The sequence below is a fragment of the Aquarana catesbeiana genome, linkage group LG09 (genome assembly GCF_042186555.1).
Source record: "Aquarana catesbeiana isolate 2022-GZ linkage group LG09, ASM4218655v1, whole genome shotgun sequence".
NCBI classification, from domain to species: Eukaryota; Metazoa; Chordata; class Amphibia; order Anura; family Ranidae; genus Aquarana; species Aquarana catesbeiana.
The window spans coordinates 322244049-322370088 of NC_133332.1; the positions used below are offsets into that span (position 1 = coordinate 322244049).

General features: G+C 46.0%; 5 protein-coding genes across 7 annotated transcripts; 1 reads left to right on the forward strand and 4 right to left on the reverse strand.

The window, feature by feature from the left end:
* Positions 1-34265: 34265 nt before the first annotated feature.
* LOC141107329 (putative threonylcarbamoyl-AMP synthase) lies at positions 34266-39440 on the reverse strand. Its single transcript, XM_073598018.1, has 7 exons — positions 39029-39440; positions 38025-38124; positions 37114-37262; positions 36746-36858; positions 36403-36492; positions 36199-36321; positions 34266-34585 (listed from the first exon to the last, which is right to left on the reverse strand). The coding sequence occupies exons 1-7, from the start codon at positions 39351-39353 to the stop codon at positions 34394-34396; spliced, it is 1092 nt and encodes a 363-aa protein (XP_073454119.1). The 5' UTR covers positions 39354-39440; the 3' UTR covers positions 34266-34393.
* LOC141109044 (uncharacterized) lies at positions 39409-42661 on the reverse strand. Its single transcript, XM_073600999.1, is given in 4 exon segments — positions 39409-39433; positions 39587-40190; positions 40193-41026; positions 42601-42661. Coding segments are annotated over 4 exon segments (1524 nt in total).
* A 5312-nt stretch (positions 42662-47973) lies between these two features.
* On the forward strand, positions 47974-58605 carry LOC141108851 (uncharacterized). Its single transcript, XM_073600818.1, has 6 exons — positions 47974-48711; positions 52461-52677; positions 53186-53277; positions 53777-53916; positions 54056-54160; positions 58127-58605. The coding sequence occupies exons 1-6, from the start codon at positions 48162-48164 to the stop codon at positions 58232-58234; spliced, it is 1212 nt and encodes a 403-aa protein (XP_073456919.1). The 5' UTR covers positions 47974-48161; the 3' UTR covers positions 58235-58605.
* Positions 58606-68629: 10024 nt separating this feature from the next.
* LOC141108854 (putative glutamine amidotransferase-like class 1 domain-containing protein 3B, mitochondrial) lies at positions 68630-121133 on the reverse strand. Of its 3 annotated transcripts, XM_073600822.1 has the most exons (5): positions 120761-121133; positions 120100-120180; positions 72087-72258; positions 70014-70215; positions 68630-68958 (listed from the first exon to the last, which is right to left on the reverse strand). In XM_073600822.1, the coding sequence occupies exons 3-5, from the start codon at positions 72226-72228 to the stop codon at positions 68766-68768; spliced, it is 537 nt and encodes a 178-aa protein (XP_073456923.1). In that variant the 5' UTR covers positions 72229-72258; positions 120100-120180; positions 120761-121133; the 3' UTR covers positions 68630-68765. The 3 variants fall into 3 exon arrangements, with proteins under 3 accessions (XP_073456923.1, XP_073456925.1, XP_073456922.1); XM_073600824.1 differs by lacking the exon at positions 120100-120180; XM_073600821.1 differs by lacking the exons at positions 120100-120180; positions 120761-121133 and adding an exon at positions 81586-81719.
* Positions 81724-83372, reverse strand: LOC141109045 (uncharacterized). The gene is made up of 3 exons (XM_073601000.1): positions 83361-83372; positions 82027-82539; positions 81724-81909 (listed from the first exon to the last, which is right to left on the reverse strand). The coding sequence occupies exons 1-3, from the start codon at positions 83370-83372 to the stop codon at positions 81724-81726; spliced, it is 711 nt and encodes a 236-aa protein (XP_073457101.1).
* Positions 121134-126040: the final 4907 nt, after the last annotated feature.

Below are 126040 nucleotides of genomic sequence, written 5' to 3' on the forward strand. Positions count from 1 at the left end.
GAGAAATAGAGAGGAATAGAGAGAAATAGAGAGGAATAGAGAGGAATAGAGAGGAATAGAGAGGAATAGAGAGGAATACAGAGGAATAGAGAGGAATAGAGAGGAATACAGAGGAATAGAGAGGAATAGAGAGGAATAGAGAGGAATAGAGAGAAATAGAGAGGAATAGAGAGAAATAGAGAGGAATAGAGAGGAATAGAGAGGAATAGAGAGGAATAGAGAGGAATACAGAGGAATAGAGAGGAATAGAGAGGAATACAGAGGAATAGAGAGGAATAGAGAGGAATAGAGAGAAATAGAGAGGAATAGAGAGGAATAGAGAGGAATAGAGAGGAATACAGAGGAATAGAGAGGAATACAGAGGAATACAGAGGAATACAGAGGAATAGAGAGGAATACAGAGGAATAGAGAGGAATAGAGAGGAATACAGAGGAATAGAGAGGAATAGAGAGGAATAGAGAGGACATGACGATGGTGATAAAAAATCAATATTTAAACTTTGTAGATTTCATAAATCTGAACTGTTAATGTTTCACTTATACTAGAAATACAGTCGATTATATTGTGGATGTGGGCGGATCGATCGAGTGATCATCCAAAGGGAAATGATTGGATTTTCTCCCTGGGGGAGTCCCGGGATTTTCAGAAGATGATTTAACCCCTCAATCTCCTCCACCTGTTACCCCCCTCCCCCCCCCCCATAGACCAGAGTGAGGGTCACATGACTGCTATCATGGGCCCATTGATTGGAGATAAGATTGTCATCATCACTTATGGAAATTTAAAAATAGATTAGGATATTAGGATAATATGGGTTGCTGCCCACTCTTTTTGGGTTCCCGAGGGACCTTACAAAGGTATGTATAGAAAATGGGGTGATTGGCGTTACCCTGTATGGTGCTAGGTGGTGTATCAAGAGGCAGTACAAGATTATTGTACTGGACTCCTTCCACCAGATCAGGGCCGTCTTTAAGGCAGGGCAAAAGGGGCAGCTGCCCTGGGCCCTGTCATTGTTGTGGGGACCAAAGCAGTTGCCTCATACTTGCCAACTATCCCAGTTTAAATTCCCTTGTCCCTTGAAGTTTTAGTCCTGTGCTGAGTCCTGATATCTCAGTGTGAAGTGCTGCTATTAATGCTGCCCAGCTCTGCCCTATTGTTGTGTACAGATGACTTACCTGCAGACCCTATGTTTACATGAAAATAACCGGCATATAACCGGCATTTATATGTAAAGACCGGCAGCATTCATAAGTAAATAGCTGCGGACGGCGGCATTGATATGTAAATAAAGGTGGCATTCATATGTATATCATGCCCTCCTGCAGTGAGGAGATGATGTGCTGTAACCTCTAGTGAGCAGTATTACTTTACAGTAATCTCTAGCAACCAATTAACAAGCAGAAATCATTTGCTGTAACCTCTAGCAACTAATCAGTGGGCCGTAATGTGTGCTGTAACCTCTAGCAATCAGTCAGTAAGCAGTAATGATATGCTGTAACCACTGGCATTCAATCGCAATTGCTGCCTACTAATTTTAAGTCTAGATGCTATTTATTGTATGTCTCAGAGCAGGTGGAAAGTGAAATTGCATGGGGGGGACCAAGAAAATTTTTGCCCAGGGTCCAATCAATATTAAAGACGGCCCTGCACCAGATCACCAGTGAGCGTGCTCCCACAGGGGAGTGTGGTAAATGAATAGTGAGAGAATGTCAGTCCTTAAATAGACAGTATATAGAAAGCGTATATATCTCCAATCTAAAAAGTGAGTGTGTGTCAAAGGATTAAGTGCATGATAACTCCGATTAACTGTGATTCAACCAGATATTAAAGATGAAAATATATATAAATAGATTAAAAAAATAATAAAAAATTATATATAAATAAATAATAATATAAATGTAGGACACAAACATGCAAAGGTGTCCAGGGGTGTCCACACCCTACCATACAAACGCTAAGCTACATAGTTACATAGTTACATAGTTATAGTTAGTCAGGTTGAAAAAAGACACAAGTCCATCCAGTCCAACCATTAAAAAAAAAAAACAAAAAAAAACAAAAAACGTACAATCCAATATACCCAATACTATACCCACAGTTGATCCAGAGGAAGGCAAAAAACCCCAGCAGAGCATGCTCCAATTTGCTACAGCAGGGGAAAAAATTCCTTCCTGATCCCAGAGAGGCAATCGGATTTTCCCTGGATCAACTTTACCTATAAATGTCAGTACCCAGTTATATTATGTACATTTAGGAAAGTATCCAGGACTTTCTTAAAGCAATCTACTGAGCTGGCCAGAACCACCTCTGGAGGGAGTCTATTCCACATTTTCACAGCTCTTACTGTGAAGAAACCTTTCTGTATTTGGAGATGAAATCTCTTTTCCTCCAGTCGTAAAGAGTGCCCCCTTGTCCTCTGTGTTGACCGTAAAGTGAATAACTCAACACCAAGTTCACTATATGGACCCCTTATATATTTAAACATGTTGATCATATCCCCCCTTATTCTCCTCTTCTCAAGAGTGAACAAATTCAGTTCCTCTAATCTTTCCTCATAGCTGAGCTCCCCCATGCCTCTTATCAGTTTGGTTGCTCTTCTCTGCACTTTCTCCAGTTCCCCGATATCCTTTTTGAGAACTGGTGTCCAAAACTGAACTGCATATTCCAGATGAGGTCTTACTAATGATTTGAACAGGGGCAAAATGATATCTCTCTCTCTGGAGTCCATACCTCTCTTAATACAAGAAAGAACTTTGCTCGCTTTGGAAACCGCAGCTTGGCATTGCATGCTATTATTGAACTTATGATCTACCAAAACCCCCAGATCCTTCTCCACTACAGATTCCCCCAGTTGTACTCCCCCTAGCATGTATGATGCATGCATATTCTTAGCCCCCAAGTGCATAACTTTACATGCGTGTGAGCATCCCCCACTTTATACAGTGCAATAAGTCCACAACTAGGCATGAAAGTGTTAAGTGTCCAATTTGATAGCCCAAAGCTTAATCAAAATCAAAGAAGCAAAAAATGTGAAAAAAACCTGAAAAATATAATATTAAAAAAAATAGTCCCAAGATGTTCAGCGTTCCATATATAAAGTGACTTCCGTGCTCAGCAGGTAATGTGACTGTAGTGATCCCCCTATGGGTCCCCACTCACCGGACGTACTTACCCCTGCAGGGGTGACAGGCATAGAGTGGGTGGCTTTAAATGGCTTTCCTCCTTAGTAGCTGTACCGGTGTTCTGCCGAGAAAGTTCCGCTCGGCGTATAAGTTCCCCCCTCTACTGCGCCTGCGCAGTAGGTATCGGCGGAAATAGCCGAAGCACAACAGCTGAAAATCAGCTGTAGACGGCGCCTGTAAGAGGGCCCCTCGCTTGGCTCGCCACGCTTCGGGCACGGCCTCGCTGCGCTCGGCACTTTTAGATTCCCCCTCTAGGTCCACTTGGATGGTGGGGAAGGAACCTGGACCCAGAGCGCAGGCGCCGTGTACAGCTGATTGAAGCATTTAAGCTTCGGCTATCCCTGGCGACTGAGAGTAGTATGTACTGCGCAGGCGCTGCGCCTGCGCAGTACAGGGGGGAAACTTATCCGCCGAGGGAACATTCTCGGCAAGACACCGGCCAGTTTGTTCCTCCATCGAGCTTGTATCCCTGTTCGGTCAGGATCCGGGGTGTGTGCTATTCAGGGCTTCCCAGGGCGTTCTCCATCAGCAAACGGCAGAGTCCTCACAGATAAAACAAGGGGCTCCCTTTGTGCAGTATTTAAATGAAGTTTATTAAACTAAATTAAAAAACTATATTAAAAAACAAACAAACGCTGGCAAACAGGAGCAAGGAACAGTGGTAGAGATGGTAAGCAAGGAGCCGGTCCGTAGCGTGCGTTCCAATCTGCGTTCCAAGCTCTGTCTTCCGGGTATGGCGTAAGAGCGTGGCTCCGTCTTACGCGTTTCGACATAGGACGTTCTCAAAGGCGGTGCCATCACTCCATGGAACACTGAACATCTTGGGACTATTTTTTTTATATTATATTTTTTAGGTTTTTTTTCACATTTTTTGCTTCTTTGATTTTGATTAAGCTTTGGGCTATCAAATTGGACACTTAACACTTTCATGCCTAGTTGTGGACTTATTGCACTGTATTAAGTGGGGGATGCTCACACGCTTAGCGTTTGTATGGTAGGGTGTGGACACCCCTGGACACCTTTGCACGTTTGTGTCCTACATTTATATTATTAGTTATTTATATATAATTTTTTATTATTTTTTTAATCTATTTATATATATTTTCATCTTTAATATCTGGTTGAATCACAGTTAATCGGAGTTATCATGCACTTAATCCTTTAACACACACTCACTTTTTAGATTGGAGATATATACGCTTTCTATATACTGTCTATTTAAGGACTGACATTCTCTCACTATTCATTTACCACACTCCCCTGTGGGAGCACGCTCACTGGTGATCTGGTGGAAGGAGTCCAGTACAATAATCTTGTACTGCCTCTTGATACACCACCTAGCACCATACAGGGTAACGCCAATAATTACCCCAGTAATTACCCCATTTTCTATCATCACTTATGGACCTTGCTTTGTGCAATGATGTTGGATGAGAAGGCCTGGCTCGCAGTCTCCGCTCTAATTCACCCCAAAGGTGTTCTATCGGGTTGAGGTCAGGACTCTGTGCAGGCCAGTCAAGTTCCTCCACCCCAAACTCGCTCACCCATGTCTTTATGGACCTTGCTTTGTACACTGGGGGGGCAGTCATGTTGGAACAGAAAGGGGCCGTCCCCAAACTCCTCCCACAAAGTTGGGAGCATGAAATTGTCCAAAATGTCTTGGTACGCCGACGCCTTAAGAGTTCCCTTCACTGGAATTGCGATTAAGCAGGATCTGACTATCGCCTTACTCAACTGTCCAAACCCTAAAACCTCTAAACCTAACCAGATTCTGATTCGTTTCATCCTCCTTGGAGCCAAAACAAGTCCTGGAAATCTCCGACAGTTTCCTTTCATTTAGCTAAACAAAAAATTTCTTGGATAATGACGCAGGAAAAGATATCCAATCCCATCCTCGACACAACTGACTAATTCAAACTCATCTGGTAACCCTGGGCTACCCACTTAGGGATATCCCTGTAAGCCTGGATTGTACACCACGGGTTAGACTCCTTTCCAAGGTGGTTCTCATGTGTCCTCTTGTGATAGCCTTCCGTGTACTTCCTCCGTCCTAAACCCCCTGTCATCCTCTTACTACCTTCCTTCTCAGCTCCCCCGTTCTTCTCTTCTTTCTTTTCCCTGTTTCTCTTCACTGGCTCTCTCGGTATGAGCAGGAACCCCTTTAGGCAATCAATTGTTAGTCTTCAGGAAGGGCCACCTCCATTTGTTCCAGATGGAGACATTAACCTGACCCTCCCTGAGATTACAATTCAAGTTTGTGGACTTGTTGGTAACGCAGTTAGCCTAGAGTTCCATACCACAAGTGCGTTATCCATTGATCAGAAATATTTGAATGTTATTGTAGCAATAACTCTGGGTGGAGCTGCTGGTTTATAGCGGGCTGTTACCGTCACCTTCGTTACCCCAATTTCACCAGAACCGGGTCTAGGGGTCCCGTTGAGTTTAATACCAGACAATGTAGACACCGGACACTTGAGTATCTTTTCCAAGGTTTTAATAAAGAGTAACTGAAGGAAGTAGCAGGAAAGAGGTAGAAGAAGAGTTGCAGGGAAGTTCAAATACCTTTTCTTAGTGTAGTATTAGGAATTGGAATCTTGTAGATGAATGTACTCTCCTGTTAGAGTTGAATCTTTGCCCGCCTGGATAGGCCTCTCTCACTTGTCTAGCAGTCAGTACGGAGCACCAACAAAAGTCTCTGCCACAGACTTGTTTGGAATAAAACCCGTCCGATCTTCTGCCACAGGATGTATTGGTTTACGATGGACAGCAAACACAGCACTAGAACCTTTAAGCCGACCCGGCAGTTCTATGTGGTAGGTTAACTTTAGGATACGTCCTCCAACCGAGTCACCAGGCCCCTCTCCAGACCAGCACTCTGCATGATCCTTCCATGACGGCTCCTCCCCTGGGATCTCCTCGGTTGTCCAGCTTCTTCACTCAGGATAGACAGCTCAGGACCATTCCTCTGCTGCTGTGGTAGACCCCAGACAGGCTTCTTGACCCACCCACACACCGCAGCCAAGTGGGCCTCCCGATCGGAGGACCACAAGGTAGTACTCCTAACACATACCTGACGGCCAGGAGGGCCAGCAGGTGGAATGAAAAGACCCCTAAAACATGGCGTCTGTCCCATAAATACCCTCTCCCAGAATGCAACTAGGAGGACCACCTCCACCGAGTTATCTCCGGGACAGAGGAGCACTCATACACTTCAACACGTTGCCTTTCCAACACCGACCCATGGTGACAACGACACCCACCAACACAATGTGGAACTACACGCAACTCAGCCAAGCTGGAACAGAGGCAAATCTGACTATGTATGACCAGATAACCCACTAAAGTTATCTATCAGTGGTAGATTGAAAATCTACCAGCGCTACATTTTTAAATCACTTCACATTTGAGAGGGGATATGATTTCAATGTATAAATACCGGACTGGTGACCCCACGATATATAAATACCGGACTGGTGACCCCACAATATACAAATACCAGACTGGTGACCCCACAATGTACAAATACCGGACTGGTGACCCCACAATATACAAATACCGGACTGGTGACCCCACAATATACAAATACCGGACTGGTGACCCCACAATATATAAATACCGGACTGGTGACCCCACAATATACAAATACCGGACTGGTGACCCCACAATATATAAATACCGGACTGGTGACCCCACAATGTATAAATACCGGACTGGTGACCCCACAATATATAAATACCAAACTGGTGACCCCACAATATATAAATACCGGACTGGTGACCCCACAATATACAAATACCGGACTGGTGACCCCACAATGTATAAATACCGGACTGGTGACCCCACAATATATAAATACCAAACTGGTGACCCCACAATATATAAATACCGGACTGGTGACCCCACAATGTATAAATACCGGACTGGTGACCCCACAATATATAAATACCAAACTGGTGACCCCACAATATATAAATACCGGACTGGTGACCCCACAATGTATAAATACCGGACTGGTGACCCCACAATATACAAATACCGGACTGGTGACCCCACAATATATAAATACCGGACTGGTGACCCCACAATGTATAAATACCGGACTGGTGACCCCACAATATATAAATACCGGACTGGTGACCCCACAATGTATAAATACCGGACTGGTGACCCCACAATATACAAATACCGGACTGGTGACCCCACAATATACAAATACCGGACTGGTGACCCTACAATATATAAATACCGGACTGGTGACCCCACAATATACAAATACCGGACTGGTGACCCCACAATATATAAATACCGGACTGGTGACCCCACAATATATAAATACCGGACTGGTGACCCCCCAATATATAAATACCGGACTGGTGACCCCACAATATATAAATACCAGACTGGTGACCCCACAATATATAAATACCGGACTGGTGACCCCACAATATATAAATACCGGACTGGTGACCCCACAATATATAAATACCGGACTGGTGACCCCACAATATATAAATACCGGACTGGTGACCCCACAATATACAAATACCGGACTGGTGACCCCACAATATATAAATACCGGACTGCTGACCCCACAATATACAAATACCGGACTGGTGACCCCACAATATATAAATACCGGACTGGTGACCCCACAATAGATAAATACCGGACTGGTGACCCCACAATATATAAATACCGGACTGGTGACCCCACAATATATAAATACCGGACTGGTGACCCCACAATATACAAATACCGGACTGGTGACCCCACAATATATAAATACCGGACTGGTGACCCCACAATAGGGAGGAAACGTTTTCGCAGAAGGGAGTTTAACAAGACTCGTGGCCACTCATTACAATTAGAAGAAAAGAGGTTTAACCTTAAACTATGTAGAGGGTTCTTTACTGTAAGAGCGGCAAGAATGTGGAATTCCCTTCCACAGGCGGTGGTCTCAGCGGGGAGCATTGATAGCTTCAAGAAACTATTAGATAATCACCTGAATGACCACAACATACAGAGATATACAATGTAATACTGACACATAATCACACAACATACAGAGATATATAATGTAATATGACATATAATCACACAACATACAGGATATATAATGTAATATGACATATAATCACACAACATACAGAGATATATAATGTAATATGACACATAATCACACAACATACAGAGATATATAATGTAATATGACACATAATCACACAACATACAGAGATATATAATGTAATATGACATATAATCACACAACATACAGAGATATATAATGTAATATGACATATAATCACACAACATACAGAGATATATAATGTAATATGACATATAATCACACAACATACAGAGATATATAATGTAATATGACATATAATCACACAACATACAGAGATATATAATGTAATATGACATATAATCACACAACATACAGAGATATATAATGTAATATGACATATAATCACACACATAGGTTGGACTTGATGGACTTGTGTCTTTTATCAACCTCACCTACTATGTAATATACAATATAGTGTACCATTATATATATATCCTATCACACATTTTCCGTCAGAAAATCCGACCGTGTGTACAGGGCATAAGTGCGGGGTTTGGTTTAGAGACAGGAAAACGTTCTATCTGTGACCTCCGATCACCCAACATGACCCGTCTATATGGACACCTACAATGATAGAGCCGCTTCCATGATTGTAATGTGATCTATGAAGAAATCATCATCTCAATATTCACATTTCTGGAACGATGAAAGAGATGAAAACTCCTGAAAGTCGCCATGAATTGTGTGTCAGGTAATTATAGTTTGTAGTTTTATTACCGGTACCTGAGAACCAACTCCGCCCAACTCCGCCCAACTCCGCCCGTCTGATGTCCTCACTTCTCCGTCACCGGGTGTGGAAGAGAAACTCAACTCCTTCACCGACAACAACATGATATATACACAATCCTCCATAGACCTCCATATACACAATCCTCCATAGTCCTCCATAGTCCTCCATAGTCCTCCATATACACAATCCTCCATAGACCTCCATATACACAATCCTCCATAGACCTCCATATACACAATCCTCCATAGACCTCCATATACACAATCCTCCATAGTCCTCCATAGTCCTCCATAGACCTCCATATACACAATCCTCCATAGACCTCCATATACACAATCCTCCATAGACCTCCATATACACAATCCTCCATAGTCCTCCATATACACAATCCTCCATAGACCTCCATATACACAATCCTCCATAGTCCTCCATATACACAATCCTCCATAGTCCTCCATATACACAATCCTCCATAGTCCACCATATACACAATCCTCCATAGTCCTCCATATACACAGTCCTCCATAGTCCTCCATATACACAATCCTCCATAGTCCACCATATACACAATCCTCCATAATCCAGAGATTGTCCTAAACTATTGTTCATAGCTTTAGGTATATTGAAAGATAATTATATATATATATAGAATCTCCTTCCGTGTACTTCATGTCTATTAGTATTTCTTATCTTTATTTGTATTGAACACTCAGAGATAATGACACTATGTATATCTACGTTTGTTGAGTTTTGGGAGAATATATTTGTATTATCAGGTAAATAGATGGTGGACGTCGTGCAGACGATGAACACAAAGACTTCTTGGTTGGATATGGAGGAAGAGGTTTACTTCAAATACCAAAAGGAAAACCCCAGCTAAAGCTTCCGTCATATCACATAATATAAATCTGTATTACCCCCTACAATGGTAAATGTAAACCCCTGGAGACATCTAAATGTTGTCACCAACTGTCAGGTCATCTACGGGGCAGGTTTGATTCCTATGTGATGATCCATCACCCCCCCATCGATGGTTGGGTTGTGGGGATCAGTAGATCCACCTGATGGTTCTGCTATGGGGTTCAGTAGACCCAATGGTTGAGTTGTGGAGTTCAGTACACCCTATGGTTGTGTTTTATGGGTTCAGTAGACCCCATGGTTGAATTGTAGGGTTCATTAGACTCGATGGCTGAGTTGTGGCGTTTAGTAGACTCAGTGGTTGTGTTATGGGATTTAGTAGACCCCATGGTTATGTTGTGGGATCCAGTTGACCCAACAGTTGAGTTGTGGGGTTCAGTAGAGCCCATGGTTGAGTTGTGAGGTTTAGTAGACTCAATGGTTGTGTTGTGGGGTTCAGTAGACCTAACAGTTGAGTTCGTGTGGTTTGTCTGCGCAATAAACTGCCTTCGTGATAATACAAAGATAATCTCCCAATACTCAACAAACATACATAGTGTCATTATCTCTGAGTGTTTAATACAAATAAAGATAAGAAATAAAAATAGACATGAAGTACACGGAAGGAGATTCTACCACAATTCAGAATCTGGTTTCTATTTATAAAAATTCTGCTGTAATTCTGAGCCGTGCCCCGTGACCTCCTTACATTGTGATGACGAAGGTTCCTGTGAAGATGATGAGGATACAATGTCACATATCAATACACCTTTGTTACCTGGTGGGGTGCAGAATTTTCGGTTACATCAGCACTATCAGTTTTAGTGCTTCAGAGAAAAGAATAGTTTGGGGAAAAACCAGACCCCGTCATGTATGAGAAGATATGGACTGCTCACATACACAGAAGTGATGGCCCAAAGGGGCCTTTATATAGTGAAAAGTAAATTACGGTACATCAAAATACCCGACTTCAATCCAGAGGGACCAAACCTAATAACGGAGAAAATGGGCAATTGGTTCTTATTCAGAGATGTTTTAGTAGACTATTACAATCACGTTCTGGGATTCGGTGTCTCCTCTTCATTGGGGGAAGATGTGTAATGATGAATGGGGTGAATCTCCAGGGAGAAGTTGGAGGCGCCATTGTTAGGTGTTGTCCATGGTGGACTGTGACCGGTTCTGCACAACGTTTACACAGACAACACCGGCGGAGAAGAGAGATTTATCTATATAGAGGCACTGAATGCCCACCATCTGCATCTCGGGACCCGAACCCACACCAATGGCGTACCCCACCATGTCCCAACACAGCGGCCATGTCCGTTCAGCCACTGCATCCTAATTGATAAGAATGGGACTGTCTGAACGGGGTTGTATGGATCACCTGTACATCCCTGTGTGTGCCCTGCATGGGTGGACACTGCTGTATACACCGCGTCTAGGAGCTCCCAACTGTCCATGATTTTGAGGGATTGTCCCTCATTCGGGATAAAGTCCCTCTGTCCCTCTTTCCTCCTCATTTGTCCCTCATTTTGGTCTGATCTATATAGCTGTATATAAAATACACTCCTTATCTACCAAAAAGTGTTTCCCAGCACTAAACCTTTCATCCAATTTCTAAACTCCAAGAGCCAATATAAAGGAATAGTAGTGGTAAAAAAGCACGTGTGGGTTTAACTAATCACACTCTGTGGAAAGACTAACTATGACCAATAGTACTAGTAGGTACTTTTCATGGTGGACGCTGTGACATGGCAGGTACTTTTCATGGTGGGAGCTTTGGCCAGGCTGGCAATGTATCTTTGTGAGGACTTTGTCATGGTGGACACTTTGGCCAGGCAGGCAATGTATCTTGGTGGGGGCTTTGTCATGGTGGACACTTTGGCCAGGCAGGCAATGTATCATGGTGGGCACTTTGGCCAGGCAGGCAATGTATCTTTGTGAGGACTTTGTCATGGTGGACACTTTGGCCAGGCAGGCAATGTATCTTGGTGGGGGCTTTGTCATGGTGGGCACTTTGGCCAGGCAGGAAATGTATCATGGTGGGGGCTTTGTCATGGTGGGCACTTTGGCCAGGCTGGCAATGTATCTTGGTGGGGGGCTTTGTCATGGTGAAAACATCACATGGCTTTTTTACTGACCAATATAATCAATAAGTCCGGACTTGCCTTGTGATCAATGACTTTGATTATTGACTGAAAGAGGTTGGTTTACTAAAGCAGTAGAGGCCGTTCACTTCCCATCCCCCAACACAACATCCCCGTGCTGCAGTGCCCTGTAATACATGGTAGTGCGCTGTGGTTGGTTGTGGTTTTGGACATACCGGGATGAATCGGTCGTCCATATAAAATGAATGGGCTGCAAAGCAGGTGATCGTTCCCAACCCGGGAGGATTTGAGCCTCGATCCGTCTCCCTGCTGAGCTCCAGAATCTGTTTTCCGGTCTATTTGCAGGAAGATCGGTTTATAGGATCGCACTGAGCACAACATTCAATTCATCATTAAAAGTTCCCCTCCCCCTGTGTGTCCTCTCCCTCCTCACCTGGGAAATACAGCAATGGTGGGGGTGGGGCACCTTCAGGATGGGTGGTGGAGGAGCTTTCCCTAGAGATGAGATATTAGGAGGACGTCATGTGTAATGTTCAGGTGAAGGAAGAAGGAAGAAGCCGAGTATAAAATCAGACCCTCCCCTCCCCCCCTCGTCTCATTATTTGCTCTTCAGGTCATGTAGAAGGTTCATCCTTCGTGTGCGATCATTACTCATCGATCACCACACCGCAGCCCGGCGTCCCAGGAATGACTCATGGAAACTGATTGGCCCATCGCCAATGGCGGCCACTTCATCGCATCGTCTGCCCTTCCCCCAATCCGTATCACACAAATGTGTTTTTGTTATAATGAGGGGGGGAGGGGCGAGGGATTTCCACAAAATTGGTTTTCCACGAAATTACCGATTTCAAAGAAATTTGCAAAAGTGTTTTCTCCGTATTTCTCGCCGAGCTGCACCGGCAACATTGACTAAAAACGTGGAGCCTTTTCTCCCTTTATTTAGAGGGGGAGGGGGAATTTGGGAAGTTTAGTTTTTATTTCATTTCGTATTTTGTTCTTATTTGTGTTATTGATGATTATTGATGACTATTGATGACTATTGATGATTATTGATGACTATTGATGATATTGATGATTATTGATGATTATTGATGATTATTGATGACTATTGATGATTATTGATGATTATTGATGACTATTGATGATTATTGATGACTATTGATGACTATTGATGATTATTGATGACTATTGATGACTATTGATGACTATTGATGACTATTGATGATTATTGATGACTGTTGATGATTATTGATGACTATTGATGACTATTGATGATTATTGATGACTGTTGATGATTATTGATGACTATTGATGACTATTGATGATTATTGATGATTATTGATGACTATTGATGACTATTGATGACTATTGATGATTATTGATGAACCGTCACTTTGGATTTTTTTTTCATTGTCAGTTTTTCTCTTTCCTGTGAAAACACATAAAATAACGAGGCCGATGGGGGCACAAGAACAGATTAAAGCAGTGGTCTCCAAACTGCGGCCCGGGGGCCAGATGTGGCCCTTTGCTGGCTTTTATCTGGCCCTTATGTTGGGCAGTTCAGTAGAAACCGGCGGACATTTTGCCCATGTGTACTGCAGCCGGTGAGACAGAAACCGGAGGGTCATGACCGAACGAGCCAATGGCTGAGAGCGCTGACCGTAGTGCTCCGCGGGGGGATCACTGTACTAACATGGGATTGTTAGTACAGCGGCTCCTCCTGAGCTGTCAGTGACTAGTAGTGTGTACCCGGCTTTAGCCTAGGAGGAGTTTTGTGCCATTTTATTGATGTTGGTTTTCATCTCATTTAATATTATAAAGACATTTAATCGATGGAATGTGTCGGATTGAAGTTCAGTATTAGAGATCTGCACAATGGAAACATTTGTTTCGGATTCTTTTACATCAATCATTTTATTTGGTCAAATTCATTATGTGAAAATTGATTCGTTTTTCGGAATTTGTTGGGTATTTTCAGATATTCGTCATTCCGAATCGATCCGTATTTCGGAAGATCGGTTATATTCTCTTTAACGTGTTCATTTGTTATTTCGGGGGATTATTTCTGCTCTCTGATTGGGTTGGATGGAGGCGGATCCATCAGAATCTTCAAATCAGAACATAAAGAATGGAATGGAACTCATTTGGGATTTATTTGTCATTTTACAATTCGGAGATTCTGATGGATCCGCCTCCATCCGACCCGAACATAATAAGTAGAATCATCTTATCTCACTTTTATACCTTCCTGTTTCCATTTCATATGTACCACATTTTTTTTTAATAATAAATAATAAATTAATTAATAATTGTTTAAATGATTTAATGAATAATTATTATTAATGAAAAATGTTAAATGCAACATAAAAGCCAAATGTATCGGAATCAGTTCAGTTCATTCGTTACGTTATTTTGGATGCTGCGAAGATTAACAAAAAAGGTCAAAATGAAACGAATAAATACAAATAAATTTATTTCATTATAATTTAACGACTTAAACCTCCAGAGGATTTCTTTTGGTGGTATTTGATCACCTCTGTGTTTATTTTTTTTGTTTATAGCACAAAATAAATAAATAAATAAATAAAAAACATTTTGGAAAAAGAGAACTTTTTTTTTTCTTCTTCTTTCTGCTATAAAACACATCCAATAATTTTTTGAAAAAAAAAAAATCAAATTTCTGTATCAGTTCAGGCCAATATGTATTCTGCTACATATTATTGGTAAGAAAAAAATCTCAATAAGTGTATATTGATTGGTTTACGCAAATGTTATAACGTCTACAAACAATGGGATATATAATGGAATTTGTTATTTTTATTTAAAAAATTTTTTTTCACTAGTAATGGGGGCAATCAGCGACTTATAGCGGGACTGCAATATTGCGACTGACAATCTGACGCTTACTGACACTTTTGACAGTTTTTGGGAACCAGTGACACTAATACAGTGATCAGTGCTAAAAATATACACTGTCACTGTACTAATGACACTGGCTGGGAAGGAGTTAAACATCTAGGGAGATCACAGGATTAAATGTGTGCCTATCCAGTGTTTATGTGTAGTGTGGGGGAGGTGCTTTCACCAAGGGATGTGATGGATTTTATCCCGTGCTTTGAACATCCCCGCTGTCAGGACAGAGCTCTTTATTGTGTACACTGACCTGTCCGGTCTTCCTCTTCACCGATCAGCGGGTGCCGGTGGTCATCCATTGGCTGGCACCCGCTGATCGGCTTGTGCTGTGTCTACTCCCCCCTACCCGGCAGTGCTGGATCACATTCTAGGTACGTGACCCGGCACAGGAGATCCACTTTGCCCCCATACTCATACATGAGGCCGTCAGCAAAGTGGTGACTTTGGATTAATTAAAATTCTTTACTGTTGGGATTCAGAGATTCGGATACATCCAAATAACAAAAATTTTGCCTGAATTTCGACTCATAACAAAATGGATCCTGAGTGTCTATTCAGGACTTTCATCCCTCAAGGTCCAAGTTGTATGTAGACATGTTGGGATGGTGGTTGGAGGACAATGGCTTGGATGGATTAGATCAGTGGTGGCTCGTCTATATGGGTGTCAGTGCAAGTGAGGAGGGGGGCGTTGGTGGCGGTGTGAGTGAGAGGGGGGGCAGGTTTTTTTTGCCCCTCCAAAATATTGGAGCACCAGCCCCAACTGGATTAGATTATAGTAAATATAAGGAGGATATGAAGCACCTCTGATTGGAGAAGGACCCGGGAGAACACGTCCTGGGAATGTGCAGCATTGGTGGGTGAAAACTCATCCCAGAGCTCCTCATTCACATTCACTCGTCTGGTAGAGATACAAAACCTATCAGTCCATTGTCCGTATCTCAGAAGATTGTTCGGAGTATGAAGCCATCATGTGGACAACTCCAGAGGTCAGATAATTAGGCAACATCCACCTGCGGCTTTGTGTGCACGAGCAACAGGAAAAAAGAACAAAAATAGAACAAAACTAGACGAATTTCCCCATATTACTAAGAGAAACCAACAGATATGTGCCAACAGTATACTTTCCCAACACAGCATAACATATGACTGCAACATGGAAATGAAACTGACATAATGGAAGAGCTTCCGCTGTCATGCTGCAAGTTATATTTCTTATGATATAATTACATATGGAGAGCGTCATGGAGGCCTTTGGGAAAGAATATTTTACAGTTCAAGAAAAACTAGTCATTCCAGGTAAATGAGTCTTACATCAGCACATCCAAGTGTAAGATCACACACTCATTAATGATGAAGAAGACTTGGCCAATGTAAGATCACACACTCATTAATGATGAAGAAGACTTGGCCATTGTAAGATCACACACTCATTAATGATCAGAAGAAGACTTGGTCAATGTAAGATCACACACTCATTAATGACCAGAAGAAGACTTGGCCAATGTAAGATCACACACTCATTAATGACCAGAAGAAGACATGGCCAATGTAAGATCACACACTCATTAATGATCAGAAGAAGACATGACCAATGTAAGATCACACACTCATTAATGATCAGGAGAAGACTTGGTCAATGTAAGATCACACACTCATTAATGACCAGAAGAAGACTTGGCCAATGTAAGATCACACACTCATTAATGATCAGAAGAAGACTTGGCCAATGTAAGATCACACACTCATTAATGACCAGAAGAAGACATGGCCAATGTAAGATCACACACTCATTAATGACCAGAAGAAGACATGGCCAATGTAAGATCACACACTCATTAATGACCAGAAGAAGACTTGGCCAATGTAAGATCACACACTCATTAATGACCAGAGGAAGACTTGGCCAATGTAAGATCACACACTCATTAATGACCAGAAGAAGACATGGCCAATGTAAGATCACACACTCATTAATGACCAGAAGAAGACTTGGCCAATGTAAGATCACACACTCATTAATGACCAGAAGAAGACATGGCCAATGTAAGATCACATACTCATTAATGACTAGAAGAAGACTTGGTCATTGTAAGATTACACCAGTGGCGTAGCGTGGGGGGTGCAGGGGGTGCCGTGGCCCCGGGCAGGGCCGGATTAACATAGGGGCTGATGGAGCTGCAGCTCCAGGCCCCTGCCTTAAAATCGGCCCTCACAGATAGCAATATAAGCCCGACTTTCTCCTGCCCATAAACGTCTATGGGACAGGAGAAGCTGTGTGTAAATGTAGGGGTGTCTGGCTGCATCTGAGTTGGCTCACTGTGTTTAGTACAGCGTCACAGTGCACAGTTCCCCCCCTACACAAATGGCTCTGCCTTCCCCCTTCCCTCTCTCCTCTCTCTGTGTGCAGTGAAGGAGCCGTGTGGGCTGGGAAATTGTGAACAGAGCAGCCGGCAGATAGAAGGTGAACAGATATGTGAGTGATAAGCTTCCAACCATCCAAGTGTGAGCTCAGTGACTGGACTCTTATCTCCCTTCTCTCCCCCTCTTTTACCTTTATCTTCAGCAATGGCTCTTATAACTGCAGTCAATATGTAGATTTAGCTCTTTGTGCTTTTAGGTGGGTTCACACTCATTTGCTGTGTTTTGGCCCATTGCTGGTGTATCCGCAGTTTTCCTGCGTTTTACCCACAGTCCTATTGATTTCTATTAGGTTGCATGTTTTTTCTGAAAGCGCACCAAAATCAATAGGACTGCAAGCTAAAACTGCAGATACACAAGCAGTGCGCCCAAACTGCAGCACACCAGTGTGAGCCCAAAGGCTGTACACACCCCCCTCTATAGAACTTGGTCTGATCAATACTCCTGGCATTCATTTTACACACAGCCATACCATCCCAGATCAGGAGGGGTGGGGGCTCCAGGGATTTGTTTGACTATGCTGGCCCTGTCCCTTCTACCCATCCTGGAAGAGTCCTGGAGGAAGTGGCAGGCTGCTGGTGGCAAGTGGCACACTGTATCTGGTGGCAGGCTGCTAGTGGCAAGTGGCACACTGTATCTGGTGACAGGCTGTCAGTGACAAGTGGCACACTGTATCTGGTGGCAGGCTGCTAGTGGCAAGTGGCACATTGTATCTGGTGGCAGGCTGCTGGTGGCAAGTGGCACAATGTATCTGGTGGCAGGCTGCTAGTGGCAAGTGGCACACTGTATCTGGTGGCAGGCTGCTGGTGGCAAGTGGCACACTGTATCTGGTGGCAGGCTGCTGGTGGCAAGTGACACGCTGTATCTGGTGACAGGCTGTCAGTGGCAAGTGGCACACTGTATCTGGTGGCAGGCTGCTAGTGGCAAGTGGCCCACTGTATCTGGTGATAGGCTGCAGGTGACAAGTGGCACACTGTATCTGGTGGCAGGCTGCTAGTGGCAAGTGGCACACTGTATCTGGTGGCAGGCTGCTAGTGGCAAGTGGCACACTGTATCTGGTGACAGGCTGCTAGTGGCAAGTGGCACACTGTATCTGGTGACAGGCTGCTAGTGGCAAGTGGCACGCTGTATCTGGTGGCAGGCTGCTAGTGGCAAGTGGCACACTGTATCTGGTGACAGGCTGCTAGTGGCAAGTGGCACACTGTATCTGGTGACAGGCTGCTAGTGGCAAGTGGCACGCTGTATCTGGTGGCAGGCTGCTGGTGGCAAGTGACACACTGTATCTGGTGGCAGGCTGCTAGTGGCAAGTGGCACACTGTATCTGGTGATAGGCTGCAGGTGACAAGTGGCACACTGTATCTGGTGGCAGGCTGCTAGTGGCAAGTGGCACACTGTATCTGGTGGCAGGCTGCTGGTGGCAAGTAGCACACTGTATCTGGTGGCAGGCTGCTGGTGGCAAGTGGCACACTGTATCTGGTGACAGGCTGTCAGTGGCAAGTGGCACACTGTATCTGGTGGCAGGCTGCTAGTGGCAAGTGGCCCACTGTATCTGGTGATAGGCTGCAGGTGACAAGTGGCACACTGTATCTGGTGGCAGGCTGCTAGTGGCAAGTGGCACACTGTATCTGGTGGCAGGCTGCTGGTGGCAAGTAGCACACTGTATCTGGTGGCAGGCTGCTGGTGGCAAGTGGCACACTGTATCTGGTGGCAGGCTGCTGGTGGCAAGTGACACGCTGTATCTGGTGACAGGCTGTCAGTGGCAAGTGGCACACTGTATCTGGTGGCAGGCTGCTAGTGGCAAGTGGCACAATGTATCTGGTGGCAGGCTGCTAGTGGCAAGTGGCACACTGTATCTGGTGGCAGGCTGCTGGTGGCAAGTGGCACACTGTATCTGGTGGCAGGCTGCTGGTGGCAAGTGACACGCTGTATCTGGTGACAGGCTGTCAGTGGCAAGTGGCACACTGTATCTGGTGGCAGGCTGCTAGTGGCAAGTGGCCCACTGTATCTGGTGATAGGCTGCAGGTGACAAGTGGCACACTGTATCTGGTGGCAGGCTGCTAGTGGCAAGTGGCACACTGTATCTGGTGGCAGGCTGCTAGTGGCAAGTTGCACACTGTATCTGGTGACAGGCTGCTAGTGGCAAGTGGCACACTGTATCTGGTGACAGGCTGCTAGTGGCAAGTGGCACGCTGTATCTGGTGGCAGGCTGCTAGTGGCAAGTGGCACACTGTATCTGGTGACAGGCTGCTAGTGGCAAGTGGCACACTGTATCTGGTGACAGGCTGCTAGTGGCAAGTGGCCCACTGTATCTGGTGATAGGCTGCAGGTGACAAGTGGCACACTGTATCTGGTGGCAGGCTGCTAGTGGCAAGTGGCACACTGTATCTGGTGGCAGGCTGCTGGTGGCAAGTAGCACACTGTATCTGGTGGCAGGCTGCTGGTGGCAAGTGGCACACTGTATCTGGTGGCAGGCTGCTGGTGGCAAGTGACACGCTGTATATAGTGGCAGGCTGTCAGTGGCAAGTGGCACACTGTATCTGGTGGCAGGCTGCTAGTGGCAAGTGGCACACTGTATCTGGTGACAGGCTGCTAGTGGCAAGTGGCACACTGTATCTGGTGACAGGCTGCCGGTGACATGTGGCACACTGTATCTGGTGGCAGGCTGCTAGTGGCAAGTTGCACACTGTATCTGGTGGCAAGTGCCACACTGTATCTGGTGGCAGGCTGCTAGTGGCAAGTGGCACACTGTATCTGGTGATAGGCTGCAGGTGACAAGTGGCACACTGTATCTGGTGGCAGGCTGCTAGTGGCAAGTGGCACACTGTATCTGGTGGCAGGCTGCTGGTGGTAAGTAGCACACTGTATCTGGTGGCAGGCTGCTGGTGGCAAGTGGCACACTGTATCTGGTGGCAGGCTGCTGGTGGCAAGTGACACGCTGTATCTGGTGACAGGCTGTCAGTGGCAAGTGGCACACTGTATCTGGTGGCAGGCTGCTAGTGGCAAGTGGCACACTGTATCTGGTGACAGGCTGCTAGTGGCAAGTGGCACACTGTATCTGGTGACAGGCTGCCGGTGACATGTGGCACACTGTATCTGGTGGCAGGCTGCTAGTGGCAAGTGGCACACTGTATCTGGTGGCAAGTGACACACTGTATCTGGTGGCAGGCTGCTAGTGGCAAGTGGCACACTGTATCTGGTGATAGGCTGCAGGTGACAAGTGGCACACTGTATCTGGTGGCAGGTTGCTAGTGGCAAGTGGCACACTGTATCTGGTGGCAGGCTGCTGGTGGTAAGTAGCACACTGTATCTGGTGGCAGGCTGCTGGTGGCAAGTGGCACACTGTACCTGGTGGCAGGCTGCTGGTGGCAAGTGACACGCTGTATCTGGTGACAGGCTGTCAGTGGCAAGTGGCACACTGTATCTGGTGGCAGGCTGCTAGTGGCAAGTGGCCCACTGTATCTGGTGATAGGCTGCAGGTGACAAGTGGCACACTGTATCTGGTGGCAGGCTGCTAGTGGCAAGTGGCACACTGTATCTGGTGGCAGGCTGCTGGTGGCAAGTAGCACACTGTATCTGGTGGCAGGCTGCTGGTGGCAAGTGGCACACTGTATCTGGTGGCAGGCTGCTGGTGGCAAGTGACACGCTGTATCTGGTGACAGGCTGTCAGTGGCAAGTGGCACACTGTATCTGGTGGCAGGCTGCTAGTGGCAAGTGGCACACTGTATCTGGTGACAGGCTGCTAGTGGCAAGTGGCACACTGTATCTGGTGACAGGCTGCAGGTGACATGTGGCACACTGTATCTGGTGGCAGGCTGCTAGTGGCAAGTGGCACACTGTATCTGGTGGCAAGTGACACACTGTATCTGGTGGCAGGCTGCTAGTGGCAAGTGGCACACTGTATCTGGTGATAGGCTGCAGGTGACAAGTGGCACACTGTATCTGGTGGCAGGCTGCTAGTGGCAAGTGGCACACTGTATCTGGTGGCAGGCTGCTGGTGGCAAGTAGCACACTGTATCTGGTGGCAGGCTGCTGGTGGCAAGTGGCACACTGTATCTGGTGGCAGGCTGCTGGTGGCAAGTGACACGCTGTATCTGGTGACAGGCTGTCAGTGGCAAGTGACACGCTGTATCTGGTGACAGGCTGTCAGTGGCAAGTGGCACACTGTATCTGGTGGCAGGCTGCTAGTGGCAAGTTGCACACTGTATCTGGTGACAGGCTGCTAGTGGCAAGTGGCACACTGTATCTGGTGGCAGGCTGCTAGTGGCAAGTGGCACACTGTATCTGATGGCAGGCTGTGGTTGGCAAGTGGCACACTGTATCTGGTGGTAGGCTGTGGTTGGCAAGTGGCACACTGTATCTGGTGGCAGGCTGCTGGTGGCAAGTGGCACACTGTATCTGGTGGCAGGCTGCCAGTGGCAAGTGGCACACTGTATCTGGTGGTAGGCTGTGGTTGGCAAGTGGCACACTGTATCTGGTGGCAGGCTGCTGGTGACAAGTGGCACACTGTATCTGGCGGCTAGCTGCTGGTGGCAAGTGGCACACTATCTGGTGGAAGGCTGCTGGTGGTAAGTGACACACTGTATCTGGTGGTAGGCTGTGGTTGGCAAGTGGCACACTGTATCTGGTGGCAGGCTGCTGGTGGCAAGTGGCACACTGTATCTGGTGGCAGGCTGCCGGTGGCAAGTGGCACACTGTATCTGGTGGCAGGCTGCCGGTGGCAAGTGGCACACTGTATCTGGTGGTAGGCTGTGGTTGGCAAGTGGCACAATGTATCTGGTGGTAGGCTGCTGGTGGCAAGTGGCACACTGTATCTGATGGCAGGCTGCTGGTGGCAAGTGGCACACTATCTGGTGGAAGGCTGCTGGTGGTAAGTGACACACTGTATCTGGTGGTAGGCTGTGGTTGGCAAGTGGCACACTGTATCTGATGGAAGGCTGCTGGTGGCAAGTGGCACACTGTATCTGGTGGCAGGGAGCTGGTGGCAAGTGGCACACTGTATCTGGTGGCAAGTGGCACAATGTATCTGGTGGCAGGCTGCTGGTGGCAAGTGACACACTGTATCTGGTGGCAGGCTGCTGGTGGCAAGTGGCACACTGTATCTGGTGGCAAGTGGCACAATGTATCTGGTGGCAAGTGGCACACTGTATCTAGTGGCAGGCTGCTGGTGGCAAGTGGCACACTGTATCTGGTGACAGGCTGTCGGTAGCAAGTGGCACACTGTATCTGGTGAAAGGCTACTGTTGGCAAGTGGCACACTGTATCTGGTGGCAGGCTGCTGGTGGCAATTGGCACATTGTACCTTTTGGCAGGCTGTGGGTAGCAAGTGGCACACTGTATCTGGTTGCAAGTGGCACACTGTATCTGGTGGCAGGCTGCTGGTGGCAAGTGACATGCTGCATCTAGCGGCAGGCAACTGTGGAAAGTGATACTCTACATCTGGTGGCAGGCTATGGGTGGCAAGTGACAAGCTGCATCTGGTGGCAAGTGACAAGCTCAGGTCCCACTGATTCTGCATGATGGTGAGTTGAACTATTTCACTATATATTACAATGTGGTAACTGAAATAATGGAATTTGATCATCCTGACACCATATCAAGCATGGTGTCAGGATGATTGATTTTAAGTACTAATACCAGCCATTTGCCTGACAAATCACCTCCACCACCGATTTCCCTGCCAACCCCGAGACTACATCCCCCACCCTCATCTTTTTTTGGGAAGAGGGGGTTGTCTCTGAATGACAGTTTGGAAATGTGGTCTCCCTATGTTGCTGCTGGTGAGAGACCGCATAGCAGGTGGTATTGGTGGTGTTGCTGCTGCTCAGAGGCTGCACGGCTGGTATTACTGGTGAGAGTTTATTTAATTTGTTTTAGCGAAAAATTGTTTGCATTTTCATTTTGTTTCCATAAAAAGGCCCACCGAAATCCTCAGCACCAGGCCCATGATGCTCTTAACCTGGCCCTGGCCCCGGGCGCGACATTTAGGGGGGCACCAGTATGTGTCACTGGCTGCCTCCTCCTAATTTCTCGATCCTGTGTCCCCGGGCTCTGGCCGCCATGTTAAGTGTCCGGCAGCCTGTGGTTGGGTGTATGGGGGTCATGTGAGGCGTAGGGCTGGCCTGTCCTCGATCACTCCTGAAGTCCTGCCTCCGCACATGACCCCCCCCATACGCCCAATCACAGGGCGCTGGACACTGAACATGGCAGCAAGCAGAGCGCAGGGGAGAGAAGAATGTGAGCCGCAACTGTGTTCTCCTCCTCCGGATCGATGCAGCCAGGATAAGAAGGTGAGTGAGAGTCTTGTTACTGGGGGGGGGAGGGGGGCGCGAGAGAGAGACTGTAGGCAGGACAGTGTAGTGTAGTATAGTGGTTAGTGTAGTATAGTATAGTGGACAGTATAGTGGTTAGTATAGTATAGTGGTTAGTGTAGTTTAGTATGGAGGTCAGTGTAGTGTAGTGGACAGTATAGTATGGTGGTCAGTATAGTGGTTAGTGTAGTATAGTATAGTGGTTAGTGTAGTATAGTATAGTGGTTAGCATAGAGGTCAGTATAGTGTAGTTTAGTATGGAGGTCAGTGTAGTATAGTGGTTAGTATGGTGTTTAGTGTAGTGGACAGTATAGTGTAGTGGACAGTGTAGTGTAGTATGGTGGTCAGTGTAGTATAGTGGTCAGTATAGTGTAGTATAGTGGTTAGTGTAGTATAGTGGTCAGTATAGTATAGTATAGTATAGTGGTCAGTATAGTGTAGTTTAGTATGCAGGTCAGTATAGTGTAGTGGACAGTGTAGTATGGTGGTCAGTGTAGTATAGTGGTTAGTATGGTGTTTAGTGTAGTGGACAGTATAGTGCAGTGGACAGTGTAGTGTAGTATGGTGGTCAGTGTAGTGTAGTATAGTGGTCAGTATAGTATAGTGGTCAGTGTAGTGTAGTATGGTGGTCAGTATAGTGGACAGTGTAGTATAGTGGTCAGTATAGTGTAGTATAGTGGTTAGTGTAGTATAGTATAGTGGTCAGTATAGTATAGTATAGTGGTTAGTATAGTGTTGTTTAGTATGGAGGTCAGTGTAGTGTAGTGGACAGTGTAGTATAGTGGTCAGTGTAGTATAGTGGTCAGTATAGTGGACAGTGTAGTATAGTGGACAGTGTAGTATAGTGGTCAGTGTAGTGTAGTATAGTGGTCAGTGTAGTGTAGTATAGTGTAGTATAGTGGACAGTGTAGTGTAGTGTAGTATAGTGTAGTATAGTGGACAGTGTAGTGTAGTATAGTGGTCAGTATAGTGGTCAGTATAGTGTAGTATAGTGGAAAGTATAGTGTAGTATAGTGGAAAGTATAGTGTAGTATAGTGGACAGTGTAGTGTAGTATAGTGGTCAGTATAGTGGACAGTGTAGTATAGTGGACAGTGTAGTATAGTGGTCAGTGTAGTGTAGTATAGTGGTCAGTGTAGTGTAGTATAGTGGACAGTGTAGTATGGTGGTCAGTATAGTGGACAGTGTAGTGTAGTGGACAGTGTAGTATAGTGGACAGTGTAGTGTAGTATGGTGGTCAGTGTAGTGTAGTGGTCAGTGTAGTGGACAGTGTAGTATAGTGGACAGCGTAGTGTAGTATAGTGGTCAGTATAGTGTAGTATAGTGGTCAGTATAGTGTAGTATAGTGGACAGTGTAGTATAGTGGACAGTGTAGTGTAGTGGTCAGTGTAGTATAGTGGTCAGTGTAGTATAGTGGACAGTGTAGTGTAGTGGTCAGTGTAGTATAGTGGTCAGTGTAGTATAGTGGACAGTGTAGTATAGTGGTCAGTGTAGTATAGTGGTCAGTGTAGTATAGTGGACAGTGTAGTATAGTGGTCAGTGTAGTATAGTGGTCAGTGTAGTATAGTGGACAGTGTAGTGTAGTATAGTGGACAGTGTAGTGTAGTATAGTGGACAGTGTAGTATGGTGGTCAGTGTAGTGTAGTATAGTGGTCAGTGTAGTGTAGTATAGTGGTCAGTGTAGTGTAGTATAGTGGTAAGTATAGTGTAGTATAGTGGTCAGTGTAGTGTAGTATAGTGGTCAGTATAGTGTAGTATAGTGGTCAGTGTAGTGTAGTATAGTGGACAGTATAGTGTAGTATGGTGGTCAGTGTAGTGTAGTATAGTGGTCAGTGTAGTGTAGTATAGTGGTCAGTATAGTGTAGTATAGTGGTCAGTGTAGTGTAGTATAGTGGACAGTATAGTGTAGTATGGTGGTCAGTGTAGTGTAGTATAGTGGACAGTGTAGTATAGTGGTCAGTATAGTGTAGTATAGTGGACAGTGTAGTATAGTGGTCAGTGTAGTATAGTGGTCAGTGTAGTATAGTGGACAGTGTAGTGTAGTGGTCAGTGTAGTATAGTGGTCAGTGTAGTATAGTGGACAGTGTAGTGTAGTGGACAGTGTAGTATAGTGGACAGTGTAGTATAGTATAGTGGTCAGTATAGTGTAGTATAGTGGACAGTGTAGTATAGTGGTCAGTGTAGTATAGTGGTCAGTGTAGTATAGTGGACAGTGTAGTGTAGTGGTCAGTGTAGTGGACAGTGTAGTATAGTGGTCAGTGTAGTATAGTGGACAGTGTAGTGTAGTGGTCAGTGTAGTGGACAGTGTAGTTTAGTGGTCAGTGTAGTATAGTGGTCAGTGTAGTGGACAGTGTAGTATAGTGGACAGTATAGTGTAGTATAGTGGTCAGTGTAGTGTAGTATAGTGGACAGTGTAGTATGGTGGTCAGTGTAGTGTAGTATAGGGGTCAGTGTAGTGTAGTATAGTGGTCAGTGTAGTGTAGTATAGTGGTCAGTATAATGTAGTATAGTGGAAAGTATAGTGTAGTATAGTGGTCAGTGTAGTGTAGTATAGTGGTCAGTATAGTGTAGTATAGTGGTCAGTGTAGTGTAGTATAGTGGACAGTGTAGTGTAGTATAGTGGACAGTATAGTGTAGTATGGTGGTCAGTGTAGTGTAGTATAGTGGTCAGTGTAGTGTAATATAGTGGTCAGTATAGTGTAGTATAGTGGTCAGTGTAGTTTAGTATAGTGGTCAGTGTAGTGTAGTATAGTGGTCAGTATAGTGTAGTATAGTGGTCAGTATAGTGTAGTATAGTGGACAGTGTAGTATAGTGGTCAGTGTAGTATAGTGGTCAGTGTAGTGTAGTATAGTGGTCAGTATAGTGGTCAGTATAGTGTAGTATAGTGGACAGTGTAGTATAGTGGTCAGTGTAGTGTAGTATAGTGTAGTATAGTGGACAGTGTAGTGTAGTATAGTGTAGTATAGTGGACAGTGTAGTGTAGTATAGTGGTCAGTATAGTGGTCAGTATAGTGTAGTATAGTGGAAAGTATAGTGTAGTATAGTGGAAAGTATAGTGTAGTATAGTGGACAGTGTAGTGTAGTATAGTGGTCAGTGTAGTGTAGTGGACAGTATAGTATAGTGGTCCGTGTAGTGGACAATGTAGTGTAGTGGACAGTGTAGTTCTCAGTGTAATGGTCAGTATAGGAATCAGGTAGGTCAGTACTATTGCATTTGAAGGGACTCAGGGATAGCTAAAAGTCCGCAGGTTAGGGGGGCGCAAATTACTTGCCTTGCCCTGGGTGCTGACAACCCACACTACGCCACTGGATTACACAGTCAATAATGACCAGAAGACATGGCCAATGTAAGATCACACACTCATTAATGACCAGAAGAAGACATGGCCAATGTAAGATCACACACTCATTAATGACCAGAAGAAGACTTGGCCAATGTAAGATCACACACTCATTAATGACCAGAAGAAGACATGACCAATGTAAGATCACACACTCATTAATGACCAGAAGAAGACATGGCCAATGTAAGATCACATACTCATTAATGACCAGAAGAAGACATGGCCAATGTAAGATCACACACTCATTAATGATCAGAAGAAGACTTGGCCAATGTAAGATCACACACTCATTAATGACTAGAAGAAGACTTGGCCAATGTAAGATCACACACTCATTAATGACTAGAAGAAGACTTGGCCAATGTAAGATCACACACTCATTAATGACCAGAAGAAGACTTGGTCAATGTAAGATCACACACTCATTAATGACTAGAAGAAGACTTGGCCAATGTAAGATCACACACTCATTAATGACCAGAAGAAGACTTGGTCAATGTAAGATCACACACTCATTAATGACCAGAAGAAGACTTGGCCAATGTAAGATCACACACTCATTAATGACCAGAAGAAGACATGACCAATGTAAGATCACACACTCATTAATGACCAGAAGAAGACTTGGCCAATGTAAGATCACACACTCATTAATGACTAGAAGAAGACTTGGCCAATGTAAGATCACACACTCATTAATGACCAGAAGAAGACTTGGTCAATGTAAGATCACACACTCATTAATGACCAGAAGAAGACTTGGCCAATGTAAGATCACACACTCATTAATGACCAGAAGAAGACATGGTCAATGTAAGATCACACACTCATTAATGACTAGAAGAAGACTTGGCCAATGTAAGATCACACACTCATTAATGACCAGAAGAAGACATGGCCAATGTAAGATCACACACTCATTAATGACCAGAAGAAGACTTGGCCAATGTAAGATCACACACTCATTAATGACCAGAAGAAGACTTGGCCAATGTAAGATCACACACTCATTAATGACCAGAAGAAGACATGGCCAATGTAAGATCACACACTCATTAATGACTAGAAGAAGACATGGCCAATGTAAGATCACACACTCATTAATGACCAGAAGAAGACATGGCCAATGTAAGATCACACACTCATTAATGACCAGAAGAAGACATGGCCAATGTAAGATCACACACTCATTAATGACCAGAAGAAGACTTGGCCAATGTAAGATCACACACTCATTAATGACCAGAAGAAGACTTGGCCAATGTAAGATCACACACTCATTAATGACCAGAAGAAGACTTGGCCAATGTAAGATCACACACTCATTAATGACTAGAAGAAGACTTGGCCAATGTAAGATCACACACTCATTAATGACTAGAAGAAGACTTGGCCAATGTAAGATCACACACTCATTAATGACCAGAAGAAGACTTGGCCAATGTAAGATCACACACTCAATAATGACCAGAAGAAGACATGGTCAATGTAGGATCTGTAGGGGATCAGACTCAATCAGTGGGGGTGTGTCCATTAAGGGCACATGGGTACTGCCCCCTCTTTCCAGCCACCCCCTCTATGACTAATGGATAGATTCATGTATTGCATGAATCTATCCACGGCTGCTGTAGCCACCACCTATTCAGGCATCAGGACCCTTTTTTGACACCGGGTGCATGAATTACAGCAGTGGGGGGTGTTTTTGTAGCACCTGATTAGAGCCATAGGCTCTAATAGGCTTCAAAAAAGGTGTGTTAGGAAAGCAAATATTTATCTGTTACCCGTCACCTGATAGGCGTCCAATCGCATTGGCAGGCTGTACGGACATCGGAGGACAACATGCTGTGAGTAGCATTTGGGACAGAGGAAAGCTCTGTACTGGAATGGGGGTTGTGGGAGGAGAGTCTTGCCTTTTACTGGAGTGGAGTGTGGAGCGCTGTACAGGGCAGCTGCCCCTTTTGTCCCACATTAAAGATGGTCCTGAGTGTGTGATCTTACATTGGCCATGTCTTCTTCTGGTCATTAATGAGTGTGTGATCTTACATTGGCCAAGTCTTCTTCTGGTCATTAATGAGTGTGTGATCTTACATTGGCCAAGTCTTCTTCATCATTAATGAGTGTGTGATCTTACATTGGCCATGTCTTCTTCTGGTCATTAATGAGTGTGTGATCTTACATTGACCAAGTCTTCTTCTGGTCATTAATGAGTGTGTGATCTTACATTGACCAAGTCTTCTTCTGGTCATTAATGAGTGTGTGATCTTACATTGGCCAAGTCTTCTTCATCATTAATGAGTGTGTGATCTTACACTTGGATGTAAGACTCCTTTACCCGGAATGACTAGTTTTTCTTGAACTGTAAAATATTTTTTCCCAAAGGCCTCCATGACGCTCTCCATATGTAATTATATCATAAGAAATATAACTTGCAGCATGACAGCGGAAGCTCTTCCATTATGTCAGTTTCATTTCCATGTTGCAGTCATATGTTATGCTGTTGGGAAAGTATACTGTTGGCACATATCTGTTGGTTTCTCTTAGTAATATGGGGAAATTTGTCTGTTTGTTCTATTTTTGTTCTTTTTTCCTGTTGCTCGTGCACACAAAGCCGCAGGTGGATGTTGCCTAATTATCTGACCTCTGGAGTTGTCCACATGATGGCTTCATACTCCGAACAATCTTCTGAGATACAGACAATGGACTGATAGGTTGTGTATCTCTACCAGACGAGTGAATGTGAATGAGGAGCTCTGGGATGAGTTTTCACCCACCAGTGCTGCACATTCCCAGGACATGTTCTCCCGGGTCCTTCTCCACTCAGAGGTGCTTTATATCCTCCTTATATTTACTATAATCTAATCCAGTTGGGGCTGGTGCTCCAATATTTTGGAGAGGAAAACAAACCTGCCCCCCCCTTACTCACACCGCCACCAACGCCCCCCTCCTCACTTGCACTGACGCCCATATGGACGAGCCACCACTGATCTAATCCATCCAAGCCATTGTCCTCCTACCACCATCCCAACATGTCTACATACAACTTGGACCTCGAGGGATTTTGAAGGTCCTGATCAGACATGCGGGATTCATTTTGTTATGATTCGAAATTCAGGCAAAATTTTTGTTATTTGGATGTATCCGAATCTCCGAATCACAATAGTAAAGAATTTCAACTAATCCAAAATAACCACTTTGCTGACGGCCTCACGTATGACCCGAGACAGGGTAAGTGCCAGGCAGACAGCGAGCGGGCGTTGGGGGGTCACAGTGGCTGCATTTGATGGGCGCAGTGACTGCAATTGATGAGCAAAGTGGCTGCGTCTGATGGGCGCAGTGAGGCTGTAATTGATGTTTTTTTTCCAGAATTTTTCAGTTTTCGCCCCCCAAAAATTTGGAGCACCAGCCGCCACTGGACTCAATGCAGGGACAAACTCAGTTTCTTCAGAAGAAAACCTCATATTTAATCCACAGGATATTCATAAACAGAAGAAATCGGCATCTTGCCATAAATCAAACCAAAGTAAACGTCTCGCTCTCCTGAGCCTTACTGTGTCCGCAGTCCTTGGTGGAAGGTAAGTGAGCTTTACAACCGCAAACAATTGTATCCAAGTTCAGGGAAAAGCCACCATAAGTCACCTCCTCACATGGAGACTCTCGGAGATCTATGGACCAGCGGCTCTAATCAAAGCCTCGGGAGAAGACAATAAAATGTGGTCCATGGAATTAGGAATCTGTCCCACCCAGAGCTCCATCAGACTCCCAGTAAATGCAGACCTGGAAGGAACTTTACTAATACAGGAATAAGAACAAACTTTCTTTACTATGACATCTTTGCTGGCATTACTTAAGATTGCAAATCTAAGAATCCGTGGAGGAACATGTATCCCATCAATAACTTTTCCTGCCATTCCAACCCGTTTCACCGGCACCCCGCTACAGATCACACACTCATTAATGACCAGAAGGAGACTTGAACAATGCCGAATTCTATCAGATATGCCATGTAGACGTTGCTTTGAGAAATGCAGAAATTCAAAGGAGGCAAAAAAAGAAAAAGAGGATAGAATGCCATGGAAGAGATCTGAGAAAATGTAATAAATATTCTGCCCTCCGTGTTACTTGCCTACTAAAATACCTCCTGCTCTGCCCCCAAATTCTCCACTCTGCCCCTGCCCAGCGCTGCCCAGTCTTTGCAAAAATACACCCTGGTCAGGTCCTGTGCCTAGAGCTCATGTGTGCTGAAGACTCAATCCTTCTGGTTGCTGGTCTCTTCTCATATGAGCCCCAATCCTTCTGGTTGCTGGTCTCTACACATATCAGCCCCAATCCTTCTGGTTGCTGGTCTCTACACATATCAGCCCCAATCCTTCTGGTTGCTGGTCTCTACTCATATCAGCCCCAATCCTTCTGGTTGCTGGTCTCTGCACATATCAGCCCCAATCCTTCTGGTTGCTGGTCTCTACTCATATGAGCCCTAATCCTTCTGGTTGCTGGTCTCTGCACATATCAGCCCCAATCCTTCTGGTTGCTGGTCTCTACTCATATCAGCCCCAATCCTTCTGGTTGCTGGTCTCTACTCATATCAGCCCCAATCCTTCTGGTTGCTGGTCTCTGCACATATCAGCCCCAATCCTTCTGGTTGCTGGTCTCTACACATAACAGCCCCAATCCTTCTGGTTGCTGGTCTCTACACATATCAGCCCCAATCCTTCTGGTTGCTGGTCTCTACACATATCAGCCCCAATCCTTCTGGTTGCTGGTCTCTACACATAACAGCCCCAATCCTTCTGGTTGCTGGTCTCTACACATATCAGCCCCAATCCTTCTGGTTGCTGGTCTCTACACATATGAGCCCCAATCCTTCTGGTTGCTGGTCTCTACTCATATCAGCCCCAATCCTTCTGGTTGCTGGTCTCTACACATATCAGCCCCAATCCTTCTGGTTGCTGGTCTCTACACATAACAGCCCCAATCCTTCTGGTTGCTGGTCTCTACACATATCAGCCCCAATCCTTCTGGTTGCTGGTCTCTACACATAACAGCCCCAATCCTTCTGGTTGCTGGTCTCTACACATATCAGCCCCAATCCTTCTGGTTGCTGGTCTCTACACATATCAGCCCCAATCCTTCTGGTTGCTGGTCTCTACACATATGAGCCCCAATCCTTCTGGTTGCTGGTCTCTACACATATCAGCCCCAATCCTTCTGGTTGCTGGTCTCTACACATAACAGCCCCAATCCTTCTGGTTGCTGGTCTCTACACATATCAGCCCCAATCCATCTGGTTGCTGGTCTCTACACATATCAGCCCTAATCCTTCTGGTTGCTGGTCTCTACACATATGAGCCCCAATCCTTCTGGTTGCTGGTCTCTACACATATCAGCCCCAATCCTTCTGGTTGCTGGTCTCTACACATATCAGCCCTAATCCTTCTGGTTGCTGATCTCTACACATATGAGCCCCAATCCTTCTGGTTGCTGGTCTCTACACATATCAGCCCCAATCCTTCTGGTTGCTGGTCTCTACACATATCATCCCCAATCCTTCTGGTTGCTGGTCTCTACACATATGAGCCCCAATCCTTCTGGTTGCTGGTCTCTACACATATCAGCCCCAATCCTTCTGGTTGCTGGTCTCTACACATATCAGCCCCAATCCTTCTGGTTGCTGGTCTCTACACATATCAGCCCCAATCCTTCTGGTTGCTGGTCTCTACACATATCAGCCCCAATCCTTCTGGTTGCTGGTCTCTACACATATCAGCCCCAAGAGGTGAATGGACCCAGAAATTGGATGAATGGGGGGACAGTGTACCAGGCACAGTTTGTGTTTCTTGCAGCGCCATTCAGGGGGACGTAGGTCAGTATTTTACAAGGTGGGTGTATATATAAAGGACAACTTCACTAAAATGAAAAAATCTTCTTCTTTATATTACAGACCATAATAAGGCCATATTATCTGAATAAGGAGGTAAATAAAAGGATACAACAAGGTATTGGGATTTGTACTGGGACCATCGCAGCTGAAACACAGAATATAAAACTCCTCTCCCTGCTGTGCTCCATACATTAGACGCTTGGTTCTCCACCACCGGGCCGTGGTCTCCTGTCTACAGTCCGGCTAATCCCTGGAGACCACCGGGGAGAGGACAGGAGGGAAGGGGGGAGGGGAGATGATTTCCTATAGGTCTGTCAGGAGGGGGTCTGAATAACACCTGTGCTGTGTCTGCATATATTCTATATTATAAGGTGTGGACTGGAGGGGTGCCTGGGGGGGCTGTGGTGGGGTCTGTGCATTTATCGCAGGCTAATGCTTGGATAGAAGCTGTGAAGGGTGACATATGGGTACCAGGATGAGACCAGAATATGTACAGGTAAGTCACATCTCAGGGGTTCAGGAAGAATTCAGGGCACCTGGACATCAAGGGGGCTGTAACCGGGATTGATACCCCCTACATGGGTTCAGGTATTGCCAGGTACAGAAGGGGGAGGGGCACAGGGTGGGGAAATATTATTACCACACGAGATTCTATGTATGTGTGTGTGTGTGTGTGTATATATATATATATATATACTGTCAGGGTGGTGAGGATGTGGAACTCTCTTCCACAATCGGTGGTGTCGCGGGAAGTATGGATAGATTTAGAAGACTTTTGGACAGGCATCTTAGTGAAAACAATATACAGGGATATGGGGAATTATTTTTCTACACAGGATGGACTGTTGTCTTTATTCACCTTACCAACTATGTAACTATAAGAATCTTCCTTCCATTAGTTGATGTTCTGTTTATTCTGTAGCCCTGATGAAGGGGACTTCTGACCCCCGAAACACATTGGCATTCTCTTCTGACCTTATTGGGCCTTGATCAGACTTGTGGAGCTCTTCTTCATTCTCCCTTCATTCTTTTTTTACATTCTTCAGATTACTCGGGGGAGGGGGGACCCCCCAGGTTTGCCCTGTGAACAGAGAGCTGCCTCTTGAATGTAGATTTCAGGCTCCTCTCTGTTCCTTTCTTCAGACTCCACCATTACATCTATTGTTAATTCCTTGGCGCTGGTGCCTCCTTGCCCTTTAAGGGGTTTCAGATGCCAGGGGGGCGGGGTTTATGATCATGTGACTGCTGGGACTGGCTGTCCCAGCAGTCACATGATCGGAAAGCTAAACCCGCCCTTCTAATCCCCCACCCCTCCCCCGATACCCAGGACTGATACAGAAAAAGGAGGGACTAAGAAATGAAAAAAATAATTTATTAATCTAAAAACAAAATGCCATAAATAAATATATACATCGAATATTTACAGAACAATCAGCCACAGAATTCACTTTATTATAAAAAATACAAATAATTTAATAAGAATTCTTCATTCTTCATCCATCGTAAAGCCGCCATTGACATGTGACTGCCAGCCGCCATCTTGACGGTTTGTTTCCTCTCCTGGCCGCCCATTGGGTTCCATTGACTGTCCTGTGAGATCTTCTATAGAAGGACTGAAGCCGCCATTGATGTGACCCGGCTGGTGCTTCTCCTGGACACGGCCCAAGATCTCCAGAACCTGAAAACAGAGGAAAAAATGTGATAACCCTCCCCCACTCCATCCAAAACCAATCAAATGTCGGCTCTACATGCTGCGTTCTGTGCTTGAAGGAAAAGAGGTTTAACCTCTCCACACGGAAAGACCTCTTTACAGTAAGAGCTGTGAAAGCGGGAAATAGACCTCCATGGGACTAGTTGTAGCCAACTCAGTACATTCCTTCAACCAATGCCAGATGTGTTTCTAAATGTACAAAATGTAATGAATAAAAGACGTCTGTAGATTGGCTGAGGAGGATCAGGAAGGAGGTTTCTTCCTGAAAGAGGAACCGGACCGGGAATTCTGAGTGTTTAGGGCTCATTATTGGGCCGTGCCGTCCTCAGCTCCGGTTCTGAGGATGGAGGACACCAACCCCCACTCCTAGTTCAGAACATTGGAGACACCAACCCCCACTCCTAGTTCAGTACATTGGAGACACCAACCCCCACTCCTAGTTCACAACATTGGAGACACCAACCCCCACTCCTAGTTCAGAACATGGAGGACACCCAACCCCCACTCCTAGTTCAGAACATTGGAGACACCAACCCCCACTCCTAGTTCAGAACATTGGAGACCCCAACCCCCACTCCTATTTCAGTACATGGGGGACCCCAACCCCCACTCCTAGTTCAGTACATGGGAGACCCCAACCCCCACTCCTAATTCAGTACATGGGAGACACCAACCCCCACTCCTAGTTCAGTACATGGGAGACACCAACCCCCACTCCTAGTTCAGTACATGGGGGACCCCAACCCCCACTCCTAGTTCAGTACATGGGAGACACCAACCCCCACTCCTAGTTCTGTACATGGGGGACCCCAACCCCCACTCCTAGTTCAGAACACTGGAGACACCAACCCCCACTCCTATTTCAGTACATGGGGGACCCCAACCCCCACTCCTAGTTCAGTACATGGGAGACCCCAACCCCCACTCCTAATTCAGTACATGGGAGACACCAACCCCCACTCCTAGTTCTGTACATGGGGGACCCCAACCCCCACTCCTAGTTCAGAACACTGGAGACACCAACCCCCACTCCTAGTTCAGTACATTGGAGACACCAACCCCCACTCCTAGTTCAGTACATTGGAGACACCAACCCCCACTCCTAGTTCAGTACATTGGAGACACCCAACCCCCACTCCTAGTTCAGTACATTGGAGACACCAACCCCCACTCCTAGTTCAGTACATTGGAGACACCCAACCCCCACTCCTAGTTCTGTACATTGGAGACACCTACACTTATACCTTTTTTAGGGAGTCTGAATGTCCCCAGAATGTGTGAGGGACACATCTCATTAGAAGGACATGAAGAGGAAGATGGACTGTGTATTATATACAGGTTTATATTATGTAGTCTGTCACACCCTCTACATTAGATCATAAATGACACTACTGAGAGGAAACCCTCACAAGCACAGGGAGAGCATGCAAACTCCATGCAGACGGTATCCTGGCCAGGACCCGAGTGCTGCAAATCAGAAGTGCTAACCACTGAGCCGGTTCTATCTTTATACTTTGAGCTCATGACATATTATAGTGGATACTGAAGATGTGAGCATCTATCTTTGTTCTGACATTTACCTGTGACTTGGGGACGATCCCGACTCTGAAGAACGCAATGTCCCCAGATTCCAGTTTGGTGCAATTGACCACAGTGGAGGCGATATTTTCAGGGGACGCTCCATCACACAAGACTCCATCAACCTGAAATCACAAATGTCTTTACCATCCGTCCGTCTGTCTGTCTATGGTGTAAATGATGGGACACATGACTCTACTGCTCACCTTATCTCCTAGCTTGGCGTAGACTTGGTTGTGGTGGGTTGTATCCGCTTCTCCTGATGGATTAGCTGAAGTCACTGCGATTGGCCCCACCTAAAATATAAATGGTTTATATGATAATAAAAGTCTGGAATTATCCTATATAAATATAAGATTCCAACCTTCAGTGATTTCTCCCGATCATTCACTATTGTTTTACTGTTATATTTTACTTCTAGAAGAAATTCTCCTTTATCTACATTTTACATCATCCACAAAAATACCAACATCAAATGTAAAAATGAGTCCAGAAGAATTATATTCTTCCATTTTTTTATATGATTTGTAAGATTGGTATTTTTCCTACCATGTCGATGAGGTGGGTGGTCACGGTACAGTCCGGGATTCGGATGGCGATGCTCTGGGGGGTTCCTATGTACTTTGAAGAGTCCTTAGCACCCAAGAAATCCAACCACGGTCCTGGAAGGGAAACGGATCATTAGATTTTTATAGTCCATCTCATATAGAAGTTGGGATTTATCATCCTCATAGACTTGCATTATATTTTATATATAAAGTGCTGATATATTATACATCACATTATACGTAATAAGATTAAATTAAACAAATACAAAGACATGGGGGAGGTGGACCCTCATTGCCTTGTAATCTACAAGCATGGCCAAAGTTTTCTTCAACCGTATAGTCTGGACTGAACTGTAGTAAACCCCTTACCTCTTGGGATCACCAGGCTGATGGATGAGGGCCAAGCAGCCTCCATGAAGTCCCATAACAAAGGACTGAACAAATGCTTGGCTGGTTCTAACTGCCGTAAGCTGGAAATCCATAGAGACATGGGACGGTCCTGAGCCTGGCGTTTCGTCCTGCCGAAAGAAGGGCAGAAAATGTTGGGGGATGTCATTTGTTCAACAAACTTCAAAGAACAATTCCTCCTCCTGGGAGTCGGTCTCCAATTAAGTTAGGTCAAAAGCAAACAACGGACGGTCTTATGGGTGGCCAACAACATGGCCAACAAGCAATATAGAAATTCAGTGGAGATTGATAAGGCTCATGTCTAGGACTGGACAGATTAAGGAGACTGGAACTTGATGATGCCAAGCCAATGTTGCCAAGCTGATCATGCCAAGCCAATAGCACCAAGCTACTAAAATGCATCAAAAAGGTCTCGGCAACCTTGCAAGTGTTTGGAATATGTTTCTCTTGACTATGCAGGATTATTTCTCAATCTCCTTCATTTTTCTATCTTGTAGGGACACCCATTATTTTACAGTATACTTTTAATCTTTAGATCTACTGTATATTAAATGGAAAAAAGCAAAAGGTGGTATATAAGGTAGCTCAGAGTCTTACCGACTTCTGGAAAACCTGTATTGTACCAATACAAGGAGAATATTCGCACTACAGAGCGCATGCTCAGCATGTCAGATTGACTTTACTAAAACTGAATCAATCGTTATCAAAGTTGCTGGTCTTTGGGTTGGGGCACAATGCTCAGCCTACCCGTGTTTTAGGACCACAACCTCCAGTATATGCTGATATTATGAACAATGTCTAGGGGGGTAGAAAGCAAGGATTGCCATAATGGGGGAGACATCACATATACAATGTTACATTATAGGACATACTTGTACGCTCGCTCCACTGCTTCAGGCTGATTGCACGCTGCTACCAGGACATAGACCGTGTCCGTTGGAATGCCACAAATTCCTCCATTTTTCATGATTTCTGGGGAGGAAGATGGAAAAAATATAAGAAACAAGATTTTCATTTCTGACATGAAATATATGATTTCTGCAGCTCCAGACATGGAGCATATCAGTCATATGTAAGACCTTCCTGTCATCCTACCCATAGATGTGAGATGACCTGGGCAGATCGACTGATGAACTTGTGTCTATGGAAAAAAGGATTTTGTCTTTGCCAAGCCACATTCAAATATACAGTAAATGTCACCATAAAATACGGGTTAACTATCTCAACCACCAACACCTAAAAAAACTGCCTTTATAGGCTCAGTATAGGCTCAACTATCCATGTAAAGCAATGGTCAGTTTTAGTGTATTTATCTATTGTTTTCTTTGAAGGGTTTAATCCACCAAAATTGATCTCTGGTCTTATGGGATGACGGTGATGGTTTCATCCTCTGATTTCTCTTATTTTATTGGGACTCTGGCTTGGCGTCACAAATGTCCTTGCCCCCCCCCCCGTGGTATGTCATTGAAATGGGATTCCCAATGCGGAGGAGAGTGCGGGCTCCTTGGAAGTCCTTTAAAAGTTGGGTAGAGCGAAATATTGAGGATCTGTCTGCTGGATTCCCCAAAAATAATACAAGACCTGGTGTTTGATGTTACCTGCCTGCTTGATGCAAAAATAAAATGCCTGGTTTACATAGACCAAGTCTGACCACAAGAACTATTACTGTGACAGTTTGGTGACTAGGAGAGCCGGTACCTAAAGCTAAGATCTTGTTGATTTTTGGATGGAGTAGGGAAAGGTTAGAACATTTATGAGGAAATTGTCACCTTATCTCTACTTAGAAGTGTTAAAATGTAGTTGTACTTTTAATAAAAGTCCCAGTGCCCCCCCCCCCCCCTTCCCAGGCCCTTCATATTACCTTCTATTGTCTTACCTGCGATTTGTCTGACAGAGCTGGTCCTGGAGGCAATCAGGTGGGGGCACTTTGATCCATCATTGGAAAAGCCACTAATCTTAATAAATGGGCTGCCAACTGGTATCTGGGGAGCCTCCATGGTGCTGTTAAATAGAGTTGCAAGAAAGCAGTAGAAGCCAACAAGACCAAAGATAATGGTGACGGCGATGTCATAGCCCATTGGGAGAAGATTGATGGAATCGAGGAGGAAGCTGATGAGGATTAGCTGGAAGGTGAGGGAATATAGTAGCCAGGCTTTAGACAGGAAGAAAGTGCTGAAAATGATGAAAGTGTTGAAGAGCATGAAGCATATGATGCCCACTGCTGTGTTGAAGCCTCTGCTGGTGATGTAGATGCCGCTATATCTGGAGATACCCCAAATAACTCACATGACCCCATAGAGCAGTGGTTCTCAACTCCAGTCCTCAGGGCCCCCCAACAGGCCAGGTTTGCAAGATAGCTGAAATACATCACAGGTGATATCACTTGCTGCTCAGTGATTGCAGTATTCTAGTCTGCAACTCCCCAAGGTAATACTTAAAATCTGGCCTGTTGGTGGGTCCTGAGGACCGGAGTTGAGAACCACTGCCATAGAGGATGAAGGCACTGCTTTCTAGCGTCTTACCACGGGAAAAAGCCACCGCGCCACAAATCAGATTATAAATCCCACCCGCAGCTACAACCCATGGCAAGACAACCGTGACCAAGGGGTCATCAGGATTGCCCGGCATTGTCATGGCAAAAACAGCCAATATGCTGGAGGCGTAGGCCAAGGCTTCAGCATCGCCATACTTGGAATGACCAAGGAAGGGCTTGTGGCCATCTTTATACTGACGAAGCCTTATACATGTATTGCTTGTAAACAGTTTCTGCATGGTGCCTTCTCCGGTGGGGATCTTTGCTGATGACTTTGAATTGTATAGGTAGATCAGCAACATAATGACCGATACAATGTATATGGCGACATTGACCCCTTGGGCTCCTCCATGAAAGAATCCACGTGGACTACAGGCCAGTGCAATGCAATAGGCAACATAGAAAAGTAAATAGACTGACTGGGCAAGACTCTGAATACATGTGAAGAGGGCAAGGACAAAAAATAGTATGGCAAAAACCACCAGAAATGGCAGAGGGTAGCTGAACCCCCCCTGTTCAGGATCTGATACAGCAATGAGAATCCTTCTGCATATCTCAGAATGGAGAAGAATGCGAAATGCGTGGCGTCCAGCGTACAATAGGAGCGGTATGACAGAACGCAGATACCGGTCTGATAGACCGCTGCCATCCAAAGCCATGCCACCTGACCAACAAACAGCTGATCAATAATTCCCAGAAGTCTACAGGCAAAGACACTGGAGGCCACCATATTGAGGATGAAAGACATGGCTGTAAGCGGTATGATGGAGGACCCCTGGGCTGGGCCTGCTTCCTTCATACTGCTGAGACCTATGCCAGGTAAGTTCACCTGCCTTGTACTATACAGGAACCTCCCACCTATAAAATATAGACCAATCAGGGTAACTATCAGATAATTGCATGCAATAGCAGAAGAACCCAACCCCTTGTCATAGAAAGTCACCACCTCATGAATGCCAGACAGAGAAAGTGCACCTGCCATCAAAGCCAAGACCACCTCCTGCTGGAGGATCCCCACCATACCGATGATGAGCAGCCCTACGAAGAACGCTAAGAGGCCGGGGACCATGGCGTCCTTCATATGGGGGGCAGAGAGGACATCATTCCCTTCCAGGAGAAGGTTCACCCCGGTGGAGACCCACATGGCTGACACCGTCCAATAGAAGGAGACCCACAGAGGAACATTCCCCCCGAACTTCCGCACCCCTGAAAGATAAAATAACCAGAAATACTTTATATACTCTCTACATATATATATATATATATTGTATATCGGGGAATTCTCTGCAATAGAGAGAAATAAATCAGAAGGGAAGATTTCTGAGAACAAGACTCCTTCATCTGATATGTACAAATATATAAATAATCTTTAGAATATATTGGAAGCCAATCACTAAAATATTATTATTATTATTATTATTATTATACAGGATTTATATATTATTATTATACAGGATTTATATATTATTATTATTATTATTATTATTATTATTATTATTATTATTATTATAATACAGGATTTATATTATTATTATTATACAGGATTTATATATTATTATTATTATTATACAGGATTTATATATTATTATTATACAGGATTTATATATTATTATTATTATTATTATTATTATTATTATACAGGATTTATATATTATTATTATTATTATTATTATTATTATTATTATTATACAGGATTTATATATTATTATTATTATTATTATTATTATTATTATTATTATACAGGATTTATATATTATTATTATACAGGATTTATATATTATTATTATTATACAGGATTTATATATTATTATTATACAGGATTTATATATTATTATTATACAGAATTTATATATTATTATTATTATTATACAGGATTTATATATTATTATTATACAGGATTTATATAGCTCCAACAGTTTGTGCAGCGCTTTACAACATGAGCTCTTTTAAAATATTATGGTCATCATTATAATAATCTCCGGTGATCCCGCCATGGAGGTCCTTGTTCCGGCACTTCCTGTTATTGGGTGACAACGCTCTGTTCCTGTCTCCTAATTGTCCTCTTGTGTTGTCACTCAGGCTCCTGATGGAGACTACAAGTGTCCCTTCCATCACACATGACACAGACACGATCCTCTGGTGTCCCCATCAGGAAACCCCCCAGAGAAATGTCATCACCGGAGTGGATGGAGACAGGAAGTGGCTGCAAAGAGGCTGCAGGAGATCAGCAGCACTGAGATGTGACAATGAGTATTACACAATGGAAATAATGACAACCTGCTCCTGATATTCAGAGGAAATGTGAACTTTAAAGTAGAAGTGGAGGAAATCCCAGAGATTATCATTTATATTTATATCGGCAAAAATGAAAATGGCAAAATCTTGGAAATCCTCTTTAGTGTCTTCCGAACAGCTGAACTTTCCTGGATTGGGATTAATGATCTGATAAAATGGGGATGTGGAGGGGGAGGAGGTGACCCCCTTCTCTAAGGTACACATTGGGGATCTACTAATGCCGCGTATACACGAGCGGACTTTCGGCGGACTTCCAATGGACTTTCCCAACGATCGGACTTGCCTACATACGATCACACCAAAGTCCGACGGATTGGTACGTGATGACGAACACCGGACTAAAATAAGGAAGTTCATAGCCAGTAGCCAATAGCTGCCCTAGCAGTTTTCATCCGTCGGACCGGCATACAGACGAGCAGATTTTTCGATAGGAATCGGGTCCGGCGGAGTTCCGACGTAAAGATTTGAAACATGTTCTAAATCTAAAGTCCGTCAGATTTTAGACCGAAAAAGTCCGCTGCAGGTCCGATGAAGCCCACACACAGTCGAAAAGTCCGCTCGTGTGTACGCGGCATAAGAGTTCTGATCTGACTTTCCATATATAGAAGCTCTATCTTTACCTGGATATGAAGACTGAGATGTCACATTTGGGGTACTAAACGAGGATTGGGGTCCCCTCATACCGACCCCCATAATTCAATCTTCTGTATATCCACAGTAACGATCAATACTTAGAAGAACGCAGATTTTAGGGGGATTTTTATGTCTACAAAATGCTGAGATATCTACTTATTTCCTAGAGAATTTATACTTTACATCTTCTATGGAAACCTTTTTATTCTTTTTTATGAAAACTTTAATAGAAATTATTGAGCCAGAAAAGTAGAACTTGAGGCAAAACTTTTTTCTTTTTTTTTTCATTTTGGATAAAGTAAGGGAGGGTTATACCCCCTGCCAGCTTTATTTTTGCCATCTGTGTCCCCATTGGGGAGATTTCCCTTCACTTCCTGTCCCATAACCAAACAGGAAGTGAGAGGAAATCCCAGAACTAGTGTCCCCATTGGAGGATTTCCCCTCCATTCCTGTTCTGGGGACACCCCAAAATCCAGTTTTTTCTTTGACTTTCACTATCGGTGATAATAAGAGAAATAGAGGAAATCTTCCTACCGGGGACACAGACAGCAATAAAAACCTGACAGGGGGTCTCACCCCTCTCTACTCCGTCCAACACTAACAATAATGTTTTGTATTTAGTTCTAGAAAAATCGCCCCAAAGAGCCGGAAATCTTTACTTATCAGCCGCCAAAGGAAACGATAATAACATCGTATTCCAAAAGTATTTACCCCAAAACTTTCTTCTGGGATAATATAATAGAATATTATGTAACAATATACTTTAATATAATATAGTATTATTATAACATAATGGAAGAATATCATTTAATATAATATAATATAATATAATATAATATAATATAATATAATATAATATAATATAAAATATAATATAATATAGTATAATATAATGTAAACAATATACTATAATAGAATGTAATAACATAACATAATGTATATAATATAATAGAATAGAATAGAATAGAATATGAATACAATATAATGTAATGATATAATATGACTATAATGTATATAAAATCACAATGCAATTTATATAATGTGATGATGTAATATAATATAATACAATGTAATATAATATAACATAATGTATATAATATAATATAATACAATGTAATATAATATATAATGTATATAATGTGAATATAATATAATAGAATATCAGATAATTTTTGCTGTGAGAGGCACAGGGAAGGAGATGAGGAGTGCAGAATATCGGGGGATGGGATTTCAGGGACGGGAAGCGTCTTGTGTGATAATAATGAAGAGAAGAAGGAATGTTTTCTGGTGGGGGGTTGGGGACGATCGGTGATGACGATTGTACTGTGTGTGGTAGAAATCTTCACACATAATACATATTACTGGTAATGATTGGATGTATTTTATGAATACAATTAAATTGAGCTGCAGTCGCAGCAAATCACAACACACGACACTGTCACTCAGAAGAAGCTCCTTTTCAAGCGACAATTTTGTCAGGGGATGCAAGAAATAGGATCCGCCAAATGCCCTAAGTACTCCCCTGACCTGTCTGGTGTGTTCCTTGGCCTTCATGATGCTGTTTGTTCACTAAGGTTCTCTAACAAACCTCTGAGGGCTTCACAGAACAGCTGTATTTATACTGAGATTAAATGACTCACAGGTGGACTCTATTTACTAATTAGGTGACTTCTGAAGGCAATTGGTTCCTCTAGATTTTAGTTATCAGAGTAAAGGGGGCTGAATACAAATGCCCCTCCCCCCCCCCCCCACACTTTTCACATATTTATTTGTATCATTTATCATTTTCCTTCCACTTCACAATTATGTGACACTTTGTGTTGGTCTATCACATAAAATCCCCATAAAATACATTTACGTTTTTTGGATGTAACATGAGAAAATGTGGGGATTTCAAGGGGTATGAATACTTTTTCCAGACACTTTATATGGGGGGCCATGAGGACTTTTGCTGTGTTTTGGGGTCACAATATTCCTCACACAGTTCATTAGGAAATTCCCCCCCCCCCTTTATTGGAGGTAAATGGTGAAATCTCCAGGTGTGACTCTTCCTCACGTACACCGCAGATCACATCGATGAGGTCATCACTCTCTCCTCTGACATCACAGACGGCACTCCACTTATTATTAGATGGTGATGAAACATTTTATGATTGCTTTATCTCTTGTGGTGATTATTTCTAGAGTGTAATAATTCCACCTTCTAATTGTTTTCTCTGCACATTACACCTCCAGACTTCCTCAGAATTCCAATGCTGGATGAAGATCGGGAAGGACAATCACCCCCAGCATTGATAGAGACCCCCAAATCTCCTCTCATGGAAGGACAATCACCCCCAGCATTGATAGAGACCCCCAAATCTCCTCTCATGGAAGGACAATCGCCTCCAGCATTGATAGAGACCCCCAAATCTCCTCTCATGGAAGGACAATCGCCCCCAGCATTGATAGAGACCCCCAAACCTCCTCTCATGGAAGGACAATCACCCCCAGCATTGATAGAGACCCCCAAATCTCCTCTCATGGAAGGACAATCACCCCCAGCATTGATAGAGACCCCCAAATCTCCTCTCATGGAAGGACAATCACCCCCAGCATTGATAGAGACCCCCAAATCTCCTCTCATGGAAGGACAATCACCCCCAGCATTGATAGAGACCCCCAAATCTCCTCTCATGGAAGGACAATCACCCCCAGCATTGATAGAGACCCCCAAATCTCCTCTCATGGAAGGACAATCACCCCCAGCATTGATAGAGACCCCCAAATCTCCTCTCATGGAAGGACAATCACCCCCAGCACTGATAGAGACCCCCCAATCTCCTCTCATGGAAGGACAATCACCCCCAGCATTGATAGAGACCCCCAAATCTCCTCTCATGGAAGGACAATCACCCCCAGCATTGATAGAGACCCCCAAATCTCCTCTCATGGAAGGACAATCACCCCCAGCATTGATAGAGACCCCCAAATCTCCTCTCATGGAAGGAAAATCACCCCCAGCATTGATAGAGACCCCCAAATCTCCTCTCATGGAAGGACAATCACCCCCAGCATTGATAGAGACCCCCAAATCTCCTCTCATGGAAGGACTATCACCCCCAGCATTGATAGAGACCCCCAAATCTCCTCTCATGGAAGGACAATCACCCCCAGCATTGATAGAGACCCCCAAATCTCCTCTCATGGAAGGACAATCACCCCCAGCACTGATAGAGACCCCCCAATCTCCTCTCATGGAAGGACAATCACCCCCAGCATTGATAGAGACCCCCAAATCTCCTCTCATGGAAGGACAATCACCCCCAGCATTGATAGAGACCCCCAAATCTCCTCTCATGGAAGGACAATCACCCCCAGCATTGATAGAGACCCCCAAATCTCCTCTCATGGAAGGACAATCACCCCCAGCATTGATAGAGACCCCCAAATCTCCTCTCATGGAAGGACTATCACCCCCAGCATTGATAGAGACCCCCAAATCTCCTCTCATGGAAGGACAATCACCCCCAGCATTGATAGAGACCCCCAAATCTCCTCTCATGGAAGGACAATCACCCCCAGCACTGATAGAGACCCCCCAATCTCCTCTCATGGAAGGACAATCACCCCCAGCATTGATAGAGACCCCCAAATCTCCTCTCATGGAAGGACTATCACCCCCAGCATTGATAGAGACCCCCAAATCTCCTCTCATGGAAGGACAATCACCCCCAGCATTGATAGAGACCCCCAAATCTCCTCTCATGGAAGGACATTCACCCCCAGCATTGATAGAGACCCCCAAATCTCCTCTCATGGAAGGACAATCACCCCCAGCATTGATAGAGACCCCCAAATCTCCTCTCATGGAAGGACAATCACCCCCAGCATTGATAGAGACCCCCAAATCTCCTCTCATGGAAGGACATTCACCCCCAGCATTGATAGAGACCCCCAAATCTCCTCTCATGGAAGGACAATCGCCCCCAGCATTGATAGAGACCCCCAAATCTCCTCTCATGGAAGGACAATCGTCCCCAGCATTGATAGAGACCCCCAAATCTCCTCTCATGGAAGGACAATCGTCCCCAGCATTGATAGAGACCCTCAAATCTCCTCTCATGGAAGGCTGGGGATCTGAGGCTTCCTCTTGGTGGCCAAAATCCAATAACAGATCCAAACTCCTGGGGAATCTCTGTCCTCATTCCCTTTCTCTGTCTCAAAAGTGAGAATTTAGGGGTCTGTTTAGACCCTGGACATTTCACCAAAGTCCCCCCAATGGGGCTAAAAACAATAATAATTATTGTAAAAATCATTTAAAAAAATACAATTGTAAAAAAGTAATAAGAAAAAAATAATAAAAATAAATAATAATAATAATAAAAATACTGACACCCATCTCTGCCCTACCGACACTGTCCATTGCTAAATATATATATAATATACACACACGCATGTGTTTGAGCTTTGGGGTGCACACCCTAATACAGTAGGCTGCGCACACCTATGCAGAGATCAAAGTTGTCATTTTGTTTCCATAATTCCTGATCACTCTGATGTCACCCTGATTATCCTGGTGTCAGGTTTAAAATACAAAATTCATATTTAATGAAAACAAAATATATAAATATAAACACAATATAACAACGAGATACAAAGTTGTGTTTCTTTCCTGGAATTCCTGAAGACATCGCTCACCCTGATATCCAATACAAAGGATTTATTTATGTAAAACTTCATCAAATATAACACAAGAGATACAAAGTTGTCATTTTATCTCCTAGAATTCCAGGGCACATCAGTCACCCCGATATCCAATCAGACCTCATATTTTATGAACACAAAATCTAATAAAAGAGAAGAAAGTGATAGAAAGTTCTATTTTATCTCCTGGAATTCCTGCCCCCCCCATGTCTAATACAAATTATAAATACAGAATTACATGGAGATAAAACTGAATAAAAAAAAAAAAAAAAAACAGGAGATACAAAGTTATATTTTATTTCCCGAGAAGAGGTGGGATTCCGGGGTTCACCCGTCACCCCGATGTCCAATACGAATGAATTATTTATGAATGCAGAAAGAGAAAATCTAATAAAATATAACAAAGAGATTCAAAGTTTTCATTTTGTTTCCATATTTCCTGGTCATCCTGGTGTCAGGTTTATAAATACAAAATGATATTTTATTAACACAAAAACACAAAATCTAATAAAAAACAACAAAGTTATACAATGTTGTTATTTATTTAATAAGATGAAGTGGAATTCCCAGCAACTCCGATGTCACCATGCTGTCCGATGATCTCTGTACAGTCAGAAAGAAACCAGGAAATTATTTTCTTTTAAAACTGTTATCTTCTATTACAGAAAACTTACAGAGGAACCCCTCCGTCTCTTCTCTGAGACACCCAGGAAGTGAATATTTAAGAAGAAAAACTTCCCTTCGAGGGAATTGCTTCTAAAAATAGCAGATGGGGCGGAGCTTCACTCTGAGATTCTGTATATAAGTCATCACTCAACCCAGATAATTATATCTTCTCCATTCATCTCCATACAACTCATCAATGAAGACCGACTCCAACCAGATGAAGACTGACTCCAACCAGATGAAGACTGACTCCAACCAGATGAAGACTGACTCCAACCAGATGAAGACTGACTCCAACCAGATGAAGACTGACTCCAACCAGATGAAGACCGACTCCAACCAGATGAAGACCGACTCCAACCAGATGAAGACCGACTCCAACCAGATGAAGACTGACTCCAACCAGATGAAGACCGACTCCAACCAGATGAAGACCGACTCCAACCAGATGAAGACCGACTCCAACCAGATGAAGACCGACTCCAACCAGATGAAGACCGACTCCAACCAGATGAAGACTGACTCCAACCAGATGAAGACCGACTCCAACCAGATGAAGACTGACTCCAACCAGATGAAGACCGACTCCAACCAGATGAAGACTGACTCCAACCAGATGAAGACTGACTCCAACCAGATGAAGACTCTCTATGATGACAATGGCTACCTGACCTCCGTAGACGTCCTGCAGGAGGAACAACTGCTGCACGCCCTCCAAGAGTATGCAAAGCTGGAGGAGAAGTTTGGTGAGTGTAGACATTACTTGGCTTGGTTGTGTTGAAGGTTGTTTAAGATAATTTTAGAAGTAAATTAAATCCTCCCTACGACCCCCCATTCAGTCTTATATCTGACCCCCAGCCCCCCTTCAGTCTTATTTCTGACCCCCAGCCCCCCTTCAGTCTTATATCTGACCCCCAGCCCCCCTTCAGTCTTATATCTGACCCCCAGCCCCCCTTCAGTCTTATATCTGACCCACAGCCCCCCTTCAGTCTTATATCTGACCCCCAGCCCCCCTTCAGTCTTATATCTGACCCCTAGCCCCCCTTCAGTCTTATATCTGACCCCCAGCCTCGCTTTAGTCTTATATCTGACCCCCAACCCCCCTTCAGTCTTATATCTGACCCCCATTCTTCCCTTCAGTCTAATATCTGATCCCCAGCACCCCTTCAGTCTTATATCTGACCCCCAGCACCCCTTCAGTCTTAAATCTGACCCCAACCCCCCTTCAGTCTTATATCTGACCCCCAGCCCCCCTTCAGTCTTATATCTGACCCCCAGCCCCCCTTCAGTCTTATATCTGACCCCCAGCCCCCCTTCAGTCTTATATCTGACCCCCAGCCCCCCTTCAGTCTTACATCTGACCCCCAGCTCCCCCTTCAGTCTTATATCTGACCCCCAGCCCCCCTTCAGTCTTATATATGACCCCCAGCACCCCTTCAGTCTTATATCTGACCCCCAGCACCCCTTCAGTCTTATATCTGACCCCCAGCCCCCCTTCAGTCTTATATCTGACCCCCAGCCCCCCTTCAGTCTTACATCTGACCCCCGGCCCCCCCTTCAGTCTTATATCTGACCCACAGCCCCCCTTCAGTCTTATATCTGACCCCCAGCCCCCCTTCAGTCTTATATCTGACCCCTAGCCCCCCTTCAGTCTTATATCTGACCCCCAGCCTCGCTTTAGTCTTATATCTGACCCCCAACCCCCCTTCAGTCTTATATCTGACCCCCATTCTTCCCTTCAGTCTAATATCTGATCCCCAGCACCCCTTCAGTCTTATATCTGACCCCCAGCACCCCTTCAGTCTTATATCTGACCCCAGCCCCCCTTCAGTCTTATATCTGACCCCCAGCCCCCCTTCAGTCTTATATCTGACCCCCAGCCCCCCTTCAGTCTTATATCTGACCCCCAGCCCCCCTTCAGTCTTATATCTGACCCCCAGCCCCCCTTCAGTCTTACATATGACCCCCAGCTCCCCCTTCAGTCTTATATCTGACCCCCAGCCCCCCTTCAGTCTTATATATGACCCCCAGCACCCCTTCAGTCTTATATCTGACCCCCAGCACCCCTTCAGTCTTATATCTGACCCCCAGCCCCCCTTCAGTCTTATATCTGACCCCCAGCCCCCCTTCAGTCTTACATCTGACCCCCGGCCTCCCCTTCAGTCTTATATCTGACCCCCAGCCCCCCTTCAGTCTTATATCTGACCCCAGCCCCCCTTCAGTCTTATATTCTTATATCTGACCCCCAGCCTCCCCTTCAGTCTTATATCTGACCCCAGCCTCCCCTTCAGTCTTATATCTGACCCCCAGCCCCCCTTCAGTCCTGTTGAAGTATTTGTTTTTTGTATATTTTCTTGCAAAATAAAGTATTCATTTTCAACCAAAAAAATCTGACCCCTGCCCCCCCCCTTCAGTCTTATATCTGACCCCCAGCCCCCCTTCAGTCTTATATCTGACCCCCATCCCCCTTTCAGTCTTATATCTGAACCCCAGCCCCTTTCAGTCTTATATCTGACCCCCAGCCCCCCTTCAGTCTTATATCTGACCCCTAGCCCCCCTTCAGTCTTATTTCTGACCCCCAGCCCCCCTTCAGTCTCATATCTGACCCCCAGCCCCCCTTTAGTCTTATATCTGACCCCCAGCCCCCCTTTAGTCTTATATCTGACTCCACAGCCCCCCTTCAGTCTTATATCTGACCCCCATTCTTCCCTTCAGTCTAATATCTGATCCCCAGCACCCCTTCAGTCTTATATCTGACCCCCCAGCACCCCTTCAGTCTTATATCTGACCACAATCCCCCCTTCAGTCTTATATCTGACCACAATCCCCCCTTCAGTCTTATATCTGACCCCCAGCCCCCCTTCAGTCTTATATCTGACCCCCAGCACCCCTTCAGTCTTATATCTGACCCCCATTCTTCCCTTCAGTCTAATATCTGATCCCCAGCACCCCTTCAGTCTTATATCTGACCCCCAGCACCCCTTCAGTCTTATATCTGACCCCAGCCCCCCTTCAGTCTTATATCTGACCCCCAGCCCCCTTTTAGTCTTATATCTGACCCCCAGCCCCCCTTCAGTCTTATATCTGACCCCCAGCACCCCTTCAGTCTTATATCTGACCCTAGCCCCCCTTCAGTCTTATATCTGACCCCCAGCCCCCCTTCAGTCTTATACCTGACCCCCAGCCCCCCTTCTGTCTTATACCTGACCCCCAGTCCCCCTTCAGTCTTATATCTGACCCCCAGCCCCCCTTCAGTCTTATACCTGACCCCCAGTCCCCCTTCAGTCTTATATCTGAACCCCAACCCCCCTTCAGTGTTATATCTGACCCCCGACCCCCCTTCAGTCTTATATCTGACCCCCAGCCCCCCTTCAGTCTTATATCTGACCCCCAGCACCCCTTCAGTGTTATATCTGACCCCCAGCACCTCTTCAGTGTTATATCTGACCCCCAGCACCCCTTCAGTATTATATCTGACCCCCAGCCCCCCTTCAGTCTTATATCTGACCCCCAGCACCCCTTTAGTCTTATATCTGACCCCCAGCCTCCCCTTCAGTCTTATATCTGACCCCCAGCACCCCTTTAGTCTTATATCTGACCCCCAGCCCCCCTTCAGTCTTATATCTGACCCCCAGCACCCCTTCAGTGTTATATCTGACCCCCAGCACCCCTTAAGTCTTATATCTGACCCGCAGCACCCCTTTAGTCTTATATCTGACCCCCGGCCTCCCCTTCAGTCTTGCACAGCTGTACCGGCTTCTCTCCTGGACTGAAATGGCTTAGTCTGATTTCCCCGCACACTGTGAGCTGCTCACAAAGTGCATTAGAAGCTGCAGGAAGTCAGATAGAGCTCCCCTCAATTTCTGGCTGTAGGAAATCCAACGTCATCCAGCACTTTCCTCCCCCAGCTTGACTGTCCCTGGCCCCACCCCTTTCATTCATTGGATTGTAGCTCTTTCAATCATGGAGGCTCAGCATCACCAGTAGGTGTTACCTATGGAAATACAGCCTGCCTAGGAACACCCATCCATCCAGGCATTTTGATATTTGCATAACTCCTCCCAAGAGCCAGCCCACTGCTTGCATCAAGACTGAGGGCTCCTAAGGGGAGTACTGAGGGTCAGCAGAGTCTTCCATTGGACATAGACTTTCTGTATACTGGAGCTGATTGGCCACATGGCTGGGTCACTGAGCGTGTAGGCAGGCTTCTCTTTCCATACACGTCCAGGACCATGCAGCAGAGTGTCCTCCCTACAGACAGAGCTTCAGACATTTCATTGGTTCCTCCACCAAACTCACTCACCAACCACGAGCAGGGACACCGTCCATCGGCCAATCTCTCTATCTCATCCTCCTGGTCACAGGTCCTTCACCCGCTTCTCTGTCCACGTTGTCTGGATGAATAAAGTTACCTGTGTTTAAGTTTTCTTCAAAGTGAAGCCATTTTATTTCCCATTTGATTTGTATAAACCGGCATTTCTCTTTGTGTATTCAGGGAAGGAGTACACTCAGTATAGTCTACACAACGTCCACTTGGAGTATGAATGGGTGATGAACCTAACCACCCACCCCAATCTGCTGGAAGCCATCACCGCTGTGCTGGGCCCCAACGTCATCCTCCTGGACTCCAGGTTTATCTGCAAGTATCCCGCCAGTGATGTCCCGCACAAAGAGAATACGGCACCATATGTGGCCTGGCATCAAGACATAAAGTGAGTAGAGAAGGATGTGTCAATGATCGATGGATAATCAATACATAATGATTGATGAATGATCAGTATATAGAGATCGATGAATGATCAATACATAATGATCAATAAACGATCAATACATGTAGATTGATGAATGATCAATACATAATGATCAATAAACGATCAATACATGTAGATTGATGAATGATCAATACATAACGATCAATAAACGATCAATACATGTAGAATGATGAACGATTAATACATAATAATCGATGAATAATCCATACATAATAATTGATGAATAATTTATATTTGAAGACCAATGAATGATCGGGGATTACTAAAACTGGAGCACACAGAATCTGGTGCAGCTCTGCATGGCAGCCAATCAGCTTCTAACTTCAGCTTCTTCAATGAAGCTGATTGGTTTCTATGCAGAGCTGCACCAGATTTCGGATGCTCTTGTTTTAGTAAATCCCCTTCAAAGATTGACGAATGATCTTTACAACAATGGTGTCCTTTGCAGATATTGGGGATTTGAGGGCGGTCCCGTGGCTTCAGTGTGGTTGGCATTTGATGACGTGGACGCCGAAAATGGAGTTCTACAAATTATTCCAGGTAATCTCACCGCTGAATCCTGAGATTGTCCACAATGTTATATTGTATACACATTATAATTATTATTATCATCTTTAATATTATTATTAAAAATTATATTACTAAAATATTATCAATATTGCTGTTTTTATTATTATTATTATAATTATTATTATTATTTATTTATTTTTTAAAAAATATTATTATTATGATTATTATTATCATTAGCAATAATATTATCACTATCACTATTGTTATTATTAGTATTGTTATTTATTGCTATATTATTATTATTATTATTATTATCACTATTATTATCACTATTGCTGTTATTATTATTATTAGTATTGTTATTTGTTGTTATTATTATTTTTATTATGATAATTATTATATTATTATTATTGTTATTTATTGTTATTTTTTTATTATTATTTTTATTATGATTATTACTATTTTTATCACTATTGCTCTTGTTATTAGTCGTAGTTTATTAGTATAATGATGATTTTTCCTCTTCCAGGCAGCCACAAGCAGGGGATCCTGGAACACAGAGTGGCGGAAGTTCCTGGGAATATGCTGACAGCCAATCAGGAGATTCCGAAGCACCTGGTGAACGTGGAGGATCTGGTGGAGTGTCCACTGAAAGCCGGACAAATGTCGGTAAGTAAAATCCTCCTTTAAATCCCCCCCCCCCCCGGGGGGGTAATCTGATCATATCACATGAAAGATCCAGAATATACCAAAGATATAGATCCGTCCCGGTGCCGAGTCCTCACCACCCTCTTATTTATATTGGCAGGTTCATGACGGACTGACAGTTCACGCCAGCGAGCCAAACATGTCCGAAAGAAGGCGCTGCGGATTCGTCATCCGCTATGTTCCCACTACGGCTTACCCTATAAAGGTCAGTGATACCAAAATCTACAGACGTCTTCCTCTATGTGTGACCTCACAAGTCATAGATCTACAGACGTCTTCCTCTATGTGTGACATCACAAGTCATAGATCTACAGACGTCTTCCTCTATGTGTGACCTCACAAGTCATAGATCTACAGACGTCTTCCTCTATGTGTGACATCACAAGTCATAGATCTACAGACGTCTTCCTCTATGTGTGACCTCACAAGTCATAGATCTACAGACGTCTTCTTCTATGTGTGACATCACAAGTCATAGATCTAGAGACGTCTTCCTCTATGTGTGACATCACAAGTCATAGATCTACAGACGTCTTCCTCTATGTGTGACATCACAAGTCATAGATCTACAGACGTCTTCCTCTATCTGTGACCTCACAAGTCAAAGATCTATAGACGTCTTCCTCTATGTGTGACATCACAAGTCATAGATCTACAGACATCTTCCTCTATGTGTGACATCACAAGTCATAGATCTACAGACGTCTTCCTCTATGTGACATCACAAGTCATAGATCTACAGACGTCTTCCTCTATGTGTGACATCACAAGTCATAGATCTACAGACGTCTTCCTCTATGTGTGACATCACAAGTCATAGATCTACAGACATCTTCCTCTATGTGTGACATCACAAGTCATAGATCTACAGACGTCTTCCTCTATGTGTGACATCACAAGTCATAGATCTACAGACATCTTCCTCTATGTGTGACCTCACAAGTCATAGATCTACAGACGTCTTCCTCTATGTGTGACATCACAAGTCATAGATCTACAGACGTCTTCCTCTGTGTGTGACATCACAAGTCATAGATCTACAGACGTCTTCCTCTATGTGTGACATCACAAGTCATAGATCTACAGACGTCTTCCTCTATGTGTGACCTCACAAGTCATAGATCTACAGACGTCTTCCTCTATGTGTGACATCACAAGTCATAGAACTACAGACGTCTTCTTCTATGTGTGACATCACAAGTCATAGATCTACAGACGTCTTCCTCTATGTGTGACATCACAAGTCATAGATCTACAGACGTCTTCCTCTATGTGACATCACAAGTCATAGATCTACAGACGTCTTCCTCTATGTGTGACATCACAAGTCATAGATCTACAGACGTCTTCCTCTATGTGTGACATCACAAGTCATAGATCTACAGACGTCTTCCTCTATGTGTGACATCACAAGTCATAGATCTACAGACATCTTCCTCTATGTGTGACCTCACAAGTCATAGATCTACAGACGTCTTCCTCTATGTGTGACATCACAAGTCATAGATCTACAGACGTCTTCCTCTATGTGTGACCTCACAAGTCATAGATCTACAGACGTCTTCCTCTATGTGTGACATCACAAGTCATAGATCTACAGACGTCTTCCTCTATGTGTGACATCACAAGTCATAGATCTACAGACGTCTTCCTCTATGTGTGACATCACAAGTCATAGATCTACAGACGTCTTCCTCTATGTGTGACATCACAGGTCTAGATCTACAGACGTCTTCCTCTGTGTGTGACCTCACAAGTCATAGATCTACAGACGTCTTCCTCTATGTGACATCACAAATCATAGATCTACAGACGTCTTCCTCTATGTGTGACATCACAAGTCATAGATCTACAGACGTCTTCCTCTATGTGTGACATCACAAGTCATAGATCTACAGACGTCTTCCTCTATGTGTGACATCACAAGTCATAGATCTACAGACGTCTTCCTCTATGTGTGACATCACAAGTCATAGATCTACAGACGTCTTCCTCTATGTGTGACATCACAAGTCATAGATCTACAGACGTCTTCCTCTATGTGTGACATCACAAGTCATAGATCTACAGACGTCTTCCTCTATGTGTGACATCACAAGTCATAGATCTACAGACGTCTTCCTCTATGTGTGACATCACAAGTCATAGATCTACAGACGTCTTCCTCTATGTGTGACATCACAAGTCATAGATCTACAGACGTCTTCCTCTATGTGTGACATCACAAGTCATAGATCTACAGACGTCTTCCTCTATGTGTGACATCACAAGTCATAGATCTACAGACGTCTTCCTCTATGTGACATCACAAGTCATAGATCTACAGACGTCTTCCTCTATGTGTGACATCACAAGTCATAGATCTACAGACGTCTTCCTCTATGTGTGACATCACAAGTCATAGATCTACAGACGTCTTCCTCTATGTGTGACATCACAAGTCATAGATCTACAGACGTCTTCCTCTATGTGTGACATCACAAGTCATAGATCTACAGACGTCTTCCTCTATGTGTGACATCACAAGTCATAGATCTACAGACGTCTTCCTCTATGTGTGACATCACAAGTCATAGATCTACAGACGTCTTCCTCTATGTGTGACATCACAAGTCATAGATCTACAGACGTCTTCTTCTATGTGTGACATCACAAGTCATAGATCTAGAGACGTCTTCCTCTATCTGTGACCTCACAAGTCAAAGATCTACAGACGTCTTCCTCTATGTGTGACATCACAAGTCATAGATCTACAGACGTCTTCCTCTATGTGTGACCTCACAAGTCATAGATCTACAGACGTCTTCCTCTATGTGACATCACAAGTCATAGATCTACAGACGTCTTCCTCTATGTGACATCACAAGTCATAGATCTACAGACGTCTTCCTCTATGTGTGATATCACAAGTCATAGATCTACAGACGTCTTCCTCTATGTGTGACATCACAAGTCATAGAACTACAGACGTCTTCCTCTATGTGTGACATCACAAGTCATAGAACTACAGACGTCTTCCTCTATGTGTGACATCACAAGTCATAGATCTACAGACGTCTTCCTCTATGTGTGACATCACAAGTCATAGATCTACAGACGTCTTCCTCTATGTGTGACATCACAAGTCATAGATCTACAGACGTCTTCCTCTATGTGTGACATCACAAGTCATAGATCTACAGACGTCTTCCTCTATGTGTGACATCACAAGTCATAGATCTACAGACGTCTTCCTCTATGTGTGACATCACAAGTCATAGATCTCTAGATATGTTGGGGGTTCCATTGTTTCTTTACTAAATAAAATGAAAGCAATGGGGGCCGCACTCTGTTCCATAAAAGATTTTATTCTGCAACATAATCCGCCACATTTCAGGGACTCCACACTCTTCATCAGGGCCAAAATCAGGACAATAAAGAAAAGAACAGAAATATTTATACACATAATTATATTTTTTATTGGGGTCCCATAGGTCACCATGGCTGTTGGGGAGCAGCTTTCAGGACCGCCCACCACATATGATGTCACAAAGGGCTCAGATTCCGCAAATAGTCTTCTAAACAAAGCCAATTCCTGTCTAAGTCCCTGTTGGAGATTTCCCCTCAGTTTCTGTCTGTTGATATGTTGTCACCAGGACAGGAAGTGAGGGGAAACCTCTCTAGTCAAACCCCTGGTAGCAGTAAAAACCTGACAGGGGTTCCAATTCTCACATGATCTGACTGGGAGCTCCACATAGGTGTGTGCAAGGGGTGTGCCAGGTGTGCCTGGGCACACTCTAATCACTACGTGCCGTGCCGATTCCCCCTACTCCCCAGACTTCCCCCATGTTGGTCCCCCCCGCCCAGTGCTGCTGGCTTCCCTCCCCTCCCCCCAGCTGCTGCAGGGGATGTTTCAGGATGGAGAGTGGGGGAAGTGGCTAATAAATTTGACTGTTTCCTATGCTTCAATTTGTGAATGAACAGGAAGCCGCTCACAACAGAGCACTTCCCATTCATTCCCTGTGCAGTGCAGCTGAGGCTGCAGAGAAAGGCGGGTGTGAGTTTTGGGGTGCACACCTATGGAGCCCCAATACCTGCACACACCTCTGTAGACACGACAGGCAGATTCAGATGTTGGATTTTCTGTACATTGAGTGTGATGTACTAACAATGGTGTCACCTTCTATTCCAGGATCCCGAGCGACCCCGGACTTTCCCTGCGACCGTCCTGGTGGCCGGAACCAATGAATACAATCATTTCAAGGACCACGCCCCCAACTTCTTCACCAAGACGCTGTAATGCTTCTCTCTCTAGGACCCCGATGGGCCCCACAATGCCGATCATTTCATCTTCCTGGATTTTATCTTCCGGAATCCCGGAGAAGACTTCAGGAAAATCACAATTCCGTTTTCTGTATTATTTATTATTTATTAATCAAATTGTATTTATTTGTATCTCGTGAATATAGTGAGGCTGCATTCACTTCAACCGGCCAATCAAATGCTGGGAAATGCTGAATTGTCCATTTCCAGGCATATGATTTTAAAAGTGAATACGGCTTCCATCCATTCCTGGAGCTGAGCGATCGTTTCTCCTTCATAATGATTTTAGAATGTAACTTTTTCTATCTGATCCATCGATTGTCTGTGAAATAAAATCTTCACTCTAAACATGGATTATGTGTGCTATCTATCAGGGACAGACTTTGTTCTGTATGGGTAGACCGATAAAGTTTTTATATGACTAATACAGGACTGTGCTATCCAGGGTTTTTTTTCTCAGGGAACAGGTGCTGGCACTCCCTCCTTTTGAATCACCCCTTTTCTTTGCCACTACCCACCTCTGAGACCTGTTCCTTGGTACCACCCCCTAACCGCCTCCGAACACCGTTCCTTGGTTCCATCCACTACCCACCTCTGAGCACCGTTCCTTGGTTCCATCCACTACCCACCTCCGAGCACCGTTCCTTGGTTCCACCCACCACCCACCTCCGAGCACTGTTCCTTGGTTCCATCCACTACCCACCTCCAAGCACCGTTCCTTGGTTCCATCCACTACCCACCTCTGAGCACTGTTCCTTGGTTCCAACCACTACCCACCTCCGAGCACCGTTCCTTGGTTCCATCCACTACCCACCTCTGAGCACGTTCCTTGGTTTCAACCGCTACCCACCTCCGAGCACCGTTCCTTGGTTCCATCCACTACCCACCTCCGAGCACCGTTCCTTGGCTCCATCCACTACCCACCTCCGAGCACCGTTCCTTGGTTCCATCCACTACCCACCTCCAAGCACTTTCCTTGGTTTCAACCACTACCCACCTCCGAGCACCGTTCCTTGGTTCCATCCACTACCCACCTCCGAGCACCGTTCCTTGGCTCCATCCACTACCCACCTCCGAGCACCGTTCCTTGGTTCCATCCACTACCCACCTCCAAGCACTTTCCTTGGTTCCATCCACCACCCACCTCCGAGCACGTTCCTTGGTTCCACCCACTACCCACCTCCGAGCACCGTTCCTTGGTTCCATCCACTACCCACCTCCAAGCACGTTCCTTGGTTCCACCCCCTACCCACTTTCAAGCACGTTCCTTGGTTTCACCCAGTACTTGCCGTTGAAGCACGTTCCTTGGTTCCACCCCTTAGCCACCTCCAAGCACCGTTCCTTGGTTCCATCCACTACCCACCTCTGAGCACTGTTCCTTGGTTCCAACCACTACCCACCTCCGAGCACCGTTCCTTGGTTCCATCCACTACCCACCTCTGAGCACGTTCCTTGGTTTCAACCGCTACCCACCTCCGAGCACCGTTCCTTGGTTCCATCCACTACCCACCTCCGAGCACCGTTCCTTGGCTCCATCCACTACCCACCTCCGAGCACCGTTCCTTGGTTCCATCCACTACCCACCTCCAAGCACTTTCCTTGGTTTCAACCGCTACCCACCTCCGAGCACCGTTCCTTGGTTCCATCCACTACCCACCTCCGAGCACCGTTCCTTGGCTCCATCCACTACCCACCTCCGAGCACCGTTCCTTGGTTCCATCCACTACCCACCTCCAAGCACTTTCCTTGGTTCCACCCACCACCCACCTCCGAGCACGTTCCTTGGTTCCACCCACTACCCACCTCCGAGCACCGTTCCTTGGTTCCATCCACTACCCACCTCCAAGCACGTTCCTTGGTTCCACCCCCTACCCACTTTCAAGCACGTTCCTTGGTTTCACCCAGTACTTGCCGTTGAAGCACGTTCCTTGGTTCCACCCCTTAGCCACCTCCAAGCACCGTTCCTTGGTTCCACCCCCTACCCACCTCCAAGCACTGTTCCTTGGTTCCACCCCTACCCACCTCCAAGCACCGTTCCTTGGTTCCACCCCTACCCACCTCCAAGCACTGTTCCTTGGTTCCACCCACTACCCACCTCCGAGCACCGTTCCTTGGTTACACCCACCTCCGAGCACCGTTCCTTGGATGGATTATGTGTGCTATCTATCAGGGACAGACTTTGTTCTGTATGGGTAGACCGATAAAGTTTTTATATGACTAATACAGGACTGTGCTATCCAGGGTTTTTTTTCTCAGGGAACAGGTGCTGGCACTCCCTCCTTTTGAATCACCCCTTTTCTTTGCCACTACCCACCTCTGAGACCTGTTCCTTGGTACCACCCCCTAACCGCCTCCGAACACCGTTCCTTGGTTCCATCCACTACCCACCTCTGAGCACCGTTCCTTGGTTCCATCCACTACCCACCTCCGAGCACCGTTCCTTGGTTCCACCCACCACCCACATCCGAGCACTGTTCCTTGGTTCCAACCACTACCCACCTCCAAGCACCGTTCCTTGGTTCCATCCACTACCCACCTCTGAGCACTGTTCCTTGGTTCCAACCACTACCCACCTCCGAGCACCGTTCCTTGGTTCCATCCACTACCCACCTCTGAGCACTGTTCCTCGGTTCCATCCACTACCCACCTCCGAGCACTTTCCTTGGTTTCAACCACTACCCACCTCCGAGCACCGTTCCTTGGTTCCATCCACTACCCACCTCCGAGCACCGTTCCTTGGTTCCATCCACTACCCACTTTCAAGCACGTTCCTTGGTTTCACCCTGTACTTGCCGTTGAAGCACGTTCCTTGGTTCCACCCCTTAGCCACCTCCAAGCACCGTTCCTTGGTTCCACCCACTACCCACCTCCAAGCACTGTTCCTTGGTTCCACCCCTACCCACCTCCAAGCACCGTTCTGTATGGGTAGACCGATAAAGTTTTTATATGACTAATACAGGACTGTGCTATCCAGGGTTTTTTTTCTCAGGGAACAGGTGCTGGCACTCCCTCCTTTTGAATCACCCCTTTTCTTTGCCACTACCCACCTCTGAGACCTGTTCCTTGGTACCACCCCCTAACCGCCTCCGAACACCGTTCCTTGGTTCCATCCACTACCCACCTCTGAGCACCGTTCCTTGGTTCCATCCACTACCCACCTCCGAGCACCGTTCCTTGGTTCCACCCACCACCCACCTCCGAGCACTGTTCCTTGGTTCCATCCACTACCCACCTCCAAGCACCGTTCCTTGGTTCCATCCACTACCCACCTCTGAGCACTGTTCCTTGGTTCCAACCACTACCCACCTCCGAGCACCGTTCCTTGGTTCCATCCACTACCCACCTCTGAGCACTGTTCCTTGGTTCCATCCCCTACCCACCTCCGAGCACTTTCCTTGGTTTCAACCACTACCCACCTCCGAGCACCGTTCCTTGGTTCCATCCACTACCCACCTCCGAGCACCGTTCCTTGGCTCCATCCACTACCCACCTCCGAGCACCGTTCCTTGGTTCCACCCCCTACCCACTTTCAAGCACGTTCCTTGGTTTCACCCTGTACTTGCCGTTGAAGCACGTTCCTTGGTTCCACCCCTTAGCCACCTCCAAGCACCGTTCCTTGGTTCCACCCCCTACCCACCTCCAAGCACTGTTCCTTGGTTCCACCCCTACCCACCTCCAAGCACCGTTCCTTGGTTCCACCCCTACCCACCTCCAAGCACTGTTCCTTGGTTCCACCCACTACCCACCTCCGAGCACCGTTCCTTGGTTACACCCACCTCCGAGCACCGTTCCTTGGATGGATTATGTGTGCTATCTATCAGGGACAGACTTTGTTCTGTATGGGTAGACCGATAAAGTTTTTATATGACTAATACAGGACTGTGCTATCCAGGGTTTTTTTTCTCAGGGAACAGGTGCTGGCACTCCCTCCTTTTGAATCACCCCTTTTCTTTGCCACTACCCACCTCTGAGACCTGTTCCTTGGTACCACCCCCTAACCGCCTCCGAACACCGTTCCTTGGTTCCATCCACTACCCACCTCTGAGCACCGTTCCTTGGTTCCATCCACTACCCACCTCCGAGCACCGTTCCTTGGTTCCACCCACCACCCACCTCCGAGCACTGTTCCTTGGTTCCATCCACTACCCACCTCCAAGCACCGTTCCTTGGTTCCATCCACTACCCACCTCTGAGCACTGTTCCTTGGTTCCAACCACTACCCACCTCCGAGCACCGTTCCTTGGTTCCATCCACTACCCACCTCTGAGCACTGTTCCTTGGTTCCATCCACTACCCACCTCCGAGCACTTTCCTTGGTTTCAACCACTACCCACCTCCGAGCACCGTTCCTTGGTTCCATCCACTACCCACCTCCGAGCACCGTTCCTTGGCTCCATCCACTACCCACCTCCGAGCACCGTTCCTTGGTTCCATCCACTACCCACCTCCAAGCACTTTCCTTGGTTCCATCCACCACCCACCTCCGAGCACGTTCCTTGGTTCCACCCACTACCCACCTCCGAGCACCGTTCCTTGGTTCCATCCACTACCCACCTCCAAGCACGTTCCTTGGTTCCACCCCCTACCCACTTTCAAGCACGTTCCTTGGTTTCACCCAGTACTTGCCGTTGAAGCACGTTCCTTGGTTCCACCCCTTAGCCACCTCCAAGCACCGTTCCTTGGTTCCACCCCCTACCCACCTCCAAGCACTGTTCCTTGGTTCCACCCCTACCCACCTCCAAGCACCGTTCCTTGGTTCCACCCCTACCCACCTCCAAGCACTGTTCCTTGGTTCCACCCACTACCCACCTCCGAGCACCGTTCCTTGGTTACACCCACCTCCGAGCACCGTTTCTTGGTTACACCCACCTCCGAGCACCATTCCTTGGTTCCACCCCTACCCACCTTCCAGTAATATCCCTTTTAGAGAATACAGAACCAAGTCATTTGTATGGAATTTGATACCGATAACGAGAAAAACAATAAAAAAGATTGCCTGTAGCCAACATCAATAGACACCCCCTCCCATCAATAATATACCCCAAGAAACAATAGATCTTCCCAGCCACAATAGATGCCCCCAGCAACAAAAGAGCCACCACAAAAAATACCCCCACCCCAGCAACAATAGACTCCCACTAGCAACAATAGATCTCCCAGCAGCCAGAAACAATAGACCCCTCCCTCAACCGTAGATCCCTCCCAACAACAAAAAATCCCCCCATCGACCATGGATCCCCCTAGCAGCCAGCATCAGTAGACCCTCCAGCACACTCTAGTACCCCTTGCATTACATACATTCTGTGCTGAAGGTGTGAAAACTGCGTTCCCTTTGGGAGAAAGCCCTGGTTCTATCCCTCGGGGACACAAGTAGTTCCGTATGGGGAGACAAATAAAGTTATTCTATGACTCATGGTAATGACATGTGACGGAGTGTCCATCTCTGACAACCAGCAATGTGACTTCTGGAGATACGAGGAACAAACTTCGAGGATCACTTCTCATTTCTTCAACAAAAACCACAAAAATCACAACTTTCCCAACAGAGGATCTTCCAGTAATAATGCAAATCTGTATCAAGAAATACCCAACAATGTACAGTGATAGGATCAGTGATCAGAGAAATCCCCCCCTTTTATCATTAAAAAGCCGTCCTTCAGCTCCAATCAGGGACTTTGCCTAGGCTGAGATGATGTCATCAGTCTGCTGTAGGCAGGACGGAACATTTCCCTAGTCTCCCCTCCCCCAGTGATCAGACTGTACATCGTGACTTTGTAGCAAGTCACAAGGTGAGAGGCTGCCGCAGGGGCTGATCTGTTTCAGACATTTGTGAACACAGCCAGGGACTGCACAGGTTCCAGGATGTATATGATTGTGTGATCTCTGAGTCACCACCTTGGTCCAGAAAGTAGTTCATAACCGGTGAAACAGTCACCACGGGAAGCCCATGTGACAGGGTGACAACACAGGAGCATAATTTGGAGGAGGGGACCGAGCGTTGTCACCCTATAACAGGAAGTGCCTGAGAAAGGACCTCCATGGCGGGATCACCAGGGATTATTATAATGAAAGCTGCAGATCTATAATAATGATTTATGAGATAAAGTGAACAAGTTACATTTTCTAGGAGATATCGATGAGTTCTATTGTACAGAGTTGCGGGGTACAAGCTCATCAGCCTAGTGACCCCAGTGGAGTAGATTCCTAGTGACCCCAGTGGAGTAGATTCCTAGTGACCGCAGTGGAGTAGATTCCCAGTAACCCCAGTAGAGTAGATTCCTAGTGACCCCAGTGGAGTAGATTCCTAGTGACCCCAGTGGAGCAGATTCCTAGTGACCCCATTGGAATAGATTCCCAGTAACCCCAGTAGAGTAGATTCCTAGTGACCCCAGTGGAGTAGATTCCTAGTAACCCCAGTGGAGTAGATTCCTAGTGACCCCATTGGAATAGATTCCCAGTGACCCCAGTGGAGTAGATTCCTAGTGACCCCAGTGGAGTAGATTCCTAGTAACCCCAGTGGAGTAGATTCCTAGTGACCCCATTGGAATAGATTCCCAGTGACCCCAGTGGAGTAGATTCCTAGTGACCCCATTGGAATAGATTCCTAGTGACCCCAGTGGAGTAGATTCCTAGTGACCCCAGTGGAGTAGATTCCTAGTGACCCCAGTGGAATAGATTCCCAGTGACCCCAGTGGAGTAGATTCCTAGTGACCCCCAGTGGAGTGAATTCCTAGTGACCCCCAGTGGAGTAGATTCCTAGTGACCCCCAGTGGAGTAGATCCCTAGTGACCCTCATGGAGTAGATTTCTAGTGACCCCAGTGGAGTAGATTCCTAGTGACCCCAGTGGAGCAGATTCCCAGTGACCCCATTGGAATAGATTCCCAGTGACCCCATTAGAATAGACTCCTAGTGACCCCCAGTGGAGTAGATTCCTAGTGACCCCCAACAGAGTAGATTCCCAGTGACACCAAGTGGAGTAGATTTCTAGTGATCTCTAGTGGAGTGAATTCCTAGTGACCCTCAGTGGAGTAGAATCCCAGTGACCCCAGTGGAGTAGATTCCCAGTGACCCCAGTGGAGTAGATTCCCAGTGACCCCCAGTGGAGTAGATTCCCAGTGACCCCAAGTGGAGTGAATTCTTAGTGACCTCCAGTGGGGTAGATTCCTAGTGGCCCCAGTGCAGTAGATTTCTGGTGACCCCAGTGGAGTAGATTCCTAATGATTCCTAGTGGAGTAAATTCCTAGTGACCCCCAGTGGAGTATATTCCTAGTGACCCCAGTATAGTAGATTCCTAGTGACACCAGTAGAGTAGATTCATAGTGACCCCCATTGGAGTAGATTCCTAGTGATCCCTAGTGGAGTGAATTCCTAGTAACCCGCAGTGGAGTCGATTACTAGTGACCCCCAGTGGAGTAGATTCCTAGTGATCCCCAGTGGAGTAGATTCCTAGTGATCCCCAGTGGAGTAGATTCCTAGTGACCCCATTGGAATAGATTTCCAGTGACACCAGTAGAGTAGATTCATAGTGACCCCAGTGGAGTAGATTCCTAGTGATCCCTAGTTGAGTGAATTCCTAGTAACCCTTAGTGGAGTCGATTCCTAGTGACCCCAGTGCATTTAATTCCCAGTGACTCCAGTGGAGTAGATTCCTAGTGACCCCCAGTGGAGTAGAATGCCAGTGACCCCAGTGGAGTAGATTCCCAGTGACCCCAGTGGAGTAGATTCCTAGTGGCCCCCAGTGGTGTAGATTACTAGTGATCCCCAGTGGAGTAGATTCTCAGTGACCCCATTGGAGTATATTTCTAGTGACCCCACTGCAGTAAAATCCCAGTGACCCCAGTGAAGTAGATTCCTAGTGATCCCTAGTGGAGTGAATTACTAGTGACCCCCAGTGAGTAGATTCTTAGTGACCCCAGTATAGTAGATTCCTATTGACACCAGTAGAGTAGATTCATAGTGACCCCCAGTGGAGTAGATTCATAGTGTCCCCAGTGGAGTAGATTCCTAGTGATCCCTAGTGGAGTGAATTCCTAGTAACCCGCAGTGGAGTCGATTACTAGTGACCCCCAGTGGAGTAGATTCCCAGTGACCCCATTGGAGTAGATTCCTAGTGACCCCAGTGCAGTAAAATCCCAGTGACCCCAGTGAAGTAGATTCCTAGTGATCCCTAGTGGAGTGAATTCCTAGTGACCCCCAGTGGAGTAGATTCCTAGTGACCCCAGTATAGTAGATTCCTAGTGACACCACTAGAGTAGATTCATAGTGACCCCAATGGAGTAGATTCCCAGTGACCCCAGTGGAGTAGATTCCTAGTGATCCCTAGTGGAGTGAATTCCTAGTAACCTGCAGTTGAGTCGATTCCTAGTGATCCCAGTGCATTCAATTCCCAGTGACCGCAGTGGAGTAGATTCCGTGTCCCCAGTGGGGTAGATTCCCAGTGACACCAAGTGGAGTAAATTCTTAGTGATCTCCAGTGGAGTAGATTCCTAGTGACCCCAGTAGAGTAAATTCCTAGTGACCCCAGTGAAGTAGATTCCTAGTGATCCCTAGTGAAGTGAATTCCTATTGACCCCCAGTGGAGTAGATTCCCAGGGATCCCAGTTGAATAGATTCCTAGTACACTGAACAGGTGACAATGTTATCACAATACTGACAATCTGTGACATCTTTGGCTTCAGATTTCCCCTTTTAGGTTAAGGAAGCTTCAGAAGAGCTTTAACCATTTCCTGGATGACACCAAGTGCAGTAGATTCCCAGTGACACCAAGCGGAGTAAATTCTTAGTGATCTCCAGTGGAGTGAATTCCTAGTGACCCCAGTGGAGTAGATTACTAGTGACCCCAGTGCAGTAAATTCCCAGTGACCGCAGTGGAGTAGATTCCTAGTGATCCCTAGTGGAGTGAATTCCCAGTCACCCCAGTGGAGTAGATTACCAGTGACCCCCAGTAGAGTAGATTCCTAGTGATCCCATTGGAGTGAATTCCCAGTGACCCCATTGGAATAGATTCCTAGTGACCCCAGTGCACTAAATTCCCAGTGACGCCCGTGGAGTAGATTCCTAGTGATCCCTAGTGGAGTAGATTCCTAGTGACTCAGTGGAGTAGATTCCTAGTGATCCCCAGTGGAGTAGATTCCCAGTGACCCCAGTGGAGTAGATTCCCAGTGACCCAGTGAAGTAGACTCTTAGTGACCCAGTGGAATAGATTCCTAGTGACCCAAGTAGAGTAGATTCCTAGTGACCCAGTGGAGTAGATTCCCAGTGATCCCAGGTGGAGTATATTCTCAGTGATCCCAGTGGCGTAGATTCCTTGTGACCCCCAGTGGCGTAGATTCCTAGTACACTGAACAGGTGACAATTTTATCACAATACTGACAATCTGTGACATTTTTGGCTTCAGATTTCACCTTTTAGGTTGAGGAAGCTTCAGAAGAGCGTTGACCATTTCCATGATGCCATCGAAGATCTGCCCATAGGACAGTTGCTCATAAGGGCACGTTGACGTCATTTACCTGCATGTTGATGTGTTGCCCCTCACTTTAGGAGATGTCCTTTCACTTTGGGAGATGTCCCCTGAATTTGGGAGATATCTCCTCACTTTGGGAGATGTCCTCTCACTTTGGGAGATGTCCCCTTGCTTTGGAGATGTCCCCTTGCTTTGGAGATGTCCCCTTGCTTTGGAGATGTTCTTTCACTTTGGGAGATGTCTCCCTAGTCCTCAATTTGGGAGATGTCCTCTGACTTTTCGGATGCTTCCCCTAACTTTGGAAGATGTCCCCTCACTTTGGGAGATGTCTCCTCACTGTGGGAAATGTCCTTTGACTTTGGAAGACGTCTCTCCACTTTGGGAGGTGTCTCCTCACTTATGAAATGTCCGTTCACTGTGGGAGATGTTTCCTCACTTTGGGAAATGCCCCCTCATTTTGGGAGATGTCTCCTCACTTTGAGAGATGTCCCATGACTTTGGTGTGCACTTTGGAAGATGTCTCCTCACTTTGGGATATGTCCTCTAAATTTGGAAGATGTCCCCTCATTTTGGAAGGCTTCCCCTCACTTTGGGAGACATCCCCTCATTTTGGGAAGTGTCCCCTCCCTCTCTTTGGGAGATGTCCCCTCACTTTGGGAGATGTCCCCTCACTGTTGGGAATTGTCCCCTCACTGTTGGGAGATGTCCCCTCATGTTCAGGACATGAATGATAGGCAAATCCCCCAATGAGACCCAGATGGATTTCTGGCTTTATCAATGACTTTGCTTTTTTATATGTTTGACGTAAAATTTCCATCTTCTTCCCCACATATATCTGATTACTGTCCCAGTTCCCCCCTAAGCACCGAGGATGAGGCCTCAGAGAACACACAACAGACATTAGAGCGTTATATACTACATATATGATATCACACTTTATTTCAGATTAATAAATAGACGTCTCTCTCCACACTGAACATATAACAATGTTATCACAATACTGACAATCGGTGAAATTTCTGGCTCCAGGTTTATAGTTTTAGGTTAGAGAAGCTTCAGTAGAGCTTTGACCATTTCCCCGACACCATCGTAGATCTGGTCCAGTGGACTGTTGCTCATGAAGGCGCAGTTGGTGACCAGTTTGTTTTTGGTGTCCACATGGACCTCATTCACCTGCTTGTTGACGTGTTTACAGCCGAGTTCTTTAATGGCTCCGGCAGTCCCGGCGTACGGCCACCTACATATAGATAGAGAACGATGAATGATCATAGAGATAGAGAGCGATGAATGATCATAGAGGTAGAGGACGATCATAGAGATAGAGAACGATGAATGATCATAGAGATAGAGGACGATCATAGAGATAGAGAACGATGAATGATCATAGAGATAGAGGACGATCATAGAGATAGAGAACGATGAATGATCATAGAGATAGAGGACGATGAACGATCATAGAGACAGAGAACGATGAATGATCATAGAGAATGATGAATAATCATAGAGGTAGAGGACGATGAACGATCATAGAGCTAGAGAGTGATGAATGATCATAGAGAATGATGAATAATCATAGAGATAGAGGACGATGAACGATCATAGAGACAGAGAGTGATGAATGATCATAGAGAATGATGAATAATCATAGAGGTAGAGAACGATGAATGATCATAGACATAGAGAACAATCAACGATCATAGAGATAGAGAATGATGAATGATCATAGAGACAGAGAACGATGAACGATCATAGAGGTAGAGAACGATGAACGATCATAGAGGTAGAGAACGATGAACGATCATAGAAGTAGAGAACGATGAACGATCGTAGAGGTAGAGAACGATGAACGATCATAGAAGTAGAGAACGATGAACGATCATAGAGGTAGAGAACGATGAACGATCATAGAGGTAGAGAACGATCATAGAAGTAGAGAACGATGAACGATCATAGAGGTAGAGAACGATGAACGATCATAGAAGTAGAGAACGATGAACGATCATAGAGGTAGAGAACGATGAACGATCGTAGAGGTAGAGAACGATGAACGATCGTAGAGGTAGAGAACGATGAACGATCATAGAAGTAGAGAACGATGAACGATCATAGAGGTAGAGAACGATGAACGATCATAGAGGTAGAGAACGATGAACGATCATAGAGGTAGAGAACGATGAACGATCATAGAGGTAGAGAACGATGAACGATCATAGAAGTAGAGAACGATGAACGATCGTAGAGGTAGAGAACGATGAACGATCGTAGAGGTAGAGAATGAAGAGGGTGACTTACTTCTCACACTCGGTGTCACAGCCCACGGTGACCTCACATCTTGGGATGAGTTTTGCGGCCAGCACCGGGGAGATGCAGCACAGACCGATCGGCTTATGGCTGGCATGGAAAGATTTAATCGTCTCCTCGATGGGTTTCAGGACGGAGCAGTCCTTCCCCTGCACAGCCCATGTAGACAAATTCTTAGCGACCCCAAAACCACCTGAAGGAAGAAAAATAGCCACCAATCAGCTTTCTGATCACATGATTATATTATTATAATACAACCAAAGATTGTATCCTTTGTAGGTTTGGGGTGGAGAAGGGTTTGTTTTTCTGGTGTAAGTGACCCCAATGGGGCGTAATGACATCACCGCTGGAGATCCACTCCAAATGTTTCTCAGTTTTCCTTTTTTTTTGTTTCAATGAATCAGACCCAAAACTTTATACTGCAAATTGACTGTTATGGAAAGTATGGAAGTGGAATGTTGTTATGGAAAGTATGGAAGTGGAATGTTGTTATGGAAAGTATGGAAGTGGAATGTTGTTATGGAAAGTATGGAAGTGGAATGTTGTTATGGAAAGTATGGAAGTGGAATGTTGTTATGGAAAGTATGGAAGTGGAATGTTGTTATGGAAAGTATGGAAGTGGAATGTTGTTATTTGTTACATTTATATATATATATATTCCTGACAAAGTCTTTTTTATTATTATTTCCCGGCACTAACAAGTAGCTGTAAATACTCGAATAGTAACAATGACAGTATTATTAATATTACAGGAAACTTGCAGTGATGAGAATGCAGGAAAAAACTACCATGAAATAGAATTTGCAAAGCATTTCAAACTTTTAGACAATTTGAAAAAGTAAAATATTTTTCAGTAAATAAAGCAAATTTCACAAGCGAAAAAAAAAGATTGTATCCTTTGTAGGTTTGGGAGTAGAGAAGGGTTTGTTTTTCTAGTGTAAGAGACCCCAATGGGGAGACCACCCTCACTTCCTGTTCTGGGGACAACTGTAATATATTGGATTTCCCCTCACTTCCTGTTCTGGGGACAACTGTAATATATTGGATTTCCCCTCACTTCCTGTTCTGGGGACAACTGTAATATATTGGATTTCCCCTCACTTCCTGTTCTGGGGACAACTGTAATATATTGGATTTCCCCTCACTTCCTGCTCTGGGGACAACTGTAATATATTGGATTTCTCCTCACTTCCTGTTCTGGGGACAACTGTAATATATTGGATTTCCCCTCACTTCCTGTTCTGGGGACAACTGTAATATATTGGATTTCCCCTCACTTCCTGTTCTGGGGACAACTGTAATATATTGGATTTCCCCTCACTTCCTGTTCTGGGGACAACTGTAATATATTGGATTTCCCCTCACTTCCTGCTCTGGGGACAACTGTAATATATTGGATTTCTCCTCACTTCCTGTTCTGGGGACAACTGTAATATATTGGATTTCCCCTCACTTCCTGTTCTGGGGACAACTGTAATATATTGGATTTCCCCTCACTTCCTGTTCTGGGGACAACTGTAATATATTGGATTTCCCCTCACTTCCTGTTCTGGGGACAACTGTAATATATTGGATTTCCCCTCACTTCCTGTTCTGGGGACAACTGTAATATATTGGATTTCCCCTCACTTCCTGCTCTGGGGACAACTGTAATATATTGGATTTCCCCTCACTTCCTGTTCTGGGGACAACTGTAATATATTGGATTTCCCCTCACTTCCTGTTCTGGGGACAACTGTAATATATTGGATTTCCCCTCACTTCCTGTTCTGGGGACAACTGTAATATATTGGATTTCCCCTCACTTCCTGTTCTGGGGACAACTGTAATATATTGGATTTCCCCTCACTTCCTGCTCTGGGGACAACTGTAATATATTGGATTTCCCCTCACTTCCTGTTCTGGGGACAATTGTAATATATTAGTTTATCCATCACATTCTCTGCCAATGACAATCAGGACATGGAGGTAGATTGGGTCTCCCCAGCAACAATGAAGTTTTGTCCGGAGTCACACTTTCCATGTAATGTGGAAATTTCCGGGTGTATTGATTGGCTGCCGTACCCGGTATGATTAGTGCGTCATATTCGCTGACTTTCAGATCTTTCAGGTCGGAGATCTTTCCTCGGGCGATGCGGGCGCTCTCTGTCAGGACATTGCGCTTCTCCTCGGTGGGCTGTCCCTTCACATGGTCCACCACATGCATCTGATCGATGTCCGGGGCGAAGATCGCATACTGCGGGGGAGGAGAACACCACCGACTATTAGTACATAGAGACCCGACATTCCAATACCAGGAAATGACTCCCCCGAAATACACCGAGGAATGGAATCATCATCATCCTCATCACATTCATCATCATCAACCTCATCATTAATATCATCATCATCATCCTCATCATTATCATCATCATTATCATCATCATCATCATCATCATCATCACATTCATCATCATCATCATCATCATCATCATCCTCATTATCATCATCCTTCTCATTTTTAATCATTATCATCCTCACAATCTATAGAGAGGATGTTTCCTTTTCCTATTTCTAGACAAACAAAGATTTGGGGGACACACCCTAAAAAATGTATAAGAGATGGTGCAGCCATAAGACCGAGAGAACAAAAGATTACAGAGCTCATCCAAAAATGATATTTAACTCCTCCTATTTCTCCCCCTCAGTCTCCAGCCCATAAATGTGTTTTCTTATATCAGTCTATATAACAATGTAATAATATAACAATGTAATAATATAACAATGTAATAATATAACAATGTAATAATATAACAATGTAATGATATAATTATGTTTCTAGCAGCGCTTAGATAGCCCCTCCCAGAGGAAATCCCATGATTATTGTAGGCACCCCATGTCTGATCACATGCTGGGGGGGGGACCTTCTATAGGGAACTCTTGTTAGTAAATTCCATTCACATCCATCATATCCTGCAGGCAATCCTTCCTATGAGGAGAGATCAGTACATCCGGCTGATCGCTCTTCATTGTCTTCCTTGCTGGGACTCGGATGGAGGATAATGGGAGGGAATGGGAAGATTCTACTGTCATCTTATTAGCAAAGCAGCCGATACATTGTTCCCATCCCAACCACAGCACTCAGGGTCGTCTTTAATATTGGTTGGACCCCGGGCACACATTTTCTTGCCCCCCTCCATGCAATTTTGCTCTCCACCTGCTCTGAGACATACAATAAATAGCAGCTAGACTCAAAATCAGTTTACTGAATCAGATCAGGCAGCGATTGCAATTGGTTGCCAGAGGTTACAGTGTATCATTACCGCTCACTGACTGGTTGCTAGAGGTTACAGCACACATTACCGCTCACTGATTATTTGCTAGAGGTTACAGCACATGACTTCTGCTTGTTGATTGGTTGCTAGAGATTACAGTACATCAATACTGCTCACTGATTGGTTTCTAGAGGTTACTGGACATCTATACCACTCACTAATTGGTTGCTAGAGGTTACTGACTGCACATTATTACTGCTCACTGATTGGTTCCTAGAGGTTACTGCATATCCTTACCGCTCAGTGATTGGTTGCAAGAGGTTAGTGCACATCATTACTGTTCACTGATTGGTTGCTAAAGGTTACAGCACATCATCTCCTCACTGCCTGCACACCATGGACTGGGGAGGTGAGGGGACCCATCAATAGACATAAAACTCCTAGGGAGTCTAGGACTCCTTGGATCAGTGGCAATGCTGAGGGAGGGGAGGGGTGTGATCAGTGGTAATGCTGGGGGGTTGATGGGATCAGTAGTAGTGGTGGGGGATGGGATTAGTTAGGAGGCAGTATTCTAAATCATGAAGAGCAAAGCTGGGAACCTTTAGCAAGTATATAGTGGGGACAGAGGCATAACTAGAACCTTCAGGGTCCCGGTGCAAGAAACCATGATGGGCCCCCCTGCCATCCGAGCCCCGGGCTACCAATTTTGGGAAGGTATCCATGGACATCCTCCCAAATCCGTGCTTCTCGCATGACTCTTGGGACATGCATCCAGCGCAATCACAGCGGCCCTTTACCATGTGATCAGCTGATGACATGTAAACAGACTTGTCGGTTATCCGCAGCCCTTTCCTCCCCGCTGTGTCTGTGTTAGGAAAGGACGGCCGTTAACTGTCAAGAATGTCAGTAAATTGTTTACACTGATAATCAGTGCCCCAATCATCAGTGCCATCTATCAGTGCCCCAATCATCAGTGCCATCTATCAGTGCCCCAATCATCAGTGCCATCTATCAGTGCCCCAATTATCAGTGCCATCTATCAGTACTCTTCAATTCTGCCCATCAAAGCCCATCAATACTGCCTGAGTTCTGCCTATCAGTGTTCCTCAGTGCCCATCAGTACCACCTATCAGTGCCCATAAATGCCTCCTATCAGTGCCCATTAGTGCCTCCTATCAGTGCTCATCAGTGCCACCTATCAGTGCCCATAAATGCCTCCTATCAGTGCCCATTAGTGCCTCCTATTAGTGTTCATCAGTGCCTTGTATCAGTGCCAATCAGTGCCTTCTATCAGTGATCATCAGTGCCTTTTATCAGTGATCATCAGTGCCTTCTATCAGTGCTCATCAGTGCCTTCTATCAGTGCCTTTTATCAGTGCCCATCAGTGCCTTCTATCAGTGCTCATCAGTGCCTTTTATCAGTGCCCATCAGTGCCTTCTATCAGTGCCCATCAGTGCACATCAGTGCCATCTATCAGTACTCTTCAATTCTGCCCATCAAAGCCCATCAATACTGCCTGAGTTCTGTTCCTCAGTGCCCATCAGTACCACCTATCAGTGCCCATAAATGCCTCCTATCAGTGCTCATCAGTGCCTTCTATCAGTGCTCATCAGTGCCTTCCATCAGTGCTCATCAGTGCCTACTATCAGTGCTCATCAGTGCCTTCTATCAGTGCTCATCAGTGCCTTCTATCAGTGCTCATCAGTGATCATCAGTGCCTACTATCAGTGCTCATCAGTGCCTTCTATCAGTGCTCATCAGTGCCTCCTATCAGTGCCTTCTATCAGTGCCCATCAGTGCCTTCTATTAGTGCTCATCAGTGCCTTCTATTAGTGCTCATCAGTGCCTTCTATCAGTGCCTTCTATCAGTGCCTTCTATCAGTGCCTTCTATCAGTGCTCATCGGTGCCTTCTATCAGTGCTCATCAGTGCCCATCAGTGCCTTCTATCAGTGCCCATCAGTGCACATCAGTGCCTTCTATCAGTGCCTCCTATCAGTGCTCATCAGTGCCTTCTATCAGTGCCCATCAGTGCCTTCTATCAGTGCCCATCAGTGCCTTCTATCAGTGCTCATCAGTGCCTCCTATCAGTGCTCATCAGTGCCTCCTATCAGTGCCCATCAGTGCCTCCTATCAGTGCCCATCAGTGCCTCCTATCAGTGCTCATCAGTGCCTCCTATCAGTGCCCATCAGTGCCTTCTATCAGTGCCCATCAGTGCCTTCTATCAGTGCCTCCTATCAGTGCTCATCAGTGCCTTCTATCAGTGCCCATCAGTGCCTTCTATCAGTGCCCATCAGTGCCTTCTATCAGTGCCCATCAGTGCCTTCTATCAGTGCTCATCAGTGCCTTCTATCAGTGCCTTCTATCAGTGCTCATCAGTGCCTCCTATCAGTGCCCATCAGTGCCTTCTATCAGTGCCTCCTATCAGTGCTCATCAGTGCCTTCTATCAGTGCCTTCTATCAGTGCCTTCTATCAGTGCTCATCAGTGCCTCCTATCAGTGCTCATCAGTGCCTCCTATCAGTGCTCATCAGTGCCTTGAATCAGTGCCCATCAGTGTCTTCTATCAGTGCCTTCTATCAGTGCCCATCAGTGCCTTCTATTAGTGATCATCAGTGCCTTGTATCAGTGCCCATCAGTGCCTCCTATCAGTGCCTTCTATTAGTGCTCATCAGTGCCGTGTATCAGTGCCTTGTATCAGTGCCCATCAGTGCCTTCTATCAGTGCTCATCAGTGCCTTCTATCAGTGCTCATCAGTGCCTTCTATTAGTGCTCATCAGTGCCTTGTATCAGTGCTCATCAGTGCCTTCTATCAGTGCCTTGTATCAGTGCCTTCTATCAGTGCTCATCAGTGCCTTCTATCAGTGCCCATCAGTGCCTTCTATCAGTGCCCATCAGTGCCTTCTATCAGTGCCTTGTATCAGTGCCTTCTATCAGTGCTCATCAGTGCCTTCTATCAGTGCCTCCTATCAGTGCTCATCAGTGCCTTCTATCAGTGCCCATCAGTGCCTTCTATCAGTGCTCATCAGTGCCTCCTATCAGTGCCCATCAGTGCCTTCTATCAGTGCTCATCAGTGCCTTCTATCAGTGCTCATCAGTGCCTCCTATCAGTGCTCATCAGTGCCCATCAGTGTCTTCTATCAGTGCCTTCTATCAGTGCCCATCAGTGCCTTCTATTAGTGATCATCAGTGCCTTGTATCAGTGCCCATCAGTGCCTTCTATCAGTGCTCATCAGTGCCTTGTATCAGTGCCTTCTATCAGTGCCCATCAGTGCCTTCTATCAGTGCCCATCAGTGCCTTCTATCAGTGCCTTCTATCAGTGCCCATCAGTGCCTCCTATCAGCGCCTTCTATTAGTGCTCATCAGTGCCTTCTATTAGTGCTCATCAGTGCCTCCTATCAGCGCCTTCTATCAGTGCTCATCAGTGCCTTATATCAGTGCCTTCTATTAGTGCTCATCAGTGCCTTGTATCAGTGCCTTCTATCAGTGCCTTCTATCAGTGCCCATCAGTGCCTTCTATCAGTGCCTCCTATCAGTGCCCATCAGTGCCTTCTATCAGTGCCCATCAGTGCCTTCTATCAGCGCCTTCTATCAGTGCTCATCAGTGCCTTCTATCAGTGCCCATCAGTGCCTTCTATCAGTGCTCATCAGTGCCTTCTATCAGTGCTCATCAGTGCCTTCTATCAGTGCCCATCAGTGCCTCCTATCAGTGCCTTCTATCAGTGCCCATCAGTGCCTTCTATCAGTGCCTCCTATCAGTGCTGATCAGTGCCTTCTATCAGTGCCCATTAGTGCCTTCTATTAGTGCTCATCAGTGCCTTCTATCAGTGCTCATCAGTGCCTCCTATCAGTGCTCATCAGTGCCTCCTATCAGTGCTCATCAGCGCCTTCTATCAGTGCCCATCAGTGCCTCCTATCAGTGCCCATCAGTGCCTTCTATCAGTGCCTCCTATCAGTGCCTTCTATCAGTGCCCATTAGTGCCTTCTATTAGTGCTCATCAGTGTCTCCTATCAGCGCTCATCAGTGCCTTCTATTAGTGCTCATCAGTGCATTCTATCAGTGCTCATCAGTGCCTTCTATCAGTGCTCATCAGTGCCTTCTATCAGTGCTCATCAGTGCCTTCTATCAGTGCTCATCAGTGCCCATCAGTGTCTTCTATCAGTGCCTTCTATCAGTGCCTTCTATCAGTGCTCATCAGTGCCTTCTATCAGTGCCCATCAGTGCCTTCTATTAGTGATCATCAGTGCCTTGTATCAGTGCCCATCAGTGCCTTCTATCAGTGCTCATCAGTGCCTTCTATCAGTGCTCATCAGTGCCTCCTATCAGCGCCTTCTATCAGTGCTCATCAGTGCCTTCTATCAGTGCCTTCTATCAGTGCTCATCAGTGCCCATCAGTGTCTTCTATCAGTGCCTTCTATCAGTGATCATCAGTGCCTTCTATCAGTGATCATCAGTGCCTTCTATCAGTGCCCATCAGTGCCTTCTATCAGTGCTCATCAGCGCCTTCTATCAGTGCTCATTAGTGCCTTCTATCAGTGCTCATCAGTGCCTTCTATCAGCGCCTTCTATCAGTGCTCATCAGTGCCTTCTATCAGTGCTCATCAGTGCCTTCTATTAGTGCTCATCAGTGCCCATCAGTGTCTTCTATCAGTGCCTTCTATTAGTGCTCATCAGTGCCTCCTATCAGTGCTCATCAGTGCCTCCTATCAGTGCTCATCAGCGCCTTCTATCAGTGCCTTCTATTAGTGCTCATCAGTGCCTTCTATCAGTGCTCAACAGTGCCTTCTATCAGTGCTCATCAGTGCCTTCTATCAGTGCCTTCTATCAGTGCTCATCAGTGCCCATCAGTGTCTTCTATCAGTGCCTTCTATCAGTGATCATCAGTGCCTTCTATCAGTGATCATCAGTGCCTTCTATCAGTGCCCATCAGTGCCTTCTATCAGTGCTCATCAGCGCCTTCTATCAGTGCTCATCAGCGCCTTCTATCAGTGCTCATCAGTGCCTTCTATCAGCGCCTTCTATCAGTGCTCATCAGTGCCTTCTATCAGTGCTCATCAGTGCCTTCTATTAGTGCTCATCAGTGCCCATCAGTGTCTTCTATCAGTGCCTTCTATTAGTGCTCATCAGTGCCTCCTATCAGTGCTCATCAGTGCCTCCTATCAGTGCTCATCAGCGCCTTCTATCAGTGCCTTCTATTAGTGCTCATCAGTGCCTTCTATCAGTGCCTTGTATCAGTGCCTTCTATCAGTGCCTTCTATTAGTGCTCATCAGTGCCTTCTATCAGTGCCTTGTATCAGTGCCTTCTATCAGTGCTCATCAGTGCCCATCAGTGCCTTCTATCAGTGCTCATCAGTGAATGCTATTAATTTCCATCAGTGCCGTCAGCCTTCTCAGGACAGCACGGCTCTGAGCGGAGATCGGTGTCTGTCATGTAACAGTAGCACTGATAGAAGCACTGAAAATTAATGTTCTATTCCCCCCCCCCCCCGTTCCCGTCCTCTCTGGGAGGGGATGAGAGAGAACACACAGCTGATCTCTCCCTTCTCCCCCCTTCCCCCCTTCTGTGTGCTCCCCCTTCTCCCCCTCTCCCCCCTCCTGTGTGCTCCCCCTTCTCCCCCCTCCTGTGTGCTCCCCCTTCTCCCCCCCTTCTGTGTGCTCCCCCTTCTCCCCTCCTGTGTGCTCCCCCTTCTCCCCCCCTCCTGTGTGCTCCCCCTTCTCCCCTCCTGTGTGCTCCCCCTTCTCCCCCCCTCCCCCCTCCTGTGTGCTCCCCCTTCTCCCCCCTCCTGTGTGCTCCCCCCTTCTTCCCCCTCCTGTGTGCTCCCCCTTCTCCCCCCTCCTGTGTGCTCCCCCCTTCTCCCCCCTCCTGTGTGCTCCCCCTTCTCCCCCCTCCTGTGTGCTCCCCCTTCTCCCCCCTCCTGTGTGCTCCCCCTTCTCCCCCCTCCTGTGTGCTCCCCCTTCTCCCCCCTTCCTGTGTGCTCCCCCTTCTCCCCTCCTGTGTGCTCCCCCCTTCTCCCCCTCCTGTGTGCTCCCCCTTCTCCCCCCCCCTCCCCCCTCCTGTGTGCTCCCCCTTCTCCCCCCTCCTGTGTGCTCCCCCCTTCTCCCCCCTCCTGTGTGCTCCCCCCTTTCTCCCCCCCTCCCCCCCTCCTGTGTGCTCCCCCTTCTCCCCCCTCCTGTGTGCTCCCCCTTCTCCCCCCCTCCTGTGTGCTCCCCCTTCTCCCCCCTTCTGTGTGCTCCCCCTTCTCCCCCCTCCTGTGTGCTCCCCCTTCTCCCCTCCTGTGTGCTCCCCCTTCTCCCCCCTTCTGTGTGCTCCCCCTTCTCCCCCCTCCTATGTGCTCCCCCTTCTCCCCCCCTCCCCCCTCCTGTGTGCTCCCCCCTTCTCCCCCCTCCTGTGTGCTCCCCCTTCTCCCCCTTCTCCCCTCCTGTGTGCTCCCCCTTCTCCCCCCCTCCTGTGTGCTCCCCCTTCTCCCCCTTCTCCCCTCCTGTGTGCTCCCCCTTCTCCCCCTTCCCCCCTCCTGTGTGCTCCCCCTTCTCCCCCTTCTCCCCCCTCTCCTCTGTGCTCCTTCACACTTGACTGCTTGCCGAGCACACAGGAGGGGGGAGGGGGAAGAAGGGGGAGCACACAGGAGGGGGGAGAAGGGGGAGCACACAGGAGGGGGGAGAAGGGGGAGCACACTGGAGGGGGGAGGGGGGAAGGGGGAGCACACAGGAGGGGGGAGAAGGGGGAGCAGTGAGATCAGCTGTGTATCCTCTCTCATCCCCTCCCAGAGAGGACGGACGGGCAAATAGAACGTTAATTTCGGTGCTTCTATCAGTGCTACTGTTTCATGACAGACACCGATCTCCACTCAGAGCCGTGAATAGCAACCCCGCTGGGCCCCCGACAGTGGCGGAATGCCAGGGCCCCATCGCAAGTGCGACTGTTGCGAACCGGGTAATTCCGCCACTGAGTGGGGGATTCTACACTGACCACCAATGTAATGGGGAATTTACAATTACCACCAATGTGAGGGGAAATTTACCACTGACCACCATGTAACGGGGGATTTTATACCACCCACCAATATAAAGAGGGATTTCTACACTGACACCAATGTAATAAGAGCATTTACACCAACCACCAGTGTAAGGGGAATATACAATGACCTCCATGTAAGGGGGAATTTACACTGACAACTAATGTCGAGATTTGTACTGACCACCAATGTAAGGTGACACCTCTACACCGACTACCAATGTTAGGGGCAATTATGCACTTACCCACCAATGTAAAGGGAAATGTACACTGATCACCAATGTAATGGGGGATTTTACATCAACAGCCAACAAAGCGGAATTTCTACACTGGCCACCAATGTAAGGGGGGATTTAACACTCACCACCAATTTAAAGGGGGCTTCTACATGAACAACCAATGTAAGGGAGGATTCAACCACAAATGCAAGTTTGATTTTTTTTTTACCAATTACCAATATAAAGAGGAGTTTCTACACTGGCCACCAATGTAATGGGGATTTACACTGACCACCAATGTAATGTGGATTTACACTGACCACCAATGTAATGGGGATTTACACTGACCACCAATGTAATGTGGATTTACACTGACCACTAATATAATAAAAGCATTAAGAGTAACCACCAATGTGAGGAGGGATTTACCCTGACCACCAATGTAAGGAGGGATTTACACTGACCACTAATGTAAGGGGGGCCTTCACACTGGCTACTAGTGTGAATGAAAAGATTGTACACCAAGCCCCAATGTAATGAGAAGATTTACACTGACCACCAATGTAACTGAGACATTTAGCCCGTGTTCACAGTCCTGTGCTCTGACACAGCACGGGACTAAAACTTCAAGGGATAAGGGAATTTAAACTGGGATAGTTGACAAGTATGAGGCGGCTGCTTTGGGCTCCACAACAATGATGGGGCCCAGGGCAGCTGCCCCTTTTGCCCTGCCTTAAAGACGGCCCTGAGAGCACTACCTGCATGGAGTTTGTATGTTCTCCCTAGTATGTGTATGTACTGTATGTGAGTTAGGGGCATTAGATTATTATTATTATTATTATACAGGATTTATATAGCGCCGACAGTTTACGCAGCGATTAGATTGTAAGCTCCTGAGGACAGGGACTGATGTAACTGTACAATATATACGTAACTGTGTGAAATTGACAGCGTTATTGTATGTATTCTCTCTCTCTCTATATATATATATATACTGTATATAGTGTGCAGGAAATACATTCATACATCAAACTGCCCAGATCCACTAATAACACATATGAGAATTTCCGTCACTTACCTGGACTCCGGCCCGACTCAGGTGAACCAACACAGCGGAGGATTCGTGGATCTCACTGCCATCGTACACCCCACATCCCGAGAGGATCACCGCCACCTTCTTAGACATGATGAATGGGAGGAAGGTACAAAGGTCACCTTACAAGAGCCGAGCTGACACCAAGGACTGAGACACCGAGGACTGAGACAGGTGAGACTCCGAGGACTGAGACACCGAGGACTGAGACAGGTGAGACTCCGAGGACTGAGACAGGTGAGACTCCGAGGACTGAGACAGGTGAGACTCCGAGGACTGAGACAGGTGAGACTCCGAGGACTGAGACAGGTGAGACTCCGAGGACTGAGACACCGAGGACTGAGACAGGTGAGACTCCAAGGACTGAGACACCGAGTGCTGAGACAGGTGAGACTCCGAGGACTGAGACACCGAGGACTGAGACAGGTGAGACTCCGAGGACTGAGACAGGTGAGACTCCGAGGACTGAGACACCGAGGACTGAGACAGGTGAGACTCCGAGGACTGAGACAGGTGAGACTCCGAGGACTGAGACAGGTGAGACTCCGAGGACTGAGACAGGTGAGACTCCGAGGACTGAGACAGGTGAAACTCCGAGGACTGAGACAGGTGAGACTCCGAGGACTGAGACACCGAGGACTGAGACAGGGGAAACTCCGAGGACTGAGACACCGAGGACTGAGATAGGTGAGACTCCGAGGACTGAGACACCGAGGGCTGAGACAGGTCAGACTCCGAGGACTGAGACAGGTGAGACTCCGAGGACTGAGACAGGTGAGACTCCGAGGACTGAGACAGGTGAGACTCCGAGGACTGAGACAGGTGAGACACCGAGGACTGAGACAGGTGAGACTCCGAGGACTGAGACACCGAGGACTGAGACAAGTGAGACCCCGAGGACTGAGACAGGTGAGACTCCGAGGACTGAGACACCGAGGACTAAGACAGGTGAGACTCCGAGGACTGAGACAGGTGAGACTCCGAGGACTGAGACAGGTGAGACTCCGAGGACTGAGACAGGTGAGACACCGAGGACTGAGACAGGTGAGACTCCGAGGACTGAGACACCGAGGACTAAGACAGGTGAGACTCCGAGGACTGAGACAAGTGAGACTCCGAGGACTGAGACAGGTGAGACTCCGAGGACTGAGACAGGTGAGACTCCGAGGACTGAGACACCGAGGACTAAGACAGGTGAGACTCCGAGGACTGAGACAAGTGAGACCCCGAGGACTGAGACAGGTGAGACTCCGAGGACTGAGACAGGTGAGACTCCGAGGACTGAGACACCGAGGACTGAGACAGGTGAGACTCCGAGGACTGAGACAGGTGAGACTCCGAGGACTGAGACAGGTGAGACACCGAGGACTGAGACAGGTGAGACACCGAGGACTGAGACAGGTGAGACTCCGAGGACTGAGACAGGTGAGACTCCGAGGACTGAGACAGGTGAGACTCCGAGGACTGAGACAGGTGAGACTCCGAGGACTGAGACAGGTGAGACTCCGAGGACTGAGACAGGTGAGACTCCGAGGACTGAGACAGGTGAGACTCCGAGGACTGAGACAGGTGAGACTCCGAGGACTGAGACAGGTGAGACTCCGAGGACTGAGACAGGTGAGACTCTGCAGACAGACAGGTGAGACTCGTCTTTATATACACAGCACAGAGGAGTCGGGGAGCCACGCCTACCAGGGAACAAAAGCCGTCTGTACTTCCTCTGTATCTGCAAAGTCATAACAAGGAAGAGAAATTCTCACCCAGTTCACCATTTCCCTCACCGCCTGTAATTAGCAGTTAGTGGTGATTAGTCTGATGTTTCATAACTTCTCCAACCTCCAACCTGACCCCTGTACTCTGCATTACTTACTCCTGACCCCTGTACTCTGCATTACTTACTCCTGACCCCTGTACTCTGCATTACTTACTCCTGACCCCTGTACTCTGCATTACTTACTCCTGACCCCTGTACTCTGCATTACTTACTCCTGACCCCTGTACTCTGCATTACTTACTCCTGACCCCTGTACTCTGCATTACTTACTCCTGACCCCTGTACTCTGCATTACTTACACCTGACCCCTGTACTCTGTATTACTTACTCCTGACCCCTGTACTCTGCATTACTTACACCTGACCCCTGTACTCTGCATTACTTACTCCTGACCCCTGTACTCTGTATTACTTACTCCTGACCCCTGTACTCTGTATTACTTACTCCTGACCCCTGTACTCTGCATTACTTACTCCTGACCCCTGTACTCTGCATTACTTACCTCCTGACCCCTGTACTCTGCATTACTTACTCCTGACCCCTGTACTCTGCATTACTTACTCCTGACCCCTGTACTCTGCATTACTTACTCCTGACCCCTGTACTCTGCATTAATTACTCCTGACCCCTGTACTCTGCATTACTTACTCCTGACCCCCTGTACTCTGCATTACTTACTCCTGACCCCTGCACTCTGCATTACGTCACCTGACCCCTGTACTCTGCATTACTTACTCCTGACCCCTGTACTCTGCATTACTTACTCCTGACCCCTGTACTCTGCATTACTTACTCCTGACCCCTGTACTCTGCATTAATTACTCCTGACCCCTGTACTCTGCATTACTTACTCCTGACCCCTGTACTCTGCATTACTTACTCCTGACCCCTGTACTCTGCATTACTTACTCCTGACCCCTGTACTCTGCATTACTTACTCCTGACCCCTGTACTCTGCATTACTTACTCCTGACCCCTGTACTCTGCATTACTTACTCCTGACCCCTGTACTCTGCATTAATTACTCCTGACCCCTGTACTCTGCATTACTTACTCCTGACCCCTGTACTCTGCATTACTTACTCCTGATCCCTGTACTCTGCATTACTTACTCCTGACCCCTGTACTCTGCATTACTTACTCCTGACCCCTGTACTCTGCATTACTTACTCCTGACCCCTGTACTCTGCATTACTTACTCCTGACCCCTGTACTCTGCATTACTTACTCCTGATCCCTGTACTCTGCATTACTTACTCCTGACCCCTGTACTCTGCATTACTCACTCCTGACCCCTGCACTCTGCATTACGTCACCTGACCCCTGTACTCTGCATTACTTACTCCTGACCCCTGTACTCTGCATTACTTACTCCTGACCCCTGTACTCTGCATTACTTACTCCTGACCCCTGTACTCTGCATTACTTACTCCTGACCCCTGTACTCTGCATTACTCACCTCCTGACCCCTGCACTCTGCATTACGTCACCTGACCCCTGTACTCTGCATTACTTACTCCTGACCCCTGTACTCTGCATTACTTACTCCTGACCCCTGTACTCTGCATTACTTACTCCTGACCCCTGTACTCTGCATTACTTACTCCTGACCCCTGTACTCTGCATTACTTACTCCTGACCCCTGTACTCTGCATTACTTACTCCTGATCCCTGTACTCTGCATTACTCACTCCTGACCCCTGTACTCTGTATTACTTACTCCTGACCCCTGTACTCTGCATTACTCACTCCTGACCCCTGCACTCTGCATTACGTCACCTGACCCCTGTACTCTGCATTACTTACTCCTGACCCCTGTACTCTGCATTACTTACTCCTGACCCCTGTACTCTGCATTACTTACTCCTGACCCCTGTACTCTGCATTACTCACTCCTGACCCCTGTACTCTGCATTACTTACTCCTGACCCCTGTACTCTGCATTACTTACTCCTGACCCCTGTACTCTGCATTACTTACTCCTGACCCCTGTACTCTGTATTACTTACTCCTGACCCCTGTACTCTGCATTACTTACTCCTGACCCCTGCACTCTGCATTACTTACTCCTGACCCCTGTACTCTGCATTACTTACTCCTGACCCCTGTACTCTGCATTACTTACTCCTGACCCCTGTACTCTGCATTACTTACTCCTGACCCCTGTACTCTGCATTACTTACTCCTGATCCCTGTACTCTGCATTACTCACTCCTGACCCCTGCACTCTGCATTACGTCACCTGACCCCTGTACTCTGCATTACTTACTCCTGACCCCTGTACTCTGCATTACTTACTCCTGACCCCTGTACTCTGCATTACTTACTCCTGACCCCTGCACTCTGCATTACTTACTCCTGACCCCTGCACTCTGCATTACTTACTCCTGACCCCTGCACTCTGCATTACTTACTCCTGACCCCTGCACTCTGCATTACTTACTCCTGACCCCTGTACTCTGCATTACTTACTCCTGACCCCTGTACTCTGCATTACTTACTCCTGACCCCTGTACTCTGCATTACTTACTACTGACCCCTGTACTCTGCATTACTTACTCCTGATCCCTGTACTCTGCATTACTCACTCCTGACCCCTGCACTCTGCATTACGTCACCTGACCCCTGTACTCTGCATTACTTACTCCTGACCCCTGTACTCTGCATTACTTACTACTGACCCCTGTACTCTGCATTACTTACTCCTGATCCCTGTACTCTGCATTACTCACTCCTGACCCCTGCACTCTGCATTACGTCACCTGACCCCTGTACTCTGCATTACTTACTCCTGACCCCTGTACTCTGCATTACTTACTACTGACCCCTGTACTCTGCATTACTCACTCCTGACCCCTGTACTCTGCATTACTTACTCCTGACCCCTGTACTCTGCATTACTTACTCCTGACCCCTGTACTCTGCATTACTTACTCCTGACCCCTGTACTCTGCATTACCTACTCCTGACCCCTGTACTCTGCATTACTTACTCCTGATCCCTGTACTCTGCATTACTCACTCCTGACCCCTGCACTCTGCATTACGTCACCTGACCCCTGTACTCTGCATTACTTACTCCTGACCCCTGTACTCTGCATTACTTACTCCTGACCCCTGTACTCTGCATTACTTACTCCTGACCCCTGTACTCTGCATTACTCACTCCTGACCCCTGCACTCTGCATTACGTCACCTGACCCCTGTACTCTGCATTACTTACTCCTGACCCCTGTACTCTGTATTACTTACTCCTGACCCCTGTACTCTGCATTACTTACTCCTGACCCCTGTACTCTGCATTACTTACTCCTGACCCCTGTACTCTGCATTACTTACTCCTGACCCCTGTACTCTGCATTACTCACTCCTGACCCCTGTACTCTGCATTACTTACTCCTGACCCCTGTACTCTGCATTACTTACTCCTGACCCCTGTACTCTGCATTACTTACTCCTGACCCCTGTACTCTGCATTACTCACTCCTGACCCCTGTACTCTGTATTACTTACTCCTGACCCCTGTACTCTGCATTACTTACTCCTGACCCCTGTACTCTGCATTACTTACTCCTAACCCCTGTACTCTGCATTACTCACTCCTGACCCCTGTACTCTGTATTACTTACTCCTGACCCCTGCACTCTGCATTACTTACTCCTGACCCCTGTACTCTGCATTACTTACTCCTGACCCCTGTACTCTGCATTACTTACTCCTGACCCCTGTACTCTGCATTACTTACTCCTGACCCCTGCACTCTGCATTACGTCACCTGACCCCTGTACTCTGCATTACTTACTCCTGACCCCTGTACTCTGCATTACTCACTCCTGACCCCTGCACTCTGCATTACGTCACCTGACCCCTGTACTCTGCATTACTTACTCCTGACCCCTGTACTCTGCATTACTTACTCCTGACCCCTGTACTCTGCATTACTTACTCCTGACCCCTGTACTCTGCATTACTTACTCCTGACCCCTGTACTCTGCATTACTTACTCCTGATCCCTGTACTCTGCATTACTCACTCCTGACCCCTGTACTCTGCATTACTCACTCCTGACCCCTGTACTCTGCATTACTTACTCCTGACCCCTGTACTCTGCATTACTTACTCCTGACCCCTGCACTCTGCATTACGTCACCTGACCCCTGTACTCTGCATTACTTACTCCTGACCCCTGTACTCTGCATTACTCACTCCTGACCCCTGTACTCTGCATTACTTACTCCTGACCCCTGTACTCTGCATTACTTACTCCTGACCCCTGTACTCTGCATTACTTACTCCTAACCCCTGTACTCTGCATTACTCACTCCTGACCCCTGTACTCTGTATTACTTACTCCTGACCCCTGCACTCTGCATTACTTACTCCTGACCCCTGTACTCTGCATTACTTACTCCTGACCCCTGTACTCTGCATTACTTACTCCTGACCCCTGTACTCTGCATTACTTACTCCTGACCCCTGCACTCTGCATTACGTCACCTGACCCCTGTACTCTGCATTACTTACTCCTGACCCCTGTACTCTGCATTACTCACTCCTGACCCCTGCACTCTGCATTACGTCACCTGACCCCTGTACTCTGCATTACTTACTCCTGACCCCTGTACTCTGCATTACTTACTCCTGACCCCTGTACTCTGCATTACTTACTCCTGACCCCTGTACTCTGCATTACTTACTCCTGACCCCTGTACTCTGCATTACTTACTCCTGATCCCTGTACTCTGCATTACTCACTCCTGACCCCTGTACTCTGCATTACTCACTCCTGACCCCTGTACTCTGCATTACTCACTCCTGACCCCTGCACTCTGCATTACGTCACCTGACCCCTGTACTCTGCATTACTTACTCCTGACCCCTGTACTCTGCATTACTTACTCCTGATCCCTGTACTCTGCATTACTCACTCCTGACCCCTGCACTCTGCATTACGTCACCTGACCCCTGTACTCTGCATTACTTACTCCTGACCCCTGTACTCTGCATTACTTACTCCTGACCCCTGTACTCTGCATTACTTACTCCTGACCCCTGTACTCTGCATTACTTACTCCTGACCCCTGTACTCTGCAATACTTACTCCTGACCCCTGCACTCTGCATTACTTACTCCTGACCCCTGCACTCTGCATTACTTACTCCTGACCCCTGTACTCTGCATTACTTACTCCTGACCCCTGTACTCTGCATTACTTACTCCTGACCCCTGTACTCTGCATTACTCACTCCTGACCCCTGTGCTCTGCATTACTTACTCCTGACCCCTGTACTCTGCATTACTTACTACTGACCCCTGTACTCTGCATTACTTACTACTGACCCCTGTACTCTGCAATACTTACTCCTGACCCCTGTACTCTGTATTACTTACTCCTGACCCCTGTACTCTGCATTACTTACTCCTGACCCCTGTACTCTGTATTACTTACTCCTGACCCCTGTACTCTGCATTACTTACTCCTGACCCCTGTACTCTGTATTACTTACTCCTGACCCCTGCACTCTGCATTACTTACTCCTGATCCCTGTACTCTGCATTACTTACTCCTGACCCCTGTACTCTGCATTACTTACTCCTGACCCCTGTACTCTGCATTACTTACTCCTGACCCCTGCACTCTGCATTACTTACTCCTGACCCCTGTACTCTGCATTACTTACTCCTGACCCCTGTACTCTGCATTACTTACTCCTGATCCCTGTACTCTGCATTACTTACTCCTGACCCCTGCACTCTGCATTACTTACTACTGACCCCTGTACTCTGCATTACTTACTCCTGACCCCTGTACTCTGCATTACTTACTACTGACCCCTGCACTCTGCATTACTTACTCCTGACCCCTGTACTCTGTATTACTTACTCCTGATCCCTGTACTCTGCATTACTTACTACTGACCCCTGTACTCTGCATTACTTACTACTGACCCCTGCACTCTGCATTACTTACTCCTGACCCCTGTACTCTGTATTACTTACTCCTGACCCCTGTACTCTGCATTACTTACTACTGACCCCTGTACTCTGCATTACTTACTACTGACCCCTGCACTCTGCATTACTTACTCCTGACCCCTGTACTCTGTATTACTAACTCCTGACCCCTGTACTCTGCAATACTTACTCCTGACCCCTGCACTCTGCATTACTTACTCCTGACCCCTGTACTCTGCATTACTCACTCCTGACCCCTGCACTCTGTATTACTTACTCCTGACCCCTGTACTCTGCATTACTTACTCCTGACCGATGTACTCTGCATTACTTACTCCTGACCCCTGTACTCTGCATTACTTACTACTGACCCCTGTACTCTGTATTACTTACTCCTGACCCCTGCACTCTGCATTACTTACTCCTGACCCCTGTACTCTGTATTACTTACTCCTGACCCCTGTACTCTGCATTACTTACTCCTGACCCCTGTACTCTGCATTACTTACTCCTGACCCCTGTACTCTGCAATACTTACTCCTGACCCCTGCACTCTGCATTACTTACTCCTGACCCCTGTACTCTGCATTACTTACTCCTGACCCCTGTACTCTGCATTACTTACTACTGACCCCTGTACTCTGCATTACTTACTACTGACCCCTGTACTCTGCATTACTTACTCCTGACCCCTGTACTCTGCATTACTTACTACTGACCCCTGTACTCTGCATTACTTACTACTGACCCCTGTACTCTGCATTACTTACTCCTGACCCCTGTACTCTGCATTAATTACTCCTGACCCCCGTACTCTGTATTACTTACTCCTGACCCCTGTACTCTGCATTACTTACTCCTGACCGATGTACTCTGCATTACTTACTCCTGACCCCTGTACTCTGCATTACTTACTCCTGACCCCTGTACTCTGTATTACTTACTCCTGACCCCTGTACTCTGCATTACTCACTCCTGACCCCTGTACTCTGTATTACTTACTCCTGACCCCTGTACTCTGCATTACTCACTCCTGACCCCTGTACTCTGCAATACTTACTTCTGACTTCTCTACTCTGCATTACTTACTCCTAACCCCTGTACTCTGCATTACTTACTCCTGACCCCTGTACTCTGCATTACTTACTCCTGACCCCTGTACTCTGCATTACTTACTCCTGACCCCTGTACTCTGCATTACTTACTCCTGACCCCTGTACTCTGCATTACTTACTCCTGATCCCTGTACTCTGCATTACTTACTCCTGATCCCTGTACTCTGCATTACTTACTCCTGATCCCTGTACTCTGTATTACTTACTCCTGACCCCTGTACTCTGCATTACTTACTCCTGACCCCTGTACTCTGCATTACTTACTCCTGACCCCTGTACTCTGCATTACTTACTCCTGACCCCTGTACTCTGCATCACTTACTCCTAACCCCTGTACTCTGCATTACTTACTTCTGACCACTACACTCTGCATTACATACCCCTGACCCCTGCACTACTTACTCCTGATCCCTGGACTTTGTATTACTTACTCCTGAACCGTGTACCCTGCATTACTTACTCCTGACCCCTGCACTCTGCATTACTTACTCCTGACCCCTGTACTCTGTACATTACATACTCCTGACCCCTGTACTCTGCATTACTTACCTCTGACCTCTGCACTCTGCATTACCTTCTACTGACCCCTGGACTCTGCATTACCTTCTACTGACCCCTGTACTCTGCATTACTTACTCCTGACCCCTGTACTCTGCATTACTTACTCCTGACCCCTGTACTCTGTATTACTTACTCCTGACCCCTGTACTCTGCATTACTTACTCCTGACCCCTGTACTCTGCATTACTTAAACCTGACCCCTGTACTCTGCATTACTTACTCCTGACCCCTGTACTCTGCATTACTTACTCCTGATCCCTGTACTCTGCATTACTTACTCCTGACCCCTGTACTCTGCATTACTTACTACTGACCCCTGTACTCTGCATTACTTACTCCTGATCCCTGTACTCTGCATTACTTACTCCTGACCCCTGTACTCTGCATTACTTACTACTGACCCCTGTACTCTGCATTACTTACTCCTGATCCCTGTACTCTGCATTACTTACTCCTGATCCCTGTACTCTGCATTACTTACTCCTGACCCCTGTACTCTGCATTACATACTCCTGTGCTACATCTGTATTGTGTATATAATGGCGTGTCACACCTGTCTGTCTACAGAGTCTCACCTGTCTCAGTCCTCGGAGTCTCACCTATCTCAGTCCTCGGAGTCTCACCTGTCTCGGTCCTCGGAGTCTCACCTGTCTCAGTCCTCGGTGTCTAACCTGTCTCAGTCCTCGGAGTCTCACCTGTCTCAGTCCTCGGAGTCTCACCTGTCTCAGCCCTCGGAGTCTCACCTGTCTCAGTCCTCGGAGTCTCACCTGTCTCAGTCCTCGGAGTCTCACCTGTCTCAGTCCACGGAGTCTCACCTGTCTCAGCCCTCGGAGTCTCACCTGTCTCAGTCCTCGGAGTCTCACCTGTCTCAGTCCTCGGAGTCTCACCTGTCTCAGTCCTCGGAGTCTCACCTGTCTCAGTCCTCGGTGTCTCACCTGTCTCAGTCCTCGGAGTCTCACCTGTCTCAGTCCTCGGTGTCTCAGTCCTCGGAGTCTCACCTGTCTCAGTCCTCGGTGTCTCAGTCCTCGGTGTCTCAGTCCTCGGAGTCTCACCTGTCTCAGTCCTCGGAGTCTCACCTGTCTCAGTCCTCGGAGTCTCACCTGTCTCAGTCCTCGGTGTCTCAGTCCTCGGAGTCTCACCTGTCTCAGTCCTCGGAGTCTCAGTCCTCGGAGTCTCACCTGTCTCAGTCCTCGGTATCTCACCTGTCTCAGTCCTCGATGTCTCACCTGTCTCAGTCCTCGGTGTCTCAGTCCTCGGTGTCTCACCTGTCTCAGTCCTCGGAGTCTCACCTGTCTCAGTCCTCGGAGTCTCACCTGTCTCAGTCCTCGGAGTCTCACCTGTCTCAGTCCTCGGTGTCTCACCTGTCTCAGTCCTCGGTGTCTCAGTCCTCGGAGTCTCACCTGTCTCAGTCCTCGGTGTCTCACCTGTCTCAGTCCTCGGTGTCTCACCTGTCTCAGTCCTCGGTGTCTCAGTCCTCGGTGTCTCACCTGTCTCAGTCCTCGGAGTCTCACCTGTCTGTCTGCAGAGTCTCACCTGTCTCAGTTCTCTGTGTCTCACCTGTCTCAGTCCTCGGTGTCTCACCTGTCTCAGTCCTCGGAGTCTCACCTGTCTCTGTCCTCGGTGTCTCACCTGTCTCAGTCCTCGGTGTCTCACCTGTCTCAGTCCTGGGAGTCTCACCTGTCTGTCCTCCGTGTCTCACCTGTCTCAGTCCTCTGTGTCTCACCTGTCTCTGTCTGTAGAGTCTCACCTGTCTCAGTCCTCGGAGTCTCACCTGTCTCAGTCCTCGGTGTCTCAGTCCTCGGAGTCTCACCTGTCTCAGTCCTCGGAGTCTCAGTCCTCGGAGTCTCACCTGTCTCAGTCCTCGGTATCTCACCTGTCTCAGTCCTCGATGTCTCACCTGTCTCAGTCCTCGGTGTCTCAGTCCTCGGTGTCTCACCTGTCTCAGTCCTCGGAGTCTCACCTGTCTCAGTCCTCGGAGTCTCACCTGTCTCAGTCCTCGGAGTCTCACCTGTCTCAGTCCTCGGTGTCTCACCTGTCTCAGTCCTCGGTGTCTCAGTCCTCGGAGTCTCACCTGTCTCAGTCCTCGGTGTCTCACCTGTCTCAGTCCTCGGTGTCTCACCTGTCTCAGTCCTCGGTGTCTCAGTCCTCGGTGTCTCACCTGTCTCAGTCCTCGGAGTCTCACCTGTCTGTCTGCAGAGTCTCACCTGTCTCAGTTCTCTGTGTCTCACCTGTCTCAGTCCTCGGTGTCTCACCTGTCTCAGTCCTCGGAGTCTCACCTGTCTCTGTCCTCGGTGTCTCACCTGTCTCAGTCCTCGGTGTCTCACCTGTCTCAGTCCTGGGAGTCTCACCTGTCTGTCCTCCGTGTCTCACCTGTCTCAGTCCTCTGTGTCTCACCTGTCTCTGTCTGTAGAGTCTCACCTGTCTCAGTCCTCGGTGTCTCACCTGTCTCAGTCCTCCGTGTCTCACCTGTCTCAGTCCTCGGAGTCTCACCTGTCTCAGTCCTCGGAGTCTCACCTGTCTCAGTCCTCGGAGTCTCACCTGTCTCAGTCCTCGGAGTCTCACCTGTCTCAGTCCTCGGAGTCTCACCTGTCTCAGTCCTCGGAGTCTCACCTGTCTCAGTCCTCGGAGTCTCACCTGTCTCAGTCCTCGGAGTCTCACCTGTCTCAGTCCTCGGAGTCTCACCTGTCTCAGTCCTCGGAGTCTCACCTGTCTCAGTCCTCGAAGTCTCACCTGTCTCAGTCCTCGGAGTCTCACCTGTCTCAATCCTCGGAGTCTCACCTGTCTCAATCCTCGGAGTCTCACCTGTCTCAGCCCTCGAAGTCTCACCTGTCTCAGTCCTCGGAGTCTCACCTGTCTCAGTCCTCGGAGTCTCACCTGTCTCAGTCCTCGGAGTCTCACCTGTCTCAGTCCTCGGAGTCTCACCTGTCTCAGTCCTCGGAGTCTCACCTGTCTCAGTCCTCAGAGTCTCACGTGTCTCAGTCCTCGGAGTCTCACCTGTCTCAGTCCTCGGAGTCTCACCTGTCTCAGTCCTCGGAGTCTCACGTGTCTCAGTCCTCGGAGTCTTACCTGTCTCAGTCCTCGGAGTCTCACCTGTCTCAGCCCTCGGAGTCTCACCTGTCTCAGTCCTCAGTGTCTCAGTCCTCGGAGTCTCACCTGTCTCAGTCCTCGGAGTCTCACCTGTCTCAGTCCTCGGAGTCTCACCTGTCTCAGTCCTCGGAGTCTCACCTGTCTCAGTCCTCGGTGTCTCACCTGTCTCAGTCCTCGGAGTCTCACCTGTCTCAGTCCTCGGTGTCTCACCTGTCTCAGTCCTCGATGTCTCACCTGTCTCAGTCCTCGGTGTCTCAGTCCTCGGTGTCTCACCTGTCTCAGTCCTCGGTGTCTCAGTCCTCGGAGTCTCACCTGTCTCAGTCCTCGGAGTCTCACCTGTCTCAGTCCTCGGTGTCTCACCTGTCTCAGTCCTCGGTGTCTCACCTGTCTCAGTCCTCGGTGTCTCAGTCCTCGGAGTCTCACCTGTCTCAGTCCTCGGTGTCTCACCTGTCTCAGTCCTCGGTGTCTCACCTGTCTCAATCCTCGGTGTCTCAGTCCTCGGTGTCTCACCTGTCTCAGTCCTCGGAGTCTCACCTGTCTGTCTGCAGAGTCTCACCTGTCTCAGTTCTCTGTGTCTCACCTGTCTCAGTCCTCGGTGTCTCACCTGTCTCAGTCCTCGGAGTCTCACCTGTCTCAGTCCTCGGAGTCTCACCTGTCTCAGTCCTCGGAGTCTCACCTGTCTCAGTCCTCGGTGTCTCACCTGTCTCAGTCCTCGGAGTCTCACCTGTCTCAGTCCTCGGTGTCTCACCTGTCTCAGTCCTCGATGTCTCACCTGTCTCAGTCCTCGGTGTCTCAGTCCTCGGTGTCTCACCTGTCTCAGTCCTCGGTGTCTCAGTCCTCGGAGTCTCACCTGTCTCAGTCCTCGGAGTCTCACCTGTCTCAGTCCTCGGAGTCTCACCTGTCTGTCTGCAGAGTCTCACCTGTCTCAGTTCTCTGTGTCTCACCTGTCTCAGTCCTCGGAGTCTCACCTGTCTCAGTCCTCGGTGTCTCACCTGTCTCAGTCCTGGGAGTCTCACCTGTCTGTCCTCCGTGTCTCACCTGTCTCAGTCCTCGGAGTCTCACCTGTCTGTCTGCAGAGTCTCACCTGTCTCAGTCCTCGGAGTCTCACCTGTCTCAGTCCTCGGAGTCTCACCTGTCTCAGTCCTCGGAGTCTCACCTGTCTCAGTCCTCGGAGTCTCACCTGTCTCAGTCCTCGGTGTCTCACCTGTCTCAGTCCTGGGAGTCTCACCTGTCTGTCCTCCGTGTCTCACCTGTCTCAGTCCTCGGAGTCTCACCTGTCTGTCTGCAGAGTCTCACCTGTCTCAGTCCTCGGTGTCTCACCTGTCTCAGTCCTGGGAGTCTCACCTGTCTCAGTCCTCTGTGTCTCACTTGTCTCTGTCTGTAGAGTCTCACCTGTCTCAGTCCTCGGTGTCTCACCTGTCTCAGTCCTCGGAGTCTCACCTGTCTCAGTCCTCGGAGTCTCACCTGTCTCAGTCCTCGGAGTCTCACCTGTCTCAGTCCTCGGAGTCTCACCTGTCTCAGTCCTCGGAGTCTCACCTGTCTCAGTCCTCGGAGTCTCACCTGTCTCAGTCCTCGGAGTCTCACCTGTCTCAGTCCTTGGTGTCTCACCTGTCTCAGTCCTGGGAGTCTCACCTGTCTCAGTCCTGGGAGTCTCACCTGTCTGTCCTCCGTGTCTCACCTGTCTCAGTCCTCGGAGTCTCACCTGTCTGTCTGCAGAGTCTCACCTGTCTCAGTCCTCGGTGTCTCACCTGTCTCAGTCCTGGGAGTCTCACCTGTCTCAGTCCTCTGTGTCTCACTTGTCTCTGTCTGTAGAGTCTCACCTGTCTCAGTCCTCGGTGTCTCACCTGTCTCAGTCCTCGGAGTCTCACCTGTCTCAGTCCTCGGAGTCTCACCTGTCTCAGTCCTCGGAGTCTCACCTGTCTCAGTCCTCGGAGTCTCACCTGTCTCAGTCCTCGGAGTCTCAACTGTCTCAGTCCTCGGAGTCTCACCTGTCTCAGTCCTCGGTGTCTCACCTGTCTCAGTCCTGGGAGTCTCACCTGTCTGTCCTCCGTGTCTCACCTGTCTCAGTCCTCGGAGTCTCACCTGTCTGTCTGCAGAGTCTCACCTGTCTCAGTCCTCGGTGTCTCACCTGTCTCAGTCCTGGGAGTCTCACCTGTCTCAGTCCTCTGTGTCTCACTTGTCTCTGTCTGTAGAGTCTCACCTGTCTCAGTCCTCGGTGTCTCACCTGTCTCAGTCCTCGGAGTCTCACCTGTCTCAGTCCTCGGAGTCTCACCTGTCTCTGTCTGTAGAGTCTCACCTGTCTCAGTCCTCGGTGTCTCACCTGTCTCAGTCCTGGGAGTCTCACCTGTCTCAGTCCTCTGTGTCTCACTTGTCTCTGTCTGTAGAGTCTCACCTGTCTCAGTCCTCGGTGTCTCACCTGTCTCAGTCCTCGGAGTCTCACCTGTCTCAGTCCTCGGAGTCTCACCTGTCTCTGTCTGCAGAGTCTCACCTGTCTCAGTCCTCGGTGTCTCACCTGTCTCAGTCCTGGGAGTCTCACCTGTCTCAGTCCTCTGTGTCTCACTTGTCTCTGTCTGTAGAGTCTCACCTGTCTCAGTCCTCGGTGTCTCACCTGTCTCAGTCCTCGGAGTCTCACCTGTCTCAGTCCTCGGAGTCTCACCTGTCTCAGTCCTCGGAGTCTCACCTGTCTCAGTCCTCGGAGTCTCACCTGTCTCAGTCCTCGGTGTCTCAGTCCTCGGAGTCTCACCTGTCTCAATCCTCGGAGTCTCACCTGTCTCAGCCCTCGGAGTCTCACCTGTCTCAGTCCTCGGAGTCTCACCTGTCTCAGTCCTCGGTGTCTCACCTGTCTCAGTCCTCGGTGTCTCACCTGTCTCAGTCCTCGGAGTCTCACCTGTCTCAGTCCTCGGTGTCTCACCTGTCTCAGTCCTCGGTGTCTCACCTGTCTCAGTCCTCGGTGTCTCAGTCCTCGGTGTCTCACCTGTCTCAGTCCTCGGAGTCTCACCTGTCTGTCTGCAGAGTCTCACCTGTCTCAGTTCTCTGTGTCTCACCTGTCTCAGTCCTCGGTGTCTCACCTGTCTCAGTCCTCGGAGTCTCACCTGTCTCAGTCCTCGGAGTCTCACCTGTCTCAGTCCTCGGAGTCTCACCTGTCTCAGTCCTCGGAGTCTCACCTGTCTCAGTCCTCGGAGTCTCACCTGTCTGTCTGCAGAGTCTCACCTGTCTCAGTTCTCTGTGTCTCACCTGTCTCAGTCCTCGGTGTCTCACCTGTCTCAGTCCTGGGAGTCTCACCTGTCTCAGTCCTCGGTGTCTCACCTGTCTCAGTCCTCGGAGTCTCACCTGTCTCAGTCCTCGGAGTCTCACCTGTCTCAGTCCTCGGAGTCTCACGTGTCTCAGTCCTCCGTGTCTCACCTGTCTCAGTCCTCGGAGTCTCACCTGTCTCAGTCCTCGGAGTCTCACCTGTCTCAGCCCTCGGAGTCTCACCTGTCTCAGTCCTGGGAGTCTCACCTGTCTCAGTCCTCTGTGTCTCACTTGTCTCTGTCTGTAGAGTCTCACCTGTCTCAGTCCTCGGTGTCTCACCTGTCTCAGTCCTCGGAGTCTCACCTGTCTCAGTCCTCGGAGTCTCACCTGTCTCAGTCCTCGGAGTCTCACCTGTCTCAGTCCTCGGAGTCTCACCTGTCTCAGTCCTCGGTGTCTCAGTCCTCGGAGTCTCACCTGTCTCAATCCTCGGAGTCTCACCTGTCTCAGCCCTCGGAGTCTCACCTGTCTCAGTCCTCGGAGTCTCACCTGTCTCAGTCCTCGGTGTCTCACCTGTCTCAGTCCTCGGTGTCTCAGTCCTCGGAGTCTCACCTGTCTCAGTCCTCGGTGTCTCACCTGTCTCAGTCCTCGGTGTCTCACCTGTCTCAGTGTCTCGGTGCCTCGGTGTCTCAGTCCTCGGTGTCTCACCTGTCTCAGTCCTCGGAGTCTCACCTGTCTGTCTGCAGAGTCTCACCTGTCTCAGTTCTCTGTGTCTCACCTGTCTCAGTCCTCGGTGTCTCACCTGTCTCAGTCCTCGGAGTCTCACCTGTCTCAGTCCTCGGAGTCTCACCTGTCTCAGTCCTCGGAGTCTCACCTGTCTCAGTCCTCGGAGTCTCACCTGTCTCAGTCCTCGGAGTCTCACCTGTCTGTCTGCAGAGTCTCACCTGTCTCAGTTCTCTGTGTCTCACCTGTCTCAGTCCTCGGTGTCTCACCTGTCTCAGTCCTGGGAGTCTCACCTGTCTCAGTCCTGGGAGTCTCACCTGTCTCAGTCCTGGGAGTCTCACCTGTCTGTCCTCCGTGTCTCACCTGTCTCAGTCCTCGGAGTCTCACCTGTCTGTCTGCAGAGTCTCACCTGTCTCAGTCCTCGGAGTCTCACCTGTCTCAGTCCTCGGAGTCTCACCTGTCTCAGTCCTCGGAGTCTCACCTGTCTCAGTCCTGGGAGTCTCACCTGTCTCAGTCCTGGGAGTCTCACCTGTCTGTCCTCCGTGTCTCACCTGTCTCAGTCCTCGGAGTCTCACCTGTCTGTCTGCAGAGTCTCACCTGTCTCAGTCCTCGGTGTCTCACCTGTCTCAGTCCTGGGAGTCTCACCTGTCTCAGTCCTCGGAGTCTCACCTGTCTCAGTCCTCGGAGTCTCACCTGTCTCAGTCCTCGGAGTCTCACCTGTCTCAGTCCTCGGTGTCTCAGTCCTCGGAGTCTCACCTGTCTCAGTCCTCGGAGTCTCACCTGTCTCAGTCCTCGGTGTCTCACCTGTCTCAGTCCTCGGAGTCTCACCTGTCTCAGTCCTCGGAGTCTCACCTGTCTCAGTCCTCGGAGTCTCACCTGTCTCAGTCCTCGGAGTCTCACCTGTCTCAGTCCTCGGAGTCTCACCTGTCTCAGTCCTTTGGTGTCTCACCTGTCTCAGTCCTCGGAGTCTCACCTGTCTCAGTCCTCGGTGTCTCACCTGTCTCAGTCCTCGGAGTCTCACCTGTCTCAGTCCTCGGAGTCTCACCTGTCTCAGTCCTCGGAGTCTCACGTGTCTCAGTCCTCCGTGTCTCACCTGTCTCAGTCCTCGGAGTCTCACCTGTCTCAGTCCTCGGAGTCTCACCTGTCTCAGCCCTCGGAGTCTCACCTGTCTCAGTCCTCGGAGTCTCACCTGTCTCAGTCCTCGGAGTCTCACCTGTCTCAGTCCTCGGAGTCTCACCTGTCTCAGTCCTCGGAGTCTCACCTGTCTCAGTCCTCGGAGTCTCACCTGTCTCAGTCCTTGGTGTCTCACCTGTCTCAGTCCTCGGAGTCTCACCTGTCTCAGTCCTCGGAGTCTCACCTGTCTCAGTCCTCGGAGTCTCACGTGTCTCAGTCCTCGGAGTCTCACCTGTCTCAGTCCTCGGAGTCTCACCTGTCTCAGCCCTCGGAGTCTCACCTGTCTCAGTCCTCGGAGTCTCACCTGTCTCAGTCCTCGGAGTCTCACCTGTCTCAGTCCTTGGAGTCTCACCTGTCTCAGTCCTCGGAGTCTCACCTGTCTCAGTCCTCGGAGTCTCACCTGTCTCAGTCCTCGGTGTCTCAGTCCTCGTAGTCTCACCTGTCTCAGTCCTCGGAGTCTCACCTGTCTCAGTCCTCGGAGTCTCACCTGTCTCAGTCCTCGGAGTCTCACCTGTCTCAGTCCTCGGAGTCTCACCTGTCTCAGTCCTCGGAGTCTCACCTGTCTCAGTCCTCGGTGTCTCAGTCCTCGGAGTCTCACCTGTCTCAGTCCTCGGTGTCTCACCTGTCTCAGTCCTCGGAGTCTCACCTGTCTCAGTCCTCGGAGTCTCACCTGTCTCAGTCCTCGGTGTCTCCCCTGTCTCAGTCCTCGGAGTCTCACCTGTCTCAGTCCTCGGTGTCTCAGTCCTCGGAGTCTCCCCTGTCTCAGTCCTCGGTGTCTCACCTGTCTCAGTCCTCGGTGTCTCAGTCCTCGGTGTCTCACCTGTCTCAGTCCTCGGAGTCTCACCTGTCTCAGTCCTCGGTGTCTCAGTCCTCGGTGTCTCAGTCCTCGGAGTCTCACCTGTCTCAGCCCTTGGAGTCTCACCTGTCTCAGTCCTCGGAGTCTCAGTCCTCGGAGTCTCACCTGTCTCAGTCCTCGGAGTCTCACCTGTCTCAGTCCTCGGAGTCTCACCTGTCTCAGTCCTCGGTGTCTCAGTCCTCGGAGTCTCACCTGTCTCAGTCCTCGGTGTCTCAGTCCTCGGAGTCAGCTCGGCTCTTGTAAGGTGACCTTTGTACCTTCCTCCCATTCATCATGTCTAAGAAGGTGGCGGTGATCCTCTCGGGATGTGGGGTGTACGATGGCAGTGAGATCCACGAATCCTCCGCTGTGTTGGTTCACCTGAGTCGGGCCGGAGTCCAGGTAAGTGATGGAAATTCTCATATGTGTTATTAGTGGATCTGGGCAGTTTGATGTATGAATGTATTTCCTGCACACTATATACAGTATATATTAGACATTTGCATTTGTTTTCGTCTGAACTTCAGGTATTTTCGTTATCGTTTTACAGTAACAAACAATAATGACAGTGCAGAATCCGAAAAACGAAAGAAAAAAACTTAAATGTTTTCTTTTCGTTTTCTTTGCTACAACAGTTGGATATAGAGATAGGAGATTCGACATGATGATGACAATAACAATCTGTGTCTATCGAACCTGTGATCGAATGTGCCTAACCTTAACTCTATTATTCGACATAGAGAGAAAAGATTCGACATAGAGAGAAAAGATTCGACATAGAGAGAAAAGATTCGACATAGAGAGAAAAGATTCGACATAGAGAGAAAAGATTCGACATAGAGAGAAAAGATTCTACATAGAGAGAAAAGATTCGACATAGAGAGAAAAGATTCGACATAGAGAGAAAAGATTCCACATAGAGAGAAAAGATTCTACATAGAGAGAAAAGATTCCACATAGAGAGAAAAGATTCCACATAGAGAGAAAAGATTCTACATAGAGAGAAAAGATTCTACATAGAGAGAAAAGATTCTACATAGAGAGAAAAGATTCTACACAGAGAGAAAAGATTCCACATAGAGAGAAAAGATTCCACAGAGAGAGAAAAGATTCCACATAGAGAGAAAAGATTCTACATAGAGAGAAAAGATTCTACATAGAGAGAAAAGATTCCACAGAGAGAGAAAAGATTCCACAGAGAGAGAAAAGATTCCACATAGAGAGAAAAGATTCCACATAGAGAGAAAAGATTCCACAGAGAGAGAAAAGATTCCACATAGAGAGAAAAGATTCCACAGAGAGAGAAAAGATTCTACATAGAGAGAAAAGATTCCACATAGAGAGAAAAGATTCCACAGAGAGAGAAAAGATTCCACATAGAGAGAAAAGATTCTACATAGAGAGAAAAGATTCCACATAGAGAGAAAAGATTCCACATAGAGAGAAAAGATTCCACATAGAGAGAAAAGATTCCACATAGAGAGAAAAGATTCCACATAGAGAGAAAAGATTGGACATAGAGAGAAAAGATTGGACATAGAGAGAAAAGATTCCACATAGAGAGAAAAGATTCCACATAGAGAGAAAAGATTCCACATAGAGAGAAAAGATTCCACATAGAGAGAAAAGATTCCACATAGAGAGAAAAGATTGGACATAGAGAGAAAAGATTCCACATAGAGAGAAAAGATTCCACATAGAGAGAAAAGATTCCACATAGAGAGAAAAGATTCCACATAGAGAGAAAAGATTCGACATAGAGAGAAAAGATTCTACATAGAGAGAAAAGATTCCACATAGAGAGAAAAGATTGGACATAGAGAGAAAAGATTCTACATAGAGAGAAAAGATTCCACATAGAGAGAAAAGATTCCACATAGAGAGAAAAGATTGGACATAGAGAGAAAAGATTCTACATAGAGAGAAAAGATTCCACATAGAGAGAAAAGATTCCACATAGAGAGAAAAGATTCCACATAGAGAGAAAAGATTCTACATAGAGAGAAAAGATTGGACATAGAGAGAAAAGATTCTACATAGAGAGAAAAGATTCCACATAGAGAGAAAAGATTCCACATAGAGAGAAAAGATTCGACATAGAGAGAAAAGATTCTACATAGAGAGAAAAGATTCCACATAGAGAGAAAAGATTCTACATAGAGAGAAAAGATTGGACATAGAGAGAAAAGATTCCACATAGAGAGAAAAGATTCCACATAGAGAGAAAAGATTCCACATAGAGAGAAAAGATTCCACATAGAGAGAAAAGATTCCACATAGAGAGAAAAGATTCTACATAGAGAGAAAAGATTGGACATAGAGAGAAAAGATTCCACATAGAGAGAAAAGATTCCACATAGAGAGAAAAGATTCTACATAGAGAGAAAAGATTCCACATAGAGAGAAAAGATTCCACATAGAGAGAAAAGATTCCACATAGAGAGAAAAGATTCCACATAGAGAGAAAAGATTCCACATAGAGAGAAAAGATTCCACATAGAGAGAAAAGATTGGACATAGAGAGAAAAGATTGGACATAGAGAGAAAAGATTCCACATAGAGAGAAAAGATTCCACATAGAGAGAAAAGATTCCACATAGAGAGAAAAGATTGGACATAGAGAGAAAAGATTCCACATAGAGAGAAAAGATTCCACATAGAGAGAAAAGATTCCACATAGAGAGAAAAGATTCTACATAGAGAGAAAAGATTCCACATAGAGAGAAAAGATTCCACATAGAGAGAAAAGATTCCACATAGAGAGAAAAGATTGGACATAGAGAGAAAAGATTCCACATAGAGAGAAAAGATTCCACATAGAGAGAAAAGATTCCACATAGAGAGAAAAGATTCTACATAGAGAGAAAAGATTCTACATAGAGAGAAAAGATTCCACATAGAGAGAAAAGATTGGACATAGAGAGAAAAGATTCTACATAGAGAGAAAAGATTCCACATAGAGAGAAAAGATTCCACATAGAGAGAAAAGATTCCACATAGAGAGAAAAGATTCCACATAGAGAGAAAAGATTCTACATAGAGAGAAAAGATTCTACATAGAGAGAAAAGATTCCACATAGAGAGAAAAGATTCTATATAGAGAGAAAAGATTCCACAGAGAGAGAAAAGATTCCACATAGAGAGAAAAGATTCCACATAGAGAGAAAAGATTCCACAGAGAGAGAAAAGATTCCACATAGAGAGAAAAGATTCCACATAGAGAGAAAAGATTCCACATAGAGAGAAAAGATTGGACATAGAGAGAAAAGATTCCACATAGAGAGAAAAGATTCCACATAGAGAGAAAAGATTCGACATAGAGAGAAAAGATTCCACATAGAGAGAAAAGATTCCACATAGAGAGAAAAGATTCTACATAGAGAGAAAAGATTGGACATAGAGAGAAAAGATTCTACATAGAGAGAAAAGATTCCACATAGAGAGAAAAGATTCCACATAGAGAGAAAAGATTCGACATAGAGAGAAAAGATTCTACATAGAGAGAAAAGATTCCACATAGAGAGAAAAGATTCTACATAGAGAGAAAAGATTGGACATAGAGAGAAAAGATTCCACATAGAGAGAAAAGATTCCACATAGAGAGAAAAGATTGGACATAGAGAGAAAAGATTGGACATAGAGAGAAAAGATTGGACATAGAGAGAAAAGATTCCACATAGAGAGAAAAGATTCCACATAGAGAGAAAAGATTCTACATAGAGAGAAAAGATTCTACATAGAGAGAAAAGATTCCACATAGAGAGAAAAGATTGGACATAGAGAGAAAAGATTCTACATAGAGAGAAAAGATTCCACATAGAGAGAAAAGATTCCACATAGAGAGAAAAGATTCCACATAGAGAGAAAAGATTCCACATAGAGAGAAAAGATTCCACATAGAGAGAAAAGATTGGACATAGAGAGAAAAGATTCTACATAGAGAGAAAAGATTCCACATAGAGAGAAAAGATTCTACATAGAGAGAAAAGATTGGACATAGAGAGAAAAGATTCCACATAGAGAGAAAAGATTCCACAGAGAGAGAAAAGATTCTACATAGAGAGAAAAGATTGGACATAGAGAGAAAAGATTCTACATAGAGAGAAAAGATTCCACAGAGAGAGAAAAGATTCTACATAGAGAGAAAAGATTGGACATAGAGAGAAAAGATTCTACATAGAGAGAAAAGATTCCACATAGAGAGAAAAGATTGGACATAGAGAGAAAAGATTCTACATAGAGAGAAAAGATTCCACATAGAGAGAAAAGATTCTACATAGAGAGAAAAGATTGGACATAGAGAGAAAAGATTCCACATAGAGAGAAAAGATTGGACATAGAGAGAAAAGATTCTACATAGAGAGAAAAGATTCCACATAGAGAGAAAAGATTCTACATAGAGAGAAAAGATTGGACATAGAGAGAAAAGATTCCACATAGAGAGAAAAGATTGGACATAGAGAGAAAAGATTCTACATAGAGAGAAAAGATTCCACATAGAGAGAAAAGATTCTACATAGAGAGAAAAGATTGGACATAGAGAGAAAAGATTCCACATAGAGAGAAAAGATTGGACATAGAGAGAAAAGATTCTACATAGAGAGAAAAGATTCCACATAGAGAGAAAAGATTGGACATAGAGAGAAAAGATTCTACATAGAGAGAAAAGATTCCACATAGAGAGAAAAGATTCTACATAGAGAGAAAAGATTGGACATAGAGAGAAAAGATTCCACATAGAGAGAAAAGATTGGACATAGAGAGAAAAGATTCTACATAGAGAGAAAAGATTCCACATAGAGAGAAAAGATTCCACATAGAGAGAAAAGATTGGACATAGAGAGAAAAGATTCCACATAGAGAGAAAAGATTCTACATAGAGAGAAAAGATTCCACATAGAGAGAAAAGATTCCACATAGAGAGAAAAGATTCCACATAGAGAGAAAAGATTCCACATAGAGAGAAAAGATTGGACATAGAGAGAAAAGATTCCACATAGAGAGAAAAGATTCTACATAGAGAGAAAAGATTCCACATAGAGAGAAAAGATTCCACATAGAGAGAAAAGATTCCACATAGAGAGAAAAGATTCCACATAGAGAGAAAAGATTGGACATAGAGAGAAAAGATTCCACATAGAGAGAAAAGATTCCACATAGAGAGAAAAGATTCCACATAGAGAGAAAAGATTCTACATAGAGAGAAAAGATTCCACATAGAGAGAAAAGATTCTACATAGAGAGAAAAGATTCTACATAGAGAGAAAAGATTCCACATAGAGAGAAAAGATTCCACATAGAGAGAAAAGATTCTACATAGAGAGAAAAGATTCTACATAGAGAGAAAAGATTCCACATAGAGAGAAAAGATTCCACATAGAGAGAAAAGATTCCACATAGAGAGAAAAGATTCTACATAGAGAGAAAAGATTCTACATAGAGAGAAAAGATTCCACATAGAGAGAAAAGATTCCACATAGAGAGAAAAGATTCCACATAGAGAGAAAAGATTCCACATAGAGAGAAAAGATTCTACATAGAGAGAAAAGATTCTACATAGAGAGAAAAGATTCTACATAGAGAGAAAAGATTCCACATAGAGAGAAAAGATTCTACATAGAGAGAAAAGATTGGACATAGAGAGAAAAGATTCTACATAGAGAGAAAAGATTCCACATAGAGAGAAAAGATTCCACATAGAGAGAAAAGATTCCACATAGAGAGAAAAGATTCCACATAGAGAGAAAAGATTCTACATAGAGAGAAAAGATTCTACATAGAGAGAAAAGATTCTACATAGAGAGAAAAGATTCCACATAGAGAGAAAAGATTCCACATAGAGAGAAAAGATTCTACATAGAGAGAAAAGATTCCACATAGAGAGAAAAGATTCCACATAGAGAGAAAAGATTGGACATAGAGAGAAAAGATTGGACATAGAGAGAAAAGATTCTACATAGAGAGAAAAGATTCCACATAGAGAGAAAAGATTCCACATAGAGAGAAAAGATTCCACATAGAGAGAAAAGATTCCACATAGAGAGAAAAGATTCCACATAGAGAGAAAAGATTGGACATAGAGAGAAAAGATTCTACATAGAGAGAAAAGATTCTACATAGAGAGAAAAGATTCCACATAGAGAGAAAAGATTGGACATAGAGAGAAAAGATTCCACATAGAGAGAAAAGATTCTACATAGAGAGAAAAGATTCTACATAGAGAGAAAAGATTGGACATAGAGAGAAAAGATTCCACATAGAGAGAAAAGATTCCACATAGAGAGAAAAGATTCCACATAGAGAGAAAAGATTCCACATAGAGAGAAAAGATTCTACATAGAGAGAAAAGATTCTACATAGAGAGAAAAGATTCCACATAGAGAGAAAAGATTCCACATAGAGAGAAAAGATTCTACATAGAGAGAAAAGATTCTACATAGAGAGAAAAGATTCCACAGAGAGAGAAAAGATTCTACATAGAGAGAAAAGATTCCACATAGAGAGAAAAGATTCCACATAGAGAGAAAAGATTCCACATAGAGAGAAAAGATTCTACATAGAGAGAAAAGATTCCACATAGAGAGAAAAGATTCTACATAGAGAGAAAAGATTCCAGATAGAGAGAAAAGATTCCACATAGAGAGAAAAGATTCCACATAGAGAGAAAAGATTCTACATAGAGAGAAAAGATTCCACATAGAGAGAAAAGATTCCACAGAGAGAGAAAAGATTCTACATAGAGAGAAAAGATTCCACATAGAGAGAAAAGATTCCACATAGAGAGAAAAGATTCCACATAGAGAGAAAAGATTCTACATAGAGAGAAAAGATTGGACATAGAGAGAAAAGATTCTACATAGAGAGAAAAGATTCCACATAGAGAGAAAAGATTCCACATAGAGAGAAAAGATTCCACATAGAGAGAAAAGATTGGACATAGAGAGAAAAGATTGGACATAGAGAGAAAAGATTCTACATAGAGAGAAAAGATTCTACATAGAGAGAAAAGATTCCACATAGAGAGAAAAGATTCTACATAGAGAGAAAAGATTCCACATAGAGAGAAAAGATTCTACATAGAGAGAAAAGATTCCACAGAGAGAGAAAAGATTCCACATAGAGAGAAAAGATTCTACATAGAGAGAAAAGATTTGACATAGAGAGAAAAGATTCCACATAGAGAGAAAAGATTCTACATAGAGAGAAAAGATTCTACATAGAGAGAAAAGATTCCACAGAGAGAGAAAAGATTGGACATAGAGAGAAAAGATTCTACATAGAGAGAAAAGATTCCACATAGAGAGAAAAGATTCCACATAGAGAGAAAAGATTGGACATAGAGAGAAAAGATTCTACATAGAGAGAAAAGATTCCACATAGAGAGAAAAGATTCCACATAGAGAGAAAAGATTCTACATAGAGAGAAAAGATTCCACATAGAGAGAAAAGACTCCACATAGAGAGAAAAGATTCTACATAGAGAGAAAAGATTCTACATAGAGAGAAAAGATTCTACATAGAGAGAAAAGATTCCACAGAGAGAGAAAAGATTCCACATAGAGAGAAAAGATTCTACATAGAGAGAAAAGATTTGACATAGAGAGAAAAGATTCCACATAGAGAGAAAAGATTCTACATAGAGAGAAAAGATTCTACATAGAGAGAAAAGATTCCACAGAGAGAGAAAAGATTCTACATAGAGAGAAAAGATCTCTGCTGGAATTGGGTGGGGGAAGTAAGATAAAAATAATGATGATGATGAATGTTATTGGCCGATTGTAACCAAAGAGGAGGGGCAGTAAAATATCTAGAACTAAGTCCACACGTACAGCCAACTTCCTTTCACTTACGATTTGCTCGCAGAGAGACTCACACACTGAATCATTTCAGGAGACAGTCAATCTTAGCTGGTGCGGAGAACCTGAATTATTTAGCAATTAAGTGTAGCGCTGGTAGATTTTAATCTACCACTGATAGGTAAATTTAGTGGGTCGCTTATTAGAGGAAGTTAGATTTGCCTCTGTTCCAGTTTGGCTGAGTTGCATGTAGTTCCACATTGTGTCGGTGGGTGTCGTTGTCACCATCGGCGGGTGTTGGAAAGGCAACATGTTGAAGTATATGGATGCTCCTCTGTCCCGGAGATAACTCGGTGTTGGTGGTCCTCCTAGTTGCATTCTGGGAGAGGGTATTTATGGGACAGACGCCATGTTTTAGGGTTCTTTTCATTCCACCTGCTGGCCCTCCGGGCCGACAGGGATGTGTTAGGAGTACCACCTCGTAGTCCTCCATTCCAGAGGCCCACGTCGCTGCGGTGCATGGGTGAGCCCAGAAGCTTGTCTGGGGCCTACCACAGCAGCAGAGGAATGGTCCTGAGCTGTCCATCCTGAGTGAAGAAGCTGGACAACCGAGGAGATCCCAGGGGAGGAGCCGTCATGGAAGGATCATGCAGAGTGCTGGTCTGGAGAGGGGCCTGGTGACTCGGTTGGAGGACGTATCCTGAAGTAATCTTACTGCATAGTACTGCCGGGTTTGGCTTAAAGGTTCAAGTACTGTGTCTGACATTCATCACAAACCAATACATCCTGTGGCAGAGGATCGTACGGGTTTTATTCCAAACAAGTCTGTGGCAGAGACTTTTGTTGGTGCTCCGTACTGGCTGCTAGACAAGTGAGAGAGGCCTATCCAGGGGAGCAAAGATTGAATCCCACAAGGGGAGAGCATTCAACTACAAGTGTTCCAGAGAATGTTCTAAAGAATACTAAGGAAAGGTATTTGAGCTTCCCTGCAGCTTTCCTTCTACCTCTTTCCTGCTACTTCCTTGATTCGTTTATTAAAGCATTGGAAAACCTACTCAAGTGTTTGGTGCTTATATCGTCCGGAGGTAAACTCTACGGGACCCTAGACCCGGTGCCGGTGAAACAGAGGTATCGAGAGTGAAGGTAACAGCCCGCTTTAAACCAGCAGCTCCACCGAGAGTTATTGCTACATGTGGGGGCGTCGCCCGGGATTTGTTGGCCGTCAATTCTCGCAACCTGGAGAGGTGTTTCACCGGGAGTTTACGGTGAGAGCTGGACTTTGTCAATTTTTCAGGAGAGGAAGAGGTTAAAAGTTGCAGGCCTTTATTTCTGAGTGCGTAGACGGCGGGCGCCAGTAAAAGCCCGGGAGCTACGTGATCAGAAGAACAAGTGGGAGGAGCCTACCCTACTTGATACCACGTGGGACGCGTGTGTGTGTTTGGTGCCGGAGAAGAAGAGAGGCCTCGTGATCGTGCTGAGAAGATCAGAGTGTGGCCATGTCTTTTTCAGCGATGCAGCCAATGGGACCAAGAATGTTCTCTGTGAGCACCGTGTCGAGTACTGTGCTGACCGGAACCTTGCTTACGGATACCGGTATTCGTCTGAAGCCGCAGGGGAGGTTTGTTCTCTATACCGCCGGAGATGTCGAAGGGCTGGGCATGATTTTCCACAAATGTGAAGGACTGGCCGTACATCTCCGTCCATTTGGTCGCTGCACGAAATGTGGAGAATATCTGTTTATGGTGAAGCAACTTACCATGTCGCCCCGTGCTTATTGCGTGGATTGGGCAACAGGTATCACCACAGTAGAAGCTGCTACTGCTGCGGAAAGAGAAAGGCAGGACGTGACTTTGCCTGTTGTTGCCGAGAATGTTCCAGAGAGAGACATTGCTGTTGCCGTCTCATCAGGGGACATTAATTTCTACGTCCACCACACCTATCCCTGTTGTACCTGTCCAGAGGAAGGTGGGATATGTGAAGGCTTCCGCGGCCGTGGCTGAGGCCTACCCCAGAGACTGCCCGAACCGGATCCAACAAAGTCCACGACAGGAACGGGTGAGCAATTAATGGGGAATGTATCTGGGACTGTAAATAGATATCTGCCAGCAGAAGAGCTGGGGGATTCGGAGATAGAATCTATGTCGGATCTCTCCGGTGATGATGACCTATTTGAGACTATGTCACAAAAACTGTTATGGTCACAAGGCGAGGATTTCGCCTCTGTTATGACTTTCCCTGAATGGACAGCCCTGAGTTCTGGGTAGATGTCACCTTGTGTGGAGCCACATAGCACTGTAAATGAGACATTGTCAAAAGTTGCTAGTTCACTTCAGACACTGGTTGGGTCTATGGTAAGCAAATCATTGGATTCATGTGTGCCTCCTGGTATGGGGAAAACTAGATCCTTACCGAAACTTGCACGTTTGCAGAGAATGTTGAACAAGCACAGAGTATGGTTTGGAGTTCCCTTATGTTCCTCAGGACGTAATGCAAGTGATTGAAGCTAACCGGGAACTTTGGTACAGTGAAGCTGTTTGGGACTACTTGTCTGTGCCTAAGCCTTTCCGAAAGACTGGATGTTCTGTTAAAACGGATGAACGTTTCAGTGGATGTTTTATGCACTGGAACTTCGGTCGGCACATCTTTGCTGACAAAGTGGTCATCTGCAGGCCCGGAAAAGATGACGTTGTATATTTCATCACTACAGTGGATAAACTGGATAAAGCACTGACATTGCCAGATCCCCGGTTTTATTGGTAATTGTGGACAAAAGAACTTTGGGGTAGTTAATTAGGTAGTGTCAGTATAAAGAGATCTTCGTGGTCAAGATCTGAATACTCATCTCAGTATTTCAAATCCAAGGACTTCTTTTTGCTAGCCGGATTTCATTAAAAAGAAAATATATATATATAGGGATGGACTCCTAAAGATTATTCTGGTGTAGATAATGGGAAGAGAGTTTCATTTTTTTCAAATGAGACTTTGCTCCTGAAATTGTATAGGTTGCATGTATGTTTAATATATTTTCCTTTTCAGGAATCATTTGATCCTCTATAAAGCTGTTCAGCTAGATAGATAGTGAGGAAATGTACAGTCATAGGATGGTTTTGTTTGCGGATGTGAACATAATGTTTTACAAATGTTCATCTTATAATGTCTTTCTACTGTCTTTCCTTCTTCTTTACCTAAATCCAAGTTTTAAGCTCAAATACCTGCTCTCAGGCTTGGGAGTTATTGTTTTGTGACAGACGTTGAGGACAATGTCTATTGTAGTGGGGGGAGTATGTAGCGCTGGTAGATTTATGAACTACCATCTGATAGGTAAATCTTGTGGGTCGCTTGTTAGAGGAAGTTAGATTTGCCTCTGTTCCAGCTTGGCTGAGTTGCGTGTAGTTCCACATTGTGTCGGTGGGTGTCGTTGTCACCATGGGTCAGTGTTGGAAAGGCAGCTTGTTGAAGCGTATGGATGCTCCTCTGTCCCGGAGATAACTCGGTGGAGGTGGTCCTCTGAGTTGCATTCTGGGAGAGGGTATTTATGGGACAGACGTCATGTTTAGGGGTTCGTTTTCAGCCACCTGCTGGCCCTCCTGGCCGACAGGTATGCGTTAAGAGTACCACCTCATGCTCCTCCGTTCCGGAGGCCCACGTCCCTGCAGCGTGTGGGTGGGCCCAGAGGTCTGTCTGGGGCCTACCACAGCGGCCGAGGAATGGTCCTGAGCTGTCTATCCTGAGTGAAGAAGCTGGACAACTGAGGAGATCCCAGGGGAGGAGCCGTCATGGAAGGATCACGCAGAGTGCTGGTCTGGAGAGGGGCCTGGTGACTCGGTTGGAGGACGTATCCTGAAGTAATCTTACAGTATAATACTGCCGGGTCGGCTTAAAGGTCCAAGTACTGTGTCTGACATTCATCACAAACCAATACATCCTGTGGCAGAGGATCGGACGGGTTTTATTCCAAACAAGTCTGTGGCAGAGACTTTTGTTGGTGCTCCGTACTGACTAGGGATGAGCCGAACACCCCCCGGTTCGGTTCGCACCAGAACCCGCGAACGGACCGAAAGTTCGCACGAACGTTAGAACCCCATTGACGTCTATGGGACTCGAACGTTCGAAATCAAAAGTGCTCATTTTAAAGGCTAATTTGCATGGTATTGTCCTAAAAAGGGTTTGGGGACCCGGGTCCTACCCCAGGGGACATGTATCAATGCAAAAAAAACTTTTAAAAACGGCCGTTTTTTCGGGAGCAGTGATTTTAATGATGCTTAAAGTAAAAAAAAAAAAGTGAAATATTCCTTTAAATATCGTACCTGGGGGGTGTCTATAGTATGCCTGTAAAGTGACGCGTGTTTCCCATGTTTAGAACAGTCCCTGCACCAAATGTCATTTTTAAAGGAAAAAATCTCATTTAAAACTGCTTGCGGGTTTAATGTCATGTCGGGTCATGGCAATATGGATGAAAATCAGTGAGATAAACGGCATGGGTACCCCCCAGTCCATTACCAGGCCCTTTGGGTCTTGTATGGATATTAAGGGGAACCCCGCACCCAAATTAAAATAAGGAAAGGTGTGGGGCCACCAGGCCCTATATACTCTGAACAGCAGTATACAGGCGGTGCAAACAAGACAGGGACTGTAGGTTTGTTGTTAAGTAGAATCTGTTTGTAATTTTGAACATTTTTAACGTGTTTAGCTCCAGCCAAAAAATCTTTTCTAAGCTTTTTGGAAAACATAGGGAAGGGTTATCACCCCTGTGACATTTGTTTTGCTGTCTTTCCTCCTCTTCAGAAGATTTCACCTCACTTTTTTGTCCCAATGAAAAATGTTTTTTGAAAATTTGGGTTTTTTTGTGGAACAAGGATTGGAAAGCATCAGTGGAAAGGAGAAATTGTTTTCCCATATTAACTCTTACAGGAGAGAATTTCCCTTCCTAGGGGTAGATTTCATCTCACTTCCTGTTGTCTCCTTCCGTTTGCAAGTAGGAGTCGTTTGTAAGTTAGATGTTTGAAAGTAGGGTCCTGCCCTATATACTCAGCAGAAATTTGGGCCTTAGGTGTTGCTGTGGCCACAACACTGTAAGCCCTCACAGGGCCCTGCTGTGAAATATTAGATCAAGAATTGTAATTACATGCCCCTGTTGAACAGGAGCTGAAAAATTAGGCCTTAGGCACTGGTGCTGGTGCCACAACACTGCAACCCCTCACAGACACTCTAGTTGGAACGCAGGAACGAGCCCTGCTGCAAATTATTGCTTCAAAAATTGTAATTACACGCCCCTGTTAGACAGGGGCAGAAAAATTGGGCCTTAGGCACTGGTGCTGGTGCCACAACACTGCAACCCCTCACAGACACTCTAGTTGGAACGCAGGAACGAGCCCTGCTGCAAAGTATTGCATCAAAAATTGTAATTACACGCCCCTGTTAGACAGGGGCAGAAAAATTGGGCCCTAGGCACTGGTGCTGGTGCCACAACACTGCAACCCCTCACAGACACTCTAGTTGGAATGCAGGAACGAGCCCTGCTGCAAAGTATTACATCAAAAATTGTAATTACACGCCCCTGTTAAACAGGGGCTGAAAAATTGTGCCTTAGGCACTGGTGGTGGCGCCCAGAACCAAAAATGTTCTTACAAGCTATCAGCGTGATGATTGAGGAGGAAGAGGATAATTACTCAGGGATAGTCACTCAGCATCAGCATAGGCAGTCTTTGAAGGGATCTGAGATTTCAAAAAAAATTATTCGGTTACATCAGCATCAGGTGCTTGGTAGCTGGTGGTGATCCAAGACTCATTCATTTTTATGAAGGTCAGCCGATCGACCGAGTCGGTGGACAGACGCACCCTGTGATCGGTTACCACGCCTCCAGCAGCACTGAATGTGCGTTCCGAAAGAACGCTGGATGCAGGACAGGCCAGTAGCTCAATTGCATACTGTGCAAGCTCTGGCCAGTGATCCATCCTCAAGACCCAGTAACCCAGAGGATTTTCGGTGGGAAAGGTGTCCAAGTCTGATCTTGCCCCTAGGTATTCCTGCACCATGTAAAACAGACGCTGGCGATGGTTGCTGGAACCGATCATACCTTGGGGCTGCGGACCAAAAAATTGTCTGAACGCATCGGTCAGACGGCCACCTTCTCCACCGCTCCTTCTTTGACTGACCGAAGCCTCAGCAACACGTTGTCCAGAAACAGGAGTTTGTAACCTCCCAGTCTCTGGGAACGCGTTGCACAGACCTTTCTGCAAGGCCTCCCGAAGATGTTTCATCCTCTGCTCCCTCTGCGATGGCAAGATAAGGTCCGCAACCTTACCCTTGTAACGTGGATCAAGGAGGGTTGCCAGCCAGTATTGGTCCTTCTCCTTGATACCACGAATACGAGGATCCTTACGCAGGCTTTGCAGGATCAGGGAGGCCATGCAGCGTAGGTTTGCTGAGGCATTCGGTCCGGAGTCCTCTGGGTCACTAAGAACGACATGGTCCGCAGCCACCTCCTCCCAGCCACGTACAAGTCCATGTGTTTCTTGGGACTGATCCCTTAAAGACTGCTGCTGATGCTGAGTGCCAGGCTCCACCTCCATACTGACACAATCTTCCTCCTCCTCCTCTTCCTCCTCGTCCTCTTCCTGTGTGATCGGCGGGCACGCAGGAACACTGTCTGGATAAAGGGGGCCTTGAGAGCTAAGGAAGTCCTCCTCTTCCTGCCTCTGTTCTGCCTCAAGTGCCCTGTCCATTATTCCACGCAGCGTGTGCTCCAACAGGTGGACAAGGGGGACAGTGTCACTGATGCATGCACTGTCACTGCTCACCATCCTCGTGGCCTCCTCGAATGGTGACAGGACAGTGCATGCATCCCTGATCATGGCCCACTGGAGTGGGGAAAAAAAACCAAGCTCCCCTGACCCTGTCCTGGTGCCATAGTCGCACAGGTACTCATTGATGGCCCTCTGCTGCGTGTGCAGCCGCTGCAGCATGGCCAACGTTGAGTTCCACCTGGTGGGCATGTCACAGATTAGGCGGTTCTTGGGCAGGTTAAACTCCTTTTGGAGGTCCGTCAGCCGAGCACTGGCATTATATGACCGGCGGAAATGCACACAGACTTTCCTGGCCTGCCTCAGGACATCCTGTAAGCCCGGGTACCTGCCCAAGAACCGCTGCACCACCAAGTTAAGGACGTGAGCCAAACAGGGCACATGGGTCATTTGTCCCTGTCGGAGGGCAGAGAGGAGGTTGGTGCCATTGTCGCAAACCACCATTCCTGCCTTAAGTTGGCGTGGCGTCAACCACCTCTGAACCTGCCCCTGCAGAGCTGACAGAACCTCTGCCCCAGTGTGGCTCCTGTCCCCCAAGCACACCAGCTCAAGCACCGCATGGCATCTTTTGGCCTGCGTACTTGCGTAGCCCCTTGAACGCCTACGGAGCACCGCTGGTTCCGAGGAAGAGGCCATGGAGGAAGAAGAAGAGGAGGGGGTGGAGGAGAGAGGTGTGTCACAATCAGCATTTTGGAGGCGTGGTGGCGGAACAACCTCCAACACTACTGCACCTTGTCCTGCATCCTTCCCAGCTGCCAGCAGAGTCACCCAATGCGCCGTGAAACTTAGGTAACGTCCCTGTCCATGCCTGCTGGACCATGAGTCAGCGGTAATATGCACCTTACCGCTGACCGCCCTGTCCAGCGAGGCATGGACATTGCCTTCCACATGCCGGTAGAGAGCCGGAATCGCCTTCCGTGAGAAAAAGTGGCGTTTGGGTACCTGCCACTGAGGAACCGCACATTCCACAAACTCACGGAAGGGGGCAGAGTCTACCAACTGAAAAGGCAGCAGTTGAAGTGCTAGCAATTTTGCCAAGCTAGCATTCAACCGCTGGGCATGTGGATGGCTGGGAGCAAACTTCTTTCGGCGGTGCAGCAGCTGGGGCAGGGAAATTTGCCTGGTACAATCTGACGTCGGTGTACCAAAAGCAGATTGCCCACAAGTACTTGGCTGTGACACACCTAATTCTACACCTTCATTCCTCTCACTGCAGGTCTCAGAGAGGACTGAAGGTCTAGTGGGGTTGGAAATCTCAGCTGATGAGGAGCAAGGAGAGATCCTCTTTGTTCTTTGGTGTGGGTCTTTTAGATACGCTTGCCAACGAACTGCATGGCAGGTCAACATATGTCTGGTCAAGCATGTGGTACCCAAGCGGGAGATATTTTGGCCACGCGAGATACGCTTGAGACATATGTTGCAAATAGCAGCGGTGCGATCTGATGCACTCGTCTCAAAAAAGGCCCACACCAAAGAACTTTTTGAATAACGCGCAGAGACTGCAGCGCCCTGCACATGTGGAGCTTTGGGGTGTGATGCAGTCAATGTGCTGCCCTTAGGCTGGCCCCTGGAGGGCATCCTGCCTCGTTGGTGATGTGCTGCCGCCTCCTCCTCCTCCTCCTCCTCCTCCTCCTCCTCCTCTCTCCTATCAGGCACCCACGTTGAGTCAGTGACCTCATCATCCCCTCCCTCCTCATCACTGGAGCAAACCTGGCAGTATGCTGCAGCAGGGGGAGCATGACTGCCAGATTGCTGTCCTTCTTGGGCACCCCCTCTGTCCGCGCTCATGTTACTGCCTTCATCGAGCTCAGTATCGTCATCAGAGCCTTCCAAACGCTGGGCATCCTCCTGGAGCATGTACCCAACACTGTGGTCAAACAGTTCGAGGGAATCCTCATGAGGACATGGTGGAGCTAGGGAAGGAGTCACTGATGACATTGAGCTGAGGGAAGAGGCCGCTGCTTTGCCAGACAAAGCACCCTGGGCATGGGTGAGAGAGGATGAGGAGGATGAGGACGGCTTGGTCATCCACTCGACCAAGTCTTCCGCATGTTGCGGCTCAACATGGCCAGCTGCCGAAAAAAAGGCCAAGCGTGTCCCATGGCCACGTGCTGATGAGGATGCACCGTCTCCACGACCAGCACTAGATACAGAGCCTGCTTGCCCTCTCTTATTGGCTTGTGACTGTCTGCCTCTCCTTCTTGGCCTTCCAGACATACTAATGGCCTGTAGCTGCACTAAGCTGGGATAGAACACCTGTAATTTTCTTCAAGTAGCTTTATATACTGTAACCAGACAAGCCTGCCTGTCAGTAGGAAGATAACAGGAACGGATCTAGCTGAACACTGTGAGCAGGACGCACTGTACTAAATGTAAATAGTCTAGCTGCCTGACCGTGGTACTAATAGGATCAAATAGAACACCTGTAATTTTCTTCAGGTAGCTTTATATACTGTAACCAGACAAGCCTGCCGGTCAGTAGGAAGATAACAGGAACGGATCTAGCTGAACACTGTGAGCAGGACGCACTGCACTAAATGTAAATAGCAGGAACGGATCTAGCTGAACACTGTGAGCAGGACGCACTGCACTAAATGTAAATAGTCTAGAAGATAACAGGAACGGATCTAGCTGAACACTGTGAGCAGGACGCACTGCACTAAATGTAAATAGTCTAGAAGATAACAGGAATGGATCTAGCTGAACACTGTGAGCAGGACGCACTGCACTAAATGTAAATAGCAGGAACGGATCTAGCTGAACACTGTGAGCAGGACGCACTGCACTAAATGTAAATAGTCTAGAAGATAACAGGAACGGATCTAGCTGAACACTGTGAGCAGGACGCACTGCACTAAATGTAAATAGCAGGAACGGCTCTAGCTGAACACTGTGCGCAGGACGCACTGCACTAAATGTAAATAGCAGGAACGGATCTAGCTGAACACTGTGAGCAGGATGCACTGCACTAAATGTAAATAGCAGGAACGGATCTAGCTGAACACTGTGAGCAGGACGCACTGCACTAAATGTAAATAGCAGGAACGGATCTAGCTGAACACTGTGAGCAGGACGCACTGCACTAAATGTAAATAGCAGGAACGGATCTAGCTGAACACTGTGAGCAGGACGCACTGCACTAAATGTAAATTGCAGGAACGGATCTAGCTGAACACTGTGAGCAGGACGCACTGCACTAAATGTAAATAGTCTAGAAGATAACAGGAACGGATCTAGCTGAACACTGTGAGCAGGATGCACTGCACTAAATGTAAATAGCAGGAACGGATCTAGCTGAACACTGTGAGCAGGACGCACTGCACTAAATGTAAATAGCAGGAACGGATCTAGCTGAACACTGTGAGCAGGACGCACTGCACTAAATGTAAATAGCAGGAACGGATCTAGCTGAACACTGTGAGCAGGACGCACTGCACTAAATGTAAATTGCAGGAACGGATCTAGCTGAACACTGTGAGCAGGACGCACTGCACTAAATGTAAATAGTCTAGATAGAAGATAACAGGAACGGATCTAGCTGAACACTGTGAGCAGGACGCACTGCACTAAATGTAAATAGCAGGAACAGATCTAGCTGAACACTGTGAGCAGGACGCACTGCATTAAATGTAAATAGTCTAGATAGAAGATAACAGGAACGGATCTAGCTAAACTGAATACAGTGTATATATATATATGCAACACCTGGGATGCATATATATACACAATACACTGTAAGTGCAGCTAACTGACTGACTGTTCTGCCTAATCTATCTAACTCAAATCAAATGACACTGTCTCTCTCTCTCTCTCTATCTCTCAGCACACCGGAACACACACTACACAGGGCCGCCGTGCAGGCGGCCTTATATAGTGTGGGGTGTGTACTAAATCCCCTGAGCCATAATTGGCCAAAGCCACCCTGGCTTTGGCCAATTACAGCTCTCTCTACTGACGGCGCTGTGATTGGCCAAGCATGCGGGTCATAGTGCATGCTTGGCCAATCATCAGCCAGCAATGCACTGCGATGCCGCAGTGAATTATGGGCCGTGACGCGCCACACGAATTTAGCGCGAACGGCCCATAACGTTCGCAATTCGGCGAACGATCGAACAGCCGATGTTCGAGTCGAACATGGGTTCGACTCGAACACGAAGCTCATCCCTAGTACTGACTGCTAGACAAGTGAGAGAGGCCTATCCAGGGGAGCAAAGACTGAATCCCACAAGGGGAGCGCATTCAACTACAAGTGATCAATTCCAGAGAATGTTCTAAAGAGTACTAAGGAAAGGTATTTGAGCTTCCCTGCAGCTTTCCTTCTACCTTTTTCCTGCTACTTCCTTGATTCGTTTATTAAAGCATTGGAAAATATACTCAAGTGTTTGGTGCTTATATCGTCCAGAGGTAAACTCTACGGGACCCTAGACCCGGTGCCAGTGAAACAGAGGTATCGAGAGTGAAGGTAACAGCCCGCTATAAACCAGCAGCAGAGTTATTGCTACATAAGAATAAGCCCAGCAGCAGAACAATAGAGAAGCTTCAGTTCAACTTCACTTTTTCATGATAATCTGCTGCTATTGTGTTGTGAACTTAGTGATATTAGTGTTGTGAACTTAGTGATATTAGTGTTGTGAACTTAGTGATATTAGTGTTGTGATCAGGGGCCGCCTGTGTTGTGGGGGGGGGGGGATTTATTATTATAGATTCTATATATCTTGTTACCTGTCTGATCAGTGATCACCGCCGGTCCATTTTCTGTTTGAACTATTTACATTCAACATGAACGACGAAGATTGGACAAAGCAGCGAAGAACATAGAAACGTGGAATCTTTGTCTTCTGGTGTCTGTGGAAAGTTCTAGGAAGATTGGATGGAGCAGCTAAACTATTAATCTATACCGGCGTCGTACAGATCAGCTGCTCCGTCTTCTTCCAACATTCCACAGACACCTTCAATGACAGATTCCACCTTCATTCATTTGGATTTTCGGACGAATGCAATTTTTTAACAAAAAACGAAATAAATAAAAACGAATTTCGGGAGTAACTAAATAAATGTATTTTTCAGACGAAAACGAAATTCCGGAACGAAATATTTTGTTGTGCACATGTCCAGCGCTCACAACCCCCCCCCTGGTAAACATCACATGACAATGAAGCCATCAATGGCCACATCTGACTTCCAACAGACATAAATCTGACATGTATGTGAGACCACATAACACAGCGAGCAAATCGGCTTACCACAGCAAATTGCCAGTGATAAACGATCTATGGAAGAAATGCATGTATGAAAAACAAGAACGTCAAACATCTTCTAAGGGATGCAATTACAGATGTTGGGGGAGGGGTGATAACAATGGGAACAGAGGTGGAAGAACTACAAGTACAGTAAAATCTCGGTTTGAGAGCGTTTTGCAAGACAAGCAAAATGTTTTAATAAACGTTGCCTTGATATACAAGCGATGTCTTGATATACAAGCGATGTCTTGATATACAAGCGATGTCTTGATATAAGAGTAGCGTCACAACTGAGTATAAAAGAGAAGAGAGGAGCCTCTAAGTGTAGTATTTTGGTTACATTTAATGAAGGTACAACATTTCACAACTTATTGCTACACTTAGAGACGCCCCCTCTTCTCTTTTATACTCTGTAACAATAATGCTTTGATATACAAGCGCTTTGGGTCACAATCATGTTTCTGGAAGGGATTCCGCTCACAATCCGAGGATTTCCTCTATAGGGAATGGAGATCCCACATAAACCCAACACTAAAGGATCCAACCCCAAGTGGTACAAAAATCGATGAGCTCCCAATGTTGGTGCCCCCCCCAGTGGGACCCCCAAACATCTGTCATCACATACTGCTGAACAAATGACAAACATGGACAGGGTGACCGCATGTCAGAACTCTGACTCGGTATTCACCCCAAAATAAAAGGGGGTTAGGTGCTAATTCAAGATTTATTAATGTCCCATTCAATATTTAACCCATGGGGGGGGATAACACTTGAGCTGATATATCCAGAAGGTCTCTGGTTTAGACACCCCCCCGATATGTGATCCCCCCCCCCTCCCCCCCGCCAGCGTGGAATAAATTTGTTACTTACTTGAAACTTGGTGCCACCGGAGGGTTCTTGTCATAGAAGTGCGGAGAGTGCCTGGGGACACTACGATCGATAAGACCTTGTTTAATCGAGGAGATGTGGTCATTACCTCTGAGAATGATCGATTGTACGTCCCACATACTGCTTTCTACACGTCATCAGGTAATGTAGTGTGTGGTGCATGTAGTGAGGACCCTCATTTCATGGACATTGGAGAAGGAGGTCGATTGGAAACATTTTGATTTTCTCCGTCCGCAGATATTATATACACAGACATTACATTTCCTGCATGGGTTGTGTCCTTTGGAATCCTGAAAAAAGCTGCCCAGCCAACCTGCATGTGGCTTCCCGGTATTGGAGGCACCCCAAGGTTTGGAGCGCAAACACCAGTCGTAAGGGGTGCGCGATGACGTTCTATGGCGGCAGCGTGTCGACATGACGGCGGCGCTCCCCGCCCCTGATTGGCTGTAATGTCTCCAACAGATGGGCACATGACCTGGCGAGGAGGAGCCGGGGCAACACTGAAGACTTGTGATTGGACATTGGAGTTCTCAGTGTCAGTAATGCACCGGCTGGTATGTTTTCAATGATTATCATTTGAGGCAAACTATTCCCTTTATTAGGGTGGTGCCTAGTAATGGGTCTTATACCCCAGTAGAAGAATGTCGGGTTCATAGCCTGTTGTGTGTTTTATACCACACTGTTCTTTTTATTCTCTCTGATCACTTCATGTACACATCGTGATTGATGGTCTGTAAGTTTTTACCTTTGATTTTTTATTGAATAAACATTTTTTTATCTTGGATTCATCCGTGGAGGCCCTTATATTATTATCTCTATACCCTCTGTATATACCATATCATATATGTCTTCTATTATCTCTATATCCTCTGTATATACCATGTCATATATGTCTTCTATTATCTCTATACTCTCTGTATATACCATGTCATATATGTCTTCTATTATCTCTATACCCTCTGTATATACCATGTCATATATGTCTTCTATTATCTCTATACTCTCTGTATATACCATGTCATATATGTCTTCTATTATCTCTATACCCTCTGTATATACCATGTCATATATGTCTTCTATTATCTCTATACTCTCTGTATATACCATGTCATATATGTCTTCTATTATCTCTATACTCTCTGTATATATACCATGTCCTATATGTCTTCTATTATCTCTATATCCTCTGTATATACCATGTCATATATGTCTTCTATTATCTCTATACTCTCTGTATATACCATGTCATATATGTCTTCTATTATCTCTATACTCTCTGTATATATACCATGTCATATATGTCTTCTATTATCTCTATACTCTCTGTATATACCATGTCATATATGTCTTCTATTATCTCTATACTCTCTGTATATACCATGTCCTATATGTCTTCTATTATCTCTATATCCTCTGTATATACCATGTCATATATGTCTTCTATTATCTCTATACTCTCTGTATATACCATGTCATATATGTCTTCTATTATCTCTATACTCTCTGTATATATACCATGTCATATATGTCTTCTATTATCTCTATACTCTCTGTATATACCATGTCATATATGTCTTCTATTATCTCTATACCCTCTGTATATACCATATCATATATGTCTTCTATTATCTCTATATCCTCTGTATATACCATGTCATATATGTCTTCTATTATCTCTATACTCTCTGTATATACCATGTCATATATGTCTTCTATTATCTCTATACCCTCTGTATATACCATGTCATATATGTCTTCTATTATCTCTATATCCTCTGTATATACCATGTCATATATGTCTTCTATTATCTCTATACTCTCTGTATATACCATGTCCTATATGTCTTCTATTATCTCTATACCCTCTGTATATACCATGTCATATATGTCTTCTATTATCTCTATATCCTCTGTATATACCATGTCATATATGTCTTCTATTATCTCTATACCCTCTGTATATACCATGTCATATATGTCTTCTATTATCTCTATACCCTCTGTATATACCATGTCATATATGTCTTCTATTATCTCTATACCCTCTGTATATACCATGTCATATATGTCTTCTATTATCTCTATACCCTCTGTATATACCATGTCATATATGTCTTCTATTATCTCTATACCCTCTGTATATACCATGTCATATATGTCTTCTATTATCTCTATACTCTCTGTATATACCATGTCATATATGTCTTCTATTATCTCTATACTCTTTGTATATACCATGTCATATATGTCTTCTATTATCTCTATATCCTCTGTATATACCATGTCATATATGTCTTCTATTATCTCTATACTCTCTGTATATACCATGTCCTATATGTCTTCTATTATCTCTATACCCTCTTTATATACCATGTCATATATGTCTTCTATTATCTCTATATCCTCTGTATATACCATGTCATATATGTCTTCTATTATCTCTATATCCTCTGTATATACCATGTCATATATGTCTTCTATTATCTCTATACCCTCTGTATATACCATGTCATATATGTCTTCTATTATCTCTATACTCTCTGTATATACCATGTCATATATGTCTTCTATTATCTCTATACTCTCTGTATATACCATGTCATATATGTCTTCTATTATCTCTATACCCTCTGTATATACCATGTCATATATGTCTTCTATTATCTCTATACTCTCTGTATATACCATGTCATATATGTCTTCTATTATCTCTATACTCTCTGTATATACCATGTCATATATGTCTTCTATTATCTCTATACCCTCTGTATATACCATGTCATATATGTCTTCTATTATCTCTATACTCTCTGTATATACCATATCATATATGTCTTCTATTATCTCTATACTCTCTGTATATACCATGTCATATATGTCTTCTATTATCTCTATATCCTCTGTATATACCATGTCATATATGTCTTCTATTATCTCTATACCCTCTGTATATACCATATCATATATGTCTTCTATTATCTCTATACCCTCTGTATATACCATGTCATATATGTCTTCTATTATCTCTATACCCTCTGTATATACCATGTCATATATGTCTTCTATTATCTCTATACCCTCTGTATATACCATATCATATATGTCTTCTATTATCTCTATACCCTCTGTATATACCATGTCATATATGTCTTCTATTATCTCTATACTCTCTGTATATACCATGTCATATATGTCTTCTATTATCTCTATACTCTCTGTATATACCATGTCATATATGTCTTCTAGTATCTCTATACGCTCTGTATATACCATGTCATATATGTCTTCTAGTATCTCTATACGCTCTGTATATACCATGTCATATATGTCTTCTATTATCTCTATACTCTCTGTATATACCATGTCATATATGTCTTCTATTATCTCTATACTCTCTGTATATACCATGTCATATATGTCTTCTAGTATCTCTATACCCTCTGTATATACCATGTCATATATGTCTTCTATTATCTCTATATCCTCTGTATATACCATGTCATATATGTCTTCTATTATCTCTATACCCTCTGTATATACCATATCATATATGTCTTCTATTATCTCTATACCCTCTGTATATACCATGTCATATATGTCTTCTATTATCTCTATACTCTCTGTATATACCATGTCATATATGTCTTCTATTATCTCTATACTCTCTGTATATACCATGTCATATATGTCTTCTAGTATCTCTATACGCTCTGTATATACCATGTCATATATGTCTTCTAGTATCTCTATACTCTCTGTATATACCATGTCATATATGTCTTCTATTATCTCTATACCCTCTGTATATACCATGTCATATATGTCTTCTATTATCTCTATACTCTCTGTATATACCATGTCATATATGTCTTCTATTATCTCTATACTCTCTGTATATACCATGTCATATATGTCTTCTATTATCTCTATATCCTCTGTATATACCATGTCATATATGTCTTCTATTATCTTTATACCCTCTGTATATACCATGTCATATATGTCTTCTATTATCTCTATATCCTCTGTATATACCATGTCATATATGTCTTCTATTATCTCTATACTCTCTGTATATACCATGTCATATATGTCTTCTATTATCTCTATACCCTCTGTATATACCATATCATATATGTCTTCTATTATCTCTATACCCTCTGTATATACCATGTCATATATGTCTTCTATTATCTCTATACCCTCTGTATATACCATGTCATATATGTCTTCTATTATCTCTATACTCTCTGTATATACCATATCATATATGTCTTCTATTATCTCTATACTCTCTGTATATACCATGTCATATATGTCTTCTATTATCTCTATACTCTCTGTATATACCATGTCATATATGTCTTCTATTATCTCTATACTCTCTGTATATACCATGTCATATATGTCTTCTATTATCTCTATACCCTCTGTATATACCATGTCATATATGTCTTCTATTATCTCTATACCCTCTGTATATACCATGTCATATATGTCTTCTATTATCTCTATACTCTCTGTATATACCATGTCATATATGTCTTCTATTATCTCTATACTTTCTGTATATACCATGTCATATATGTCTTCTATTATCTCTATACCCTCTGTATATACCATGTCATATATGTCTTCTATTATCTCTATACTCTCTGTATATACCATGTCATATATGTCTTCTATTATCTCTATATCCTCTGTATATACCATATCATATATGTCTTCTATTATCTCTATACTCTCTGTATATACCATGTCATATATGTCTTCTATTATCTCTATACCCTCTGTATATACCATGTCATATATGTCTTCTATTATCTCTATATCCTCTGTATATACCATGTCATATATGTCTTCTATTATCTCTATACCCTCTGTATATACCATATCATATATGTCTTCTATTATCTCTATACCCTCTGTATATACCATGTCATATATGTCTTCTATTATCTCTATACTCTCTGTATATACCATGTCATATATGTCTTCTATTATCTCTATACTCTCTGTATATACCATGTCCTATATGTCTTCTATTATCTCTATACCCTCTGTATATACCATGTCATATATGTCTTCTATTATCTCTATACTCTCTGTATATACCATGTCATATATGTCTTCTAGTATCTCTATACGCTCTGTATATACCATGTCATATATGTCTTCTAGTATCTCTATACGCTCTGTATATACCATGTCATATATGTCTTCTATTATCTCTATACTCTCTGTATATACCATGTCATATAT

Coding starts and splice junctions, on each gene's coding strand:
- LOC141107329 (XM_073598018.1), bottom strand. CDS start 39,353: ATGCTCTTCAACACTTTCATCATTTTCAGCACTTTCTTCCTGTCTAAA. Junction 38,125..39,028: donor CTCTGTCAGACAAATCGCAG/GTAAGACAATAG, acceptor CTTCCTCCCCAG/AAATCATGAAAAATGGAGGA. Junction 36,493..36,745: donor CCACCCACCTCATCGACATG/GTAGGAAAAATA, acceptor TTTATATTTTAG/GTGGGGCCAATCGCAGTGAC.
- LOC141109045 (XM_073601000.1), bottom strand. Junction 81,910..82,026: donor CTCAGTCCTCGGAGTCTCAC/CTGTCTCAGTCC, acceptor TCGGAGTCTCAC/CTGTCTCAGTCCTCGGAGTC.
- LOC141108851 (XM_073600818.1), top strand. CDS start 48,162: ATGAAGACCGACTCCAACCAGATGAAGACTGACTCCAACCAGATGAAG. Junction 53,917..54,055: donor TGAAAGCCGGACAAATGTCG/GTAAGTAAAATC, acceptor TTATATTGGCAG/GTTCATGACGGACTGACAGT. Junction 54,161..58,126: donor CTACGGCTTACCCTATAAAG/GTCAGTGATACC, acceptor CTTCTATTCCAG/GATCCCGAGCGACCCCGGAC.
- LOC141108854 (XM_073600821.1), bottom strand. CDS start 81,693: ATGTCTAAGAAGGTGGCGGTGATCCTCTCGGGATGTGGGGTGTACGAT. Junction 70,216..72,086: donor TGACGCACTAATCATACCGG/GTACGGCAGCCA, acceptor TTCTTCCTTCAG/GTGGTTTTGGGGTCGCTAAG. Junction 68,959..70,013: donor TGTGACACCGAGTGTGAGAA/GTAAGTCACCCT, acceptor ATCTATATGTAG/GTGGCCGTACGCCGGGACTG.